Source organism: Callospermophilus lateralis, chromosome 1, assembly GCF_048772815.1.
Source record: "Callospermophilus lateralis isolate mCalLat2 chromosome 1, mCalLat2.hap1, whole genome shotgun sequence".
Taxonomy (NCBI): domain Eukaryota; kingdom Metazoa; phylum Chordata; class Mammalia; order Rodentia; family Sciuridae; genus Callospermophilus; species Callospermophilus lateralis.
The window spans coordinates 62,027,136-62,171,314 of record NC_135305.1 but is presented as its reverse complement, the minus strand read 5'-3'; the positions used below and the strand labels follow the sequence as shown (position 1 = coordinate 62,171,314).

The following is a 144,179-nucleotide window of genomic DNA, read 5'->3' as shown; positions in this document are numbered from 1 at the left end:
CAAAACAAGAAAATGTCTTTATAAAAGTAAATATTTAATTTTCAAAGCATTAAATAACTATTTTGATCAGGTTGTGTATCCCACACGCAGAACTGCATTATGGTAAAAATAAGCAAAGATCGTTCATGGGAAATTATTTTAAATTTCTGAAATGTGGTTATATTTTTTTCAACAAATGAGTTAAGCAGACACCATTTGTTGATAAGCATCATATGGGAGAATGGAGGGTTTACCTTAGTCAGAAAGTAAATCAATCATAGGTTTGAAAATAGAATCCACATGTGCAGACTTGCAGAGCTGCTTGAGCCACCAGCCAACACTCTCTCATCACACTATATTAGCTCTGTTCTGTCCAGGGGAAGATTGTTAATGGTGAGTCTGATTAGACCATGAAACTCAATCCCAGGGGAAGAGACAGAGCCACCATCTCATATGCCATTGAATGTAACTATAGGATCTGAAAGATATCATTTGTTGTTAAGAAGTAAATAAAGGAATTGATTGTCCTGAGACATTTACTAAATTCATCCGAAGCAACTAAGCCATCTTAAGGAGTTTTTCAGGGATCCCAACCTACTCGAAACCCACCAAATTGTTGATATACTGGGACTGTAGCATGAAATGCACTGTTTTCCAATTATTCCTTCATTTATTTATGTTTTAATTCGTTCATGCATTAATTCATTTATTTCTTTTTTAATAAAAAACAATTAAGTACCTTTTTTTTTTTTAAAGTTCTGTCACTGAAGAGGCAATTCTCAAATCTCCATGTAATGAAAGAGATAGTATATGAATCTAGACTCTTCTGGATGCAAATTATGAAAACTCAACTAAACTAGTTGAATCAGAATAACACCAATTATCAAGAATATCTAAAATGTCTAAGGATACAAATGATTTCAACCACAGCTAGATCCAGGGGCTCAAGTAATATTTTAGGACTCATCTTCCTCTTGGCTTCTTGGTTGTTCTTTATTCTTGAATGACTTCACTCTGAGGCCTGCTTCCCATAAACAATGGCAAATATGACCCACAAATTTACATAATGTTTAGTAATTGAGATCTCAGTAAAGAGACCCTTTGTTTTCAAGTATTCATATCAGTTTCAAAGTGGAATCTTGTGTTTACCACATGGATCTTTGTCACTTCTGAGTTATTCATTGTGGTCAGTGAAATTTAGAATTATGACTGTCTTTGATCTGGACCATGTTTCTATCATGCAGGCAGAGAGGTGAAGTGAGTTCTACCTGAACCATATGGACAAAAATGGGTAAAATAATTTTCCAAAAATTAATTAGGTAGATAAAATAGAATATTTATTATGGGATATTCTTAAAGGTCTATGTACATAACTAAGGTGCAAAAACATAGATGAGCTTAATTAGAACCCAAAAGAATGGTGTTCATATTTTAAGGAGTGGGAAGGATCAAAGAAGGCTTACGATAACAGGTCAATCTTGGCCTCAATTTTAAAATATAAAGTAGATATTTAATTTTTGGACCAAAATAGCAAGATATGCCAGCAAGAAGAGGAATCTTGAGTAAAAGTACAGACACATCAAACATTATGGAAAAGAAGATATTTTGTTACAAATTTATCAAGTAGTAAATCTTTAATCAGAAGGCAGATGGGATCACTTATGTAACTGAGTCATAGTAGTTACTCAATACAATTTGTTGAGTGAATAAAACTAGAGCAATTTTCAAATCAAACGGGGAAGAAAAATCAAATGTGAAAATAGAGGAAGTAGAATGAACGATTTTTTCCCCTTCTGCACTTGCTAAGTACCATTGTTGCTCTTTGCAAAATTAAGAGGTGATAACTTGACAACATTTGGGGCTTAGTACTACTACTTTTACTATTGTACTAGTCGCTAAAAGAAAGTGTGGACCATATAAGTTAACAGAAGTTGAATCTCCAACATCTGGCAAAATTGTTAAGTTTAGTCTCTACTTGAAAGAAAGCAATCATTTTAGATGACAAAAAATGCTAACAATTTTTAGTTTCATTGATTTTTTTTTGAATTTTTTGTTTCAATTTCATTAATTTTTGCTCTGATTTTAATCATTTTCTCCCTTATACTGCTTTTAATGTTAATTTTTTCTTCTTTTTTTAAGGGCTTTGAGATATAATGTGAGGTTATTTATTTGGTGACTTTCTATTCTTTTAATTAATGTGCTCAATGCAATGAAGTTTCCTCTTAGAACCACCTTCATAGCCTCCCAGAGGTTTTGATGTTGTGTCATTATTATCATTTGCCTCTAAGTATTTTTTTTTTAATTAATTTTTATTGTAGGTTGTTCAAAACATTACATAGTTCTTGATATATCATAATTCACACTTTGATTCAAGTGGGATATGAACTCCCATTTTTACCCCATATACAGATTGCAGAATCACATCAGTTGCACATTGATTTACATATTGCCATTCTGGAGTCTGTTGTATTCTGCTGCCTTTCCCATCCTCCACTATCCCCCCTCCCCCCTCCCCTCCCCTCTTCTCTCTCTACCCCCTCTACTGTAATTCATTTCTCCCCCTTATATTTTCCCTCCTTTCCCCTCACTTCCTCTTGTATGTAATTTTGTATACCCCTGAGGGTCTCCTTCCATTTACATGCAATTTCCCTTCTCTCTCCCTTTCCCTCCCACCTCTCATCCCTGTTTAATGTTAATCTTCTTCTCATGCTCTTCTTCCCTACTCTGTTCTTAGTAACTCTCCTTATATCAAAGAAGACATTTGGCATTTGTTTTTAAGGGATTGGCTAGCTTCACTTAGCATAATCTGCTCTAATGCCATCCATTTCCCTCCAAATTCTATGATTTTGTCATTTCTTAATGCAGAGTAATATTCCATTGTGTATAAATGCCACATTTTTTTTATCCATTCGTCTATTGAAGGGCATCTAGGTTGGTTCCACAGTCTTGCTATTGTGAATTGTGCTGCTATGAACATGGATGTAGCAGTGTCCCTATAGTGTGCTCTTTTTAGGTCTTTAGGGAATAGACCGAGTAGTGGAATAGCTGGATCAAATGGTGGTTCCATTCCGAGCTTTCCAAGAAATCTCCATACTGCTTTCCAAATTGGCCGCACCAATTTGCAGTCCCACCAGCAATGTACAAGAGTACCCTTTTCTCCACATCCTCGCCAGCACTTGTTGCTGTTTGACTTCCTAATGGCTGCCAATCTTACTGGAGTGAGATGGTATCTTAGGGTGGTTTTGATTTGCATTTCTCTGACTGCTAGAGATGGTGAGCATTTTTTCATATACTTGTTGATTGATTGTATGTCCTCCTCTGAGAAATTTCTGTTCAGGTCCTTGGCCCATTTGTTGATTGGGTTTTTCGTTATCTCATTGTCTAATTTTTTTAGTTCTTTGTATATTCTGGATATTAGGGCTCTGTCTGAAGTGTGAGGAGTAAAGATTTGTTCCCAGGACGTAGGCTCCCTATTCACCTCTCTTATTGTTTCTTTTGCTGAGAAAAAACTTTTTAGTTTTAGTAAGTCCCATTTGTTGATTCTAGTTATTAACTGTTGTGCTATGGGTGTCCTATTGAGGAATTTGGAGCCCGACCCCACAGTATGTAGATCATAGCCAACTTTTTCTTCTATCAGACGCCATGTCTCTGATTTGATATCAAGTTCCTTGATCCACTTTGAGTTAACTTTTGTGCATGGCGAGAGAAAGGGATTCAGTTTCATTTTGTTGCATATGGATTTCCAGTTTTCCCAACACCATTTGTTGAAGACCTCTAAGTATTTTTTTAAATTCATCCCTGATTTCTTCAGCTATCCATTGGTTATTCAATAGTGTATTATTTAGTCTTCAGGTGTTATAGTAGCTTTTGTTGTTTATTTTATCAACTGATTTCTAATTTCATTTCATTATGATATGATAGATTTTTTTTTTTTTTTTGCATTTGCTAAGGGTTGCTTTGTGGCTTAGGGTATTATCTATTTTAGAGAAAGATCCATGTGCTGCTGAGAAGAAAGTGTATTCAGTAGTTGTGGATGAAATAGTGAAATAGGCTATATATGCCTGTTAAGTCTAAATTATTAATCATATTTTTTAGTTTTATAACTTCTTTATTTAGTTTTTGTTTGTAGAATCTATCCAGTGGTGAGAGAGGTGTGTTAAAGTCACCCAGTATTATTGTATTGTGGCCAATTTGATTCTTGAAATTGGGGTTTGCTTGATATATGTAAATTCTCCGTTGTTTGGGGCATAAATCTTATAATTTTTATGTCTTGTTGATGTGTAATTCCCTTAAGCAGTACAAAATAGCCTTCTTTGTCCCTTCTGATTAATTTGGCTTGAAGTCCACTCTATCTGATATGAGGATAGAAAGCCCTGCTTGTTTACAAGATCCACATGCATGATAATTTTTTCCTCAACCTTTTACCTTCAGTCTGTGGATGTCTTTGCCTATGAGGTTAGTCTCTTGGGGAAAGCATATTGTTGAAAATAAATAACTCAATCAATAATTGGGCAAAGGAACTAAACAGGCACTTCACAGAAGAAGAAACATGAATGGTCCACAAATGTATAAAAAATTGTTCAACATTTCTAGCAATTAGAGAAATTCAAATTAAAGTTACACACTCTATTCACTCCATCAGAATGCAATTATTAAGAATACAAGTAACAATAAATGTTTGGGAGGATGTGGGGGGGAAAGATACACTCATACATTGCTGGTGGGAATACAAATTGGTGCAACCATTCTGGCAAATAGTAAAATCAGAAAAGTTGGAATGGAACCACCATATGATTCAGTTATCCCATTTCTTGGCATATACCCAAAGGATTTAAAATTAGCATACTATAGTGACATGGCCGCATCAATGTTTACAGCAGCTTAATTCACAATAGCTAAGCTATGGAACCAATGAAGGTACCCTTCAACAGATGAATGAATTAAGAATATGTGAGATACACACACACACACACACACACACACACACAATGGTATATTACTCAGCCATAAAATATAATGAAATTATGGTATTTTCCAGTAAATGGATGGAACTGGAAACTATCATGCTATGTGAAATAAGCCAGTCCCCACTCCACCCACCCCAAAATACAAAGCTTGAATGGCCTCTCTTATATGTAGAAGCTAACCCACAACAATGGAGGCTAGGTAGGAGAAGAATAGAATTTCATTGGATTAGACAAAGGGGAATAAAGGAAAGGGAGGGGAAGATGGGAATAGGAAAGAGAGTAGAATGAATCAGACATAAATTTTCTTTTCTCATATATGAATACACAACCAGTTTAAATCCATGTTATGTACAACTGTAAGAACAGGATCTTAATTGGAATGGGTTTTACTCCATTTATGTATAATATGTCAAAATACACTCTAAGTAGTCATGTATATCTTAAAAAAACATCAATAACAACAACAAAACAGAAGTAGAAATTATCTATGTTTCCTTAAACAACCATTCATCACTTTCAATCAGCTGCCCTCCACACTCTCTGATCTCTGTTTAACCCTTTGCTTATGCTGAGGGACCACAGCTTGTTTGCATTGGTTATAATCTCTCCTGTTATCTTCTAATTTTCAAAAAGTTTTCCTATGTACACAAGGGGAGTTGCATCTCCCCCCCCTCAAATGGCACACTCCAAGATGAAATTTAATAGTGATGTTTCAGAAAGATTAAATAATATTTCAATCACCTGAACTCCATTCTAATATGTGGGCCAATCACTTAGGAACATGTCAACTGGTAAAGATGCACTTTCATCCAGCTCTCTCTATCTGGAAAATGAAATCTGACAGCTGGTACATCTTTTCTGAGTAACTCACTTCATTTTCTTCCCAAGGTTATTGAGTTGGGTGATTCCCAGGCCAGACATTAGCAGTTACTATTTGGCAAAACCAGATGATTTATAAATAAAATATAATAATTTTATTTAACTTTTTGTATACAGAATTGCTTTTACTACTCTTATACTAAGTAATAAAGTAGTAAATGTTTTGTTCTAGTGGAAAAAATAAGGAATGCTAACAAAGTTAGAGACTGTTAAATAATACCAAAGAATTATTTCCTTTCTAACTGGAAAAGTGCTATTAGAGTTCCTTTCCAAAGTTGCAAAGTCTTTTGACCATGGTCTTCTATTGTCTTCCTTCTTTCTTCCATGATTCCCTTAACATTTTAATTCCAGTTTTCCTCTGGTTTGTGACTTGGTTTTTAGGAAAGTGTTCCTGCAATAATGGAGAGTCTAGGCAATGCTCCTTGCAGGCAGGTACTTATGCATTGCTTCTCACTGCTGAAAGAGATTATAAATGTTTGATAAATTTTCAACTAGAGCAATTAGAGGAAAGGGTGATGTTGACATCTTTCATTTGAAACATATGAAGTTTACATGTTTTCCCCTGAACTTTATGGTGAAATAAGAGCATATGTTCTTTAATATATGTCAGTCATTTCCTAATCCACTATAGATGTATGTGTACTGTCCTAATAAAAATTACCAAGTATTATTTTTTAAATAAGTAAATTAATTAATTAATATAATTTTGAGAATCCTTAACTTGGACAAGGAAAATGCATTATTAGATAATCTGATATTTCAAGTTTCTAGGAAGCTTATACATAAGATAAAGAGATGCTAAGATGTTACATAGGTGTTTAGAATTAACAGTTATTTTCTGTTACTATTTGGCAAAATCAGATGATTTATAAATAAAATATAATAATTTTATTTAACATTTTGTGTACAAAATTGCTTTTACTACTCATACTAAGTAATAAAATAATAAATGTTTTGTTCTAGTGGAAAAAATAAGAAATGCTAACAAAGTTAGAGATTGTTAAATAATACCAAAGAATTATTGTAGTTGAAGTATAAAACAAATATACAAGGCAATATGCCTAGAGGTGATAGCATTGGGTTTTAAATTCATCCAAAATATATTCAATTTCAAGTTTTCCCATTCTTTTAACCAGTTTCATTTGGGGCAAATCAATTAACTTCACTGAAATTCATTTCCTTTATCAGCAAAATAAGGATAATTTTTCAGGGTAATCGTGAGGATTAAATGAGATGCCAACTACATGCATTAGAGCTTATACATCATAAGTTGACACTCTATCAGTTGTACTATTGTTTGAGAAATTTTCATTATAGGAAGCAGAACAGATACCAAGATGCAACAATATCAAATAAAGGTAATAAGTTACAAACAAAGAGTTGGTTAGAAAAAAATGTTATTTTTCTGCCATTATTTTAAAAAAGTGAGATAATCAACTTACCCTTATAAGGATTTATTTTGGCTCACTGTTTCAGAGGCATCTGTCCATGATCAATGTACTTCATTGCTTTGGGCCTGTGATGAGGCAATCCATCACGGCACCTGCTCACCTCATAGCAGCCAGGATATAAAGAGAAAAAGGGGAGGGACCAGGTTCTCAGTACCTCCTTCAAGTGCACAACCCAATTACCTGACCTTCACCAAGTCCCACTTCCTGAAGTTTCCACCACCTCTCAAGAGTGCTACAGGCTGGTAACCAAGCCTTTAACTTGTGGATCTTTGGGGGAACACTTATCCAAACTATAACAAATAGTTAACCAAAGATATTTTGAGAAAGTGTTTCATTGGTAGTACTCATTCATCTAGGGACAGGAGATAGAGACATGAAGTGCTTAGTTAAGAGGCTACTATGTTTCTAAAGTGCATTTGATTGTCCTTGAGTGATACCAGTATACACTGGATGATTTTTCAGTTGTTCCCAACCACAAACTGATGCCAACAGTTTATGTGGGTGCTTTTAAAATACAATTCCCATGCTTCAGAATCTGCAGGTACAGCTGGATAATTCATAGTGTTAGTAAACTCCATAGTGATCCAGATGTGCACCCTTGTGAGATGATTTGGGCAACTCTCTCTATTCTAACTTATGAGTTTAAATTATGGTTTGGATCACCATGACAATTTTGAACAGAGAGAAAACGAGCTGATCACTTGGCACAATGTTTTCAGTTTCCAGTGTAAGTGCCGTTCTTGCTGCACATGATAACTGTCATTTTTGCTTATGAAGAGTTTACCTTAACCTGGGTGGTATATATCACCTCTGTTGTGTGGATCAAATAAGTTTTCTGAATTTCTCTATTATAAAGATCAGATAACTCCCAGAGTTACCTGAAGACTCTGAAGTCACATAACTGCCAGAACCTAGTCTCACCATAACTTTTTTCTTTTTAAAGACCAACAGTCCTAGCTAGAATAACTCTATGCTCTTTGTTTATATATGCACATTGTACTTTTAGTTATTGTTAGTAATCATTGAGTATTAGAGTGAACAGGATTGACTTCTCTTCCAGCAACTAATTTCCTTCACAAAATTTCAGAAAAGTATGTTTGTGGATGGATATTATGGGATCTGCTGCCACTTTGCATCTAAAGTTGTCTTATATAATTCACAGCATTCTGCAACATGGAACTCAGTTCCAGAGTGTTAGCTTTACTGAATCAGGTCTTGGTGATCTGACCAGGGCCTCCAGTTATGTGTGGCTTTACTTATGATAAAAAGAGGAATTCTTCATCTTACTTGCTCTTCCCCCACAACAAAGGACTCAAGACTATTAGATAATCCTTAAAAATAATCCTGCTGTATCAGCAAGCAATCCATGTGTTGGCACAAGGCTTTGAGTGGACCACATGATCTATAGAAACTGCCGGGTAAGTTCATTCAGTTTCTTACCCTGACCTATAGAAATGTGCCATACAGTACCTTCACTCCTGAATCCCTGAGAAACTAATGATATTCTGAGAACACTTTCACTTGCTTTTCTTTTCATCAGGAATGAACCAGTGCTCTGGTTTTAGTTAAAACCATGTATTTTTTTTCTACAAAGCCAAATTCAGAAAAAAAAAAAAAAAACAATGTAAAGATTATGGCATTGTAAATATATGCTAAGTTCCCTAAATTAACTTCAGTATTTCTGGTGTGACAACATATGAAGCTTCACTTCCCCCAATAATGCTTACTTCTGAGCGAGTCAAATCTCAGTCCTGTCTTGTCTCATTCCAGTTCTAGATGAAATTATTATTTTTTTTAAAATCTAAGAAGGCCTGTCTCATGAGCATAAAGGTTCCCTCCTGCAGGCTTCCAATAATTCCAGAACAGGATAGCAAAGAAGCATTCAAGCTGGGCTTCTATATATTTTTTTTCTCTCTAAAACTTTCTCTAATGTTCAGTTTAATATGTTTTGGGAAGTATCCCAAACAGAATGACTTTCCCTTGGATCCATGTTCTTTTCTAATGAGACCTGAGTGGAGACTGTTAGAAACCAGCTGATAGGAATGTGAGCCCATGTCTCTGCCTCACTCTGTGGCCAAGCATACAGAGCCAACCTTGTCTCTGCCTTGCAGTTTGAGTTGTGAGTGGTAGAGTAAGCTATGGGAGGTCCAAAGAGAAAATCAACTCAATTCTATTACTTTTTTTAAATCATATTTGGAAATACTTTTAGAATATAGGTTATTTGTGACATGAAAACCATCTACTTGTTTTCTGTTATGCCCACAAAAGTAGGTGTATGCATCTGTTCCTTAAGTATCTGTTTCTTCATGATAAAATTAACCCTACATCAATACACAGCTGGTAGTCACAGGGAAATGAAAAGTTTTGCCTTTGGACGTTGACAGTGGTCAAGAGTAGTGGCCATTTTATTACCTTTTCTTCCAAGAACATGGGAGTATCTGTTCACTGTAGGAGATTCTAGACATCTGTGCACTCTAATTTTATCCATCTACATTTTATTTTTAAATGACTTTTTCTCTATTCATAAACTTAAAAAAAATCTTTATAAAATAGAAACTTTCTGAATTTAAGAATAATATGTAATTCATAATCTGGCTTAATGTCCTCATTTCTTTATCCCATCTACTACAGAAAACACATCATATCCAAAAACATTTGCGATTTTTCTCATTAAATGTGGTATAAAATAGGATTTTAAAGCTATCATCTAACAATAATAGTTAACATGTTCTCTAAGTATATTACATTATTCAATGTTCACAAGAGCCTAGTAAGATAAATATTATTATCCTCAGTTTATATTGAGGCAACCGAATTTCAGAGAGGGCATACACTTTAAAAGACCACACTTTGAAAGATCATATTTAAAATAAATATGATTTGTCCAAGGCCACTGTGGCAGAATTGGAGAAAGAGTAAATTTTTATATTTCCATTTCAGTTCAGCAATTATTTTCCACAAAGAATAATAGAAAAGATTTAAAATATTAAATTAAAAAATCAAAGAAACAGGAAATATAAATGACAGTATTTAATCTAGAGATTAAAGATTTATAAGCAGCACAATTAGGAACAGAGCAAGGCAAAATAGAATTTCCAAACTTAAGTACTAAAAACATCTCTGAAGTATGTCATATATAGTGAAAGGAGAAGTAATGGATAATAAAATCTTCAAATTTTCAGAAATGTTAATTTCTTTTATAATAGTGCGCTTCATGGTCCAGGAATATCATACTATAGTGTGAGGGGCAGAACTACCCCTTCCCCATTTTTAATTGTTCCTTCCCTTTTGTCCTGCCAGATAATGAAAAGTGATGATTTCAAAAAGAGTGTCTTCTTTAGGCTTCCTTCAGTATCCTAGACCTGAAAATTGTGCAAAACAAGCACTCCGCATGGAGGACAGAGGAGACAGAATTCACATATGTGAGATTAAGGTTGTGAAATAGGAGTGAAGTGTTCAAGTGATGAAGAGGGACTTCAGAACACTCCTGCAAGATTGAAAAGGACATGTCCTTGATCTCTCCTTCGCCCCTGATTAATTCTTCCTAACTCCTCTTTGCCTCCTCCTTCTCCTCTTCTTATTCCACTTGCTTTCTATTGCAGGAGGAGAATTGAGGGATATTGTAGTTGCTAATGGCCTGATGGTATCCAGGGACTAGTGAACACTTTTCTCAGTCCTGTCCCTCCTCACATAGCTGTCAGTGCCACCATGCTTCAGAATGGGAGAAGCAGGATAAGATGGTAGTAGGTTGTATTAGACAAGTTAGATATCAGAAGGATAAAAATAGGGTAACCCAGAAGGAAGTCCTCATAGCTGGCTAGTTGAGGTCACTGGCAATAAGGAAAAATTGTCAAGAAACTGCCATATATAGTTGACATATTACATGTACACCGTTATAACATTAAGAAATATTATACCATGCAAACACACACACACACACACACACACACAAATCTATTGATTGATTTTCTACCGAGTCACTATTTTTACAAGTAAAATGCATAATTAGGGTAAAAAGTTTAGATATTTCCCTTGGAGTTGAAAAGTGCCAAAGTAATTGTCTCTGGGTTAGAAATAAGGAAATTGATGTGCAAGGTGGCTGAGATATGTCTTTGGGGTCTCTCATATATTTGATTTGAATAAATGATTTCTAAATTTGGCAGTTTAATTTTACTTATTTCAAAATTGAATTAGTTTAGGTCTCTCTCCTGTTTTCCCATTTATTTATTTTTATGATATTCATCCATATATATATATATATATATATATATATATATATATATATATATGTATATACATATATACACACACACAACATATCTCACCCTCTATACACATACACTGTGTATATGTATATGAAATTTTTTGATGACAGTTATTCATCAAATTTTTTGATGACAGTGCGTATATGTATATATTCTCTGTATCTGTATATGTATATAGCTTTGACTTTCAGCAATTCTCTTGCACTGTGTTTGAAAATGCTTGCTGGGGTGTTGCCACTATACTGTCTTTCCATCACATTCAATTTATCAAGACCTAACTGCATCGTGTCTCTCACAGATGCTATTATTCTTCTGGTCATCTGAATGAGATTAGAAAATTTGGAGCCATCTTTTACTCTTTCCACTCCTTCATCCTCTAACTACGATCTGTCTCCAAACTTATCATTCCTTCCTCTTTGCCCTCCCTGCTCTGTTTCCCCAGCTACCTCACTACTCCAGGCTTTCATCGCCTTAGACGTAAATCACTGAAAGAGTCTTCAGGATGGCTCCCTTGACTCCACTCCATCATCTTCCATTCTGGCCTCAGACCAGTGGCCGTCAATTTCACAGCCACTGGCTAGTCCAAACACTTCTGGGATGTCTGGGTCTTTCTAATTGAAGTCTACTTTCTAAGATAGTAGAAACTCAAGGGAGGCCATTTTCTATGCACTGTTCTACACAAGTCACTGTATTTCTGCTTCAAAGCCATGCCTTGAGTTTCTTTTCTCTCTTCCTTTTTATCTCTTTTCTCTGTATTCAGTCTATAACCATATTGAAAACTCAGCTCAAAATCCTTGTCCCCCATGTTCAATGAGTAAGCATGTTCCTAAAGATATCTATATTTTCTGTAGTCATATGATTTTCATCAGTTACTTTGTTCCTTCATTGTTCACAAAAGACTGTAAAGACGTTTTGTGGAAGATTAATATTACTTTCACCTTTTATAGCATCAAAAAAGTTAAAGACATATAAAAGTAATATTTTTACTAATTTATCAACAAAACAGGCATTATCTTTCACAAGCATATAGGGAAAGTTGTCAAGGTCTACCTCAATATCAAATATCTCAAGAAGTTTGCTGAATTTTTTAGAATTTGCATATTTAATGATATTATCTTTATTTATATACTTATCCTTCTGAATAATCTATAGACAATGGATTCTGGTTAATAGAAAACCCTTTACTTCAAGAACCAGAGGTTTTACATGCAGAATGACATTTCCAAATTCTTTCCTTTTTCAAAATGTATCTCACAAGCTTATGCTGCATCTTTTAATTGTCTTACCTGCCTTGAAATATCAAAATACATGAACATCAGAATATATACCCATACTTAAATTGCTGTATTTCTTGTCAGCTGTATGCTGGAAGATACTTAGCTGCTCATTAGACTTCTTTAGATTTAAATAGGAAAACATTTCATTGAAGTTTGTGCCTTTTCTGCTACTTATTCAAAATCTTTGCAAGCAAAGACAGAAAAGAAACAAGTCCTTTATAGTAAAATGAAACTGTGCATAAAATCCCCAGCAGTTCAAAACTTGGCATTCTGGACTTTTTCACGAATTACAACTGCAAGTTTAACAGCCAACCTTTGGGACTTCAATGCACCAGGTAGGGGATATTGTTCCATAGAATAATTGCTCTCCTGGGAAAAGGCATTTCGGTGACTTTCATGTTATAAGGCAGCACAAGTCAGTGGGTCATTAATCATTAGTGAGTGTCACTGAAGAGTTTAAATATAAAGAAAAGGATCCAATGACACTAAATATCAGAGGGAAAAAAGAATTGTGCAAATTTTCACGATAATCTGACTTACTGACATTAAAATTTCATACCTATGATATATATCAGGCTTAAAAGAAAACCAATACAAGAAATTTTTAAAACCAATTTATTAAGTTGAATAAAAATTTATATTTTTTTTACAGTTAATTCATTTGTGTCTGCAGAGAGAATAGCAGAATAAATGGAAATGGGGAATAATTTGATGTTCTGAAATGAAAATGCATCATCTTTGTCTTTGATTTCATTTATATTTTTAAAGTTTTGGATTTTTATTCATCCATTTCAGCATAAAATAAGCAACTTGTGATAAAAGGCAAATATATAATCAAAATTTAAATAAAAGTAAAGAAGTAGTAATAGAAGAATTATAGTGTGTTGTTTTTCCCTCCAAATCCTTGCTGAAAGGAAACTACTCAGTCACCAATGAATTCTAGTCTGAATGTCCAACCAGATAAGGCAAAAGGAGAAATTGTCTACATTTTCTTATGCAATGAACAAAAAGAATGCCAGGGAAACAAATCTTCTACTTCTAGCACAGTATTCAGGAGTTGTTCCTTTCATAAGTTACCATGTAAAGTGACAGAAGCCACCTCCCGGTAACTTGAGTCAAAGTATTAAAAAGATGGGAGGAAATTCAGTACCCAAGGATTGGCTGAAGAAACTGTGTGGACCCTCAAGGGAACCAGATCATTGAAAGAGTCTCAGTAGCTGGGGCATTCTGAGCCTCTCCCATGTAAGAGCACATCAGTAAGTGTCCCTTTTCTGCTCTCCCCTGACTTACTGATGTGCTAGGTGACTTGCACAGCACAGACTTTGATGGTTCTGTCAGGTAGCACTCTGATGCGAAAATTCGATTTTTTTATTGTCCTTTTTTTCTGCAATAACTATTTACTTTGGCGGTCACTTGAGACATCAAACTGCTTTCCTTCTCTTGTCATTGTCTACCCCTCCTCTCCTGCAATGTCAATTGCTGGGTCCATGTAGACACCATTAAGTGCAAGATAAATATGTCTAAGCAAATTAACTACGCTGAGGGGAGAGGGAATACTGAACTGAAATGAGAGTGAAATTTAATAATCTGAAAGCCCTAAATATCATTGCACCAGATAGAATTTATAAGAATAAAATGAAACACTTTGGGGATCAGGCTTTGGTCTTCCTCATTCCCATCCCCGGTCCAGAGGAAGGGGAAAGAGGAGGAAATAAAACCATCACTATAAGGGAGAGAGAGATCTAAAAAAGCTACTCTAAATAAACAAAATAATAATAAGATATTTTTATAATAGATATGTTTTAAAATGTTTCCATATCTGCCTAATGCTCTGGATTTAAAGTCCAAAGAGACTTAAGGTCTGAGCTTAGAACAGACACCGGGAAACTTTGCCTTGGGAGGAGGGCTCTGGTATAGGCTACCTCCTGGGACCTCGCTGGCTTTCCTAGTAGGAGAGCAAGCATGTGAATTTCCAATCCCCCAGTGCCAGGAAAAGTGGGAAATGATAATTCCCCAAAGGGAATTCAAAAGGAGGGTGATGGATTGCCAGGTAATCCGTCCAGACAGAATCTCTGTCTGACACCTGGTCCCAGCAGCCCCAACAATGGCAGTGCCTTATTTGACACTTACTGAGGGTTTATGATGTGGCCGGTTTCACACTGGTGAGTCCTCACAAACTCCCTATGACAATGGGGAGAATTTGTATTATGATTTTATTTAAAAAGTTGGCAAGATCATCCAAATGGTCAGTGATACAATCAAGATGCAAATCTGACTTCAGGGGTCTTGGTCTCAGTTCCTGTGGAGAACTTTAGTAGCTTTTTAAAATACACATAGAAACTCTGTTCATATAGGTACTTGTCATAAAAATAAATGCAAATCAGAGCTCCCTGTATATAATGGTATAAGATCAAATATATTTGAAAAATACATGTTAGAAAATTGATCACTATTATCAAGTTTCTGTGAAAAAGAACTGAAAAATGAGGTTGTAGATGACAATATCATTTTAAGAAAAATAACATGTTTTAGAGTTCAGTTACTTCCTCTGAAAGTTTTGGTAAGTGTATATTTCTGATCTACATAGAACAATTTAACTTTTTAGCCATTTGTATATATTTTAAAAACAAAAGCTATAAGAAATTTCTGGCCAATAAATTTACAAAAAACTAGATATTGAGACGTTAAAAGCAAGTGTCTTGTTACTAATGCCCAAATCCTCTGTTAGACCCACTCTGTACATGTAGAAATCATCTTTTCTAAATAATCTTACTTAGAAACTTTTCAAAAGAATCTTATTTTGAAAGAATGGGCCAATTGATATCTATGGAATATTTCCAGTCCAGTATTATAATACCCAGATAATAGAAAAAGGTATCAATTGACTGAATTTTCGTAACTTAAAGTCTTACCCTTTTTTCTTCAACACAATGATAACAAAATTCTAAAATTGGTGAGGGTAAGAAACTGAAATACATCCTCCTACTATATCTCAGTTTCTCTCAGCACATTGTTTTCTTAGTTTCTTGAACAGGAACATTTTTTAAAACTTTTTTTTTTTTTAATTCAGATCCATAGGAGAATTAGAATTTGATATAGCTCTGAGTCTTCTTTCTCTCTTCTCAGGAAAAAATTACAAATATATGTATGGATATGCAATTGTGAGAGGGACACAATATAGATACATAAAATTTTGAGATACATAAATTTATAATTGTGAGATTTATATAGATGTGTATACCTATATACATGTGTATTATCTGTACATACATATGTCCATATACAAGTTTATAAATGATTTTGGATATTCATTGACTATTAAAGCCTTTCAAAGGAACATGGTTCTTGGGTAAGAGTTTTCATTTTTCTAATTAGAAAATATACTTTTTGGAAATATGTACCAAAGATAAAACTAGGAAATATGACCTTTCTTTATGTGAAATTCTTTCCTTTATGTGAAATTATATCTGTAAAACTCATGAATTGTTTTGCTACAATTGTAAGTTGTATCTGTTTCACATAGATTGATGTGTTATTACAAATATTTAATATTTTGAACCCCTTTTCAGAGAAGAATTAGTGAATTCTGGAAAACTGCATTCATTAAAATATTTTTAAAACCTTAAAATACTAATACTTTGAGTATAAAATGTATAAAAATAAGACAGATAAAGTGAGATTTGATTTGGATAGCTTTTCTCAGCATCCCAATCTCCAACTCTCTTCAATGCATCTGCTCTATCATTAAACATATGCAGAAGAAGGTGTCCCCATATGTATGTGTGGGTACACAGAGGAGCCAACATTATCTCATGCCCACAGTAAATACTAAAATATCTTATCTCGAAAACTTCACAGTATTTTCTATGCCTGATCCTCCTAACTTATAAAGTGGGTTTTGTTTTACTATTGAAAACGCATTTCTCCATGTCAATCTTAACGTATATATTACCTAACACTTGAAATAAATGCTGTGTTAAGGTGTTTAATGAGAAAATACTGGGCAGATACTCATAGAAAATTGATTTTCAGGAAAAATATTATGCAGCTGTATTCTGCATGTGAAGAGTATAAATAATGGCCTATTTTTATTTGTACTTTGGAATGACCCTAACTTGAAGGGTGATTGTATCAGTATAAGGCTTATTTAGAAATGTATTCTTTGGAGAAATTTTATTTTCCAAGAACAAACTTTAAATCCCCACAAGAAGGGGGAGGCTCTTTGAATACTTTGAGGAAAAATCCCACCAGTACACAGGTACTCAAGTAAGATAAGAGAAAATTTTTGAATTTTCACAATTAAATTACTCAAAAACTGGATAGGCTATCAGAGATTACTACAGAGTTGCAAGAAAGAAGTAATAGAATCAGAGAACAAAGTAAAAACAAGAATAAGATGAAATTGACCCAAAAAGGAAGACATTTAGGACCCAGAACAGCCACACAATGTGTGGGCCCAGTGAAAAATAATACAGATCCACTTGTTCAAAATTTTTTTAAAATATTAAGATGGCTACAGCAGAACATTATTCCAGGAAAAGGCTTCTAGACAGGAGACCTCTGGAAACTGTGCAGGTTACATACACAGAATACAGATCCTGATTAGAACATGGGAATGATATGAGTAAATCTTTATTAAATGTTCTCAGAAAGACTTGAAATGATAGTCATGTCCACAAACAAGCAAAAGACAAAATAACTAGAAGAACAAACTGAAACCTAAATGAACTCTTTTTTTAAAAAAAGTGTTTAAGATATTTAAATAAATATGACTAAATATTTTTTAATTCTACATGGACACAATATACTTATTTTGTTTATTCATTTTCATGAGGTCCTGAGGATCGAACCCAGTGCCTTCCATGAGACAAATGCTCTGCCACTGAGCCACACAGTCCCAGCCCCTAAAAAGAACTCTTAAGAGTGAAATGTATTTAAGGATATGCAATAATTCTCCTTTAGCCATTACATTTGCGCAAAATCTGATAACTGGCTTTGTCTTCAGCCTCGGCCTTTGGAAAGCACAAACGTCCTACTTCCATTTCACTTTTAGTATTCCTGAGCATGTACCTAAAAGGTGATTGGGCTCTCGTTAAGTCTAGTTGCCTTATTGATGCCAGTAAAAGGAATTAGCATGTCAGATTTATTTTCATATCTGAATATTTACTTGCCTTCATGAAAGAATCTCTGTGCATCATTTGTTGAGATTCTAATAAGAAAAGTGTGTATATATGTATATATACACATTTATACACATGTATACATAATAGCAAGTGTAAATTCTACACATTCAATGAGGACTCTGTAAGTTGCTATTTTATTTCAAAGATATTTTTAAAAATTAGAATAATTCAGCAATTAATTTCAGTATCAAGCAAAAATCCATATCCATGTTCTGTAGGAATTAGGGCTACAGCACATAATGTGAATGTCACAACTATAATAAATACTCTTACATATTTATTTTGTTGGAACTTCACAAAATTCATTGAGATATGTAGAAATTATCTTATTTATTAGATAATTATGAATTCTGAGATTCAGAGAACTTAAATGACTTAGTCAAGATCAGCTATATTGTAAAAGAAACGGAATCAGATTTTTATGGCTCAAAATTTGCTATCATTTACTTCTTTTTTTGATAGTGGGGATTGAACTCAGGGCACTCAATTTCTGAGTCATATTCCTCAACCCTATTTTTTATTTTTTTATTTAGAAGCAAGGATTCATTTAGTTGCTTACCACCTTGCTGTTGCTGAGGCTGGCTTTGAACTTGTGATCCTCCTGCCTCAGCCTTCCAAGCCACTGGGAATCCAGGTATGTACAAACGAACCTTACTTTATACCATACCCTTTTCTCAGGAGTACTATAGATTACTCATGTCAAATTGTTATTTTGTAAGCAAATTGGAGAGAATAATTATTCTTTTTTGAATAGTGAAAAAATGAGATATATTTTAAGGAAAGTGGAACTCTTGTACTAAATGAAATGTTTGACCATAATATATTTTACTGTCAAAAGACTCCTGAAGAGATAGTCTCAAAGTGGGTTCCCTGACACACCAAAATCACTGGAAAGAGATGTGCAGACCAATATGGAAGCTGGAAGATGACTAGGCCACCATCAGGGCTTCAACCAGAGAAGAGATAGTTTTATCTGTCTCAAATAGCCAGCATGTGAGGAAGCTATCACTTCAAAGAAGGATATTATGCCTTAACTTATGAGACAGATAAAATAGAAACAAAATAAAATGGTGGAAATTTAAAGACATGCTAACCTAGATAACCCTTAGTGAGGCCCAGGATTAGTTAGTGTTTTATGTATGTCACCACAGATAGTAGGTGAATAACTAAAATAAGACCTTATGCTCACTAATCTGCTCAGAATAGGTATTTATATGAGATAGCCCACTGCTTGGGATTTCTGTTTTAAACTCATTTTTAACTTATAAGTAGCTTGATGAATATTATTCATTGCACATTGATGCTAATCATTGCATATTAAATAGCAGTATTACTATTTAAAAAGTAAACCATGAGTAAGGGCTTGATCTTATTTTTTAACCACTATTTTCAAATGTTTCAAGCTTTTCTTGATGACGTCATTTCTATTTCCTTTATGTACATATGCTGTGATCACAAATCCTCTGGGGGTCGGAGGGAAACTCCCATTTTACATAGTCCACCATGTGTAAAGCCAGATTTATTTATAAGTACATAAATCATGCATTTGCACCTGCATGAAAAAAGCGCTACATTATACAAAGGATTTCTTCTTGCCAAGTTGATGTTTAATAGAGCCAAACCTAGCAAAAACGTGACGTCTTCTATTTCTTGATTCTGAGGAGTTTCTTCTATGCTATGTTGAGCCTCTGTTCTCCATTCACATTAATAACATTAGCTATCATTTATTAAACTCTACTTCTGCCCCAGACATTTTAAATATATTACCCATGAAACTCAACACAACTCTGCAAAATATTTATTAGTTTCCATATTTTTGAGATGAGAAAAGTGTGGCTCAACAAATTGAAGGAGTGAGTCACACCAATAATCTCTCTGGTTTTGTTGCTACTTTATCACTTCTCATTCTAGAATACCTCCTCTTCAGGCCTTGAGGAGAAACTTGATATCAACATATGATATATTCAACTTAAAGTGACTTTTTATCAAAAATAAATGTAGCTTCCATATACTTTGGAAATGAATTTTGTGATGTATGGAAAAGTTGCTGAATATTGTTTTTATTCATATTTATTATCTTTCCTGATTTTTGATATCTCTCAAGATCAATTCTCCAGGTAGTGAATTTTTGTCAAAAGTATGTCAAATTTTATGAAAGCAAGATAAATTTTCAAATACTTTACTTTTTAAGAATATCAATTATGGATAGTGCTGAGTTTATTTATGTGAGTTATTAACTTTATTATTAGTGACATTATGTTCCTCAAATGCTCATCCCCTTCTCCATGTCAAAAATTGCATTTGTCACATTTTTAGTGTCAAATTTTTGTTCAATTTTGTTTATTTTGAATATATTATTTAAAATCAGAATGATTTAAATGCAGTAGTGTTTATTATTTTAGGATTTAAGGATATTATGAACTATGTATTACTATTTAATATTTGAATGGAGGAATAGTGAATATGAAATTGAAATAATTCTTTAGAACTATGGGAAAGTGTTAAATGGCACCTGATCTAGTTCTGTTATCTAGTTCTGTTATCATATTACAATGCAAATAAAGAGATTACTTTCTCTATTTAGATATATCACTCATTGTCCCTTTTCTCCATTTAAAATGTATATACTAAAGTGGAACTTTTAACACAAGAATTTAAAATAATTGTCACAGAGAGTTTTATATTCTAATATTTTAACCTTCTATTTAAGTATGCCCACATTTTATCAGTTATGGAGCTACATGCAGAATAGTTTATGAGAGACACTATGGTATTGTAAAAAAGTGTTCTGGACTTTGAATCAGGAAAACAGATTTCTAGTTCACATTTTCCAGGAACTGGCTGCACACACCGCAGCAAGTCACCTTGGTGATCTATCTAGGAAGTGTTCAGTTGCTTAAATCATACAGTTTCTAATCCTTCATCTTCTATTATTCCAATGCACCCATCCTTTTTCCCTTCTCTACCAGAAAATTATAGTGATGGGGAATGAGGGAGGAAGATCTTAAAGCATAAATTTTTATTTCCTTTAAATATGGTCTTCTGAAGAAATCTCCATGTTTTATTGTGCATATTGTGTGTGTCCTTCTTTCTCTATTATTTATCTATAAGCATTGAATAAATCCACTATGTGTGTGTTCTTTGGTAGACTGGTAACTATTAACTTAATGTGACATTTCCTTCTGATTTTTCTTTTTGGAGAAAAGAAACCAAATTTAAAATTAAACATTATAACCCTTATTATTTCATTCTCTGTAACTGCATAAAATGGCTTACAAATGAGATTAGTATGTATTTGAGAGAGAAATTTGCAGGTTAACCTTCTTGATATTAGTTAATTGCAACCTTCTGTTAGTCCATAGTAACCTTATTTCCAGGGTTAAAGCCAGTTTTTTGCATTAGTTCTTCCAAAGGGACCACATGTCAAATATCCTTGGAACAGGGTACAATTTAAATTACTGGTGGTCTACTAGTTATTTTCAGTCTAGGAGAACAAACACCAGATGTATTATAGACAGACTTTAAAGGGCATAATAAAGAGAAGGGGTGGGGGATGGTCTATTTCTTAAACCGTCAGACCCACCCATTATTGCTCTATGTAATAATCTCATTCTGGAAGAATTCAATTCATATTTATCACCACGTTGTTTGAGATGGTTCCATGAATGAAGATTCTCTACAAAAAAGGAATTTTATGTAAGCATGACATAGTTTAATCTTCATCCCAGCAACTGACTTGGGATTTGCATGCCTGATAGAGAGTAATGAATAATGTAGTTAGTATGTCAAATTTTGTTTAAGGTTACTTGATAGTGTCTTGTATTTGGTTTAAAAATCAAAATGTGTACTAATTAAAAAAATAGTTTAGAGCTGTTGTCTGCAAAATGAATCTGCTCATTAACCACAGAATAAATTTTTAAAACCAAAATCACTCTTCTTTAGTGAGCAAATGTTTCTAGAACTTTTGCTGATATTTTCAGCTTCTCTTCTTCATAACCCAGTTTCCATTCTCCCTCCCTTATCTCCAGCCTACACTGCTTTCAGGGTGACATTGACACTCAGCATAGCCATTAAACATGATTTTGCTAACTGCTCAATGAGGCCTGGTGTGAATTGAGGGGCCACCATGGCCAGCTGTGTAAAGTCTTTGATCTTTTATTTACATTTTGGTTTCACATTTTGGAGCTTGAGAGTTCCTAACCCACCTTGGTTTAGTGGATTTAAAATTCCGTACAATGATTCTATTTAGCCATTGACTAATTAATGGAAATCTGTTATTAACCCTTTCAGTACAAGGCTATACACAATGAAGTAAATATCTTCCACTCATTTTTCTCAGACATCAAAATTAAACACTTTTTCTAAGGTAAACATATGTGCTTTGACTATTTTCTAAGCTACATGTACATTTTCATTAAGTACAAATTAAATAAAATTTCTAATCGTTTGAATCATCTCATGAATTTAACTGAACAATCTGTATTATAGCCAAATACTTTTGCTTTTCATGTAACAAAGAAATGAAATTCTTCAAAGTATTACTTAGGGAGATCAAAATTTATCATGAAATTTTATAAAGGAAAAGTGTGTTATTGTGTATGTTTTAATGGTTAAGTATATTAGTATTTAAATCTGAAAGTTTTAAATGCTTCCATGCACTTAGACTTAAGAAAGTGTGTATGTAGATATTTATAGCATTGGGGTATAGCTCAGTGGTAATGCGCTTGCCTAGCATGAAGAAGGCCCAGCCCTGGGTTCATTCCCAAGCACTGCAAATACAAATTAATAATAATAATAATAATAATAATAATAATATACACACACATATTAGAGAGAGAGACAGACAGCAATTTATACATCTACCTCTACTTTATATGAAACCAAAGAATATTTTTAAGAAAATAATGTTCTATCAGACATAACTGCATTTAAAAACACAGAATCTACAATGTTTAATCTATTTTAAATGAAAGAATATTACTTTAAAAGGTAAAAATTGCTTACAATAAATCTACAAACTGCCAAGTCTAGAGTAACCTGTTGATCACCTATGAGGAAACAGTGAATTAAACAAATTTGTTGTAATTATTTGCCACTGAAGATTTCCCTTTTGTCCTTTGCAAGGCTACTATATGGTATCTACATTAACATTTTAAGTTAGATAAGTTTTTTTCACTGACTTAGAGCTTTACAGAAAATGAAAGGATAGGTTTATTTAAATAGAGTTGACAATCTGTTCTCCAGGAAATTGTCTTCCAATAAACATACTATCAAAGGTTGTTTCTTCTCTTGCTCTTACTCCTTGGTGCCTAAAAGTAACATCTGCATTTATAAGAGCTTATTAGTCCCTTAGGTGTTTTGTTTTTGTTTTGTTGTGGTTGTGGTTGTGAGGGTAGGAGTGGTGCCCTAGAGTTTTGTCTTCTTTTTGTTGTTTTTTTAAACACATTATCTGGGAAATAGATATAATTGTCTGCTTGTAGACAATGAAAACTTAGAATATCAAGTGCCAACAGACTATGGGTGAACCATATTAGGGAAATTGTCAAGAAGCTCCTGAAATTGGCATGGAATCTTCTAAATTCAGTAAAGTAAGTTAGCAGAATTCTGTAAACCTGGTCCTCAGAATTAGTAGAAAACTTTAAAAATATACACCTTTTTATTCAGAAAATATTTAGCATTTTTTCCCAAATTTTGTTTATCTAGTATGTGCTTCAAACTGAAAATACATGACTGATTAATAAAGCCCTTACCCTCAAGGAGCTAACAGCCCAGACAGACAAAGCACACTAGATAAATCAAGTGACAGTCTATTGCACAAGTCCTAGTTTCCAGAGAGAAGGGAAGAACTACTTTGAGGAAGAAAGAGAAGATAATTTCGTGGGGTTGATTTATTATAAGAGTGAGTAGGAAGCAGATGAACTGGGAGAAGTATACTCCAGAAGCAGGGACCACCCAGGAACTCTTTGCTGTAAGGTGTAATGTGCAGTCTTGAAGCTTCCTAATATTGCCTTAAGTGGAGGAATTCGACATGTGATGAGACTGGAAGTTTTGATTAGAGCTGGATTCGTAAGAGGCTTGTGCCTCAGACCCTAAGAATTCCTCAGGTAATGAAATAGCATGGCTATGTTTCAAAATCACTCTGAAATAGGATAAAATTGATCATAGATAATAGAGACTATGAAGAAATATAAAGCATTATTAGAGTAGCATAAGAAATAGGTAACAAAAATGTCAACTAGTATAGTTCTATAGTAATGAAAAAAAGTAGTAATTATTTGCAAAACAAAATCTATAAACAAGTATTGGTGACTGCTTTAATATAAGAGGTAGAAAGTAGGAAAAAGTTATGATGACTAATGTTTTGTAAGCAATTTGTAATAAGAGAGATACAGAAAGGCACTGAATGTATATGGAAAAGACAATGCTTTCTCTTTTGGACATTGGAGGGTCTTTCAAAATGTCCATGTGGATGGAGCTCAACAATTGCCAACCCAAATGCAGATCTCTAGAGAAGGCAAGAATGTGATACATGAGGACAGTATTATTGCAGTAGTCAACAGGATTGCAGAGGAAGCGAAGTTTCGAGAATTATAACAATAATAACAACAATATTTATAATAATAAATGCCATCTGTCTTAGATTAACTCCCACAGAATCCAGACCTTGTGACAAAGATTCAGGTAACAGTGATTTCTTAGAGAAGCACCCCAGGGGACAGTGGTGAGGAGGTAGGGAAGGAGAGTGAGGTAAACAAAGTCTCTATTCCAGGAATCACCTGCAGAGCTGGAGCCTCAACAGATTCTGCAGGGGGAATGCCAAATGTTCAGTTGTACCTCAGGGCTGTTTCCCCAGAAAAGGGAGAAGCGTCTTGTTATAGTGCCTCAGGGTCAACCCAGAGGGACAAAATTTCCCAGACCCTCCAACTCACCCTCAGGAGAAGATTCACAGATCTTGGACCTGAAAGTGAAATCACCTGGAGGGGGGAGGGGGCGATGGAGACTGGATGGGACAGAACACAAATGTTACCCACTACTGCCAAAACCCAGAAGTTATATTGTGATTAAAAAACAAAACAAAACAAATGGTACTATTTCATGAGCAAAGGTAGTAGGTAAAATTTGGGGGTAGGAATAAAGAGACCTGACTTTTAAACCTTTTCTAGGTCCAATGAAATAGAACATGTCATGTTTCTTAACCTTTTCATGCTACAGTTTTCAATTGTTTCAGCGGACAAAAAAACATTTGTCTGGGAAATCATCTGGTGTAGTGAAAAAAATTGAGAAAAAAAATTGAAGAATCTTTTTTCAAAATTTTCTTCCCTAGAGTATTGAGTTAAAAAAATAATTTTTAATAGAACACATATAAAGGCCAAGTGTTGAGGTCAAGACTTCCTGATCTACTACTAATGCAAGAGTGATTTAAGAGCCGGAGAAAAATCAGCTTTATCAGTAATGATTAATTTTTTTTCTTTTAAACATAAACAGGAATTGTTTCAGAAGAAAGCAATTTTCTTTTTTGTAAGCAAACAGCCAAGACCTTAACAAAAATAAATGTACTGTTCTATTTCTCTTTTTGTGGTAAAAAATGGGGCTGCTGATATAGATTATCTAGGATTATAGCCACTTAATAGCTGTGTGAGTTTAGAATAGCTGTACCTTATTTTACTCATATGTATCATGGGATATAATATACAATTAATTATATTATTTGAATTGTTAAATGTGTGAAGTTCTTTGAATAATTTCTAGCACAAAAAGCAGCTCATTAGCTGTTGGCCAATATGTGTATTTTTAACATACCAGAGGATTATAATTGTTCCAGGCCATAGAAGGAATTCAACAAATTTATGATGTTAATCCTATCCTACAATTCTTTGGCTTCTAAAAATACTAAGAATTACTGGAGAACAATTTTCTCTCTTCGAGTTCTCTGTTGTATACCCAATAATATCCAGTATATACTGAACCCAGGAAAATGTGCTTCCTTTTGATCACTAAGTCTTCAGCTATATATGCAGTTTACATAACTTATTATTTTTTAAGTGGGATTCTGTATTTTTGCTCTTATATATCACATATAAGATAAAACAATTATTTTTAAAGTAGCAATTTTTACACATAAGATGGTATCAGGCCAATGGCCAATAATTTTTTACATTATGAAGTCAACTGAATCAGAAAAATGTTCAAGATTAAAAAAACCTTAATATGATCACAATAAATGTGATATGATATTAATATAATCAAGATTAAAAAGCTTTAATATAATCAAAAGGGGGAATCGTATTAAGGTGCTTCATGGTATATACTCTCTGTGAAATTCCTTCATTTTGTAAATGATATGATTTTTTTGTTTGGTAGCAACCAAAAATTTTGCTGAGTGTGTCACAGTTCATCACTTTGTTACCATAATAATGCACACAGCATAGCTAAGGGCCAGTCCCTACACTGAGAGTAAATGGGCATCTGTGTCTATAAAAACATTGAAATTCTGCACGTGTTTCTAGACCAATTAAATTTTGCCACCTGTAATTAACTTATGTAGCCCACTACTGTCCGTAAAGGTCAGACTAAATGCTGTTGATATGAAGCCTATGGGGTCGGGGGAATGCTTGCAACATGGAAGAGAGGGTGAGAGGCAGCTGGGCTGCATCACTTTCTGCTCATCCAACTTGACCATGGGTGACCAGGAATTCCAAAGCCAATGCTTTCATCTTAATGCCTTATTTGCCTGCATCACCCAGCTTGTTGTTTAGTCTAATATACTTTCTGCTTAGCCAGTTCCATTCAAAATTTTCTCCTTCCCTCACATTTGGCTTTGGCAATGCATTTTTGTGAATGGGTGACATTCTGAAAAGTTTCTATTTTTCTTATTGGGAAAGAATGTGGAACACAGACCTATTCTAATTTTTATTCACCAGAATTCCATTTTGTAAGACTTTCCTGAGAATATCGTTTTAACACTGGTGTAGTAACAGTAGCTGAGATTTACTGAGCATTCAATACCGAGCAGGGCTCTGTGCTAAACACTGAGAATTTGCTATTTTATTCAATACTTTAATAACCATATATAATTATATTATTATTGTTATAGTAGCATCCAACTAGTAGTATTTCCACTTTATTGGATGAAGAAAATAAAGGGTAGAGATGGTAAGTACCTTCCTTACAAATCATGGCAATTAAGCAGAAGAGTCAGAATTCAAGTCACCTGAAGCTGATTCCAGAGGCTGGGCTCTTATAATCAGCACTCCAAAAAACATCCATACTTTCCTAATGAGCTTCTTGGGACATACAAGAAATTCACACATGGAGCTAGTGATAACAAAATATTATGCAACTTAAATAGTAATTTTCGATAGTTGTTACAGGCAACTGGGGGAGATTTAAAAAATATGTGAATCTGGAAATCTTGGGGAAAGCTGGCAGGTTTTGGGTCTTTTTGTTTGTTTTGTTTTGTTTTGGGGAAAATAGAGAAAAATATCAAGAGGTAGGAGCACTACAGTAAATTAACAGGATACAGGATAAAAGAATAAGCATCACAAGGACAATGAGAAAATAGCCCAGCTTCTTCTTCTTCTGAAGGGCCATAGCACCAACAACTGACAGAGATGCATGGACATTTTCTCCCAGGCCAGCAGCTTTCCAGTGATTTCCTGGAGTTTGGTGTTCTCAAAATCATCTGACCTCAGTGGTGTTCCATCTCATATATATGTGGAAATAGATGTGCATTTCAGTCAACAGACAGCAAGCTAGATCTGAAGTCATAGCTTGACATTTTGCCTTAATTACTTTTCTGGAAAAGTTAGTATCCACACTATTACTAAATACAGCTTATATCTGTGTGTAGATTTATGGTTCACATAATTGGGTTTTCATAACATCACTTCCTTTGATTCTTCCCATGATCTGGAGCAAAAACAAGGTGCTCAGTAAATTAGTAATAGAAAAAAAAAAAAAAAAAAACAGAGGAGAACCTGGGGTGGTCAGTACAGCAAGGACTGCTGTCCTCTCATTCCCCAAGATTTCCAAGCCTTCCAAACTTTATTTTCTACTATGATCTTTCTTCTCCCAGATTAAATCTGAAAATAAAAGGGATGTAGAGCCCTGGGTCTCTTTCTCCCTGCTTGTAATTATTCCCTCCAATCAGGAGGTAGTTTCAAGGGTGGCCAACACTGTCAATCACCCTTTACCCTCCTTTGAAAATCACTGATTATGGGAAAGCGCTGTGCATGTAATCACTTCAATTACTCAGTAAAACTTCCTGTGTTCCTTCCGCTGTGTTTTGAATTTGAGTTTTCAGAAAGACTTTGCTACTTTCTCCTTATATTCTTTAAGTATGTATTTGGAAGGAATAAAACAGAATAGTTTTTTAAGTGTGACCCCACATCCAATTGTCCAAATTAGCTTATACTGCCTAGAGGGTTCTTAGGGTTGGAGTAGACAATAGAGAAGACAGAGGCATCAGAATAAGAAGCTTTTTATGTAAAGGTTTAATCCATGACTGTGGATTCCAGGGAGATTGCAAGCTGGGAACTTTGTCAGCAAGCTGCTGCATTTGAAACCATTCATTTTGTCAGAAATTCCTCTGGCATGAAGTCCTGGGGTTACTTTATGGGTGATACACTTCTTTGGCCTTGAACTTAGTTAAAAACAAAACAACACAAAAAGCAAAAACAACAAGACAAAACAAAACAAAAAATGAGAAAATGCCCCAAAGCAAATAAAGCAACCACATCAAAATCCCCTCTTTGATGGAGTTTCCAGTGCAGGGAATAATAACTTCAAAAAAAAAGATCATCTCTTGGTCTCTGAGAACTCTGACCTCTCTATGATATTTTGGGCACTCAGTTGGCAAAGTCTGCAAGAGAAGCTGCCAGGTTCACAATCATGGGTGGTGTGGGGTTTATAGGACTGAGGATTCTTCTCCCAATTGGCTCAGCCATGGCAGTTCTTTCAGAGTAGCCAGTCCTTGAAGCAACACAATGCCAAGGGTCACAGATTATTCTGTGTGGACTTTTGAGCTCCTAGAAACTCGATTATGGGCAATGTAATGAGGTTTTAATGGTTTCAAATCCAGTGATAGTCCTCTTTAATTTGGGAATTTACTCAAGACTATATCAGTATCAGGTGGAAATGAGCACACACATTCATTAAGCACCTACCATGCTCCAGGAACTGTGCTAGACACTGAGTTGAATGAGACCTGGCTTTCACTTCCAGGAGATCTAATTTTAATGGAGGGGGTTCTCCATCCAATGTAGGGTGACTGCAATACTCCTTCTATCTAACATTGGATTTAGGCATCCATTCCCAAGGAATTATTTATGGTAGGGTAAGAATCAAGATTTGAACCTCAAAACAGTGTTCTCAATGACAGATTTTGTCTTTTTAAACTTATCCTAGGCAAAAGCTCCAGGCTCCATTTCTGAGTTTTTAGTTCCATTGTGCTTAATATGAGAAAACTAAAGGCCAGAGGACTCTGAAGTCTACATTTAGAATCTTTGTCCATTTGTACTGTTATAGTAAAAACACCTTAAATAGAGTGGCTTACAAACAACAGAAATTTAGTTCTCACAGCTCAGGACCCTGGCAACTCCAAGAGCAAAATTGGGCCTTTGGTGTCCATTGAAACTAGCTAGCTTCCTGGTTCACAGAGGAAAGATGTCTTCCTGCTATGTGCCCACAGGTGAAAGGGAGAGGAATCTCTCTGGGGTCTATTTTATAGGGCACTACCTACTCAGGCAGGTGTCGCCCTCATGATTTAATCAACTTCGCAGAGCATTTCCTCCTCATAGAATTGATTTGGGGTTACAGTTTTGACATGCAAATTTTGAGAACACAAAATCAGACCAGCATATGGCTTCCTTCAAGAATCATAGAGAAATTCAACCAGGAAGAGATGAGGATTTGAATTAGCTGGTGATATTAAGAACATAAGGAGAAGAAAAATAGAAAAAAAATTGCTGGAAAAAATATTTTATATCATCTGTAAAGTGCCTTTCTTTGTATTAAGTCCTTTAGTTCTCTAACCAAAAGGGACAGGGGAGTTATTACAGTCATTAAATACTTAACGTTAGATTATTTTTGTACGATATCTTCCTTATTTTCCCAAAGTCTTATGAAACAAGTACATCATTTTTATATTATGGATTTCCTTCTTACAAGTCAAAGAAACTATGATTGAAATAACTTGCCACATTCCCAAGGCCTTAGCAAATAAGAGGTTAGGCTGATTTTAAATCTTTTTGCCTGTTTCCAAAACCCATATTATTTCCTCTAGAAGTATGTTTTCAGGAGAATTGCTTGTGTTTTTCAGATGGCGTACCATTAAGGAAGTCTTGTAATTGGCCTAGGTTGATATATATATGGAAAACTAAAAAGAATGAGATAGGATAGCATCTCAAAAGAATATTCACTAATTGTGTGTTTGGTGTGTGTATGTGTGTGTGTGTGTGTGTGTGTGTATGTGTGTATGTTCACGCGTGTGGCACACACAAGAAAGATGTGGATCTTAGTTAATTCAAGATTCTGCACCGGCTTATTTGAAATTATGATAATGTCACCAAAAATGTTACGAAGTTGAAAAGGTTAGCAAGTTAAAAGGAAATTAGTGCCTGTTGAACTGACTCAGTATGAACATCAACTATTTATTGAAATGATCAGAAGAGACTGAAGATAATTGAGAGGGCAGGTCAGGTAACAGGCTCATTCTGGAAGTATAGCTTTCAGATGTACTTGCTGGTCCTTTTGCCTGGAATTTCTGATTTCAGATTTTCCAAAATCATTTCTTTCTGACATTCTGGTCATAACTTTCTGTTACCTTTCTCTCTTAATCTTCCCTAGTTCAATCTAAATTTTCTATCCTATCAGCGTTAGCACATTAGCATGTAATGTGTTGGACTCTACTGCTCTGACATATAACTGTATTTTATATTTGTTATAGCATTTATTATTATCTGAAATAATATTAGTTATTATTTATATACTTCTTTGCTGTCTCATCACACTAAAATAGCATTTTCAGGTAACAAGGGCCTTTTTCCGTCTGTTCACCAGTGTATCTTCAGAGCCTTATACTATGATATGCACTCATTCGATTCTTGAAGAAAAAAAGGAAAAGGAAGGAGGAATGAATGTATATAACACAGCTGAAATACATATGGACCTCTAATTAAATGCGGAGGATTATTCACAATTTAATGAAATATGTGACTAGTCATTCAGAAGCTATGCCTTGACAATGAAACAGTCTTCTGAGGAAATGTGTTTAGGCATAAGAATAAAATAAAAGACTAATTTCTAGAGAATGATCCAAGATAGGGTGAATGGAATGAAACTGATTCAAAGAATACTAAAAACAAAAGCACATGGTGAAAATATGATGGTATAATATTATGGGAATCAACTGAACCATGCTGAATATTAGTGGTGTAGAATTTAAAAATACCATTTATTGATTAAGTTCAGACAAAATAAAAATATGTGGGTTCTACTTAGATGATAACTTATTAAATCTGTTTTTAGTCTTTTATTCTTATTCAAAAATAAATTACAAGTTAAAAAACTACAGTAAAGCTTTCTTGGTTTTGGTCCTATCCTTGAAATGTTTCCATTGTGAGGGTTTCAAATGCATATTTATGTAGCATAATAAATACAGAATGACAGGAAAAAGTATCATAATATGAGCTACATATGAACAAGTAAATAGGCTTATTCTTTCCTACCTTAGAGCACAATATTTGGACCACTATGTATATTAATTTTTCTCTGGATTCACTGGCCCTGTTTAGAAATTAAGGTAACATTAATAGTTCAACCCCTGGAAAAGATTAGCAAGAATAAAAACATTTCTCTTGGCAGGAAAAAAAATTACATTTTAATTATTGCCACTTCAATTTGAATTTAGTAGAACAATGTGTAATTATATATTTAATAGCTTAGTCTAAATTACTTTGCATTTTGACTTGTATCAAGAATATTATGATCCATTTGTTGGAAGGCAAAACGACTTATTTTTATTTTGGTTGAAAGAATTATAATAAAATTAGGAATTTATAAAGGGTCACTGTTGTTTTCAGAAGTTATTTTCACTTCTGTCACTAGCAACAGTCTATTTAAACAATATATACATCTAGAAAATTCATATCCTCTATTTTCAGGGCTAGATGCTACAGACATTTTTAAACACAGAAGATCAGATTAATCATAAACATAGCTAATGAACCATATTAATAGAACTTTGGAGTAATTTGTGTTTTATTGAAAAATAATATATTTTTTTTCATCCTTAAATATAGTGTATCATTAAGTTTTAAGGAATTTGTCTTTCAAAAATATTACCCTGACAAAAATATCTGTAAATAAAAGCAAACACAGGGGAGATGAACCCTTAAGACTAAAAACACTAAATTGTCAATTATTTAAAGAATGTTTGTCAATTTTTATGTGTAATTGCTTTGCACTCATCTCAAATATGTGAAAGTACATGTATGTATATATATATGTATTAATTTTTCATCAATATTTTTAAATTTCCTATGGGTAAACAAAATGCAAATCACTTTACACAAAATTTGGAAATTTAAGAATGGTAATTTAAGATAATTTATCTCTATAAATATTATGCAAAAATTTTTAACTATCATTTTGTTATTTTTTTTTTTGAAGTAGCATTGGTCCAATATTTTATATCTAAAGTTAGGTTAACCAAGTTAAAACAAGGAGGATTTCCTAAGTACAATGTACATTCAAGGTGCAGGTGAAAACAAACTTAAGGCATCTGTGTAGGTGGCAGTATTCTCTTATAATATGCCTTTCATCTTTCTCCGTCATTTTAATGGAAGAGATTTATCCCACTGAGGTTTTGATTTTATCTGCCCCAACTCATTTTAGAACTTTGCTTTTTAAAGAAGGGAATGATTAAGTATATAACAGATAGATAATAAAGAAACTTACTATTTCACTGGTGACTATAAACTGGCTTGCTCTGCTAGTTGACTTCAAGACGTTATTTTTCTTACTCATTTTAAACTTCCTTCTAATGTATATATTTCTAAAATATATATTTTTAGTCTTTTATTCTTATTCAAAAATAAATTACGAGATAAAAACTACAGTAAATCTTTATATATATATATAATTTATATATATAAATAATTTATATATTATTATATATACAATATTTTATATATATTTATATATGTATAAAATTTTTGCACAGGCATTTGGCAAATCTTAATAAATTTAGTAAGGGCTGACGAGTCTATTTATATTTTTGTGAACTGTAAAGATCAGAGTTCCTGGAGTAGATATGAAAAGAGTGTAAGGTGTGATTTTGCTAATTTAAAACACATTATTGGACAGTTATTCTTGACCTTAATGGTATTATAATTAAATTTTATTCCAGTTGAAAATCATGGATCTCTGGTTTTAAATTTAGGTAAATGCTTCAAAGCTTTTCCTTTGTGATTTGTGGGTGCTTTTATGTAGTTGTCTTTATTTTCCTAACAACTTTGTGTCTTTTATGTTTCAAACAACTTGCTCTTAATGATGTTTTTTTCTGAATTATTATAGATTTAAGTTTGGAAAAACAGCTAAAAGTTCTATCACTAAATGTTTATCTGTTAATATTAAATAATAAAATTATATGTAAATATATGAGTTGACATCACCTTATAAGCATGAGTTAAAGAAAAGATTACATGGGAAAACAACACTTTAAAATTATTGCATTTATGAGGATTTATTATGTGGGAATGGTTTTACTACATCATTTTAATACTGCTATAAAATATATTTATGTACATTTTATATTTTATTGCTCTTAAATAACCACAAAGTATGTAAAAAAAAATTCACAGGACTGCCTGAAGAAGTGATACTGAGTGGGCACTGAGAGACCACAGTGAACAGAATGTGGAGAAAGAAAATTTGCATCTGGATAGAAATAGTATGCTTTGCTCTCCACAGTACCCACCTCAGGGGCTTGTTATAGGATTAAATGATATGGTGTTATATAAAGTTCTTTCCCAGTCCTGGATATTTAATAACCTGTCAATAGATGGCAGGTTCTGCATGATAAGCATAGAATCTCTTTGACATCTCTTCATTTTTCAGTTCACAAATATTGTCAGAGTTTCATTCTTGGTGAATTGGCTCATGTTTATGGTATGCTGCTATCCTCTGGATTTGGTGGTTTAAGAGGGCATTTGAACTTTAGCAAAAGTTGAGAAACTTTAGTTGAATGGACTGGAGTGGGGTGCATCATATGAAGCAGTACACATCATGATGCATCTAGAAGGTAATAGGTTTATTTTTATTTTTTTGGCTTTGGGAAGCAGAATCACAACCAAAAGCATTAGAGTTATAGGGCAATGGACTGCAGATCAATATGAAGAAAAATTTTCTAATGTATGACTGCTCAACAACAGAAAGAACTGCTTAAAGGGATGGTAGAATTCCTGTCTTTGAAAAATAGATAAAGCGAAAGACTATAGCGAAAGACTAAAGAACATGTTGCTGCTAGCAATGGGTAAACTAGGATTCTAGAATCAATGATTTATTTTAATATCTAAGAAATTTTTAGCTACTGATAGGATTCAGAAAAAAAAATGGAAAGAAGTCTACAAGTATTTGGGGATAGAACAGGCTTGAGTAGAGATTGAGACAGTTGACTTACCTACCAATTGACTATCTGGCTGCCACCTACCAGATAGAGAAAAATCCATTTCATTATTAATGGAGGGATTCTGACCCATTTTCCACAGTTAATCCAATTCAAATTAGAAGAAAACTTTAATCTTCCATTCCTACATTGTTATGCAAATGTTTATTCCCTTTCTTCTAAAGATTAATACCAGAGACTTCAGAAGCAGAAGGCTTGGGTTCCAATCTTATACTGTCTGTTTGTACTTAAGCTTAGCACCTTGTCTGTTAAATGGAGATAAAAATAGCATCTATTCATTTGTTTGTCATGAAAAAAAATTAAAAACACTTTAAAAGTGCAAGATATAAAATGTTCTTGAATAGTAATTTTAATAAATATCTATCATTATTTTTGGTCTAGAGCTAATTTATTAAATTGTTTGCAGAAAATCAATATGGGAGCTCACCTAAGGAATTCCCTTGCACATTTCTTAAATTAATAAAAACAGTATTTCTGAGTGTGTTGGCACGTGCTTGTAATCTAAGCCTTCCAGGAGGCTGAGGCAGGAGGATTAAAAGTTTGAGACTAGCATGAGCAACCTAGTGAAACCTTGTCTCAAAATTTTAAAAAGAAACAAAAAAGGCTGAGGATATAGGTCAATGATAGAGTGTCCCTGTTTTCAATCCCCACAACTGAAAAAGAAGAAGAGGGAGAAGGAGGAGGAGAAAGGGTGGGAAGAGAAGGAGGAGGAGGAGAAAGAAAAAAAATGGTATAGTGACTAGCCATGGTAATACATAAGTAGCAGGGTAATTGAGAAAGAAAAGAAAAGAAATAAACTGAGCTCTACTTAACAGTTTTTTAAATCACAAAATTAAACATAGAAATACTTTAAGCTTTAAATATATATTTAAACTTTAACATGTATTTATATGTGATAATGTAATCTCTAGTGGTTCTACTCCGGTTATTGGGCTTATAGTAGAAGATAATTCCTTCTTTCAATAGGGAATATGTCTCCTATTTCTTTGAATGACCTCATATCTATTAGTACATTGGGTACTCAATGATTATTAATGTCATTTCCTGGCAGGTGCAAAAATTGGAGTAGGTTCTAACTATGATTTATGTTTGCAATAAGATGTGTAAATACAACAGTCATCCAAGCCATAGTAAATGGGCCAATAAGGTGCAGAGGAGAATAAAAATACTTTCAATTTCCCACTTTACACCCACAGGTCTAGAGGATGTGGCAAGGATTTTTAGCAAGACCCATTTGTGTTTGACAGACTTTGTCCATTTTTCTGCTCCTTTAAAATAAATTATTTACCTTTTCCCCCTCTGCTACATCAATTTTTCAGTTACATTTTGCACAGGAACTTTGGATCTACATCCCAGAGGAGGCTCTGGGAAGCCTTAGGGTATCAGATCAGCTTGGACTGGAGCATTGCCAAGCATATAAAAGCATCTCCAGCAAGGATAATACTAGTTTTAAGATCCTCCTTTCTAAGGAATATGAATAGATAAAGGAAAAGTTAGTTTTGCAACTTCCTTTTTCAAAGATACAGATCTCTGTCTTTCAAAATAGCACTATTGTTTGCTAATCTTCCTGCAATGTCAATTGTAATTTTTGAGCTTTCTCCTGATTACTTGAATAAACAGCACATTTCAAAATGTTTCTCTAGGAGAGCAGTTAACACACCATTGCACAGGGCAAAGCGGAAACTACTATGAGTTTAAAGTCATCAACATAACACAATCAGCACAAAGTTTCTTTAAAAACAAAAACAAAAAAGCTTTCTTAGGTATCATTCAGTCATGACCTCCTTTAATACTAAGTGTGAAGGATATAAATGCATAATTTGGAAAGATACCATGAAATACATGACTTAATTCCTGTGTGTAAAGAGTTTGCAAAATATGTATCAGACTTTCATTGATGTTATAACAAATTACCATAAACTTGGTGACTTAACGCAACATAACTGTATTATCTTTGTTATAGGTCTGAAATCTGACATTGGTCTAACTGGGATAAAATCAAAATGGCAGTGTTCATTTCTGATGCTCTAAAGGAGACTGTTTCCTTCCCTTTCAGCATCCAAAGGCCCATGTTTCTTAGCTTGTGCCCTCCTTCCTCCATCTTCAAAACTAGCAATTTTGTATTCCTCTAAGGCTTCTTTAGTAACTACAGATTTCTCTGATCTGGAGGACTCACGGGATGGGCCTACCTGGGTAACCAAGAAGCTTTGGTATGGATTGTGAATGTTCCCCCAATGACCCATGGGTTAAAGGCATGGTGCCCAGAGTGGCATGATGGATAGATGGTGGAATCTTCAAGAGGTGGGGCCTAGTGGGAATTCTTTTGGTCATTGGGGGTGTGCCCTTGAAGGGGATTGTGGGTCCCTGAATGCTTCTTCACTCTCTTTAGCTTCCTGACTGTGAGGTTAGCTTTTTGTTCTGCCACTTGCTTCCACAATGATGGGCTACCTTACCACAGGCCCAAAGAAATGGGGCCAAACCCATTTATGAACTGGAACCTCCAAAACTATTAGTGAAAATAAACATTTGCTTTTTCTAAATTAATCATCTGAGGTGTTTTTGTTATAGGATTAGAAAACTGATTAATACATACTAATACATCAGGATGATATTCCATACAAAACCTATCCTAATCACATATATCCAAATCATTCATATATATTATCATAATCACTAATTCCAGAAATTAGGGAATATATAGTTTTTGGATCCATTGTCTACCTCCCACAGCATATAAAAGACTGTGGTATTTGGAGTACTTATCTGAGTGCTCCATAAATATTTTTAGTCACTGAAGGAATAAAAAGATACAAAAATAATGAAGGTACAGGGAAAGTATATTTAGGTTTATGAAAATAGATACCACCTATACACAAACCTGTATGTTTTGGCTATGGTTATTGATATATATATAAATTCACATCAAAAGATACATCCAGGAGTGGTGGCGCAACACTTGTAATCCCAGCAACTCAGGAGGCTGAGGCAGGAAGTTTGCAAGTTCAAGACTAGCCTCAGCAACTTATTGAAGCCCTAGCTACTTAATGAGGCCTTGTCTCAAAATAAAAAATAAAAGAGGCTTGGAGTGTAGTTCAGGGATTAAATACTCCTGGGTTCAATCCCAGTACAAGAAAAAAAAATCAAAGATTTCAATTGGAATTTAATAGTATATGCTTATAAATATATTATTAAATGTTAAAATTAGAAAAATGAATTCTAACTTTAATGTATGTTAATGACTCATACATTTTGCTATTATAAGTCATACAGTGTTTAGAATGGTATTTATTAGAGACAAACTCAATCTCAATATAGCATCAGTGGATATGGATCTTGGGTTTGTCTTAAATCTGTAAGTAAAAGATGTGTATCAGAGAATGAGGATCCCCAAGAGTTTTGGAAAAGCAGAACCCTGCTCAGTTTCAATTTCTTCTTTTATAAATTGACAGGTCTTGGATTACTTAAAAAGCTAGAAGACTTCTGTATTTTAAGCTGGCTTTCCTTCAAGTAGTTTATGGTGGTTTTGATGAATAGGTTTTACATAGGTAAGTGTGTGCATTTGTATGCATGTATATACACATGCAACTATATATGTATCTCTGTGACTAAAACTAAATGGTGAATAATATTGGCTGAAGACAAATATCAAATGTTTTTAACATATTAGGTGAAAATGAAGAAAATCTACTCTGCATCTAAATATCTATTGGTAGTTATTAAGTTATGCCAACTATATACTCCAACTTACTAGGTTACCAATATCTATTTAGAACCTATACTCTATAGACTTGACTGCAATGAGTGGCTGACTTGGTAGAAAAATAGAGTTAAAATTTTTAACATTGATAAATTCAGTCAGTAGGAATGTTTTGGACAAATCATATTGGTATCTATTCTATTTTTTTGCTTATTGAATGTAACAGAATAAATGCTATTAGGTTTTGAATGCTATATTTTTCTTAAGTAACTTCAAGACCATTAATCACATTTATTCAGGAAAGATGCTAATGCAAAGTTGAACATGCTCTCAAGTTTTATATTTTTAATTATTCTAGTCATACACAATTTTTTTCACTAGCAATATTTTGTAAAATGAGATTCTTCTGTGGCTTTTTCTGCTTCTCTGCATTAGTTAATACACAGATACATGTGGAAAAGTGAAATTCATATTTGGTTTCACTTAAAGTTCACTGTAAGATTTAGACAGAAAGTTTGGATTAAATAACTGTTAAACACTAAGTGGTTTCCTAAACTCACTATGCCCAGATCATGTCTTCACTCCACATTTTAATTTGTGTTTTCTGTTTGAGATGTCAAATGACCAAAAGAATATCTTCAGTGCTTCATTATGAAGAAAAATAACTAAAATTGCATCATTTCTCCATATGACTCTTGTATTTTATATGCCTATTTCTCCAATCATTACTATAATTAAAGATTGTATAATAAGTACAATGTCACAATCCTTATCATAATTATTTTTCAGATGAATACAGTGACTACATTTGTACAGGCTTTCCCAAGTACTAAGAGGTATAATTAAGACTTGAACAAGCTGGTTTTGACTTTTCACTGTCTTATTTTGTACATTAGGAAAAAAAATAAATAATAATCAGGTATTAAATCTACATATTATATAAGTATCCTGAATTAAAACTTAAGCAAAATACAAAGTTTTATTCTAGTAAGTAACACTTAGGAAAATGCTGTATCATAAAATATAACAGTAATTTGAAAAGTTAAGATGTTTCCAAGAAGAAAGGTGGGGAAGGAAGGACCCATGGAAAAAATATTAGCACATCTTTAAATGTAAGAAATGCTAGTATAAATAAATAGTTTGGGAGTTTGACAGAGATAGTTGAAAAAGATATTTTACTTACTTTACTCTTAAAAGAGAAGACTGTAACCACTCTTAGTTATATAAAAAATAACAAAATAATTACTCAACCATGCAAAAGAGATTTAGCACACTATAAAACATATTTTTTAATCCAGGCAAAGCATAAAAAAGCTTTTTTTTTAAAAGAAAAATTATTTTAGTTTATTGTTTTTGTGGTGCTGGGGATCACATGGCTGGCAGGCACTCTATCACTGAATTGCATGCCCCAAAAAATTTTTGTAAAAAAGAAACTATAATCTGTTGTTCTCCATAGTGGGTGTTCTGCTTAGTGTCATCACCTGTATTTGGACCCACCCAGCTCTAATCCCTGAGCATATCCTATAAAACTCCTAAACCCCAAGCCTGTTTTGCCTCTCTCTGTCTATGGAGATATGTGCCTTTACTTGTCAGAGATGACAAATAAACTCTTGTTTGTATTTCTGCCTGGTCTTTATCTTTCCTTTCTCACTTGCCCATCTCCCAGTTCCTTGATTTCCGTTTAGCAGAGAGCTTGCCTCGCATGCACAAGGCCCTGGGTTCAATCCCCAGCGCCACCCAAAAAAAAAAAAAAAAAAAAAATAGAAAGAGAATTTTCCTCTTCACATACACGACTCCATGGCTAGAGGAAAGCAATGCATTTGGTAGTTCTTTGGTTCTACTATGAGGTCTCTGGGAGTCCAGTGAGTGCAAACACCCCTAAACTTGAGAGGTAAGAAGTCTGCCCAGGACCTGCTACTTAGAAAGAGGATTCCTAGGCTCATAGATAACGAGCCTAAGTATAATCTTCTTAAAATACCTCAACAGTACTGCTTTATTAATCATAAACTGGATACAAATAAGGTCATTTGAAAATTTATCAGGATTAATGTGTTATATGGGACCACTTAGCATTAGTTAAATAGGTTTATAAGTAACTCATGATCAGAGCCAATACACTGGATGACCTGAGTTACAAAGAAAAAACAACCCCTGCCCCCACCCTCAGCAGTGCTCTACCAGGCAGAGCCTTTTTTCTCCCTAGTTTGAAATGTAATTCCTGGAGCTGAGTGCCATCTGGTAAATGGAGTTGCCCTCAGATATCCCCAAGACCACAATAAATATGCAACATGTACATATAGTAAAAAGGAAACTTCTATTTTATTATGTGGCTTTTAAGATCCAAAATGAATGGATTCAACAGTTGCTTCGGTAAGTACCTCATTGTGAAGATTTCAGTTTTCTTACACTAATGATTTTATCATCATTGGATTCTAAACTCAGAGAAAAGGAGTAGATTCCCCAAGTTCATGCATTTCAGGAATGTGCTGGCGTCCCACATGCCAGGTGTGGAGTGCTCAAGCTTTATAAGCGCAGGGCACCCCCGATTTAACAAAGCAGCCAACACCTGGAAACACATAAAAGCTGTCCTCTAAGCCCAAGGTGATGAGTGTCAGCTGACTAGGCCCCCTGGATTCAAAGAGTGTTCCCTCTGGGCTCAGAAAATAAAACTGAAAATGCAGCATCAGAGTTTAGTTTTAGCTCAGATTTCCTGGTGATCTCAACGCCTATCTTCTTTTAATTCCCAAAGGCAAAGCTCAGCTCCAGTCATGATGGTCCTTTTAGTGTGAGAAGAATTTCTTCTAGTATATACAATGGTATTATTGTTTTATAGACACTAGTGAAAAAGCTATTTCTGCCTAAGTAAATCTGGCATACTTCTAGAGAAAAAAAAATAACCCTGCTATTTTTATGTACATGCCAATTCCGACTCTGTGATGATATACTTTAACTCTTACTGTCATGTTCCTGGATGTTGCCTTGTGGTCTCACCACAAGTTCTGCAACAGATTTCCTGGGAGTGTGGCAAAAGTCATGGGTGAGTGGCCTTGCCTATCATTTGATGAAGTAACCACTAGGGTCCTTTCAGTGGTTAATCAATAATGAATTAATTAGAAAAACAACTTGAATCTAATGTATGAAATATGATATGTCAAGAGCTTTGTAATATTTTGAACAACTAATAAAAAAAAAAGAAAAGAAAAGAAAAACAACTTTGCTTTGTCTGTAATGTGTCCTAAAGTTTTTCTACTTGCTTTCAGTTAGGACATGTTTTCTAGGTAAAAGACAAAGACTTGCCACATACTCAGAGATTTGACAGAAGAGATCACATCACATTCCATAGTAAATAAGCGTTCTGTTCAAAAAGAAAAACTATTTAAAGGCAAAAACAAAACAAAACAAAAACAAAAACAACAACAAAAAAAAACCTGTTTTCTCATGACCATTTTCCCTTTGTCATTTTGCTTGGACCTGAATTGTGAACTCAACATACCCTCCAAAAAATGAGCTGTCTTCTGTCATTGTTATCACATGATCAGTAAGACACAAAGTTGTCCTTAATATTCTGCATAAAAAGAAGGTCTCAAATTAAAATGATACCAACATACCAATAACTTTTTGTATCTGTATCTTTTTATATCATTAATTGTCATTGTCCTGCTTTGCCTCTTTGGTTGGGTCCATATTCACATTTATATAACAATGAAACCCATCATCTTAGAGTAGATTTGCATCCTCTAATAGAACTTTCTATGGCGATTATATACCTAACATTGTCCATTGTGGAGAGCTACTAACAACACATGTGGCCACTGACACAATAGAGAAAGTTTAGTTTTACTTAATTTTAGTTATCTAACTTTGAATTTATGTAGCCACAATGGCTTGTGGATGCCATAGAGAGTGGCATTCACTCTTCAATAATTTTGAAAACAAATATGTCATCATGACATTTTGTATTTATTATGCTTTGCTCCTGTGTCACTTGTTTAAAAATATTTTCTTCCTGATTCCAAATTGTAATGAATTTTGCAATTATTTTCCACATTAAGTATAGTTGACATAAATTATTTAGTGGAGAGACCTAGAAGTAAAAAGACAATTTAGAGGGCAAAATCAAACAGAGGGAAAGAATGAGAATCTATGGCTACCTGGGAAAGATAAGCAACACCAAAGATTACACTGATGCTCTTTCTTTGATGTAGTATATAGATGTAGGGTACTCACATAAGAATTCAGATAAGTAGAATAATCAAATTGTAAAGCTGGGAGCAATGGTGGAATCTCTTAATCTGGATCTCTTGCACTGTAGAATAAAACTTGATCCTGGATAGTCTGGTTGCTTAGAATCAGTTTATTAACAGTTTAACCTAAATGAAATTCATTGCCATAACTAAATCTCTAATTCTTTATCTATAAGTCAATGACAATAATAATTTATGCCTTTTAGATATGCATACATTCTTTTTTATTTTTTTAATTCCCCCATGGGAAAAGGGATGGATAAGAGAAATAATACTTAGGAAGGGTCCAGTATACTACCTGGATCACAGTGTCTCATTTGGGTGGTAGGCAAACTGAAGTATGAGACAAATTATCTTTACCTGATAATGATTCACATGGGATTTGAAAGCAGACACGATTCAACCGAATCTCAGGGAGAAGTAACAGCAAACAGAATAGAACCTGGCATGTGCCAGGCGCTTAAGAAATTAAATGATTAGTACAAGAGCACAAAACTTATCAGTGGTCTGCAAACCATAGCATTAGATCAGCTTTTTTTTGTAGTGTACCTCTTAAAAAAAATCACTGTGGATGAGAAATGGACTTTTGAAGATTGTGTGTGTGTGTGTGTGTGTGTGTGTGTGTTTAACCAACTAAAGTCTTTAAAAATACTACAGATCTGGATCTAAGGACAATTTTCAAATGATATTATATGGCAAAGAGAGTCTATCTTGTGTGTACGGAATAACACAAATTGTGGCATCTTATATATTCTCTTTATAAATTTTCCATTTTGTCAAAACTTTGCAGACATGTACTTTGGAGTTTCATATAAAGATTTTAACAGTTAAGGAGTATAATTATAAGGGGATGAAGATGCCATTGTTATAATTTAGAAAGAGCAAAGAGAATGTGTTATCAACACAGTAAAATAGTAGCCTAAGAAAGATCATAATAAATAATTTATTTTATTTTTGTTCTTATATATTCCATTATAGTTTTGCAAGATTTGAAATTATTTATATATTGGTTTATTTGTGTGTTTTTTTTTTTCTGATGAGGTCATGCTACCTTGCCCAGGCTGGCCTTAAATTCACAATCTTCCTGCCTCAACCTCCTAAGCATAGAGTTACAAGAACATGCCAACATATCCTTTTTATTTTGAAAAAATATTATTGAGTATCTTATATGTTCAATCTTAGACTGATTGTGGTATTTAGAATCTTAAACACATTAGTCTTTCTCTTCCTGGGGCTTAAAGAAATTTATCCCATCCTATGGGGTACGACCAATCTATTTGAAAGTCAGACCTGAATATTTATCTTTTGGGATATTAGGCATTTTTTAAAGAAATAAAATCATTTACTTAAGTTTCCTAACTATAAAATGAGAATTATAGTGACTCTTTCTTAAGTTTATTATAAAAATTAAAGACAATTCTGAGAGCACTCAGTTTAAAATCTCGGTACATACTAGCTATGATTTAACTGAAGAGAAGCCAAATATATTCTGTCAAAAAGAAATGTGAACATATAATTTGAAATAGGTTTAATTTGTGTTTACTATGCTTAATGTCATTAAAACTTTGAAAATATGTGAATGAATACATAAATTGATACAATATTCTTTTATGTTTTTCTGAATCCTCTAGCCAGATTCATTTTGCCCTAAACTTATAATAATAATTGCTACTATGCTTTCAACTCTGACTACTTTTCTCTCAGGCAAAAAAAGTAAACAGAAAATCTGGTTTCCTTCATTCTTTATCAAAAAGAGTTTATGTACAGAAAAATCTAGCTTTTTAAGAAGATCCTTCAGTACCTAACAGTGCACAAGAGATGCTGTGGGATAATTCAGGGTCATGGTCAGTAATACACTGCAATTGAGATTTTCTTTAATATGTAACAGAGTAAAAAGAAAGTGAAGTGGACAATTAGAATATTGGAAAGAGGCTGACAAATGAATTTTAAGTTTTCTTTTGGTTTTTTGAATTATTTAATGTGAGATAATTTTAAATAATCATATAATGTGCAATTTTATTGGTCTATCTTATTTTAGATCACATGATAATTAAAGCTATGATTTTAAGGTAAGTTAATTAGACATGAACAGGTGAGTAGAGGGAAAAGACAGTATAGGACAGATATTAAGCCTATGCATCAAGAAAAATCCAAGAGCCATAAAATTGAAACAGCAAGGAACATTATCTAAACAGGAAAGCATTTGGGAATGAGAGCTGAATGCCCAACCTTCCCCAAGATGTGGAGAATTATAACCTCTTGAAGAAAGTATTACTTGAAATTCTGGGGATCCTAACTGAAAAACATAAGCATCAGAGAAGTGGGGTCTGGTATATCAAGATCTCCCTCACAACCTGTTTCCAGAACAATGTCACCATCCTCTCTCGCAACCAAGTTCCTGGAAACCTCCCTTATGATAAAACTATGTCACAACTACCCAATTACCCCAACAATCAACATATTGATACCCTCATGAAGCAAGTTTGCTGAGGGCCATCCAAAGGGTAATAAAGCCATTAAAGGTAACAGGGAAACTGAGGCAAGAACAAGGGACTCAGGTTCCTTAAAAACTCCAACCCTGTGTGCACACCATCCTTTCTTGGAGGTGGTCTGTGCAGACCCCATGCTGTATGTTACCTTCACTTCTCACTCTATTAAACTTTTGCTTACAACTCTGTGTTTTGCTTGAATTCTTTTCAGGAGAGTCACAAGAACCATTACTCAAGGACTATGGTGATGACCCTGGTTCAGCCTAGCAGGCCCCCAGCCATGTAATATTTGGTGTTTCTGCCTGTTTCTACTTGCTTGTTCTGAATTCTCCCTTTTCTGTATCCTATTTTTGATGGCTGGAGAAAAAAATCTTGAGATAATTGACAGGGTTTTGTTTTGTTTTGTTCGTTCTTTTTTGACTAGATCACACTCTAGTAAAAACCTGAAGATGTCTTGATTGGAACTTGGACAACGCAGCGGTTAAGGGTAAGAGTTGAGGCTCTCAACCCCAGTGTTTTGTGGAGACAAAGCTTGCCCACTGGCAACTTTTGAAAGGCTCTCAGCAAGGGCAACTCCCTTCTAGAAAAAGAAGGCCAGAGAACATGGGATGTTTGGAACACAGCACCTGTAAAGAGACCTCTTTCTCTTGCTCTTTCGTCTTTTCTAAGGATCAGCAGAACTTCATAGTGGAACTACATTCAAGGCTCCAAATTGGTGGGAACTCACATCTAAGATAAAAAAGTACTCCCCATCTCTTTGGGTTTAGATGCAATTTAAGCTTTGGCACTGGTGTTCACCTGGCCGCTTTCTTTGCTTCTCTGCTATTCCCTACCATTGCATAGACAGGTTCTTGCTCTCTCTCTCTCTCTCTCTCTCTCTCTCTCTCTCTCTCTCTCTCTCTTTCTCCACGTTCTTTCCATGGTCCCTAAACTGTTCAAGAAGCTATGCTGCAGAGAAAGGAGGAGAAACAGAGGGAAGTGATCAAGAAAGGTCCAGTATGCTATGTTTCTAGATTGTTTTTAATTAATGCTTTAAAAAGTCTCTATTGTTTTTAATTAATGCTTTAAAAAGTCTCTACTTTAAAAAGTTGCCTTGGGGACCACACAGGGCACACATTATCCTCAAATGCAGATAGTCAACTCCATAAGAAAAGAGACTTAGGACTCAGGAATGTCAGGGAATACCCACTTCCTACAGCTTTTTCTTTTCTATATAGATGGGAAGTTGGATGTCGATTTCACAGACACTCCTATTAGATGTTTTTGAATAACAATTCAATTGCAGGCTGCTAAAATGTAGAATGTTAGTCTTATGAAATACTTACTGCCTGGCCTAAATACACACTAAGTGATGGAGAAATTTGGCCACAAAATGGCATTCTAAACTATAATCCTCTTTTTCAGTTAGATTCATTCTGCAGGAACCAGGGGAAATTTTTGTATATGTAAGCTGTCTTTTTTCTTAGGGATCATCCAGGACTTCAATGTTGAAAGGAATACTTCCAGAGTACCCAATCCTTAAAAAAAATCCCTCACCCCAAAATTAAAAGAGTTAGAAGAGGACTCCCTCCTCCTAAATCTAAGGAGGACCAAAATGATAAAAGCTCAAAGTTTCTCTATACCCAGACCTTCTTACTGTAGAGTCTAGCAAAGCATACCCTGGTCCAACTGCTAATTAAAAATGATGCCCTTTTATAAGAAGAGGCAGTTGGAGAATATGGCATTATGTGGGTACATGTCCCATTTTCAGTTAAGAATTTAAAACAGATTAAGAAAGATTTAAGCAAATTTGTGGATGACCCAGACCAATACATTGAGAACTTTCAATACTTAATTCAAGTTTTTGACTTACCTTGGTAGGATACAAATGTAATATTTGGGCAGACTTTAATCATTACAAAAAGACAGTGACAGAGGTAGCCCAAACATTTGGAGATCAGCTACATATTGTGGATCAGAGTTTTCTTGAAGGAATTATTGCAGTTCCTACCACTGACCCTAAATGAAATTATGATGATGAGGAGGATAGAAAAATGTCGAACCATTACCTTGTCTGCTTAAATGAAGTGCAGATTGAGCTAAAACTATGCAAAATTGCTAAAAATAGAGTAGGAAAATAAAGTCCTGCTGTATTTATGGAATGACTTAAGTCAACACTTATTAAATCTACTCCTCTAAATCCAGACTGTCTAGAACAACAGTTGATTTTAAAAAGATAAGTTTATCATTCAGTTGACATTAGCCTTGGGTCCTAGGACTCCCAGTGAAAACTTGTAAATATCACTACCTCTCTATGTTATAACCAGGAACAGGGGAGGAAATAGTATCCTGAAGAAATCCTAAGGCAGTTAAACGGGAAGCTGGTTTCTTGATCCCAGTGCAAGACAATCCATTTTTCAGTAGTCTCAAAAGACCTCTCAGCCTGGGTGTGCCATTTTTGCCAAGAACCTGGCCACTGAGTTATAACTTCCCCAACAAGGGTATTCCTTCCAAGTCATGTCCATGATGGACAAAGGGGACACTGGAATCCTGATTGCCCTGCCGAATGAAGGGACTTCTGGACAACCAACTCTGCTGATGTCCTGGTACCTGCACAGTGAGGATTGGCCTATGGTAACTCTATCGCCATTCATAGGGCGGAACTGAGGATAATGCTGGGTATTGCACCTAAAATTTTCTACTTGGATACAGGTGTTCTTTACTCTCATTACTGGCTCTTGCTTGGTAACAGAAATTGCTGGAAAGGCTCAGACCCAATGCTTCACCAAACTGGTATTTTGCATATGGGGCAAGTGGACGTTTACTCATTCTTTCCTAGTAACCTCTCTGTTAGGATAAGATATATTATAAAAGAGGACAGCCCAAATTGTTTTTGAAAATCCTCAGGAACCACCTATGGAATTCCATGCTTTAGCATAAACCCTAGATGGTGTTCCCACAATGCCTGTATATTTAAGTGTAGATCCTGAAGTATGGGGCACTGGGATCCCAGGGAGAGCACCAAGAGCCTTAGCAGTGAAGATTAAAATTAAAATCTACCAATTTACCTAAAAGTAGATAGTATCCTCTAAAACCTGAGGCTTCTGTCAGCATTCAGCCATAAATTACTAAGTTCTTAAAACATGGACTCCTAGTGCATGTAACGCTCCTTGTAACACCCCGATTCTAGCTGTTAAAGAGAGTAAAAGGGGCCGTCTTCTGGTTTAGGACTTAAGAATGGTTAATGAAGCAGTCATTCCCATTGACCCTATAGTGCCTAACCCCTGTATATGCTGAAGTAGGATCCCTCCAGATACAGGTTAGTTCTCAGTATTACATATAAAAGATACCTTTTCTGCATCCCCCCACATCCAGACTCTCAATATCTGTTTGTATTTGATTGAATAGAACCTGACAGAGAAGCCCAACAAATAACTTGGACACTACTGACTCAGGGATTCAGGGACAGCCCCTATCTATTTGAGAAAGCATTAGCTAAGAATTTAAGAGACATTAATTTAGTGGGACAGTTTTACAAAATATAGATAATCTTCTATATTGTTCCCTCATCCATGAGACTGCAAAAAAATCACACACAAGAAGCTAAAATTTTTGGTTGATCGAGGACACTGGGAATCAAAAGAAGTCCCAGTTAATCAAATGAGAAGTAACATATTTAGAAGTGATTTTGTTAAGGGGACCAAGATTCTTTCTCCAGAACGAATTCAGGTTATTTAACAGTTACTTATCCCCACACTCTGAAGAAAATGGTACACTTTTCTAGACTTCACTAGATATTATGGAATATGGATTTTAGGTTATGGAGATATAGTACAACCCCTTTGCAAGTCATTAAAACGGGGGAGCAATGAACAAAATGATAGCAACAGAAACTCAGACAACTGCCTTTAAATACTTCAAAAGGCTGTCTTGTCTGCCCCTGTTCTAGAAGTGTCCAAGGCAGACAAGCCTTTTCAACTCTGTAATTAAAACAAAGGCAACAGCCTTAGGCATTCTTACTCAAAAGATAGGACTGGTTTCTAGGCCTGTGGGATATCTGTTAGAAGAATGAAATTTAACCCCTATCTCTCACCTTGCACAAAACTCTACTGAAAGTGGATCAAAAACCTAAGCATTAGATCAGAAACCCTGCACCTACTAGAAGAAAACGTAGACCCAATACTCCATCATGTCAGCTTAGGAACCGAACTCCTCAACAAGACTCCTAAAACTCCAGAAGTAAAATCAATAAACCAATAAATGTGAGGGCATCAAAGTAAAATTCTTCTTGACAGCAAAGGAAACAATCAAAATGTGAAGAGACAACCTATAGAATGGGAGAAAATCTTTGCAACCTGCCTCTCAGGTGAGCATTAATCTCCAGGATACATAAAGAACTTCAACACTGAATAACCAAATAACCCAATCAATAAATGTGCAAAGCAACTGAACAGGCACTTTTTGTCAGCATGGCAACAATCAAGAATACAAGTAATAATAAATGATCGGGAGGATACGGGGAAAAGGGTACACTCATACATTGCTGGTGGGACTGCAATTTGGTGCAACTGCTCTGGAAAGCAGTAGGGAGATTCCTCAAAAAATTAGGAATGGAACCACCATTTGACCTAGTTATCTCACTCCTTGGTTTATATCCAAAGAACTTAAAATCAGCATAGTACAGTGACAGAGTATTTGTAGCAGTTCAATTCACCATAAGCTATGGAACCAACCTAGGTGCCCTTCAACAGATAAGTGGGTAAAGAAAATGTGGTGTATATATACACAATGGAATATTTCTCAGCCATAAACAAGAATGGAATTATGGCATTTGTCAGTCAATGGATGGATCTGGAGACTATCATGCTATGTGAAATAAGCCAGTCCCAAAAAACCAAAGGTCAAATATTCTCTCTGATATGTGATGTTAACATACAACAAGAGGAGAGGGAAGAATAGAACTGTAGTAGATTAACAAAGGGAAAAGAAGAGAAGGAAGGGGGGATGGGGATAAGAAAGACAGTGGAATGAATCTGACACAGCTTTTCCATGTACATATATGAATCTCATGTACACAATGAATCTCCACATAATGTACAACCACAAGATTGGGATCCTATTTAGAATAAGATATACACCATCTTTATATAAATATGTCAAAATATACTGAAATGTATATCTAAAAAGAACAAAATTTAAAAAATAAATTTTAAAAAGAATCTAAAACATCTTGCTGGGGGGGGCAAGTTGCTTATGGGCAATTGCAGCAAATACCATAGTGGTAGAGACCTTCAAAATAACTTTAGGGGCCCCTTTCACAGTCTATACCCATCACCAAATAGTTCTTTACTGGAGATCGAAGGAGCTTTTTGGCTCACCAATAGCTGATTGCTCAAATATCAAGTACTGCTTTTTGGAAATCCAGGAATCTCCTTACAGAGATGTAATGCTGTTAACTTATCTGCTCTTCTCCCTACACCTAAGAAATCTTCAGATGCATGTTATAAATCTCTGTTATGCTAGTAGAATAGATTCAAAAAGTAATCTCCACACTGCCAGCTCAATGCAGATGTGTTAGTTGTTTCACTGTTGTGACAAAAAGGTCTGACAAGAACAACTTTAGCTGAATAAAAGTTTATTTGGGCTCACAGATTCAGAGTTCTCAGTTCATAGATCACCAACTTCATTGCTCTGGGCCCCATGTGATGTAGAACACCACTGTGGGAGGGTGTGGTGGAAGAAAGCAGCTAAGGACATGACAATCAAGAAGCAGAAAGAGCTCTTACTCACCGGAGACAAAACACAGACCCCAAAGGCACACCCACAGTAACCTACATCCTCCAGCCACACTCTACCAACCTTCTGCCCAGTTAGTCCCTAACTGAAAATTAATTTCCTGATTGAGTTAAGGCTCTCAATACTCAATCATTTCACCTTTGGACTTTCTTGCATTTTCTCACACGTGAGCTTTTGGGAGACATAGAATGTCTAAACCATAACAGCAGATGACATCTAGTTTGTAGGTGGAAGTTCCCTTGTTCAGTAGTGAATCTGCAAAGCAGGTTACTCCGTAGTATCCTTAACCGAGTTTATAGAGGCAAAATCTTTGCCAGCAGAAACCTTGGCTCAATTGGCTGAGTTAATATCTTTAACATGAGCACTAATTCTTAGTAAAGATAAATATGCTACAATATAACTGACTCCAAATATGCATTCTTAGTTCTACATGCATATTGTAAATTGTAAAAATAGTATTATAAAATATGGACTACAGATTTTGGAATCATTAAAAGTTTTCTACTTTTCCAAAAAGGTAGCTGTCATTCATTGTGAGGGACCCCAGAAAGGAGATAGGGAGGTTGCCCAAGGCAGTAACTTAGCTGATAAAGCAGCTAAAGCAGCTGCTTTCAACACAGAGACAGTAGCTGCACTAATTCCCACCTCAGCAATAGAATCTTATACTCCCATTTATACATTAGAGGAAAAAGAATGGGCCATAAGTTATAGCAACACTCAAGATACAGAAAGATGGCTATATCTAGGTAAAGTATACACCTTTCCTATATTCAGTGGAAGGTCCTTAGAGAGTTAGTTACATGATTCCTGAAATTCTGGCAAAGCCAATATGATAACTCTGTGCAAATAATTATTTAGTGAGCAGAAACTACAGAGTAAGTAATTCAGGCATGTGAGATATGTGCCCTCAATAATCACAAGCATGAGAACTCCAGCTTTAGTCTCACCAGCTGAAAGAAATAATCATTACCAGGAGAAGATTGGCAATTAGATTCTTCCCAAAGGCCTCCCTGTCAGGGATTTAAGTATGTGTTAGTCATGATAGATAAATTCACTGGATGGGTTGAAGTTTTCTCCTAAAAAGAACTGAGAGGGTCACTGAAGTAATCAGCCCATCCAGTGACATCTACCATGGATAATAAATGACATTGCCATAGAGGAAGAACAAACTCAATCAATAAAATTTGTGACAGAGTTAGGACAATTTCAGCAGACACTAAAGGAATTTAGGGAACAACTTCTTTCCTCTAATTCAGCTTCTCAACCTTTATTCCCTCCTAGGATCCAGATTCTAATTAAGTGTTCTAAAGATCATCAATCTAAGCCCCAATTAAACTCTATCTGGAGGGGGCCTTTCCCTGTAGTATTATCTACTCCAATAGCTATCAAGGTTCCAGGAATCTCCAAGTGGATCCATCACTACTGAGTCAAGCTGTGGACTAAAAAAGATGATCCCAACAGGTACCTAGAGACCCCCTCCGACACACACACCAACTAACCTGTACCCTGATAAAAGATCTATGACACCTTTTTACTAAAACTTGACCGAAATATATGAGTTCTACTTGGGACCCAAAAATTTCCTTTTACCCTCTTCCTCAACATCAGTGGCCTCCTATTCTTAGAATTTTGAATGTATTAGGATTCACAGTAGGTATTATACTACTACTAATGCAGGGGCAATGGGCAGCCTCTCTAACCAATCCTGCTAACACTGCAAATTTAAAACACCAATGGACAAGACGAGCCTTCCATTGGTATGATCACCTGGCCTCTATATTTATTCTTTCATTAAGAGTCAAAGAGGTAATTTGGCCTGTAGAATCCTAAGTACACACAAGGACTCTCAATGACACAGCTCAAGGAATAGAATTGTTAAACTCAGAAATTACAAAGATGAGATAGGCTGTACTCCAAAATCAGATGACTCTTGATGTTTTAACCACAGCACAAGGAGGAATGTGCTATCGTGTTGTGTATACATTTCTGGCAATCCTGGCAATATTTCTGGTATTGTCCAGGTTAGTAAAACTTAATTATCACAGATGGAGGACTCAACCCTGTCTTTTCTAGACTATTGGAATAATTTGTTTGGCATCTCTTATTGGTGGAAGGACCTTCTCCTAGCTAGTATTTCATATGTTGCCTTGCCCGTTGTCCCCCAGTACTACTTGACAATTGTAATTCCCCAGCTCCTATAAGGAATATAGGACACTAATCAATAGATGACTCCTCCTTCTACTATGGACCCTTGGACCATCCTCACTCACCCGACAGAAAGCAAGGACTTTGGGTTTCTTTCCCCTAAATGCTGCACCTTTCATCAGGAATCAGCCATAATTAGTCACAGTCAATTAATCTTAAAGAGTTTAGGGGTTCTTGTCCTCAAGAGGGAAATGTTAAGTAGATTAGTTAGCCATGAACAGTTAGGTAGAGGGAGATATTAAGCACATGCATCAAGAAAAATCCAAGAGCCATAAAACTGAAACAGCAGGGAACATTATCTAAACAGGAAAGCATTTGGGAATGAGAGCTGAATGCCCAACCTTCCCCAAGATGTGGAGAATTATAACCCCTTGAAGAAAGTATTAATTAAATCCCAGGGACTCTAACTGAAACACATAAGCATCAGAGAAGTGGGGTCTGGTATATCAAGATCTCCCTCACAACCTGTTTCCAGAACAATGTTCCCATCCTCTCTTGTGACCAAGTATCTGGAAACCTCCCTTATGGTAAAACTATGTCACAACTATCCAATCACCCCAACGATCAGCATATTGAGACCCTCAAAAGGCAAGTTTGCTGGGGGCCACCCAAAGGGTAATAAACCCATTGAGGGGAAAAGGGAAATTGAGGCAAGAACAAGGGACTCAGATTCCTTAAAATCTCCAACCCTGTGTGCACACCGTCCTTTCTTGGAGGTGGTCTGTGCATACCCCATGCTGTATGTCACCTTCACTTCTCATTCTATTAAACTTTTGCTTACAACTTTGTGTTTTGTTTGAATTCTTTTCAGTAGAGTCACAAGAACCATTACCCAAGGACTAGGTGGTTACCCTGGCATAGCCTGGCAGGCGTCCAGCCATGAAACAATTTGACAGAGTCTTTTTAAAAACCATTTTATTAGAGTATTATAGTCATACATAGTAGTTGGTTTCATTTTTTTACAAAATGGTACATACACGTATTAGGATTAAGGCAAAAATGAAAAAGAAATAGGTGAGCACTAGGAAAAGGTAGCATAAAATGGACTCCTCAAAAGGAATTCTCTTATTCCTTCCCTTCCCTAAATATCCCATCTCAGAAATGTAAGGAAGTATCAGGCAGGCCTTTTTCTTTTTCTTTCCCTTTCTTTCTTTCTCTTTCATTTTTTCATTCTTTATTTTTACTCTGCTTTTTACTCTATTTCTTTCTTTCCTCTCTTTCTTCTTCCCTCTCTTCCTTCCTTCCTGCTTCTTACTCTTTTGCTTTCTCTGGAAGTGGGGGTGGGGAAGCTGCCTGTAGAGGGGAGAAAACGCTATTCTGTGACTGACATTGATTTTGCCAACTATGACTTCTGTACAGCTGCTCTGGGCTCTGGAGTCATTCCCACATTTTTCTTCACTTTCCCTTCCTGTCTTACAGTGGTGCTGGTTCTTATGGGTATCCATCTTGGAGATACACAGAGGCAAGGACTCCTCAAAATCCATTAGAGATAAAGAAGTTGTTGCCTAATGTAATCAGAGCAACCCCCCTCAAATTGTAAAGAAAAAAAATCCTCTGAATAAAATGAGAAGTCCAGACAATGATCTCATCAAAATGTGATACTTATGAATCCCCTCCACCCCCATGCAAGCTTGTACCTCAACTTTAGGAAGCTGGTGGGTGTGTGCAGAACAGAGCTAGACAAAAGAAATATAAAATACATTTATTATTCAGGAATTAAAATAGATTGAGAAATTTCCAGTTAAAGTTATTTTTAGAAAGTGCATGCATATTGATGTGTGTGTGTGTGTGTGTGTGTGTGTGTGTGTTATATAAATTATATGGATGTACATATATACAAGGACATATTGCCAATGGAATATTTACCTGTCAGAGATAAGCAATTGACAATGACTATCTCTTAGACATTTTAATAGGAACCATCAGAAGTAAGTGAGACAAGTTATTTTGGGTATATTTGTGGTGGTTTGGGAGTTTGGCACAATGTCTGAAAAAGATTGCCTGCCCTGAACCCATCAGACAAGGTGATTCTCACATTAGACAATCTGAGAGCTTCAGTTGTTCTTTTTTATTTATTTTTGTCTCACAAAACCACACCCTTTTCTTACCTAATCCCTCTTTACCTAGGCTGAAAGTGCCAGGGTTCTGCTCCTTCCCCTCCCTCCCACCTCTCTCCCCGTCTTTAAAACCCCAGGGAACCGGTGTGATTTGAACCAGTCTGTGATTTGAATCCCTAGATTGCTCCAGCAGTGAAACTAGACAGATTAGGAGCTGGGGCACATTTGGCAGAAAAGCAGCTCTTTGCTTTCTTCTTATGCTGCTTCCCCTTCCTCTTTTCCCAAATAGATATGTAAACACATGTATTTTCCTGTTTAAATTGAGCGAATTGGTCCTCTGCCTGTGCCTTGATTTAACTATTGGGCTGAGTCTTGCTCCTCCCTTCCCTACTCGGATAGGAGCCACTAGGATCTGGAGCCTGAGCTTCCAAATTGGAGCTGGCCTCAGGCCAGGTGACCTTTTCTTTGTAAGTTTCTTTCTTAACTGAGGGGGGGGGGGGGAGTGGTGGGGGGTGGGATCTGTTGGGTGTTGTGGTGGGGGGAGTGAGGAAGGGAGGGGCTGGAAGAGAGTAAAGGGCTGTTGTTAAACAGTTTCTTACCGTAAGAGGGAGTTCAGACCTAGATCTTTCCAGTTAATCACACAACAAACTTAGCTCATCGCAATAAAAAGCAGCTCAGAGCCGACTGGCTCTTTTAGGCACTGACTGCGAACAGGATTCTTTCACCGGGGCATCTCCTCCAGTGGGACCCACCAGCGCGTCCCGCAGCACCATGTGGGTGACCAAACTTCTGCCAGTCCTGCTGCTGCAGCACGTCCTCCTACATCTCCTTCTGCTTCCCATCGCCATCCCCTATGCAGGTTAGTTTTTTTTTTTTTCTTATTATAATTATTATTTTAACTCTGTCTTGCTAGCCTTCCCCTTTCCTTCTAACATACTCTCTCTCTATTCCCAGCATCCAGGCTTAACTCAGTGTGTGGTATGGGTTTTCCAAACCTCTCATTATGCTTTCTTTTGACATTCTTTTTCTGTTTGAAAAGCATTTAAAATGATAATTAACATCCCCAGAGCACCCCTTCTTCCCCCTAACTCCACCAACCCAGCTTCATCTCATTTAGCCTAACAGTTGTGAATTATGGGATAAGAACGAAGTACTAAGACTGGCTGGAACTTTGTTGGTTTGGACAAATTAAAAAAGCTGAAGAGTCTGGTCCTAAGAGGAGAGAGGAATGGTCAGTCCAACAGACACTCAGAGGACAATTTTCCAAGACAATTCACTACCCCACATCATCTAGTCAAGATGCAGTGCCAAATTATGACGTTATACAGGTTTTCCTTTAGAGCAGACAAATTAAACTCAGATTATATGCATGTTATAAAAATGAAAGAGAAAGCCTTTCTTCTAAGTTCTCATTCTTTCTGGGCATGGAATGCCTGCCCCCTGAAACTGCAGTGCCTGGGAGGCAAAAACTGTGTGTGACTTAGATCAAAGATGCAGTATTTCTCCTTTCAGGCACCTACTTTCTTCCTTGGATTTGCAGGTTGCTCAGGAGTTGCTTGGGCATTCAGAGTGCCTGGAAGTTTAGAGATCTCATTTTATGGTGTGGGAAGTTTTCTCTTGTTATCAGGACAAGAGGAAACATCTGTATTTGGTGTATTATCATTGTGGTGACTGGGGTGCCAACAGTAGAAGGCAGTGAACGTCCAGGGTAGGCACAGGGGAATAAAAGACTGGAACGCATGCCCAGATGGCAGACATGGCTTTGTACAATGCAAAACAGAACTGGCTGAATCTCTTGAGATAAGTAAAGTATGGAATTTATCAGACTTCTGATCTCGTTTCTGAGATAATACAATGGTTGAAAACTTCAAGAATTTGCTAAGTGATAAGAAAAATTATTTAGCCTACCTGGCTTTCTTCTGTTTGGGGAAGTGGCCCTTTTGGAAAATGAAACTGTTTGGAGCAGGTCAATTTATAGTCATGTAGGTAAGATCTGTGAGGAGGTGAGAAAGAAATTCATGCACATCAAGCAGTTTATCATTCTTGAGATGTGTCATGTTAAAATACATTCATATAAGTCATTACTAGTTTAGGGGATGTTGAACAAAAGTTGAAATCATGGCTAGTGTTTTTGATGGTTTTCCCTTTAAAAGATTATAATTTGTTGTGCTGAAGTAGAATAAAATTTACCTGAAATCATCTGTGTTAATGCAAGGAGAGCACAGTGTGGAAAACCCAAACAGTAGATTAACCATAGACAATGTCTATTTGTTTTTGGCATGCATTACGAAGTTTTGGCAGGAGATATACATTTGTAATTATATTTCACTTTGGCTAATGTTGAAATGACTGCGTTTCCTGACTATAGGGAGAAAGCAGCCCAAGTGTATGCTGGCAGGCAAGGAGAGGCCAGTTGAGAATTACAGATATATGTTATGAATAATTACTGAAGTGGATAATGCTAAAATTATACTCAAAAGAGGGCCCGCCATTTTTGGGTGGCAAATTTAATTTGATAGTTTAAAAAAAAAAAATGACTTCCACAATGAAAACTGGGTAGTCTTCTTACAGCGTAAAAAGCTTGTTCTTTTTTTATGTATTTTAAAATTGAACATGTAGAGTTGTTGTTACTTATTTTTGTTTTCATTGTACTTTTTCATGTATTATATCAAATTAGCACACTGTTAGAAAAGAAGTGGGTACTGAAAGTTCACAGCAATGATGAACAGAATGCATCATGGAGATGCTTTCTTGAAAAGTTTCTTAGGAAATATTCAATATGGTTGATCCAAGTGATCCTTATTGGAGTCATTGGGGATTGAATTACCTTCTCTTCATTTCTACTTACACTGGAAACAAACATCCAATCTTCTGTAACAAAAGAAGCATTAAATGTGTACCTAATGTCCAAGAGTCTTTGGGTAATATAAAGATAAACAAATGGGGAAGGGACCTATATTCTTTAAGCAACTGTTATGGAATAAGTTCTAAAGTATATTTTATTTAGTTCTAATAAGATTGGCATTATTGAATTTATTTTATATGGAAAAAATGAAGTTTAAAGACCTTAATTGTCTTAATATCTTCGTTAGTTAAGAGACAGAGATCAGATTCCACCAAGTCTATGTGAATGGAATGTGTAATTATTTTTCTTTTACTTAATATTGAAGCCAGAAGCAGTAAAATCAAATGAATTGTACTTCTGAAATATCGTTTGGCTAAGATAGGTTAAAAAACAAAACAAAACAAAACAAAACAAAAAACCAAAAACAAAAAACAACCCTCTGTTTAGAAATTCTATTATATTATCATTCAGAGTTCATTCCTAGCTTAGTGAATCAAAGTAGGGTTAGGAGGTATATGGTATCCAAAAGTATGAAAAATGAGTGGTACCCTGGTTAGTACCTATGCTAGGAGGACAAAAGTGGCTAAAAGTGTAGAGGTGAGAAAGTATCACCATTGCCCCAGAAAGACCTCCACATGGAAAGTCACAGAAGGCATTTGGGAATCTGAGGGGGAGTCTGGCCTGTGACTGGAACAGTGAGATGAGATAGAACGAAAAGCCTACAGGCTACAACATGTGGTCTCTATAGTGAATACTGTGGGCAGCAGGTGAAAGTTTTGCATTGACAAGATGCTTGACTGAAGTCGTACTTCAGTGTGGTTACTTCAGTTGCTATGTGGACAGAGTTGTAGGCAGAAGTGGACAGTGACATCAGAGACTAGGATGGGGTTTCTATATCAATGAAACCCTGAACAAGGAAGGAGATGGAGAGAAATATCAAGGAGGCGTGTCAAGCCCCACTGATCACTTCACTTTATAAATCTCCATGGAAGAGATTATAATATTGCTTCTCAAAAAGCTACATTTGGTTTAAATCTGACCAATCTCCTTTTGTCATCCTTATTTGTGATTTGGTTACCTTTCCTAAAGAAGGGGAAATGATTGTTGATTGGTGACTTCTGAGCCCTGATTCTAACAGTGGAGATGGGAACTTTTATTTGTGATTCTCATCTCCAGCCACAATCCTTTCTTTCCATTAATTCTCATTATACTTTCATCTTAACATCTTGCCACTTCAGACTGTTAATCACTAATCATGGAGGTAGGTTTCTCAGAATATGTGGAGCCAAATTCCTGCTTCTCTTCACACCCTACAAATCCTTTCCTTGCACGATTTTCCTTTGAAGTCAATGGTTAGTCCATATAGAGGAAAATATATGAGGTACTGAGAGAAATGAGTGTGAAACCCTGGGACCAGAGGGAGAAATGTGTCTTTCTTCAAGCACCTTGATACTTTTGACCCCACTTTCTGTTTGTAGGTTTTCACTAGCATCCTAATGATTTCAGATCTAAAATAGGGACTTTAGGTTCTTTAGGAAATATAGCTTACAGAATATTTTCCCATACTGGGAGAAGTTTAAAAAAAAAGAGTTATGATTTAAAATACAGGAAAGCATGACAAATTTGCAGTGATCTCTTACCCTTTGATTTCAATTCAATATTTTGTTTATAAACTTCAACTAACAGTCACACACAAAAATAATAGGAAAAAATCTGATCCAAAGATATTTTTGAGTTTCTTCCCAAATGAAGCTTGGCTTTTAACTGTTTTCGGTAAAACAAGCATCAGTTGTTAATACATATGGAAGGCAAAGTTGCAACTATTTTCAGCAAAGAAATTTTATTTTCAGATGCTGTTTTCCAATGACTTATGTTTTGAATTTTCTCTTGTTGAATAAGTGATTGATTTTATAGATACGTGGGTTGTCTGATATACAACTAGCTTGAACTTTGTATTTTTGGTACTTAGTTACTGACCTAGAGTAAATGACTTATAAGGCAAAGTTTATATGCCAGGAGGAGTCAGTAGTGAGGAGGGAGGCTTGGTATCTGGTTCTGACTGTCCCTGCTGAGCTTTATAGCCCCAGATCAGCTTTTTACTTCTATTTATGATCTAATAAATGAAAATTATAGATTGGTTTGTTTTTCAGAATACTTTTTGATCTTTAGCCATGGAAAACTGACCAGTAAGCAAGAATAGAGTATTTTATGTGATACAGCAGTAAGACCTTTCAATAGGGCAGCTGAGGATCTGTAGAATTAAATAAAACCAAGAAATTCACAGTGACCCCCTTTCTTCAAAATAGTCCTCATTTCTTATGTTCATATTGCATGGTATTAAGAAAGCAAACCAGACCCTTGATCAGGAGTTCTATTTTAAATGATAATTACTAAACTATATTAGGAATTTCATTTTGTCTTAGACTTTTTAAATGTATTTTTAAGCTCTTCTCTTACACTTTGACATGATTAATAAATACATTATAAATACATTATACATCAGGAAAAAATTAGTTTTATATTTTTAGTCAATGGAATTCATTTGAGAAATATATATCGATTTTCCATCTTGGTGAACAGTGTTTTTAGTAGATTTTTCTCCATTAACCAACTAGTATTTATTTCTGGGAAATATTCAGCCTTGCAAAGGAAATCAAATTATTATGCTATGAACTATTTCAGATCACCAAAGAAATAGTGATGTAAGATCAAAGGAAGTGAAAAGTCTAAATGGAAAAACTTATCTCCAATTAACATGGTCTGTGACAGAAACCAAACTTTGAAAAAGAATGATGTCTTCTTTGTTTAACAGAATAGCCATTTATTCTCTGATGTCAGAAATTAAAGGATAAAATTTCTTTATTTTTTTTTCCTTTTTTGATGCTAGGAACTAGGAGATGCAACTTCAAAACAAAACTAAAAATTTGCATATGCACATGGTTTTATCAAATTTATAAATTTATTTCCAAATATTTATTTAATGAGTATAGCTTAAATAATTTATTTTCATTCACTATTAATGTATTTTTCATTTTGTAAAATAATTGGTACATTAATGGTTCAGGTAGTTAAATCATTTGGCCAGAATTATCATCTCTCTGCCAATGTTATACAAGGCATTTGGCCCCATTTTCATTAAATAACATTGATAGATCATTTGGTTGATTGAAGTTTTATGTTAAAATATCTTTTAACCTATATCTATTATACCATAGCCCCATAGCCATTCTATCTTATAGGGCAAAGAAAAGCAAAAAATAAAAATAAAAGGAAGAAAAAGAAAAATGAAAGGATCCTTATAGGAATTACACCAGTGTTTAGGAGATTGTTTTAAAGTTTTACAGATAACCAAAAATTTAAAATACCTTATGCTTTCTCTATTTATTGTGGGCTTCAGGTAAAGAGAGACTTTAATAAATAGCATCTGCATGTTTAGTATACCAACTAGAGCCAGTTGTTTCTGGAAAACTCAGGATGTGATGCCATTCTTGGTACCTCACTCTGCTAGCCAGATTTCCAAATTTTCTGCACAGAGTATTTTACCATTTTTTTTTTTTTGACACATTTGTACCACATAAAGATCAGGAATGCATGTCCTGTTCTACCATCCAAGTTTCTTCTGAATTGATAGCTGGGAACCAAATCTTCAGTGTTTACAAATCATATTTCCGCAGACATTCTTGACAATTCTTAGATAAAGATGGCATGGTGAGTAGTTCAGAGTGGTAATTCTGAAGGCGGGCAGCTGGCTTTTCAATCTGAGATTTTCTAAGTGGGTCAATTAATTTTTCCCTGGTTGTTGGTTTCTTTGCTTTGAAAATGAAGGCATCATTACTGCCTTTGTTATAAGGGTGTTCAAGAGATTGACAGGCAAAGGGGCCCAATCATGTTCATACCTGTTATATGACAGCTGTAATCTATAAAATATTTTGATCCATATTATGAAGATGATGATCATTATTAGACTTGGGAAAACCAAGAATAAAGCAATACGTTTTTGAACTATTAAGTTATCCATAAGATTAAGACTAGAGGATGTTTTGGTTCTGTTTTTCAGGTTTTTAGTAGGAGGGTTCATGTTATCTTAGGGTCTTATATTTTCATGAAGAAAAATGATATTGCTACATTAAAGGATGAAGTTTTACATACATTTGATTTACAGCATTTGGCTTGATCTCAAGACAAACAGTTCAGTGATAGTAAGAGATAATGCCCTGAAGCACAGAAAACATTTATGTTGTAAATGAGAAGAGAGGGCTAAAATATGAAAAGTATGAAACAATTTCAAAAGCAGATCAGAAGAATTTGTCCACTGTGTTTTTTAGTGAAAAGTTTCTCACTTTGAATTGTCTTACTGATTAACACTCAACTCACAGAAGAACCAATTTTAGAAAGAAAATGAAAAATTTAATTATGAAGCATGGCATGGTATGGTCTTTGCACAGATGCTTGCTTGCATGCTGGTTGGAGAATATAACTTCTTTAGGGTGAACTCCATCCTAATTACTTAACAACTGTTTCCATAGGGTTATTTATTTATTTTTTTAGCATGAACTGTATTCTTATTTTGAAATGCATCCTTCACTTGAAAGAAAGAATGTAGATCCGTGACTCCATATGACAAGTAGTCTTCTCTTGCTCTTAACTATTCCCCAACTCACTCCACCCCCCAGTCCTAGAGACCTAGTATGTTACTGAAAAAAATTGCTATAGGTAATCTTTAAGCACTTGTTTTTCTATATAAGCCTTACAAGGATTTCCCCTATATTTATTTATTTTTTATTTTTTGCATTAATAGAGGGACAGAAGAAAAGAAGAAATACACTCCATGAATTCAAAAAGTCAGCTAAGACAACTCTAATCAAAGAAGACCCATTACTGAAGATTAAAACCAAAAAAATGAATACTCCAGACCAATGTGCCAATAGATGTATTAGGAATAAAGGACTTCCATTCACTTGCAAGTAAGTTTTTGAATTTCCTTTTTAAGATACCCAAATATTGTGTACACATAAATGTATATACATTGTAACTGTGTTGTGTTTTACTTTCTCTCTCTCTCTCTCTCTTTTTTTTTGTATTCAAAATGTGTACTTTGCCCATTAAACTAAATTGAATTCTAGATTTACCTCATTACAATAGAAGACGTATCTTTCAGTTGAGGGAGGTATAGCTTGAGTGAAAGAGTACAAAAACCACCTTCTAAAATCCAGTGTCCTTGATTTTTGATTTTTTTTCTTTTGTTTTCTCATCTTATGCACAGTCGAGCTAAAATCAAATTAAATTGCCTTTTATCTCTCCAACATTTTTAAAATATTCTATTAAGAATAAACCATTTCTTTTCCCTTGCAAAAGAAGTGAAGAAAATTGGGCAACAGCCAAAATTTACTGCAACTTATACAGTTGTCTTCAGGGATTTAAATAAAAGGTGTTGAGTGAATTAGATAAAAAAGTAGAGGGATTGGTGTCAGCAGCAGAGCCTGTTTAAAAGAAGTTAGGGGATAGTGATGACGAAGTCTCACATGAAAAATGATTGAGCATTTCAAGGAGGCTGGAGGGCACTGAACTAGACAGTTTCTTATCTTTTACCAGTCTCCATGTGACCTCATAGGGAAGAATTCCTTACTGCTTTTCCAGTGATCCCAGTGGATAAGACATAGCTTGAGGCCAGAATGGTGATGATTTCATCTCAATAGTCTTCCAAACTGCCCGGAGGAGGTGTATTTCCTTATCCTTCTTTGTAAAAATTCTCTCTCTTTTCATTTATTTCTCTTCTTTCATTCCCAATTTTATCTCCTTTTAAAAACAGGATTGTGTGTAAAATTCTGAAATTTTTAACCCTAGCTTATTACATTTGAATAGTGACACCGAATGTGTGAACACAGGGTTTAGCAATATGTCATGACAAGAAGTACTACTTTTATCTTGTCAGTCTTCGAGGAATGGACATTATGGACCTGCAGGCATAGGGCATTGTTTCAATCGGCTTCTTCATTACTGTGAGCAAATATTGTGACAAGAACAACAGAAAGGAGGGAAAGTTTATTTTGGCTCATGGTTTCAGAGTTGATCAGTCCTTGGTTGGCCAACTCCATAACTCTGGACCCGAGGTGCGGCAAAACATATTGGGGGAAGAGCATGGTGGAAGAAAGCAGTTCAAGACATGGCAACAAGGAAGGAAACAGAGGGGGGGGGGAGGATGTGGGAGGGAGCTCTCTGCTTACCAGGGGCAAAATATAAACCCCAAGGGCATAATCTAAATGACCTATCTCTTCCAGCCATACATTACTTGCCTAGAGTTATAGCCCAGTTAATCCAGATCAGTGGATTAATCCCCTTCTTGCATTGTCTCACACATGATCTTCAGGGGGAGGCCTCATATCTAAACCAAAACATGGCCAAAGAAGGTCTTCAACAGGTTTAGACAGAAGAAGGACTATCTCTTTTCTTTTTCTATAGCCAAACTATTACTTTCAGGGAAATATTTCCTGGCAAGGGCACTGAGAATTGACTTTGCATGTCTGATTATTTTGCTACAATTAACACAATTATGTTGATTCTGTCTCATTCTCTGACTTTTGTATAAAGCCTTGTTAGAAATAAATTAGGAAAAATTACTTTCCGTCAACATCTCAGCTCTGTAGATTTATCTAGATGTTCTTTTGGCAATAGAACAGGTTGGCATTGTATTTTCTTCCTCAGGGTTCGAAAGGGATAACTGTATTCCATGGTTGATTTTTAACTGTAAATCTGAAAACATATTCTCCTTGGTCTAAAAGTAAGAAAAGTATCGCTAACACTGAATATTCACATTCATCATTCTTACTTTGTTTTACTTAGTAGAGGCTAAGATGATTTTGCTGCTTTGAAAATGTCACGTGGCCTTATTAATAAATACTCTAATATCTCACTTATATAAAGTTTGAGATTTTCTTATCAAATTCTTGTTGAGTTATATTTTATATTCAAATATATGTTGACCTATGCAGAAAACCACATGTAATATTGCATATGTACAGACAAGGTTCTTCTGCCCATTAATGGTAAAATTTTCACATGTCACTAAATACAGCAGTTATTTAGAATTGAAAGGACATGTTGAAATTTGGTTCTCTTTTTAATTTATTCTTTAGTTGGACATAATATCTTTATTTATTTATTTTTATGTGGTGCTGAGGATCGAACCTAGGACCTCACACATGCTAGGCGAGCACTCTACCGCTGAGCCACAACCCCAGCCCATTGACTCTTAATGATTCAAAAAAACCCTGTTTCCAGAGTTGTCATAGGACTAAAAAGTGATGAAAACTACACTACATTCCTTGGAAAACATCAAGAAAGTTGTGTAAAGTGAGGCAGAGGTATAGAACATTCTCAAACACTATTACCTCTTGAGCAGGAATCAACAGTGTTGATGTTATAGGAACTGCGTTCCTCTTTGCTAGGTAGAAAGATGACAGAAGGCCTGGTTCTAAGCTCTCCAGAAAATGGCTCTCCAAATTCATGAACTGACTTAAGAAAATAGGAGTCTTTTTTCTTCTAGCCATGACTGCCTGGTAATGAAGTTGCCCTCCAGACGTAAAATGACTAGAAAATAGAAAAAAGTCATTTTTTAAAACAATATGGTAATCTAAATAAAGCTCAGATAAAAACTCTTAAAGTCATATTTGAAAGAAAATACAACCATGTAATTGACAGTCTCAAACACTCCATATGGATGTGTAAAATAACATTTTAAAATGCTATTCTTAGAGAATATATTGTTATAATGGAATGAGAGAAAGGTTTAATGAGATTAGCAACTGAAAACTCTGAACTCTGTACCAATATTTTTCTTTCTTTCTTTCTTTCTTTCTCTCTCTCTCTCTCTCTCTCTCTCTCTCTCTCTCTCTCTCTCTTTCTTTCTTTCTTTCTTTCTTTCTTTCTTTTTTCTTTTTGGTTCCTTTTAAACATACATGACTGTAGAGTGTATTTTGACATATTATACATACATAGAGTATAACATTCTAATTAGGATCTTAGCATTTACCCACTTTTCTAATAAAAAATACTTTTTTAAAGCAGTTTTGGGGTATTTATCATTTTGTTTTAGATAAAACTTTTATGAACCCGAACAGCAAAATCTAGTGATTCTTAGCTATGGTTATATAGGAGTGACATGTTTTAGCAATTTTCCTTAATATGATACATCAAAAGTATATTCTATAATACTTACATTTTTTATTAAAATGCCTATGCAAGAAAACTTATTTAGGAAATATTGATTTGAGCAAACAAAATTATCCTCACAGCAAGATTTTTATAGCCTTCAATAATCTCTAGTATATCATGACTCACCAAGAAGGGATATTATATGTGAAAATCTTTAAACATTTGATTTCAGAATATTCTTTCCTAGGAGAATCTCCAGAAGTGGTCATTTGTCTAATGCACCTTAGAAAATACATTTAAAAATCTATTTAGCACAATTACAAACTTTGGAACCTCATTCCAATATCTCAAATATAATAATTTTTATGTAACTGCAAATAAAATCTATCTTGGTGGGTATTTAATAAAAAGTCTTCACAGATAACCAGGTAGTTGAGTTACATATTGACATTGCTGGTTGAAGCTCTTATTTTTCTACAAGCAAGTTGGAATAACATGAGAACATTGCAAATAGCATTTGATTTAATATAAAATCCACACCTACAAAACTTTTTTTTTTTCCTCATCTGGCATCAAAATGGTCAGTTCAAAATTACTTATGATTTTATTATGAAAATGCCTCTGTTTTTATATATTGTCCTCCTTGGTAAACCATATGCTGTTCTTTCAAAATTATATAAATAGTAGTATTCCTTCTTTTCATTCAGATATTTTTTTTTTTCAGGGCTTTTGTTTTTGATAAAACAAGGAAACGATGCCTCTGGTTGCCTTTCAATAGCATGTCAAGTGGAGTAAAAAAAGAGTTCAGCCATGAGTTTGACCTCTATGAAAACAAAGGTAACAGACATTTTCCTAAATATTTCATAATGAAATAAAATATGAAATAACACATCTGTCACTTCCTGCCTCCCTGCTTTTCCCCACTGATGTTTCCATTAAATGATAATATGTTATTGCAGTTAATTCATTCATTAAGCCCGATGAAAGGAGTACCCTATTTTTAGAATATTTCCCTAGTTTTCTATAAACTAGATGTCCTCCTTCCTCTTTGGTGTTTTTGAAGGGGCATCTCTTAAAACTGGCATTCTTCCTATTCTCCTATTTTAGGAAGTATCTCCTTATTAGATTAAGTACCCTGTATTGTGTTGAATTTTTAGCGTATAGACTTTTAATTTTAAGAACTTTGGATATCTAATCTATTATAATGAATTGATAAAAATAAAATATGGAGATTCTGAACAAATAAATTGGATCTTTACCTAATCATATAGTTTAAAAAATTTTTAAAAGAGGGTATAATTAATATGTACCAATAAAAAATGGCTTAAAGTATTTTTCTATTTTTTTTTAAGTTGTAGATGGATACAATATCTTTATTTTATTTATTTAGATATGGTGCTGAGGATTGAACCCAGTGCCTCATAATTCCGAGGCAAGGGCTCTGTCAATGAGCCACAATCCCAGCCTGGTTTAAAACATTTTTAAAAAGGAATTTAGACTGTATTATTTGTTAATTTCTCTCTTCTGGTGGTCTGATATTGTACTCACAATACATTTACATTGTTCAAAAGCAGAATTATGTAAATTAAATCATAAAATATTAAATAAATATCAGTTTACAAATCAAATCTCCCATCATAGAAAACAATAATTATGGATTATACACATGAAATTAGTGTTTATACACTAATATTATACACATAAAATTAGTGTTTTCAAAAAAAAACATGATGTGTCCTATTAAATTTGGTTATTTGATACTATATATAGATTTTTCATGTTGATGGGTTAATGTTTAAATAAAATTAAGGAAATTGATGGTAGAAAATAAGGTAATCTTTCTACATATTCTAATAATTCTGCAAATCCACAAACAACTCATAATCTAACCTAAGAGCATTCTAATTCATTCTTTCTTTTAGTTTGTCAACAGCTGTTGTACTATTATTTGATAGAAACATACAGCTTCTTAAAGTTCAGCTTTCCTGTAATTTAGCAGCTTAAATATCGGAGAAAATATGGAAAATAGTAATCAAACTAATATAATTATCATATATATATATATATATATATATATATATATATTCCACACAATTTTACCTAGTTAAAAAAAGAAATTAATTTTGTTATCTTAAACTTCTGAATTCAAAATAGAGTTTAAAAATCAATTTTTGTTTTTAATATTTTCTTAAGATTATGCATGTGAGCAAATCACAATGGCCTGGCTACTTGAGAATATAGACAACTATTCTGTGTTAAGTATAGAGATTGATCTCTGTGGTTATCTATGTTTAATATACTCACAAAATTAAAGCTTCTCAATAGTCTTCTTGTTTATTTTAAATTATTCTGAAATATGTTATTTTGAAAACAGTAGAAGCTTTAGGAAAGACATGTCTGTGTTATTTGAAATAGTTGACCAGAGTTAATTTCTTACAGATTTAAATGGAATTTTAATTTTTTTCTTCAATAAATACAGCATACAAAAACCCACACAATTTAATAAGATTAAAAAAAGACACATTTTTACAACATTTTCTTTTGCTTCTTCAATAGACTACATTAGGAACTGCATCATTGGTAAAGGAGGCAGCTACAAGGGAACAGTGTCTATCACCAAGAGTGGCATCAAGTGCCAGCCCTGGAATTCCATGATACCCCATGAACACAGGTAAGAACAGCATGAAGAAAAGAGGATGTAGCCTCTGTCTTTTGCCTATTAACAATCTCACATTAGTCCATGTGAATGATTTTAGTTCTATGAAAACTTGGTCAACATTGCTGAATTGTATGAAATCAAGGCTTATGATTGATATGTATCAAAAGAATAACAAAGTTATATTAAAATGTGGTCTGTATTGTCTTACTCTAATGCTTAAATTTATTAATCTTGATGTTTGTGAACAAATAGTGAAAATATACGTTATGAGGAAAAAAGATTTTTCCTCTTTTTGCCTTTGAGAAAACACTATGTAGCTAAAGGGTTGATAATGATAAATCAAAGTGTATCAGACTCTGAACTTACGTAGGCTAAGGGTACTTTAACGTTGGTGGATTCCAACTTTGCACATTAAAATCACCTATTGCAAGCCCTTGAAGAATCTTACCATGTGGAGAAACATAGCAGTTAAATCAATCCCTGGGGGGTAATGGGAAACCAGTGTGTTTTTGGCAGTTCCCCAGATGATTCCAAAGCAAACCAAAGCTGAGAAGCACAGCTAATAGCTCATGCCTCAGAATGGCTCCCTTCACTATTGCCTAAAAAAGGATAAAGAAAATTGGAAATTAAATGTCTACACTGAAGAGAATTGTGTTTCTTATAAGAGATGAGTACTATTTAAAGACTGGTAAACATAATATTCATAGGCTCATTAGATTAAGAGATTTAATCATTGTGGAGGAAAAATATATGTATCTAATACCTACCAGAGATCTAAATATAGCCATGGTTTTACAAATTTATTTCACAAATAATTTTAACAGGAAATGAAGTTGTTTTAAAACAACACTCCTCTGGTTAGTAAATACATTGGAAGATTCAGTTTCCAGTGGCAAGTGCCTTGCTGAGCAGTTTACTGGTGTATCTCACACAGTCATACAAACATTGTAGTGGGTTTTAGTTCTATTTTATATACATGGTGACACTGTAGCATAAAGAACCTTAGTATATTTCTGGGTGATGAGTAAATAGTATAGTGATAAGCCCAATCAGTATCACTATGTAACCTGTGCTTGTAACAACTCTAGGGCACAAAATACTTGGCTTATCAGTAGGACACAGTCTGTGACACATTGTTGCAATACTAATAATGCCTTGGCCTCGATGGATACACTTTTCATTTTATTCTGATTTTTGTTAGCATAAGTTTATGATATGGTTGATTTTGCTTTAGTAAACAGAGATTAGTTATTTGTCCCACATATAAAGAAAGAGTTCTTTCTCAATGGGACCAAACCCTGATCTTGCCTAGTTTATACCACCTAGTTTAGTGTCCAAGCTGAACCGGTTGACAGTATTTTAATAATAGAACATCCAAATACAATTTTATTTTATTTTATTTTATTTTATTTTATTGTGCTAGTGATTGAACCCAGGGCCTTGGGCATGCAAGGCAAGCACTCTACCAACTGAGCTATATCCTCAGCCCCATTTTAATAATAGAAAACTATTTTTTCAAGTTAGTTTGTAACAGTTACATGGAAATATCTTGGAAACTATTTTTATGTTACAAAATGAGCAATATAATTGACTTTTTCTTAAGGATCTGCATAATGAAGAAAACATTTTATTTAAATAGGTAGATCAAAGTGTTTCACAAACACAGAAATAGCATTTGAAATCAATCCTACCTTAGTCCAGGAGAGTGCATTGAACTGACATAGCAGAGGTCTTATTTCAATCCAAATTCTCTATGATTGTGATTCTTTGCTAGAGGAGTAAATGTGAAATAGTTCTCTCTGGGAACTCGCTTTAAGTCTAATCAGCTATTTACCAAAGAACATTTCCTTGTGGTATAGAAATTTATGGCTGAGGGGATATTGTATTATTAATCAAATTATTTTTTGTATCCAATGGGAGCAACATTTAATTTTAATAAATTAGCAGCTTATTGGAATATCTGCTTGATAGGTTAATGCTTTTAAGTGTTAACTAAACACCAATTTTATGGGAAATAGAAAAAGAACTATGTTTGTATCTGAAGGAGTGATTTATTGTTGACTCCCTAAATTGAAATATTTTACAAGTGGCTTAATGAAAAGATGATGATAGATGATGAAATTAGTATAGAAGCTTAACCAGAAAATCAGGTGACCTGATATCTACATCTATATCCTTCATTAACCATCCAGCATTCATTAAGGAAGCAGATGATGGAATAGATCAAGCTTCCTTTGAGCATAGTTTATATTAAAAGAAAAGAAAGGGAGGCTAGCACCCAGAAGACCTAGTATATATTTCAAAATATATTTGGATATAACCCAATTTCAAATATTTCTTCTCTCTCCTAAAGCCTTGCTAACAGCAAGGACAGAGTACTAAAAATAGTATGTGTGTGACCAAAAGCTTATTACAGAGCCTACAGACCGGCACAGACCTTGTGTGAAATAGGCTTTTGTAAATATTTGTCACAAGAACACTTACAGGTGAAAAGGCAGGGCCAGCCTTCATCCCTTGACCAATTATGGGATGCTGAGAAAAGTCAGGCTAACTGTCTTGAGACACAAAAGAAAACCAGTTTGGGTAAAAGGTCAAATATACCAAAGAATGAAGAAAAGAGATGCCCCAGACTGTTTTTTAACCTCAATGTTCTATAGAGGCATCTGAAGTGGATTGATTCAGAATTGTGGCAAAAAGCCCAACTTTTCACTTCATGAAGTCTTTTGGGAAAACTTTATTCAAATTTTGACCAGATCTTGTTTTAATTTCTATTTTCTCTCTCTTCCTTTCTTCTTGTTTTTTTTTTTTATCCATTAAATTATTGATTGACACATTCACTACTTAATAACTTCCCTTTGGCTTTGTAAATCCACTAGAAAGATATATGTGTATTTCTCTCTCTCTCTCTCTCTCTCTCTCTCTCTCTCTGTGTGTGTGTGTTTGTGCATGCATGGATTTAAAAATTCTCTTTAAGACTGTGGATATTGAATATGTGTGTATTGAATGTGTGCTAAAGCCACTAAACTTAATTTAAAAAGGACAGAAAAATGCAACATATAATAATTTTGCTCGTTCCATTTATCCTTTAAATGAAGAAATTGAAACAATAGATAAATTGTTTAAGAACCATGTCATACTCTATTCAGGTGAAATATATGAGGCAACAATATGGTTTTGTGATAATAACTACTTATTCTTACCACTCTACTTTTTATATATTATAGAGTTTTGGTAGAATTTTTGTAAGTAAGTTTGACTTCATGAATATAAAAAAGCAAAAGTCAGTTTTGATTGTCAAAAAAATGAGTATTATATAAATTTCTATGACAATTTGAGGATAGGCCAAAAAATGAAAGAAAATAATTTCAGGGTGTGACAAACAAGAAAAGATAGAATAAAAAAGTATTCTGGAATGATGGAGCTAAGACAATAAAATAGTTTTTTTTTTAATTAATAACTGTTAGAAACCACTGTGAAATTATGATGAGCTTTAATTACGACCTAATGTTTTATTTTTATTTCTGCACACTTACAATGTTAGTGAAGTAAGGCTATAAACTATCTAAAGACACTTTGGAGTTGCATAATGTTTATAATATTTAATTTGGTTCATTGAAAATGTTGACTCAATGATAAGTCTCTTAGAATAGGCTATTTCTTTTTGAGCACTAATTTATATTTTCAGAGGACTTGACTCTGGTGTATGTACATTCATGTCTAAATAAAAGAATTTTATTGCAAAGCATCACTTGGTACCTGACCTAGGCCTGCATACATTCTGTGTCATAACATAAAAAAATGATTTTTTTCTTTTTTATTGACACATAATGTCTGTGTGTTTGTGAGATGAAACATGATGATGCATGTATATATTGGCTAATGACCAGCCAAAGGTAATTAGCATATCCATTTCATAATTAGAACTTTCACTGAGTAGGGAACACATTTTAATCATATTTATTGAGAGATTGAAATCCTTGGACTTTAAGTACATGTAGAATTCTGAGATTCTGAGATCAGCAAAGCAGAAATATTTTTTTTTAGCAAATACACAATAGAAAGGTGAAAATGAGAGATGATTTTCAAAAAAACTTTTTACTGGTATAATCTATAGATGTATATTCCTTTATTAATGATTTTTCTGTGCAGTCTAGCAGACAAATGTATCATTATTGAGTCCAATTCCATGAGCAATACAAAAAGAATATATATATAGGCTTTGGCCTGTTCTGATGTGTTGAAATACTTTATGCTGGTAACAAAACTATCACAAAGGCACTAGGAATTTTAGGTGAAGGTAATGTACTGAAGTTACAGCACCCAATGGCTTACTATTAGAAGTTATATCCGGGAATACCAAGTCCCAGTTATAATCAATACTATAAAATTTTTTGAAGAGAATAAGCAATTGTGTTCTTTATTTTGACATCATAGGACTACAAGGTTGAATGTGCTTAATCATAGGCTGCATTTCTCAACTATCAATTACTCCATCATCCTTTGAACATCTTAAAACAACCACATAAAGTTATAGGTTATGTTTGTACTCAGTGTGTATATAGTAAAACTAACAGCCTGGGAGAGGTCACCTTTCTTGCTGGGTATCACAGTTAGTAAGAAAAAGAGCTGACATTAGAGCCCAGATTTGATGTTTTGTATTCTTTGTTCATGTTATTTCATCAATCTGTTTCTCAATTGTATAGAAGGGGGCGCTAGTCCTCAAAAGAAAAGCAGTGATCAGACAGCTAAGGACCTTGCATAAGCAGGGTAATGGTGAGATGTTGAAGTTGATTGCAGTGATTTCTCAGTTCTCTCTTTAGTGGCCTTGCCCAAGCACTTGCTGTGGAGCTTTGGAATTGTATTTTTATGATACACCAATTACATGGTTGAGTATTTGCAGCTTAGAAAATCCAGATACTAATAATTCTTGATGTTGAATATGGAAGTTCAGTAAGGTAAACTTTAATAAAATTCAAGTATTTTATGAATGACAGAATTTAAGATCTATGAAAATATACATAAGAGACTTAAGGGTTTCTTTACTTTCAGAAAAGCTTACTATTAATTCATAAAATTAATAGGCCAAACATAAAGTTGCATGCTCTTATACTGTAATGATTATCATTTTAAAACTAGCTTTTTGCCTTCGAGCTATCGGGGTAAAGACCTACAGGAAAACTACTGTCGAAATCCTCGAGGGGAAGAAGGGGGACCATGGTGTTTCACAAGCAATCCAGAGGTACGCTACGAAGTCTGTGACATTCCTCAGTGTTCAGAAGGTAAATGAACCTGAATGCCGTGTGGGGACTCTATTCCCCTGTGTAGAACTGTAACTCACATTAAAGCTTAATAGGAGCAAATCAATTACAAATAAACATCTTGTTCGTTCAAGTGCAACCTTAGATAATTATTTGAGCATTCTTACACAATGTTTTACAATCTGATGATTACCAGATTACTTACTGCACAATAATGGAGCAAGCTATCCATTTGAATTTAAATGTCAGCCTGAGATATCCCTTTGGGGAAAAAGTTAAAAGTGGGCTTACTTACCTGCTGTCTTAAGCTCACCTACTTCCAACTCTGCTTTCATGGATCACCTGAAAGGAGCTGAATGAAATTAGCTCTTTAGCAGTAATGGTAGGTCTGTTCATCCAGCACGTGCTTCTGTCTAGATTTGGTCAAAGCTGCTCTGATGTGGTATGTCCAAGGTCTGTGTACCCAGAAGAGAATATAACAGGGGCTCAGTGGAATGGAAGTTTGAAACCCTTGTGTACATTTCATTTAATGAAAATATGACTAGAACCAAATTGGACACAGACTGGGACTGAGTGCCACTCAGAATAGTATCTGAAGAGATGGAAGCAGTGGGCCCCAAATTTTCTTGAAGTCAGGTACCCTAAACCCATGTCTATATTGGTTTTTTTTTTTTTAACCAAATTCTCACAGCGTAAAGAGTACTATTTTTACAATTTCAGTGGAAAATTGAGTGACTGACAAGATGGAATAATAACCATTTCAGCATTGTATGTGGTTTCAGTTTTCTTAGTCATTTGGCTACCGAATAGCTGGAATTTTCAACTCTGTCAAAAAATCTATAATTCTCCAAATCCAAATGAGATATGGATAAATTATTTTAAAAGTTCATTAGGATTTGAAGTCCTTGGGGAGGGGAAGGGACTGCTGGAATACTGACCAATTTTTATAATAAGATATTTTACCTGTTTATTAACCAAATATTTTTTTGAAAATATATCCTCCGTGAGTATCCTTTTATATTAGGCTTATATATATCAAATAATAAGTAAAGGACATTGTTAGCTAATTGTCACAGAGAAGGCAAATGTGTTTTTTGTTATTAGTTAATTTATAATCCTTGACTTCATGTGGTGGAGCCAGTTTCATCTGTTTGTAAATTCTTACTTTTTATTCCATGTCATATTCTGTTTCATATAACTTCTTCATTGTTTTCTTTTCTTTTAAAAATAATAAACTTATCTGTGATAACATTATGAACAAGTCTGTTTTGTATGAATAAGTTGTAATTAATATTTGTCTTAAATTTGCACATGGAAGAAAAAAAATCCTGTTTTAGGGGAATCTCCACTATCACAGAGATTGAAAAATCATTGGCAAGGAGTTTTGTTTATTTATCTAAAATTTTTTTTTGACCTGTTAAAGTGTTTTCAAAGGTAGGTCATTTGATCAAACTTTATACAGTTTAGCATGTATATTACCTGCCTAGTCCTGTGGGAATGAGATTTTCAACCCCTGGTTGATAAGAAAAACCTTTATCAGAATACACTGATGTAGATCTTGATGAACAGGTGATGGAGAATAAAAGTGTTATAAAATAAGTAATTTTTAAACTCCTATTTTCAGTTATCCTTATTAGAATGTAATTATGTAATATCCTTTAATAATTTGAGGTCATCCAACCTCCCCAGAAAAGGGCATTGCTCCTTTGTATTAAAGGTCCATGGCGTTTTCAGTCACCCCCGCACTAACGGTTGCAGATACGCTCTTTCTGGAAACAATTAGAGGTCTGACAATGGAATAGCCTTCTTTCAGGAGAAATGAATCGACACCTGCCCTGTAGGCTAAACATATTTCAGGGAATGTGAACTGAATCAGATATAAAATTCAAGCTTAAATTAAGCAATGTGTTAGTAGGATTTTAATGAAGAGGATTCAAAATAAGCAGCATTGTGAATACATCCAAAGAGAAAAAGAGCTATTTATAAAATGGGTAAAAAAAATAGAAAAAAGAATACAGATGTGATGTAAACATCTACTAAATACATATATGATGGAGAAATCTCACAATCTGAAATGCTTAAATAGTATAATGGGTGGTCCATTTCTCTCTATGGATATTAACTTATTAACTGGCAAGTATTAAAGGTTATGAATTAGGTAGTAATCCTCATTTTGTATATTTAAAATTACAGAGGAAAAAATGAAAGTTAAACTTTTGGACTAATAAAAATATATAGAAGAGTATGTATATTTAGATTTTTTTTGTAATTATATTAAACTCATGATTGAGTGATTGTCTGAAATTTGGCTAGAATTTTGGTTCATAAAATAATTATATGATATCTTGTTTGATATTATTTTCATACAATTTAAAACTTTGAAATATATTAATCACTCAAAAATAACTTCTTTTTTCACATTTAGCATCTCTCAGAAAGAAGGATTAAGTTCAAAGGATCTGTTGAATAACATGGTTACTAGGGTTAATAATAATGTGTTATATTCTTGAAAAACAGAGATTGAGTGTTAAATGTTCTTAGCACAAAAGCAATAACTGAGCTAAAACATATGTTAATTAATTGCTTTTAGTCCATCTACAATGTATATATGCTTTAAAACATCATAAGTGATAATATATATATATATATATATATATATATATATGTATGTATATATACATATATATATTTTATCTGCCAACATAAGAAAAAGAACACATTACACAATTATGTAAAGAAAATACTACCAATAAATGCATAATTTAAAAGTATAGAAGGTTGAGGTACATAAAATTCCATTTATTGTTTTAGTATTTGGGATTTAAAATGCTCATCAGTCACTGGAACAAATGTCATGTTTAGTGATTGTCATGTACTCAATTAAATATATTTTAAATAAATCATAATCATTATTTTAAAAATACCTTAAAATCCCAAACAACACTAACATAACTTTATGTGTATAATTTCATATTCCATGTGGAAAAAACCTTAAGAAATAGGATTAAATAAAACAATTTTCTGTAAGTGTGAATTTGTGAAACTATTCATATTTTAATCATTCAGTTTTGCTGAAGAAATTGCATGTATGGATTTTTCTGAGGGAGTACATTTACTGGAATAAAATAAACAGTGACTCAAAATAGATTCAGATACTTTGAATAATTGTTTTACTCTGCAAACTCACAACACATGAGGTTTTATGATTGAGAAAAACAGTACACAATTTTTTATTGGGTTGGTATGATGATAAAGATGTTAAATTAATCCTGATTATATTATAATTTATGTGTAGTTTTTATAGTTTTTCTACTATTATTTAGGTCAGAACCATTCTTAGACTATTGAACTGAAGAATAGTTTATGTGATCTAGGATAGTACTTTGCTTTTATCTTTATGTTTTAAAGGGAAGAACTTTCTGGAATGATTAAATAATGAACTGGCAGTGACAGACAGTGTCCAAGGACAATCCTCAACCCCCTTGCACCATTGCATAATTCATACTTCCACCTGTTTGCTTTGGTATGTGGACTTGGTTTCCACCTACACTGTTTTGTTGTGAGCTGTGAAAACTTATAAGATTCTTAGAATTTGCAAAGGTTGAAAACTAAGTTCAGAATTTTGGCCTTCTTGAGGTAATTTTTTTTTAATTGACCTGAGAGTTTAATTCAATAGTAAAAAAGGCAAACTTTCTGGTTACTTACCTTGTATAAATTGACCAATCTAGTTGCTCTCCCATGGCCTTTTTTTCTCTATCCTCCAATAGGTGAGAATTCAACAGGAGGGTAACCTATTCTTCTATAGAATAAGGCAGAAGCTAGTGGAGATAATTGGGAAGAATATTGACTTCCTAAAATTATCAGTTTATCTTAAAATATGGTCAGTTAGACTTTTTCAGAAAAAAGTGTAAAATTATATAGAACAAAAGGAAAATTGGGACAATGGAAAGAACTGTAAACTGTGTGGGTCAGAAGACCTGTGTTCCAGACACAGGGTTGACATTTTCTATTTTAGGTAAGTCTCTTAAAATTTGTGTGAGTTGTATTTTCTTCATTGTAGCAATCAAAGGATATCTTACGTGTTAGCAGTATATAATAAGTAATCAAAATGATGCATATTTTAGCATCTCAGTTCTATCATAGGACACATTTAATTGCTACTCTTACAACTTTCATTGCCTTCCAAAATCTAATTATTTTTGCTAACTTGTATTTATTATTTTTTATCTCATTGGGCCAATAACCACAGCCATAACTCTCTGTTCACTTTATTACAAACAGAACATACTAGTTCATGTTTTCATACCATTTTATTGCAATTTTTCCTTTATTCCTTATCCAGCTCTCATCTATCTTTCAAGATCCAAGTAAAATTCAGTCTCTCCTAAAAATCCAATGCCACCAAACACTTAGAACTTTAGAAGAGATCACAGTATCTACAAAATTGCTACTTAAAATGAGGGTCCAAGTACCAGCAGCATTAGCATCCCCTGATAGCTTATTATTAATGCCCAATCCAGAATCACTGAGATAGTTTGCTTTTTAACAAGATTTGAAGGAGATTTTTTATGCACATTAATGTTTGGAGTAGAATTGACCTACCACACTCATTCTAGAAAATAGTCATCTTGTGGAATCATCTGTTTAATTTGTGTAGCTATCTTTTCCTAAGACCAATAAAATTCAACAAGTCTGAGAAGAGTGTTTTATAATAATGTTCATAGTATTGCTTCCCAGAAAATAACTCTATTGTCTCTCATTAGAAGGATATATACTATTACAAAATGCATTTGCTGAAGGAAATATAATAGATATATTCTGGTTCCTGAGTATTATTGAAGAGTAGAAATTAGACATTTGGATGCTTACCTTTATGAATGACCATAGCTATCCTACTTTTTAATTTAGTACAAAGGAGCAAACAACAATGATAAATGCTGCATCCTTTTCATTGAAGATATCAAATCATGAATTCTTTTTTTTAAAGGGGCACCAAATAAATCTACACCCCATTCAAATGAAAAGCTGAAATGTGATGATGTATAACCTATTCTGAGCATTTCAATGAGGAATTGACTTTGGCTAACCTGAGTATCCTTATCAATATGCTCTTGAACCCCTCTGATTTACTTATTGAGTGTATTCTGGGGAATTGCAGTATCAAATGAGGGGAAGCTGAATAGATCCCTTGTCTTAGTTTGTGAATTAACCTGCATGAAAAGGAGTAGATGGATCAAGTCAATAGATAGATCATGTGTTTCAGAAAAGTTAATAGTTAATGTCCTGCTATGTTTTAAAAATGAGAGGTTCAAAAGTGATGATTCTAATATTATATTCCAAATTACTACCAATATCCATTAGGCTAGATTCCAGTGGATAAAACTAAACATTGATATCTTTCCCCACTTCAGCTAAAGTTAGATGATCAGTAATCACAAGATACAAATGATGTGTCTGGGGAAATTTGCCGGATTCGTAGGAGAGCCAAGCGATGATTTATTTTGCAGGATGCGTGCCTTGCTACAAATCAACCTTCTGTTTGTGAAGTCTCATTTTCAGTTAGTTGACGTGATTCAGAGTTTTCATTGTGACCTAAGAGACCAGCCAGAAGAGAACAATTAATTAACCTCACAAAATCATCAGTAAGATCCTGCATAATTAGATCAGCTTATACATTTTAAAAAGAGTGGGTACAAGAAGTTCAATAGCAGGTCATTTTCTATCCTATGCTGGATAAGAATGTGAGCTTGCCCAGCCAATACAACATGGATGTTCACTAACAGAAAAGATCTGTGACTTCTTTCTTTCTTTCTCTTTCTTTGTTCTTTCTAATCTGTGTCCTTTGAATTGCACCCAATTTCTGTCTGCAACTGTTTCCTTAAATACATTGGTTCCTGATTATTGAATTAACCATAAGAAAATACCATGTACTCATTTTGAATGGTGCAATTACTATATATGTATTTGAAGGGTGAGTTGAGAGAGGAACACTATTGTGCTAAAAATAGAGACACCAAGATTCTTGCATTTTAGACCAAAAAGAGAAAAATTTCCAATTGTCCATCTTATATTTTTGGTCTCTTTGTATTGACATACAGTTGGACAGTTACTGAAAAATTTTACAGTTAGCATCCTGGCCCTCAGGTGAATCTGTATGAGACTAACATACTTAAACTATATAATGAGTTCCATAGCATGTATTTTATGCCACTATTTATGGACATTAGTCCCCAATTTAAAATTAGGGTGGTTTTTAGGGTTGTCTAAAAATTTGTTTGCTGAGAAATTGATTTGCTGTTCTTTAAATGAAACAGTGGTGTTCTTGAGTTTGCTGTCAGAAACAATTAACATGCCATACTTTAATTTTATTAGTTGAATGCATGACCTGCAATGGGGAAAGCTATCGCGGTCCCATGGATCATACAGAATCAGGCAAGATTTGTCAGCGCTGGGATCATCAGACACCACACCGACACAAATTCTTGCCCGAAAGGTAAAATGCCAATGAATCTTGCTTCCCACGGATCTCTGTATAAACTGTTATTTGTTCCATTATAAGCTTCCATGAAAACTCTTTGTATGATGTTTTAATGATGGGGCTTGAACATAGTTCAGAACTCCCCTGAACATATGGCCTTTTTCTGAAAGTGTTGTTGAAGCTGAATATTTGGGAGAGGTGTCTTTTGGGGAAAAAGGATTTATGACGAGGTATATGAGAATATTAGGTATGCTTTTTATTGGTCTTGACTGACTAGTTGAGTCTCTAAAATCAGGAAGGTTTTGGACACAAGACTATAGTCAGGTACAAAGTAGAAGCAATAACAGAGCTTTCTTTAGCAAAAAAAAAAAAAAGAAAGAAAGAAAGAAAGAAAGAAAAAAAAAAGAAAAAGACAAAAGACAGAGCCAGTTCAGTCATCACTTTGATAGGCCCTAACCATGAAAGGACTAATTACTCCTAAATGCAAGCAAATCTCCTTCCAGAGCTGCATCTTCAGAGACTCATATTCTGTGGGTCATATGAGTGACACCTAAACTTAGGAGATGTCTCTAAAAAGTGAATGAAAACTAGTGCCAATAATGTGTTAGCTGTTTTATCCTGATGTATTTAAAAATGGTGGACAGGGCCAGCTTTTTCCAGGAGAAGGATTTGAACTTATAGTTGAAAACAACAAAAGATTATGTCTTTTGCTAGTTCTTTTCACATGAGATGAAGTGGGAAAAAAAAGAAAAGAAAAATAAATTCTTTATTTTTACTAGAAAGAATAAATATATAAATATTGCAAAGAAAAAGCCATTCCTACCTTCCTTTGGAAATTGCTACAAGGTATTTTTATTCTCCTATTTTTTTTTTTTGTAGTGATTGTTGTTAGTTTTTGCCTCTTGTTGTTCTTTTAAATGAAATTAAAACTCTTGATTTATTTTTTTAAATGCATGTCTTTTCTTTTAAGTGAGAGCAGAAGGGATGTGGTAGCAATTAAAATCAGGTTACCAATTCAGGACTCTGTTCATTTAAAGGGAGGTGGGATGTGGAGAAAGTGGTGTGATGGAGTTTGTCTCTTGCCCTGGTGGAGTTGAGGGCATGACCTAGAACAGCTCCATTTTAAAACTGAGCTATCATTAGTAACAGAGCAATTGAAACCAAACTTCCAATTGAACTTTAAGCCCTAGAGGAGGACCTGTTTTCTTAATGAGCGTTCTATATGCGGTCATGTTTTTTGCAGTCTGTTTCTTAATTGGGCTGTGTGAGAAAGGGATTCATTTGGAATCCGAATTGGTGGACAGGTATACCAAATGGATCTAACTTATTAGCACAGAGGATGATACTCTGTTCTTAGTGGAATATGCAGGTAGATTCAATAGTTAATGATCAGCAGTCCCTATAAAGCAAAAGATGAAAAACTGGCACTTTCCCTAGCTAGTATTATCCAAACTAAGTACAAAGTTATCTTGTGAGCTGAAGGCTAGGTGTGTTCCCAGGCAGATTTACGTGACACTTCTCTCGGTGTGGTTTGCAGATACCCCGACAAGGGCTTTGATGATAATTATTGCCGCAACCCTGATGGCAAGCCGAGGCCGTGGTGCTATACTCTTGACCCTGACACCCCTTGGGAGTACTGTGCAATTAAAATGTGTGGTAAGTTAGGGTCAAATTTATTGCTTCCTTTTCCTCTCACAGACTGGATCTAAGCAGGCGATTATTAGTGAGACAGGTTAACAAGTATTTTACTTGATGCTTTAATGCGTGCAGGTTTTAATATTTTAAGAATGTGTTATATACTCCTACCCAATCTTTTGAATTTTCAAAGGGTTGTTATTTTGGAAGGTGTTCATACATAAATGCACACATATATTAAAAAAAGTATTTATACATATGGTAAAAATGTAAACATTCTAATGATCAAGAAAACAACAACAACAACAACAAAAATAGTGGAAAAAAAGACAAGGAAATATGCAGAACATTGTAAAGTCATTGGGATACTAAAAGTTGAAACTTTGATTCTTACCTTCTAGTCCTGGATCCTGGATCCTTTCCCTTCCTTTTCTCCCCAGAGACAGGAACATTAGTTGTCCCCTGGCTGTTATCCTTTTGGTGAATGACAAAGGTGGCAATGAGGAAAACTGAGTTTAACAGCAGAAATTTATCCAGCTCTCCTGAATTTATGCCCAAAACTTAGTTTTCCTACTCTTCGTGTCCCTTTAACTTTAGATATGTAGTCCTCTCTTTCATGGCTAACTCCCATGTTTTTGCTCTTTGAAATTATACTGGAGACTAATTAGATATAGACTTATTTTTTGTTTGTTTTCATGAATAGAGCTCTTATCTTTTCAACTAGAACCTAAAAGCTTTAAGATCAATAGAGCTGTATAAATGTATTAAGATGTGATAATGCTTAAGTTGGCATGATAACATTGCATGTAGGCATCATAGAGAGATAAATATCAGCAACACAAGGTCAGGGACCAGAAGCTGAAGTAACACAATTATGAGAACATGGACAGATATTTGCATATTTCCCTATAGCAGCCTGATGTGGTTAGTATTCTGAAGAAACCTAACTCAATATCATTCACGCTATTCTGCTGTCAAGGTGAATCGCTCTTTCTTTAGCACTACTAATAAATGGAAATGTTTTGGGCAACTCATAAAGACCACAGAAAGGCGATGTGCATGGCATATGTGAAATAGCTTCAGAATCTGAAAACCTCTCAGAATGAAACAAAATGTTCCAGGGAAACTGAATCATCTGCTTTATCCTTTAAAAAAAAAAAAAAAAGATGACTTGGTGACAGTGTTGCTCTGTATAGATCGGGTTCCTTCCACTCATTGATTTGTTTAATCATATTAATCTTTCTGTCATTCTGAATCAGTTAGGTTCAATAAACCAACTGTTTCCATCCTCTCTTTCTCTCTCTGTCTCTCTCTCTGTCTCTCTCTCTGTCTCTCTCTCTGTCTCTCTGTGTGTGTGTGTGTGTGTGTGTGTGTGTGTGTGTGTGTGTGTGTGTGTTGGTACTCTTATAACTCTTGTATATAATAAGATAAGAATAAGCACACATGTTCACATGCATGTTCATCCTATAGCATGATTATACTCACAAAGATGTCCATACTGCCCTTCTCTTTGGTTCTCAATGAATATTTCAGATATTTTTAAAAGAAATTGGGAGATAAAAAAATAAAATGAATGTGACACTTCCTAAATATTAAATAAGTTTCTTTTCTGTATAAAGGGGAATTGGCGAGTTATGTAAATAACATGCGATAATTCTGATGGCTGTGTTAAGTAGAGTGTGGTGCTTTTAGGATGTTACTTCTAATAAAATAATATTAGAATTTGTGAGCCAAACCTATGTCTTTCAGATTAAAATAATCTTCTGAGCTTTGAAACGTTTAAAGATGTATTTATTGAAGGACAAGTTTTAGTTTAAGAATTATTTGTTTGCTCATTTAGAGATTGGAAAAGGCTATTATTAAAATATTAAAATAAATTTGACATTCTAGAAATTCTGAGAGATAAGTTTTTTAAAAGTATTATAATTACACATAGTTTGGGGGTTCATTTTGCTAAATTATACATTTGATCATAAAACTCATTCTCCCCATTTCTGCTTCTCCTCCTTCCCATTATTTGCTTCTTCTACTGATCTTCCTTTCATTCCTTTATTGATTTATTTTGCTTCATAATTTCTACATATACATAAAGGTGAAATTCTCTTTGATACATTTATATATACGTATAACATGATTTTGTTAAATTTGTTCCATTGTTTCTTTCCCTTTCCCATCCATCCTCCCTCCCTCTTGTTCTCCCACTTCTATTCCACTGATCTTCCCTCTAACTTTAGGATGTTCAATTTCCTCCCCTTTTGCTCTTTCCCTATTGTGCTCTGGCTTCCACAAAAGTAAGAAAACATTTGACATTTGATTTTTTGAGTTTGGCTTATTTTACTTAGTATGATTTTCTCCATTTCCATCCATCCATTTATCAGCAAATGCAAATATTTCATTCTTCTTTATGCCTGCATAAAACTCCATTTTGTGTGTGTGGGTGTGTGTATGTGTACATGCCGTATTTACTTGATCTGCTCATCTACTGATGGGCATCTGAGTTGATTCCATAATTTGGCCATTGTGAATTGTGCTACTATAAACATTGTAGTGACTGTATCATTATAGCATGCTGCTTTTAGTTCTTTTGGATGAATATTGAGGGGTGGGATAAATGAGTCATATGGTGGTTCCATTCCTGTTTTTTTTTTTTTTTTAAGTATGAGAGAGAACATTTTATGAATAGTTTTTCAAATGTTTTGGCTTACATATGTAATAAATCCTCTAGTGCAAAACTGAGAAATTTGGTGGTAGTTTCAATCATGTGTTAGATTTATGTAGTGATAAATTACCAAAAACTTAAGAGTCTTAAAACAACTTAGCTTTATTATAATATTGCATTTGTGGGTCTGGCATTCAGTGACAACTCAAGTAGATTCTCTGTTCAGGTCTTGGAAGGTCATAATCAAGGTGCTTACCAGACTTGTGAGCCCATCTAAGACTCAGTATCTCATTTCAAGTTCACTGATTGTTGGCACAATTCAGCCTCTTGTGGATGTAAGGATGCACACAGTCTGCACTCTCTAGAAACTTCCCGACATTCCCTGACACATGACCCTTTCTGCACTATGTCAGTTTACTTCTTCAAGGCAAAAAGGATATTATCTCCAGTGCCTTGGGCTTCTGACCTCTATAAACTCCTTTTTTTTCCCCCAAAAAATCACCTGATTAGGTTGGGCTCACATAGTTTAGTATCCCTTTTGATTTAAAAAAATCAATTTATAGCAACTGTAACTATACATGCAAAATTTCTTCTCCTGTGTTGGTGTAAAGAAATCTAATGATGACTCTCCCTTGTATTTGGTCTTATGGTATTCACACATATCATCCACACTTAGGGGAAGTGATTACACAGAACACACATGCCAGTGGGTGGGGATCTTGGGGGCCAATTGTAACAGACAATTGGTTATCTGATTGCAACTGATTCTTTTGTATTATTAAATTCTTGAAACAGCATTCAGGTTATCATTTAGTCTGGACTAGCTAAATGCATTCTGGGTTTTCAATATTTTTGAAATTAGAGTTGCTAATTGTTTCACTTATTCTCTTGAAAGTTGAAGAGGGGCTTTAAAACTTTTGATTCATAATTTATTATCATTTATTTTAAAAAATAAGGTGATTTTATCTACAAAAAGGGTGCTTTCCTTTGAGTGTTAGTAATTCTTATTTTGATTCTACAAAATGGTTGTGAATAGTAAAGAATAGGTAGAAGAGCCTCATGGTATTTAAGATATGGCAACTAGGCTGACGTGGGTAGGTTGTAGGGTAACAAAAGAAACTGGAAGATGATTAGAAAATCTAAATTGACAAGGCAGATAGAGCAGGATCCAAGAGTAGCCAAAAAGTTGCAACAAGAAACACTGAGAATAAGCAGGAGGAGTGGTCACATCTGACTTATGGTGTAGAATTGTGGTCCTCAAACTGATGTACGTGAAACCCAGGGAACAAAAAGACTCTTCCAGGGGTTTGTAGTGTGGACCTATGATGTAACTGTTTCATCTACATATGCATTATTTCCCAAAGTCCTCAGCATGAGATGCACGTGCTCCTCAGAAGTTCGGAAAGTTCAACACCTGTTTTCCCATCCATATTGCGCTTTCCTGCTTTACTGGATAAAGTGAGATTTCTCATTCCTCTCAAATTCTACTATAGTACATTGCCCTGGGTTATAAAAACATTAGGGACTAAAACAGATATCTTTGAAAGTACATTAAATATATATTCATGCTGTTTGTCATTATGAATCACTAATAGTTGTATAACTCTATCCAGTGAATCTACAAATATGCACATATGTGCTTTTGTGTGGGGTGTGTGTGTGTGTGTGTGTGTGTGTATGCATGCATAAGCATGCATTTATCTCTTAGAAATGTGTGGTCACAGGAAATTCTAAAGTTTACTTGCAATATATGAAAATCTTTCAGAGCACTAACATGAAGAGAGGAATAAAAGACTCTCTAACATAAAATACACAAAATGAAGGTCAGTAAGAAATAGAGTACAAATTAAGGCAGTCAGCAGTGAGAAAAATGAGATGAGGAAGGATATGAACAGTACTAAAGAGGTAGAATGTAGAAGATATAATGGCAAAATTAGATATAATGGGAAATGAATAAGGAAGAAGAAAAGTTTAAAATATTTTCCAAGTTATTGGATAGATGCATGTATTAGAGGCATTGTTTTGAGGGGAAATGTAATGTTTAATTGTGCTTATGTTGAGATGGGGTGCTTGGCATCTGTGTACATAGAACATCGAGATTCACTTTTCTCTGTGAGGTTGTAGAATGTCAAAAGTAAACAGTGACAGCAAGAACCTTGTGCAGGAGACCCCAGCAAGCGCATAAAGAACATAGAGAGGGTGGTTTGTCCCTTTCTGCAGAGCACCCATTCAATCAGTATTTGCTGAGCAGTCATTAGAGATCAAACAATTTTCTAGACCTTTGGGATATATATGTACAAAAGGGACCAAGGGCTATAAGAAAATTGAAATTTCAGAACTTAACAAGAACTAGTAAAGAAAAGCTGACACAATCTTGATACTGAGATAGTCATACCTTTCAGAGACCAAGTTTGAATATAGCTCTTGATTGCTTTTCTGCAGACTGAACAACAAATTTGTTCCCATCACTTTGCTTCTGAGCTTCTTATAATCACTGAAATTGCTCTTTTTAAAAGATATTTATTTTTTAGTTGTAGTTGGACACAACACCTTTATTTCACTTGTTTATTTATTTATTTTTTTTGTGGCGCTGAGGATCGAACCCAGGGTCTCGCACATGAGAGACGAGCGCTCTACTGTTGAGCCACAACCCCAGCCCCTGAAATTGCTATCTTACAACCACTGAAGGATGAATGTTGCTCATTGTCTGCATGTGTGGCCCAAGGTGCATTGCCACAGGCTTCTTAGTTTTCCTTTTTGCTAGATTCCTGAAAAGGGGATATCCACCCAAATTTCAGAAGGCCACAGATATTTCAGCTATATAAAACTTTTAACAGGGTTCTGAGAAGATGAAATTTTAAGATATTGCAAACACAACAAATTTAAACTCCTCTGTGGTTCTTGGAATACTGATTTTCTTATGGTTTTCCCCTATAATTAGTACATATTCCAAATAGCTGTTTGTTGACAACTTTTAAGGGAGAAATAGTATTTGTGGAGAGTAATTATGTTTTTCTGAAGTGAACTATAATAGGTCGCTGGCAATTGAAGAGCTTCCTTGTGATTGATGTCTCTTAGAAAATTTCATGTATTTAAAAAAATTATTTCAGACACTTCTTGGATTGAAGTTACCTGTATACTGTTCAACATTATTGGGAACCCAAATTGATTATATGACTCTATAGTTAATATTTTAGAGGTTGAAATGGAAACATAAAAATATTAATTTATTAACCGTGACATTGTAAGTTTTTTTGCAAATCCAGAATCTTTGTAAATTTCTTGATGTAATCTTAATTGAAGACTCCTGGGTATCTTAACATTTGCTTTTGCCTTCAGTCTTTCAGTCTTTTGGGATAGCACAAATCACATGATTCCTGGAAACTCTACTGTATAAAGGACAAATGACTTCTTAACATTATTATAGAGATAGTTTTGATCTCTTAGGCCCCTGAAAAAATTTGGGAAGCTCAAGTGTCCCTAAACTCTCTGGGAACAGCGTTATGCTAGGTATGAGACCTAGTAATGCTACTATGGTCCCCTTAGAGCACACAAATCAGGAAACACCTGTTGACTGCTTCAATTCTTCCCCATCTCCCCTTACCAGCAACTGTCAAGTTGGAAACTTTTGTCATTACCTTCTTCTCTGATTTTCTTCAATAATCCTAAATTAGGTCTTCTCTGCTGTTTAAACTCTCTTTTGCATGATTGGTACTACCATTTATCTTGCTTAAAAACCAAAAGCCTAGAATAATCCTAGATGTAGCTCTTTCACATTCAATCCATTACCAAGAGCTGCCAATTTCTTCTTCTCTGTAAATACCCTGCCAAAATGGCTATTTCAGGTCATCACTGTCTCCTTTATGCAGGAGAGTATTAGTTTTCATTGTGAATATTTGAACAGTCTTCTGAGTTGACTTATCTCTATATCTTCTGTTTTCCCCTCCCATCCCTTCTCCACACTGAAAATAGAGTGATATTTTAAAAATCTGATGCTAGTATTTCTCATCCTTAGCACACAACGCACAAACATACATGACTATGAAAGACATTTCAATGATTTCCTTTGATTCCAGGAAAAGACAGAACTTTGACAGCTCTCCCATATCTCTAATCTACAGATGGCCGCATGTACTACCACCTTTCTCTCTGTGCTCTCTTGCTTTGTGTCTAGCCACAATGGTTTTATTCCAATAACTTATATTTTTCATGATTTCATTATAGTTTCTTTACCCTTGCTATCCCTTCTGCCTTGAAAAATTTTGTATCTCTTCCTCACCTACTAGACAGCTACTCATTATTTAAATTTTAACTTACCTATCATTTCTACCATTATTGGATTTTATGTTTCAGTTGTCAATGGACCTTTATTTTTACTTATTTATATACAGTGCTAAGAATTGAACCCAGTGCCTCACACATACTAGGCAAGCACTCTATCACTGAGCTACAATCCCAGCCCCATTATTGGAATTTTTAATTCAACTATCTGACTTGGTCAATCCCATTATTTTATATTCATAATAATATAAACCTCTCCCATGTACTGCTCAGAGCCTTGATTTTAAATTTATTTTTATTTTATCATTTTTAGGTTTTTTTTTTTTTGGCTAACAGATCTCATCACCAAAAATTTTAAGCTGCAACAGAGAACAAGTGTGTCCATTTATTTTTCATTTTTTTTTTTTTTGTCTTCTAGTGTGTATCAAATTGCCTCAGGCATCACGGGAGTTCAATAAGTATTGATTGAATGAATGAATACTACCTTCCTAGAAGATTTTTCATTTTTAAAAATTTCATGGTATTTCTTCTGAAATTCTTGATTTTCTTATAGAAAAATGAAAGGAAGATTTTCTTCAAACTTTTCTCCACTTGCCTTAACTCATCTTAGGTTTTATGCTTTCCTGGGCTAGTTATTTCATTTGCTACTTGTTGTCTTAATGAACTTTTATTTTTAACCACCAAAAATAGACAAGTCTTATTTTACCTCTCTTTGTTTCTTCTCCTTCCTTTTCCCTTTTTTTTTTAATGTTCCAGACACTTAGGTATCCAGAGCAATTTTAGAGGTATGTTCTAGGCAGAACTTTTATAGCAAAGGTTTCTATTGGAGGCATTGCTGATTTGTATCAGTCGTTGGCTGATTTTTATTCCTCTGAGGTTGAAATATTGAAGCCTAGTTCTAATGTGATTATATTTTGATATTGGAATGTTAAGAGGAAATTAATGTTAAGTGTAATTATAAGGATGGGCCCTAGCTTGGTAGGATTTATATGGTCTTATAACTGAAGGAAAAGATATTTCTCTGATTCTTCATCATGTAAGGACAAGGAAAGACAGAAATAGAGCTGAACACGAGATCCAGTTGTCTAGCACTTTGGTGTTAGACTTCCCTGTCTCCAAAAATGTGAGAAAATAGGTAACTGCAGTTGCCTGAACTACCAAGCCTGTGGTCCTTTGCCATGGCAGCATGAGCACATTCCTCTAGTTTGTTGCCATTGCTAATAAATAAGAAAATTTCTTTTAGTAAGAATGAATTTCAGCCTCATTTAAAGAGAATATTGTTATCTTTCAAAATTCACTGTTTATATTAGCTAAATAATTATAACAAACTACTTTCCTTCTTAGAGAAAGCTGATTATTTCATTGAGTTTTATTAATTAATCCAAGGTCAGAATAGAGATTTGTAGAAAATCATATAGCCTCTGAGTCAGGAAGAAATAATACTATCAACACCCTTTCTCAAGGGAAAAATCTTTTACTTGGATGTCTTTTCCAAGTCATCTTCTAAGGAATAAGATTATAGAATTGAAGACCTTTCATGAAAGTCTGTCTCCTGAGCATTTTGTAGCAGAAAAGACTTGGACACAGTCCAGGGAAAAGTTTCAGATACGAATCCTGGCTTCACATGGAAAGCAAACGTGCAAGCAATTTGAGGTTTGTATATTGGAGGTCTTTACTACTTTCCCATGTCAATTTTAAAACAAAAAAGCTCTTTAAATTTACTCTTAGCCTGATCCTGCCCTTTGTGGCCCAAAGAGCACAAGAACTGTTGATGGGAGAGTGGCTTATATATCCTTTACTTGCTCTCCAGGGACTATCACAAAGCAAATCCTGTACTTTTCAGTAGCTGAGAGTAAGAAGCAATGACTTGGATTGAACACCTCCAAGAGATAAGAGATAGTTAGGTATTTGTTCACTGGACTGTGAAGTAACTTGCTCTTAGCTATGGAAAAAAAAAGTAGCAGCAGCTTATCTCCATTTGGGAAATCTGAATTTTCTTTTATCAGAGTTGGGATGTGGGGAAGGACTGTAAGAGTAAGGATTTACTTATATCCTTTATAAAACTTATTGAGCCCTGGGTGTGGTTCTTTGTAACATACATGTACACTTGTTCTCTCAAGCTGCCATTCACAGATGCCATCAGGGCCACATGGCCTCTTTGCAAGGTCTTGGCCAGTCCTTCACAGAGAAAACTGATTAGATTTTTTGTTTGTGATCTTTCTACTGATTTCTGTCTCTGCAGGGTAGCACATGCCCCAAGAATTAGATAATAGTTAATGCTCTTTATCTACTTTATATACATATTCAAACTTTAAAAATCCCTTCAAATATGATAGTAATCAAATAATATAATATTCATATCAGCAAAGCAAAATATTCCAAGAAGCAACAATTTTATTTGTTCATTTACTAACAGGACAGTGAAAAATTTCAATAGCAAATGTTGTTTTCCTTAAAATATTTCCAGACAGAAAACTTCATGTCAGTCATCAAAGGAAAACATTCCTTCACTCATGGGCCATGGAGGATCATATACATATCTTCATGTCTGCTTCCAAAGCATGGCCACCACTGACACCCCTGGCAAAATATTTTATCTGTGAGGAACTCTCAGAAGAGTTCCTGATATTTTCAGTGTGAACTTGATAGAAATACTTGGAAAAATATTTTTGTATATGGGGATGCTGCATTTGAAAACATGTTGCTTCATCTCAACTTGATTAACTTCATCTGATGTTTGGAGAAGTTTCTGTACTTCTTTAACACTTAGTTTGGCCACTAGAGACTCTTTAAAACCCTCCCTTGTTCATGTCTCATGTTAAAAGATTAAGTGCAAAGGAATGCCTTTCCCAATATTTAACAGCCCTCACCAAATCAATTATCCTGAAATATTTGTTTTGCTTTTGCACCACGTTTTGATATTTATACAGTAGGATAGCAGAAGGAATCTATTTTACTGCAGTTAAGGAATAATTCATTTTATTTGGATAATAAGTATGTGAGCAGCAAAGATCAAACATTTATATCATGGTTAAATGGTCTATGGAGAAATCATTCACCATGGTCTTCATGAAAATATTTTCAATGAATTAAAACACGAGAAAAAAATAGAAGTTAGCTGGGATAGGTGGCACATACCTGTAACCCCAAAGGCTTGGAGTCTGAGGCATGAGAATAGCAAGTTCAAAGCTTGCCTCAGCAACTTAGTGAGGCCCTAAGCAACTTAGTGAGACCCTATCTCAAAATAAAAATAAAAATAAAAAAGGGCTGGGCATGTTGCTCAGTGAATTGGCGCCCCTAGGTTTAATCCCCAGTATAAAAAATAATAATAATACATGTGTATGTATAATACATATATATTACATGTGCATATAAAGGTATTAAATACTTTTAAAATAATAAAAAATAAATAGTGTTGTTAGACTATAGTAACAATAAATAGTGTTGTTAGAAAAATAATAGTGTTGTTAGACTTTATTACATCTTGGTGAAATTTTCTTACATCTTGATGAGAGTTAATGGAAATTTATTTTATTTGGTATAATATTGTCTTGCAATTCATATGCAGTAATCCTTTGTATTGTGTAATTTTGGAAATTCCAAAAAAATTATTTTCTACTTCCAAATTAGAATATGTCAAATAATTAGAATTCTTTCAGCTGAATAGAAAATGCATCTTTGTATTTAACCTTGTTTACATACTCTGTTCTTTTTAGGGAATACGTGGTGAGTCTTTATGTTAAAGGCTTTAAAATATGTTAATGAAAGCTTAGAAAAAAAGTCAGCATAATGTCTCAAGTGATGAAGATTTTTTATAGTTACTCTTTATAAAATTGAAAATTTCTAATTAAATTTGGTTGAAAACCTCTGCAGTTGAGATATAGAATTAACACCAACAGCACAGGTCTCTGAACTTGACATTGAAATTTTAGTGGCTATATTAGACATAAAATATTTCTCATTTTTTTAAACAAATGAGGTCTTTTCTTTGAGATAGAACTTTTCACTGTAGATCTATCTTATCACACACACCTCTAAAATTAAAAAAATACCTTATAATAAGGAAAATATGTATCTTCTGTTTGTCTTTAAATTTTATGACCTCTTCATATTTTTCTGTTGCTCATGTGGTTGCTTAAGTTACTCACTGCACAGGCCAGGTCTTGATTTCCTAATGAATTATGATAATTTATTTATTGTAATAATCTCCCTTTTTATGAAGTGTATTTAAATTTGTTTTTGAACTTAAGGCTCTATATATTGCTTTAAAAAGTTATCTATGAAAAAATCGCTTTGAAATTCTAGTCACTCTTGTCAGATAAGAAATTCCAGAAATGATATTTGATATTTAACCTGATATTAACACTGTAGGTAGACTGTTTGCTCCTTTCCCCGACTCCTTCACATAGTAGAAGAAATAGCCCTCTAAACATGTTTCCCTGTGTAGAAATTCATCACATAATGACCAAATCTCCAATCATGTCTGAATATTTTATTCCTTTCTTTGTTTTATTGTCTTGATTGTTATCCAGAAAGTCATATCAAGGTCCAAGGAACAAAGTATGTTAATTCCTGATAGGTTTGGTCTTGAATTAGGTTTTCAGAGGTGTGAGTGTCCATAACTAGCCAATGGCAGCCTTGACTGACATCTAGGCACACTGAGTTTGGTTCTGTGGATTCTAGGTACACACACTAGGTTAATACTTAAGAAAAAGGGGGGTTCAGTAATGAATACACAAAACATATACAATTAAATATGGAAATAAGAGAATTGGGTTGCTTGAGGCATGCAATGAAGTCCGTGAAAAGATTCATGGGAGTCTTTAATATTAGCTGTCCATAGCTATGAACTTCCTTCCCTTGTCAGGACTTTTAAGTCTTGACAGAGTTAATAAGTTTTTTAGTCAAGAGCTTGTGCCCAAGAGGTATGTGTCTTAGTGTCTTTTCTGTTGCTATAACAGAATATCATAGTCTGGGAAGTTTATGAAAAATAAGAGGTTTATTTTGGCTCATGGTTTTGGAGGCTGAAAGTCCAAGATTGACAGCCAGCATCTAGCAAAGCTTCACACTACAGCAAAACACAACAGAAGAGCTCAAAAGCAACTAGGCACAGGAACAGGAGACAAAGCATAAGGGAAGCCATACTTTTAAACCACCCATTCTTAAGAGAATGAGCCCACTCCTGTCAAAAAGGCAGTGATTCCTCTTACTGAGCTAATCACTTCTTAAACCCCTACCCCCCAGTACCAGAATGATGGCAATCAATTAGACAGAGGGGAGTGAAGGGAGGAGAGGGGTTATGAAGGTAGGAAGTATAATAGAATGAATAAGACATTATTACCCTATGTGCATATATGATTTCACAACTTATAATCCTCTATCATGTACAACCAGAAGAATGAGAAGTTATACTCCATTTATGTAGGATGTATGAAACTGCATTCTATTGTCATGTATAACTAATTAGAACAAATAAAAAAAATCAACATGAATTTCAAAGGAAATAAACCATATTTGAACTAAAGTATCAGGGGGAATCAAAACTTTTCTTTTAATATCCAGTGAATGATTTTGTTCTCTCTTCTTTTCTGTCATAGTTTTATAACTAGAGGTGGAATACATATTGGCTGTCTTTACCGTTTTAGAGTTGTCACTATTCAAAAACTTCCCCCATATATTCAGTCTCTTCAAATCATTAATCACTCAAATCATCAGAAATATCATAACTGAATAACATTTATTTTGATGAAATATAAGAAATCCATCTTATTTTGTATTTTTTCAAAGACTTTGAGGTGATAATTAAACCCATGAATGACCTGGGTAACTAGTACTAACTTTTTCTGTGCAAGTAATCTTTCCTATCCTGACAATTTGGTCTTCCTGAGTCAATAACTACAATACCATTATAATTCCCTTTTCTGGATTATCACCTCTCAATTAGCCTTGTATAGCTCAATTTCTGGATATTTTTATCTCTACTTGAATTTATTTTTAACTTAGAATGTTTCTTAACCTTATTTTTATCCTCTGAAGTAAAAAAGTTTAAACATTTTAAGATGAGTTGAAATAAAGTCATTTAGAAGGAATTAGTGGAAAATTATGTACACAGTGGTTGGGTTGTTATTAATGTAATCTTCTCCCATATTTTTTACTCACAAAATATCATAGAATAACTTTAAACTAAGGTTTTACTTAGTTTGCTTAAGCGTAGTTCATGAAACTTAATGAAAGATTCAGCCACATAATGTAGTAATTATTTGTATGACAGAAATAAATTTAAATGAAATTTAAGTGCCATTTAAATAAATTTGTACTGTTAAATATAGAAAAATTTCTAATCTCTGAAGGCATGTCTAATTCTGGTTTCTTCTTAGTAAAGGAGGTGTATCTCATTCTATAGAATGAATGAAGGAAATTTATTTTAAATCTTAAACTGTTTTAGATGGATTAAAAACTTGAATTCTATCTAGAAACATCTTTTATGTCCATTTAGATTATAAAGTAGCTAGGAAGTTTATATTGACTTTGCTCTATGAAATCATATTCTCCTTGAGAAAATAGTTGTATTTTAGTTGCTGTAGAATAGTGTGAGTTACATTTTCATTGAGTGAATGTGAAACACAGAAAGAAAGAATCCAGACAGGCATGGTGGCACATGCCGTAATCCCTGTGACTCTGGAGGCTGAGGCCGGAAGATTACAAGATTGGTGGCAGCCTCAGCAACTTAGTGAGGCCCTAAGCAACTTAGCAAGATCCTGTCTTAATAACAATAAAAATTAAAAAGGGTGAAAGGGCTAGGGATGTGTTTTAGTGGTAAAGTGCCTGTGGATTTGATTCCCAGTCTAGAGAGAAAGAGAGAGAAACCAATTTAATTTTGTGCAATATACAGATTTAATGGAGTACTCATCAAAATACCAATGAAAGTCTTCACAAACTAGAAAAAAGTCCTAAAATTAATTTGAAAGAATAAGTAACCCAAAATAACCAAAGTAATTATAAACCAGAAAAGCAATGCTAGAGATATCACAATACCTGACTTCAAATTATACTACAGAGCTGTAGTACAAAAATATCATGTTGGCATGAAACAGATACACAGACAAATGGTGCAGAATAGAAAACACAAAGACAAACCCACACATAGTCATCTGATCCTTGACAAAGGTGCCAAAAACAGACATTGGAGAAAAGAAAATCTTTTTAAACAAAGTATACTGGGAAAACTGGTTATGTATATGTAGAAGAATGAGGCTAATTCCTTATCTCTCACCTCACACAGAAGTCAACTCAAAATGGATCAAAGATCTAAGAATTAAGCCAGGAACTATGCAGCTCCTTGAAGAAAACATAGGGTCAATACTCCAGCATATAGATACAGGCAACAACGTTCTCAACAGGATATCTAAAAGATCAGAAAATAATGTCAGGACTTGATAAATGGGATGGCACCAAATTAAAAAGGTTCTGGACAGCAGAGGAAACAATTAAGAATGTGAACAGAGAAACTAGAGAATGATAGAAAATCTTTGCTAGCTACTCTCCTGACAGAGGATTAATATCCAGAATATATAAAGAACTTTTAAAACTTAACACCAAAACAATAACAATAAAAATAGAAGAAATAAAAATGACCAAAAAAACCATGAAAAATTGTTCAAACCTGTTAGTAATTAGGCAAATTTAAATCAAAACTGCTTGAAGATTTCATATCACTCCAGTTAGAATGGCAAATATCAAGAATACCAAAATTAATAAATGCTGGAGCAGAAGTGTAGAAAAAGGAACATTTTTCTACTCTCAGCGGAATTGTAAATTAGTACAACCACTATAGAAATCAATATAAGGTTCCTCAAAAGACTAGGCATGGAACTGTTATACCATGCCTCAGTATTAATTCCTAAAGAATTAAAGTCAGCATACTCAAGCAGTATATGCATACCCATTTTGACACAGCATAATTTACAATAGCTGGACTATGAATCAGCCTAGGTGTCTGTCATTGAATGACTAGATAAAGAAAATATTATATACATACACAATGGGGTTTTATTCACCACACAGAAGAATGAAATTATTTCTATCATCTGCAGGAAAATGAATGTAACTTAAGAACATTATGTTAACCTTTTTAGCCAAACTCAGAAAATCAAGGGTTATATATTTTCTCTCATATAGACACTTGAGAAAAAAAAAAGGAAAAGAAACTTGGTGGTGGCAGGTGGGTAGGCTGTCATGAAAACTGAAGGGAGATCATTAGAGTGAATAAAAGAGGTCAGAGAGAGGGAGGAGGGAAGGGAAATGATATATACTGGGAAATGATAGTATTCAATTTAAATTGTTATATAGAATGCATGTATAAATATGAAAGGAATCCCACCATATGTGAAGTTATAATGCATGAATTAAAAAATAGAAAAAAATCAGGAACAGCACCAAAAAATGTATTTTCTGATTTTTTTAAATTAAGGAGCGTTACATAATCTTCATGAAGAATGGTAATCATTGCAATTAGACTAGGGAAAAAAGCAGGAAATAGGTCTTCCCAGGAACAACTGATTTGTTTTTTCAGACCAACAAGTTGATTTAAGAGAAAAATTTTATATATTCACTTCAAAGATATTCATAATATAAGAGAAAACACATGGTTAACTGCATTACTGACTTTGTATGCATTTAAGCAACTGGATTTTAGGGATAACACAGTCAATTCAGAAATACCACAATATTGAGTATGTATAAGTTATAGTGTTATGTAAAATGTTTTAAAGAAATATTCAATAATAAACTAATTAAGGGTTGCAATGAGAGGAAAATTGGAATGGAGATAGTAATAAGTTTAAGTTAAATTTCTATTCCAGTTATTATAAAAACATAAGTGAACAAAAAATTCTAGTAATGCAAATGCAAATGAACTTTAAGAGGTGGATGACATATTGAAATATTGTATAAATTTATAAATTTATATTTCTTACTACCAATAGCTCACAGTACTATGAATGACACTGATGTCCCTATGGAAACAACTGAATGCATTCAAGGTCAAGGAGAAGGTTATAGGGGAACCATCAATACCATTTGGAATGGAATTCCATGTCAGCGTTGGGATTCTCAGTATCCTCACCAGCATGACATAACTCCTGAAAATTTCAAGTGCAAGTAAGTAAATTAGACAAATGTTCTAAATTTTAGCAGACTCTGAGGGGGAAATAAGGCAGAATAATTACTTTTTACTTATTTCTGGGTCAGCAATCCTCTAACGGTATTGTGCCCAAGTATAATCAGTAGTGAAATGGGAAATTAGTCTGCTATTCAGAGTTTTTAATTTCTTTAGTCTGAAACTTGACCTCACATAATCATTTAAAAGAGCCTATCAGGTAATACTGATTCAGAATGTTGAAGGACTATGATTACACACACATCTCTAGGTTTTATCAGATCAGAGTTTTGCTCTTGAAGTTCTATTTAATAAATCAATTAGTGGTAATGATAACCATGCATGTTTCAAACTAGTGCCTTCTTAAATTTTTATATCAGCTTAAGGGATAGGCATTACATATGTTTTTCTCTTACAAGAGAGGCACACCTTGATTTAGGTCAGCACTTCAAATGTTAAAATTTATAGCATAAAGATCTGTGAAAAATATTTTTAATAGCTTAAATGAAGGTTATCAGTTGCTTCTGGACTTGTGAAAAGTGAAGTGAAACAAGAGTTAAGACGAATTAAGCAAAGAAACTGGCCTAGGATATCAGTTATGTAGTTGTTAAGTGCATTCTCTATGGTGCTTTTGGTTTCACCACTCAGTTTTTGTTGGACAGACACAGCCACATGCCATCTGTTTTTAAATTGTCCACCTTGTTATGAGGAATGTAAAATGATTGCTTTTGGAATTTATAACACACATGTCACTCATGATGGCTTTGCTGAAATAGCACCTATAAATAACATATATTAACTTTATGTAATTGACTTTTAATAAGAGAGCCAAACATTGCAGGATGAAGAACTTTAAGAATTAATGGTTCATCCACTGGAGAGAAAAATATTTATGTATGTGTATGTGTTTGTGTTTGTGTGTGTGTGTGTGTGTGTGTGTGTGTGTGTGTAAACTTATTCAGTAATTTGTTCAGAGAGTAAATATCCATGTGTTGCAATTTTTTGAATTATTTTATAATAACAAAATTTATAGTTGTCATTATGATTTTATTTTCCTCATTTCCTTCAGAGCAATTTATCTTTTATTTCTGACCCATATGTTTTACCACTCAGAAATAACTTTCAAAGTAAAGAAAGTAAAGGAAATGATAAAAGATTAGCCAAAAGGCACAAAAGGCAGCAGTGTTGGAGCCATTCACACTAGTTAACATTTAATCACTGGCAGTACCCAAAGAAGAAGTTGTATATGTACAAGTACCCAATGAATTTTATCTTAAGAAAAAAGAATGATTCTAGAAACTGAATTCATAGACTTCCCAATTAAAAACTAATTCTCAAAAGTATAACTGTCATGTCTTACTGTAATTTAAATCATTCTTTATTAATTCAGGTATTTGGCTAGTATAACTAAACATAAACATCAAAAAACAAAGTATGAGATGTGTTATTCTACTGTAAAAGTGAAACTCAACATTTTGCTCAGAATAATTTTACTATCTGTGACCCAGCATAAAAGGGAATGCTGATCAGGTGTCTCCATTTCTATTAAACACTGTCTGTCCTAATTCTGAAATTCCATACAAATGACAATTTTGAAGAACTATAACTACATTTATAACCATAGCTGAATAATACTGCCTGTAATGAATATCATAGATTTGAATTCACTTTATTTATTGTAAATAATTCTTTTTGCAAGTGAAATAAAAAGTCTTTGGGAAAATATTGGGACAAACCTTTACTTTCATTTTTCCTTAATCTAGGCTAAAAAAGTACTTCCAAATATAAAAGTGGTCCCAAACTAAGAATTTTGATGACTGTCAATATTAACTTAATTATCTTGCCTTAAATTAAAAATATAAAATAATTTAGCTGAGCAATTCTTTATATAATATTGCAAATTAGAACAAATTTTATGTAAAATTTAATGTGTATATTTCATATGAACATAATTTTTTAAAATATAAGTACACAATGGTTTGAAGAAAATAAAGGGTTTCTTGATCTTAGTTAATAATTTCTTAAAAAGTCTATAAAGATTTGAATATGGATTATCATATAAACCTTTCCTATATAATAGCTTTAACTATTCTCAAACATCATCTTCAACCCTTTAACAACATAGTTTTTGTCAAGACCTACTTTGACAAGATAGAATATTATTTATTGATTTTCTAAGCAAATGGAAGTTCCTTCCTTAGAACCTTTTTAGTTTCTGTTGGTCAATTTGGGTATTAATTAAACTGTAGTACTTTGAATTGGACCTATGAAATATAAATACGAATAGTTTTAATATTGATTTAGTTAAAATAATTTTCCAGGAATTGATAAAAGAAAATATATTCTTGTTTAAAAATAGTATATTTCAGGAAAAAAATAATAAATTCTACATTTTATTTAATGTAAACTTTATATTAAAAGAGAAAACCACTAAAATCCTTTTAGTATTGAGAATATTAGCATGAATTTTTTTACAAGGAACTCTAAATACTGATACAAGATGCACAAGTACTATACTGATTACTTGTTATATTGTTAGTTTTCTGAACTATAACTAGAGCTTAACTTTCTCAAAATGTTTATAAATATTTTGGTAATCTCTAAATCAAGAAAGAACTATTTTGTAATTAAACTGTATCTATTCAGCAAATTAAAAACATCAAGGAAATACAGAATTAAAGGAAACAACTATCAGATTTTTTGTTTCAAATGTTATAGTTTGCACTTCCATTTTAAAGAAGAGTAGTTAATAACTATTAATAACTTTTCTTCAGTATAGAGAGATACATTTTGTTTCTATATTACATATGCTCCATGGAAATGTAATAAACAAGAGACCAGTGTTTTGAAATGGTACCAGTAAAGAGTACAAACCCTGAGGATGAGTAACAGGAATATAGAGGGGCTGCTCTTCTCTTTCTTGAAGCAGTAATGTTTTTGTGGAACTCCAAAAAACTGACATCTGACAGCACTTATTTCAGTAATTCGGGCATTGTCAGTTGTGTATGCTGAATTCAAAATGCCAGGATTATCCCAAGTCCATAAACTGAGAATTCTACTTGTAAACATGCATACGTTCTGGGCCTCTAGAAATGTAATAGCATTAAGGTTATTGATGTAAGAACTCAGACAATTTATATTACCATGCTTATTCTTAATAGGGACCTACGAGAAAATTATTGCCGAAATCCAGATGGGGCTGAGTCACCCTGGTGTTTTACCACTGATCCAAACATCCGAGTTGGCTACTGCTCCCAAATTCCAAAATGTGACGTGTCAAGTGGACAAGGTAATAACTGACAATTTGCAGTGTGGGCATGATTAAATTCAGAGGACATGCCTAAGGGAGAGTACATTTTATAGCAGAAGATCCTGTTCTTTTTGCACTGTTCTTGCTGGTTAACCAAGAGGATCACCAAGTCCGAAGGTGGATTTATTTTATATATTCATTGACTTACCCTATATTTGCTTATTTATTTACTTATTTATGTGAGTGCTGGACACAATTCTAGACCCTGGAGATGTAGCAGTAAATAAACTAAATTATCTGACCCCAAAGAACTACTTCCTAACAGAAAACATATGCTTCCAAAAAAGATGTGGTACTGCTTTCCTAAGTGTCTGGTAAGTGATAGAAGGATCTTCAGCCTAGAGCTAGAAAAGGGAGGTGATTTTTATATTTTAATGGTCAGGAAGATGTCAGGTATTAAGATAACCTTTAAGAAGGGCAGAAGGAAGTGAGGAAGCAGTACATGTCATGTGTAAATATATGCACAGACCATTCTAGGAAAGGAAACCATGATTGCAAATGGCATGAGGTGAGGGAGTGCTTGAAAAGCTAAAGGAAATACAATAAGCACATCACTATGGCTGGCACAGAATGAGAAAGACAGAGAGCAGGGAGAGATGAGGTTGTAAAGACTGTTGTGCTAAAATTCCATTGGTCTTGTAGAACTTGGAAGGATTTGCATTTTTATTCCAAAAGGAAGGGGACCGTGTTGGAGTGCTCTGAAAGGTCATGTGATCTGACTTAAGTTTTATCTGGATCACTCTGTCTTTTATAAAATAGCCAGAATCCTTGACAGGGGTTAAAACAAGAGAACAAAAGAATTAGGTGTTTGGATAGATGAAAGTGACTTGGTCCTGAGTGTTAGCAGTAGAGATGATGTGTAGTAGTGGGATTTGGGATAAATGACCATTGTAATTGAAAACATAGGTGCTCTGAAGATAACTGTTTCAGGGAACAATTGAAAAGTCATTTTGAAATTGGTTTTAAAAGAAATAATCTGTTAATGATTATTAATGCTGAACACTTGAAATTTGTTGGTATATAAGTTGAAAATCACGATTTTTAAGTGATCATACTCTATTTCACAAAATTTAAAAATGATGCTTATGGGATTGGTGAGGTCCTAAATCATCCTAAAAGGACCTGAGCGTAACATATACTCCATTTCATGCATACATCTTCTATCCTTTAACTTATCCTCCAATACCATTGTTCTTGACCAATTCTGAGTTGTAGAGACAAGAGGGGATAAGTCCCTTTTCAGTCAATTTCACTATTCTTTGGCAGACTTTAAAGGTCATTTGGAAATAATGTGGAAACCAGTAATTAAAGAACATTTGGTACCAGCTGAGCCTCCTTGTCTCTTTCACATGAGCAATTATCGATAATTTGTGAGTGACTGAAAAAATTAGAATATTTTTATAAGCTTCTGGTGTGTATTAAAATGTTTTTATATACATATATGTCACTTACAAATGGATCAGGTAATAGAATATAGTAATTTTGTATTTTGGATGTTAGGCAGATATTATTGTTTACCTAGTAAATCTATTCAATAACAGATTAAAATTAGTTTTATGAAATTAAAATAATTTTTCCAAATTTCACACTGGCACAGCTGGTATTGAATCTAACTCTCTTTATAATGTCTTCTTATTATTCTCTGTTTTCGCCCTTTCATTCATTTTTTTAACAATATACATGATCAACACAAATGAGCTAGAATCTGTAGGGTATACTCTGTGGAGGACATACACACCTGTGACTTAGGAAACTGTTAGACATTCAGCTGTGAAATTTTAACTGACTGTTATACCATTGTATGGTACACTATCAAGCTAACGTTAGCATTACTATCCATCTATCCATCATATATATTTTCTTCTCTCTGTATACAGGAATTGATCCAGCATATACACATATAAAATAATATTGCTCTTATACCTCTCTGAGGAACAGGAAATATAAATTTCACATAGAGTTTAATGAGTTGGAAACCTATTTTCAAATTTTACAACATCTGGATTAGAATGTATACAAATTGCCTTTTCAATGGGATATTAGATAACTATTAAAAGAAAACAAAAATTGAAATTGTAGAATTTTTAAAATGTTGATAAAACTATACTTGTTACATGTTAAATTATATAATACACACTTAAATAAGTAAAAGAAAAATTGTAGGGGCTGGGTTTGTGGCTCAGTGGTAGAGTGTCTAGCACATGTGAGGCACTGGGTTCTAACCTCAGGACCATATAAAAATAAACAAATAAAATAAAGGCATTGTGTCTATCTACAACTCGAAAAATATTTCAAAATAAAAATCATAGCTTTAAGTATTTATATCAATATCATATAATAATGAAATTAAGTGAATTTCTAACTAAAAGAGCTGAGGCAAAAGTAAACTAAGAGAAACAAGAAATAGCGATGAAAAAGGAAATACCACCATAGACACTACTGAAATACAGATAATAATCAGAAACTATTTTGAAAATCTATACTCCCAACAAAATAGAGAATCATGATGACATCAATAAATTTCTAGAGATAGTTGACCTACCCAAACTGAACCAGGAAGACAAATAAAACTTAAACAGAACAGTTTCAAGCAATGAAATTGAAGACACCATCAAAAACCTACCAAAAAAAGAGAGGCCCAGGACCAGATGGAGTCTCAGCCAAATTCTACCAGACCTTTAAAGAAGAACTTACACCAAAACTCCTCAAATTATTCCATGAAATAGAAAATCAGGGAACTCTTCCAAACTTGTTCTATGAAGCTAGTATCAACCTCATACCAAACCAGACAAAGAAACATCAAGGAAAGAAAAATTAAAACCAAGATGCCTCATGAACATAGGTGCAAAAATTCTTAATAAACTCATGGCACATCACATACAAAAACATATTTGAAAGATAGTGCACCATGATCAATGTTGGGTTCATTCCAGGGATACAAGGTGGGTCAACATAATAACAGATTTAAAGACAAGAACCACATGATTAACTCAATAGATGCAGAAAAAACATTTGACAAAATTCATCATTCATTCATTCTCAAAATACTAGAAAAAAAAAGATGGCATAGTATTAGCACTAAAGCAGACATGCAGATCAAAGGTACAGAATAGAAGACAAAGAGGAACCCATATAAATATAGTTATCTCATACTAGACAAAGGAACCAAAAACATACATTGGAGAAAAGAAATGCTATGAAAACTGGAAATCCATATGTAATAGATTGAAATTGAAATCCTATATCTAACCTTGAACAAAACTCAACTCAAAGTGGATCAATGACTTTGGCTTTAGACGAGAGACCCTGTGCATACTAGAAGAAAAACTCTCTATCATATTGGCTCAGGAACAGACTTCCTCGACAAGAATCCTAAAGCACAAGAAGTAAAATCAAGAATCAATAAGTGGGATGGCATCAAACTAAAAACTTCTTCACCACAAAGGAAACAATCAAGAACATGAACAGAGAGTCTATATAATGGGAGAAAATCTTTACCACCTGTATCTCAGAGCATTAATCTCTCGGATCTACAAAGAACTCAAAAATCTTAACACAAAAAACTGAACAACCCAATCAATAAATGAGCAAAGGAACTGAACATGAATTGCACAGAAAAAGAAAAACAAATGGTCAAAAATACATGAAAAAAAATGTTCAAGATCTCTAGCAATTAGAGAAATGGAAATTAAAATTACACTCAGATTTCATCTCACTGCAGTCAGAATGGTAATTATCAAAAATACAAGTAACAATAAATGCTGGGGAGGATGTGAGGGAAAACATTCACTCATACATTGCTGGTGGAACCACTCTGGAAAGCAATATGGAGATTCCATAGAAAACTTAGAATGGAACCACCATTTGACCCAGTCATTCCACTCCTTGGCTTATATCCAAAGGACTTAAAATCAGCATACTATAGTGATGCAGCCACATCAATATTTATAGAAGCTCAATTCACAATAGCCAAGCTTTGGAACAAACCTAGGTGCCCTTCAACACATGAATGGATAAAGAAAATATGGTATATATATACAGAATAGAATATTACTCAGCTATGAAGAAGAATGAAATTATGGCATTTGCTGGTAAGTGGATGGAACTGGAGAATATCATGCTAAATGAAATAAGCCAATCCCAAATAAACAAAGGTTGAATTTTCTCTCTGATATGTGGATGCTAACCCATAAAAAGGGAAGGTAGGTAGGGAAAGTATAGATGTTCATTGGATTAGACAAATGGAATTAAGGGAAGGGAGGGAGGATAGGGATAGGAAAAACAGTAGAATGAATATCAGACATAACTTTACTATGCTCATATAAGAATACACAACCAGTGTAACTCCACATCATGTTCAACCACAAGAACATGATCAAAATTGTAATGGGTTGCACCCCATGTATGTATAATATGTCAAAATACACCCTACTTTCATGTATATCTAAGGAAAAACATAAAATAAGGCTTTAACAAAGGCGAGAAAAGACAAAGGATAGAACAAATAAATAATTTAAAAGGATGATTTTTAAAAAAATAACAAAATAGACAACCAATAGCTAAGTGACTCAAGAAAGAGAAAGCCATGTGTCAGGCTGCATGCCTGTAATGCCAGCAGTTTGGTAGGCTGAGGCAGGAGTATCATGAGTTCAAAGCCAGCCTCAACAACTTAGCAAGGCCCAAAGCAATTCAGTGAGACCTTGTCTCAAAATAAAGTAAAATAAAATAAAATAGGGCTGAGAGTTTAGCTCCCAGCCTTTGGATTCAATCCCTGGAACCAAAAGAGAGAGAGAGAGAGAGAGAGAGAGAGAGAGAGAGAGAGAGAGAGAGAGAAGGGGAGGGGAGGGGAGGGGAGGGGAGGGGAGGAGAGGAGAGGAGAGGAGAGGAGAGGAGAGGAGAAAGGGAGAGAGAAAAACCAAACTATATAAAATAATAATTATTTAAGGGTAAATAACAGCAAATAAGAAAATTAGAAAGCATAAAGTCTACTTTATACTACTTCATGCAAAAAGTTTTTTAAAATGGGTTCTTTTCTAGGAAAAAAAATCAAATGATTTAACCCTGGTACAGAAAAAAGCATAAGTAAATTCATACCTTTAGAAAAAATAAAATTTAAAAAGAGCTATTGTGTCAGAAATACACCATGATCAGAAATACTCAGATAATCCCAATGCTATACATGCCCCTAAATCATACAAAATGTAATAAAATTTCCAAATTATTTTTATGGTGCAGTGTAATTTTGATATCTAAACATGATAAAGATAACATGGAATAAAACCAATTATAAACCTATCTTATTTGCAGATTTTAATATGAAAATTTTAAGTCAAATTTGAATGAGTAGTTCAGTAAAGGAATTAGGAAAATAATACATACTGATTGAATGGAATTCAAGAATACAAAAGTGGTTCCATATTAGAAATGATTAATTCATCTTAGATGAAGAAAAACAATCATATCATAAATGTCAATATTTTCTAAAACTCCAATGATAAAGTTATCCTATTTCTCATACAAGTATACAATTATTCAGAATTTTTGGGTTTTATAAGATGTACATATGTGTGTATATGTGTGTGTATGTACAAACATATATGTATAACCATGAATGTATTTATTTATACCTAGAGACTTCCTTAAAATACATATTCATGTTTTATTATACACATATACAGATATACACACCACATATATACTTCCATATCATATATATATATATATATATATATATATATATATATATATATATATATATATCAGTCATAATGTCACCACTTAATAAGGAATTAGCTTTCCTACCAATATTAAAAAGAAAAGAAGTATTTCTAAAATCTATTACTATTTAACATTGCAAATATAATTTGACATTGTTTCTCTCTTTAACACTGCATTACAGATGTTATTTCTAAGCAATTAGACAAGAAACATATTGATTAGAAAGAACAAAGTAAAATATCTCTGTGAATTATGTTATATTACTATAACTGGCAAGTGGAATTCAAACAGTAAAAAATTCACTAAGATAAAAAGATATATAATTAACATGTAAATATCACTAGCATTTATATATGAACTTGCAGATTAAGGAGAAAACTATGCTAAGAACAAAAATAATGAAAATTTAATAATAAGTTTAGAAAGAAATATACAAAATATATGTGATAAAAATTTTAAGTCATTTCTGAAAAAAAGCCATTAAAAGGTTCAACATGTGGAAAAATAAACCTTGTTCTTGATATAAGTTCAACATCTTAAATATATAATTCCTACCTCAACTGATGTATACATTTAATGTAATACTAGTAATTTTTCTGATAATTAAATTAATTTATTCTAGCTTTCTCAACAAACTATTATGTAAGTATAATAAGGAATACCTAGAAAATGAAGATGAATCAGAGAGAATTAACCCTAACATTGAAATAAAATAATACATGAAATAGTGTTATTTTAAAAATAGAAAAACGTTTTCAGAAGAACTTGATTTTTTGTTGTTGTTGTTAAGAATATGGACACTTCCATCAATATTTTATAGGATACAAATTGCTCAATGGAAAAAAAAAAGAAAAAGAAAACCTCTTGTGACATGGTAAGAGACACAGAAGTTAGTTCAGTGGCTTCCACTGGCCAAATGAACATTTCAAGAATCAAAAATTGATAACAGGAATGGATTATTTATAACATTGAATAAAAAGAGAATCCACAAGTCCACATTTATATTACTACTTCCATTAAAATAGTTAAAGTTTTATTACTAATCTCTAAAGGAAAGGGGAAGAGAGAATCTTATTTTCAAAAGAATGACAATCTAATAAATGTAAAGAAATAGAAGTAGAAAAAAATCATTTTTACAAAGAGCAAAGTAGCAACTGATTCACAAAAAATGTGTTCAAATATGCCTTGGCCTTTTTGTGAATATCTGTTTGGTAATAGGATGTCATTCAGTTGCAAAAGCCCCAACAGAGTTTTTGTTGTTTTTAATATGAAGAGAAAGATTTTCCTTTTTAACAAAATAATCAAAATGAGCACTGCATCCAGAGATGGACCAAACCAGCATCCTGTGTCACACACAGCCTGTAATGTTCTGAGAAGGACCAACCGTCGCCTATGTAATCTTCCTGTCAAATATCATTAACTTGTTTCCACTCTTACAAAAACGAGCAGAAAGATTGAAATTGCAAAGCGTTTGTGGAACAGGTGTCTTGGGTGATTGAGGATGTCATATCATGAAAAGCAAAAATCAAAACATAAGTGAAGTGATTGGTAAGAGTCTCACCTCATTATTCTTGCAAATTTTCTATGAAATCTATTTTTTTCAGAAGAAAATTCTGGGAAAAAAATATGTCATTCTAGAAATTCTAATTTATTTGGTGTTCTAAAAGGATCACTTAATCTATTTTTTGGCTTATTATTATTTGGAAAATTTGAAATTACAGAAGCTCTCATTTGAAGGAAGTAGAAATTGGGCTGAAAGTAGAAACATTTTAATCTAGGGTAGTTAAGTCTCTTTAATTTGTGCAGACTTCAGGTTGCATAGTCTTAATATTTTGATTTTCACAATTTTATGTGGTGGTAAAATGTCATTGTTTTATTCTCCATAATAATCATTAGCTTTCATTTTGTATGTTTTATGTCTAGATTGTTATCGTGGCAATGGAAAAAACTACATGGGCAATTTATCCAAAACACGATTTGGACTCACATGTTCAATGTGGGAGAAGAACATGGAAGACTTACATCGGTGTGTAAATTTCTTTCTTTCAGTATACCTCATGCAGAGATAACAGCATATATGTGTGTGTGTGTGTGTGTGTGTGTGTGTGTGTGTGTGTATACACTCACACATATATATTTTCAGAAATACACAGTATTATCTCTTTTTATTCTTTTATCACAGTAAGTTAATAAAAATATTAGATTGATTTTTCTGTACAACTCATTATATTGTCTCTGCATGAAGCAAACTTTTAAATAGGCAGTTTAATCCTGGATATATTCATTAAGCATTCACTATATTTTATGCCATATAATTGGTACTATGGGAACACCAACAAAAAGTGAATAAAACATTTGGTTCTAAACTTCAAAGAGGATATGGTCACATTTAAAAACCAGCTTAAAAGATAGTGTAAACTTAAGAGGCATATTTGGTGTTTCAAATAGTGAAAATCAATAGCAGTTTTTCAAAAATCATTTGATCATTGTCATATACATATTTACCTCAAATAACTACTTAAGTACTAAAAATTTATAGAAACAAAATTTCTTGCTTTAACATATAAAAGTTTGCATAGTTACAGAAATGTATATGTAATTTTAAAAAATCTATATATTTGAGAGAATCATATACTTTTTGTGGGCATTATTCACAAAGAGGGTAGTATTCACTCATGCCTAGAAATAGTGCTAATGTTTATTAAATTGTAAAAGAAGAATTATACATAGTTGAAACCTAAATCAATTTTTTAGTAAACATCCTAGAATATGTGCACTAGAATAGAAGAAAAAGAAAAAAAATATGTTAGGGTTGTTTGATCAAGTACCCAGAACACTGTTGCTTTATGTGAGTTGTTATGTCATTTGGTCACCATATTACTATACAGAAGATTTTTCTAAATGTGAATAAGAACTCAAAGTATCAGAGAACCTTTGATTCAGTTTTACTTTAATTTTAAAGGATTTTATTCTCTTCCAGAATGTATCGAGTAGTGGGTGACATTATTTTAGTTAATTTACTTCACAAATAAATATCGACAGTTCTAAAGCATTGTGAATAATAATATAATGCAACTCACAAATATGCCACATAGATAACATGTAAATTTCCTGATAGCTACTTTTAAAGAAGCAAAAATCATCAAAAATAATATTAATGTATTTTATTGATATATGAAGTTCATTTCAATGTTTCCTACATGAAAATTATTAATGAGATCTTGAGATTCATTTTCATACTATATGTTCAAAATATGATATATATCTTACACATATAGCACCTCTCTATTTAAGCTAGCATATAAATAAGTTTCTCAGTGATATGTGACTAATAGCTACTATATTGGACACTGTAATTCTAGGACTTTAAAGATGATCAGCGTTCTGTCCCCATAGATTTCTTGCTCTAATAGAGGATGCAAGCAAACAGGAACTGTTGATCCCATATTATAAAAAAAAAAATGAATGAGCACATTTTATGCTGTGGGAATTTGGGGAAAATGCTGATTCAGACTGAAAACTGTCAGGAAGCCTTCCGAAGAGAAAGACATTAACTGGGACATCCATCATGAGTAAGAGTTGGCCAAGGGAAATACAGTAGGAAGAACTCATCACACAGCAAGAATAGCTTGTGCTTAACCTTTGAAAAGAGGAAATAATGTTGGTAAGGGTGAGAGTGTAATTTGGTCAATGTCCACAGAGAAAGAATTCTCCAGCAGCAATACCATTTGAAGAAACATGAGTAAGATGAGTGAAGAAGTTTGATCTTTATCCTAAACATTAAAAGAATTCATTAAAGATGTTTAAGCAAAATTAACATGATTTAAGTTAAATGTTGATTTTGACACTGCTATTTTTATTGATTCATTATAATTATACACAAAAATGGGATTTATTTTGATACATTTGCACATGTGCAGAACATAATTTGGTTGATTTCTTTTCCTATTACCTCCACTTAAGCATGATGTTCTCCAGTTCCATTCATTTTTCAGTAAATGGCATAATTTTATTCTTTAAGACTGCAGAAAACTATATTGTCCTTTATGACTGGAAAAACACACATATTTTCTTTATCTATTCATCTGTTGATGGACACCTAGACTGGTTTCATGCCTGGGGTATTGCTAATTGTACTGCTATAAACATGTATCACTATAGTATGCCCGCTTTAGTTCTTTTGAATAAATACTAAGCAATCGTATAGCTGGGTCATATGGTCATTCCATTCCTAGTTTTTTGAAAAATTTTCATATTCATTTCCATAGTGATTATACTAATTTGCAATCTAATCAACAATGTATAAAGAGCTCTCTGCATCCTCATCAACATTTATTATTATTATATTCTTGATTATTGACATTCTAACTGAGGTGAGATGAAATGTCAGTGTAGTTTTGATTTGCATTCCCTGATTATTAAAGATGTTGAACATTTTGGACATTTGTAATTCTTCTGTTTAGCAATATCTGTTTAGTTCATCTTTCTAGTTATTGATTGTATTATTATTATTTTTCCTAGTGTTAAGTCTTTTGAGTTCTTTATGTATTCTGAATATAAATCTTCTGTCCAAAGAATAGCTAGCAAAGAGTTTCTCCCATTCTATGACATATCACTTCATACTCTGGTCTGCTTCCTTTGCTGTATAGAAGCTTTTAAATTGGATGCTATCCCATTTGTTTATACTTGATTGATTTCCTGAGCTTTAGGAGTCTACTGAGGATGTCAATGCCTGTGCATATATGTTGGAGTGTTGACCCTATGTTTTCTTCAGCAGTAGCAGAGCTTCTGATCTAGTTCTGAGGTCTTTGATCTACTTTAAGTTGACTTTTATGCAAGGTGAGAGATAGAAATCTAGTTTCATTCTTTTACATATAGATATCCACTTTGTTTAAAAGTCTATCTTTTCTCCAATTTATGTTTTTGGCACCTTTGTAAGGATCAAATGATTGCATCTGTGTGGATTTGTCTTGTATCTTGTATTCTATTCTGTTTTTCTATGTGTCTGGTTTTATGCCAGCACCATGCTGTTTTTGTTACAATAGCTCTGTAGTATAATTTAAAATTAGGTATTGTGATGCCTCCAACGTTGCTCTTTTTACTAAGAATTGCTAAGATTATTCTGGTTCTTTTTTTTTCTTTCATATTTTTTTTCTAATTCTGTGAAGCATGTTATTGGTATTTTGATGGGGATTGTATTGGATCTGTAGACTGCTTTTGATAGTATGTCCATTTTAACAAGATACATTCTGCCTATCATATAATCTTTCTTCATTGCTCTATAAATTTCATTATAAATATGTTTTACCTCCTTGGTTAGATTTATTCATAGATATTTTAAAGTATTTTTAGTAATGGTAATGGCCAGTGGTGGTTGGATTAGATCTAGCGCTTATGGATTTTTTTTTTTCTTTTTTGAACCAGGGATTGAACACAGGGGTGCTTAACCACTACTAAGTCACATCTCCAGCCCTTTTTAGGTTTTATTTTGAGACAGGGGCTCACCAAGTTCCTTAGGGCCTCGTTTGGTTGCTAAAGCTGGCTCTGAACTTGGGATCCTCCTGCCTCAACCTCCTGAACTGCTAGGATTGCAGGCGCGTGACACCACATCAGATTTTTATGAACTTTTGAAAGATAATAGTTTCTGTCTCTTCCCAACGCTGTCTTCAGTGATTTTATATTGGAAGGTTGAATTTTTCATGGTGGAAGTATTTATGCCACAGAAATCAACAAGGCCTATAAATAAGGTCTCTCCCTTCCCAGTATACACATATCTTAGAGGACTACTTGTTAAATGTTTATGGCATGTTGCTAGAAATATGTGATATATTAATTTTGGGACCTTAATGCTAATAACTATTAAATCACTGAGTTTAGGCTTAATACTTAATGTAGTTAAAAGTTATTTGAAAACAGTTTGTAGGAAATTGATGAATGATAAAGCTTCATGGTACTATTTTGTTTTAAGAATAAATTATGCAAGGAGGAGGTAGAGCATAGTGATTTTGAGCATTGACTCTGGAAAGAGCCGTAAGTTTCAATCCTAGTTCTATTATTTACTAGCCATGTGACCTTAGAATAATTACTTGTCCTCTCTGCCTGTAAATTTCCTCAAATGAAATAGATATAGTCTTAAATCACATTTTTCAAGATAGACTGGTCTAAGTTTATATTTGTAAATAACTTATAGCATAATCTGGCACACAGTAAAGCCTATATGTATTTGCTGTAGCTATTGGCCAAAAAATGAAACTGGTTCTGGAAAAATAGTCCAAGTTTCCATATTAAAGCTCTTTCTAACTTAATTTCAAATCCCGCATTAATTATATTCAAGAATAGTAGTCATTAATAACACAAAACAAATTCAGTTATAATTTTCATGACTTGGTCAGAGATGGCCAGGTAGGATTTGACTTCATTAGTGTTACTGTAGTGAATGTAAATACATATAAACATATTTGGACATGGTCTTAGAAAATAACACAGAGTTTTAAATTTTCTTTTGTAATGAATTTTCACACATAAATTTCAAAGGTTGATATGTTAATTGCCTGTTAGAAAATCATATTTTATAACCATATGGCCAGTAAAATTTTATAATTAAAACATTTCATTGGCACTGTATTAATTTTTATTATAATTCCCTGTTCTTTGGGGTTGTGATATTGCTAATGGTAATTCATATACAATTGAAACATGAAAAACTTTCAGAATAGCTTATACTTCCTAGGTATTTGATAATTTTGATCTTTGGATCTGTTTGCTTTTAGATGATATTTTTCTATTTCTATAAATGGAGGTATTGTTACTTTGCCACTATGATTATTAGATAGAAGTGAGATCACAAAACCCCTCATCATTTTATACAGGCAAATTATGGAGCACTTCACCACATTCTTAAGTTAGAATGTATGCTTAGTAGCTGTAAGAACATCAATGAAGTAAATCTCCAACAAAACAACTAAAATTCACACCAAGTAGAAGCTTATTTTATGTACAATCAGTGATATACTAGGAAGATACATTTTGTTTCTTTTGGATGGAATAAGCCTGTACTGATGTTCAGCTTTTTGTTTACCCAGTCACATCTTCTGGGAGCCAGATGCTAGTAAGCTGAATAAGAATTACTGCCGAAATCCTGATGATGATGCCCATGGACCCTGGTGTTACACAGGGAATCCGCTCATCCCTTGGGATTATTGCCCTATTTCCCGTTGTAAGTACATTTATTGTTCTTTTCTCAATTGAAATACTTTAAACGTACTGCACATCCACTAATTTCCCAATCAGAGATGTAAATAATACAGGACTCAGGAGGGGAGTAACAGAGAGCAACAGAGAAGCACACATAGACACACACACCACACAGATGCGCTCTCTCTCTCTCTCTCTCTCTCTCTCTCTCACACACACACACACACACACACACACACACTCTCTTATTCTATTCAAGAAGAAATTTGCTAAAATTTAAAATTTTTCTTTTTTTGAGAAAATCCCCACTTGGAATCCAGAAGCAGTAAATGGTTATGAGTCTAACATGACAGTATGGAAAGACCCATCCAGTCAGAGATGCCATAGTACCAGTTTAGTCTCTGAATATAGCAGAGCTCTCAGGAAATCCCTAGCCCACTAAAAGTCCCAAGAGCAGACCTGAGGTAGTACTTCCATCTCTTAGTCAGTTTTTTAACCTGAAATTGAAAAGTATAGCACTTTCTACCCACTTCTCTTAGTCCAATATGGTTTTGTTAAAAGGGTATTAGTGCATGAAGTAAAAGGTAGGTGTAAAATATTTAATACATGTTTGATCTACTTCATATAAAATTTGAAGTCATATATTTCACATAAATAAATCTTATATAACACCAAGAAAAAGATGTGAGAGAAAATAATGCAGAAAATGAATCTTTAAGAATAAATATAGTTAATGAACAAATGAAAAGATGTTAAAACCAGTAAAGGAAAAACAAAATTTAAAGATCATGGGAAATGATTTCTGCTTATCAGATTGTCAAATAATAAAATGATTGTTAACATTAGTGGAAGCTTGGGTAGTCACACTTTCTCAATACTATGCTACTTTGAGAATATTGAAAATCCTGTATGGAAGTAATTTGGAAGGTTGTATTAAAAGTAATAATATAGATGTTAACCAGGAATTTTCTACTATTGCACTACTAACTTCTGGGTTTGGATAATTCTTTATCCTAGGAGTCTCTTTTGTGCACTATAGGAAGTTCAATAGAGCCCTAGCTTTTGCCCATTGGATGCCAGTAGCAACATCCTCCCCTCCCCCTACCCCACTACCCCTCATAACAATAAAAATATCTCTAGACATTGCCAATGTTTCCGCCCCTCCAGGGGGCAGGCAAAATTACCCATTGAACTACACTGATTTTATTAACATGTATTCTTCATAATAATAAATAATTAAACACCTTATATATTTGCAAATAAATGGTATTTCCTGTTATATTTTATTTCATCAACTAAAACCAGAATCCTTCAAATTATAGTGTTTTCCTAATGTTCTGCCTCTGTTCCCAAGTGAAAGGTTTGCATAGATATTCAAAATATTCTTCTGGGGAAGATGTCTTCCAAGTTCTAACACTAAAACAGACAAACAAATGAAAAAACAAGTCTACCTCTCCAGAGAATACCATATAATGTATGATTAAAGGATTATTATTGTTATTATTATTATTAGGGTCCTAGGGATCAAATCCAATGCCTATCAGCATGATAGGCAAATACTCTATTTCTGAGCAACATCCCAGCTCAGCTAAATTCTAGTTTTACCTCATTGTACCTTTTGTGATGTCTCCATGACTAGGAACAATGGAGTCACACAGAATATAGAGTGATTGAGGAAGAATGAAAAAAATGATCCACCTTCTAAAACAGGTTATATTGCTGTCCTAACTGAATTTCTAATTATAAAAATCACAGTAAATATCTATTGTCAGGTGTAAAAGGCTCTGGTAGGATCTCAGAGCCCTGAGACTAGTTTATAAACTTAACTAAGGGAAACAGCATTCTAATAATTTTGAAGGTTCAAAAAACTTTTTAAACAGCATTTTCAAAATAAAAGGCACTAATGTGCTGTTGAAAGACTTCAGGGTGTTGTATTTGATTAAATGCTATTGCAGATAACTCATTTTTATTTCAAAGTGTACTGAACATTAATTTCAATAAATATTTTTGCACTGTCATTGATTCAAGTAATATTTATAGCTAGGATTTATTTACATTTTTCTCTCTGGTGAAAGGCTAATGAAATTTATCTTTAGAAGATTTGAGTTCTTATTATTTATTTAACTTCAGAGACTGTATTAATCATTTTCACACTGTACATTTCTCTCACAAAGCATGTAAAGGTTTTTATTCATTTTCCTCAAAAATACTTACAAAATATTACAAAATAATGTTTAACATATTTTTAAGCTTATCAAATGTGCAAAAATAAAATGTAGAAGTGCTTTATGTTTGTTTACACACACACACACACACTTTAGAATAACTTAGCAAAATCTTAAGCATTTATGGCAGAGAAATGTAGTGGTTAAGAGTTTCAATTCAGATTACCTGAGTAAGATTCCCAGTATTGGGCAAATTACTTAGCCTACTTATGACTCATTCTGTATTTGTAAAAATGTGCAATAAATGCACCTATCTTATTGGGCTATTGCATATAACATCTATTGCATAGTAAGGACTTAAAAACTTAATTTCTGTTTTTATTTGTTCATTTGTTCATAATTTAAAATGAACTACTATTGTATACAAAGCCCTATAAAATATGTTATGCATACAAAAACATACACACAGTTTCTTAATCTCAAATGCTTTATAGCATAGAGAAGAAACAGTAGTATAAACAATTGCAAAGCCATATAAACTTCGTTGTCTGCTGGAGAAATATGTAATCTTCAAGTTTTGAATGAGAGTTAAAAGTTTGAAAATACACTGAATGAAAGCTTTATGTTTTCCATAAGTGTGCAAATTTAGTTCTGAGGCATAAAGATTCATACACACACACACACACACACACACCTGCTCTTCCATAGGTAAAACTCTTATCAAAGATATGTTTTTTTTAATCAAATTTTAGTTGAACTGATAAAAATAAGATTTATATCACATGTGGTTTTCTTACATGAGTAATGTGGTAGAGACAAATGGGGGAAGTAAATAAGATGGAGAGAGGATAATATTTTGAAGTGAAATGAAGAAGGCCTGGAGATCAGCATCACAAAGTTTTGTCCCATGTGTATGCCAGAAGAACCTGTGGTGCTCCTTAAAACCTCAGAAGCCCAGAATCTCCAGAAATCTGGTTTTAAATGGCATTTCAGTGTATTCTAAAGTGTGAGAAATATTGGATTATTAATAATTTTATTATTATTAGTTTTATTTGTTATTATTATTATAGAACTATTAATTGTTAAACACCAAATTTGTAATATCTTCAAAAGTTTAAAATTTTAAATATTTTAGGAAGATACAATCATGAACTGATCACTTTGCTGACATATTAACCTCAATCCTTAAAAGTAGAAGACTTCATAGGCAATAAAGGATAGAATGAATAGTTTAATTTTTTCATTACGAATAAATATCTAGTTATTTAAAAATTTCAACTAATTGTCTTGAGTGAAAAAGCCAACATACTTGATGCTCTAATATACTCTGCCTCAATCCTACTTTGTACTGTGACCTGAAACCCCGACCTCAGCTGACTCTACCACAACATTTCCCCAGGATAAGGAAAAGGAAAGGAAAGGAAAGGAAAGGAATGGAAAGGAAAGGAAAGGAAAGGAAAGGAAAGAAATTTATGTTTGCCTTTACCTTTATTCATTTAAAATGCTTAGATCTGAAAAATGAACATAAATAAAAACTGTTTAGCATGAATTAATTCCTTTGAGCATCCTAATACATAACAATCAATTTCCATCTCTTCCAAAGGAATTTATGTTCCATTATTGTTTTGTTGCAGGTTTATTTGATTCTAGGGCATTTGCATGAATTAAGAACCAGCTGGATGTAGATGGTGCCTGACTGAACTCTAAGCCATCAATTCTGAACAGTTTCCATTGTTTTTCTTTCTTTGCATACTTTTTAAAAAAATAACATCTGGGAAAAACAATCTTTGTAATATGCTGACAACAAAACAGTTTTTACTCCTCTTTCTAAGAGTGACATTGATTTCTTCTAGAATTTTTTTTTTTTTTTTTTTGCAGAGACTTCTGAAACATGGATAAAATGTATAGTTTCAATAATTCTCAACCTTCAACTTTTTTCTGAAAGCAGTTTTGAGGAAAAAAATTAAATAGCTTAAAATTACAGTAAAAACTAAATGTCCTATCTATCTGAAAGGCTCAAGAACAGTAATGAGAAGTAATCCTATTAATGAAAGTCCATTGTGTACAACATTGAGCATCTTAGTAGAATGAGACAGCAGCTCTTTAAAGTTAGCAATATAATTCAATTTGCCAAAGGTCATCCAACTACACACCTGATGGTATCTGCAATCATAAAATAAGACTTTTCTCATATTAATGAGTGTCAGTAGTCACGTGCACACAAAATTGTCCAGTAAAAGTGATACAAAATTGCTCAATAAAATATTACATTTTATCTTTTAATAAAATGCCAAGGATTTTGATAAATTCTCCAGTTCATCAAAACTTGATTTTAATATATAGCTTTGGTTTTACATACAGAAATATGTATGTATCATATATGTTTCTAAATATTTATATTTACAGGTGAAGGGGATACCACACCTACAATAGTCAATTTAGACCGTAAGTATTCTTTCAAAATATAAACTATATATCTGAGTCTCTGTGAGAAACAAATGATGTCATTATTTCCTTTATAGAAAAAATCTTATTACTATAATAACTTCCATCATAAAAATAAGTCAATCTGTTTGTTTTATTTTTAAATATGTATTTTCCTAAATGTGGGTGGAAGATAGTCAAAGGCAACTGCATTCTAAATATGAAATTCAACTCAGAAAATTTCCAAGATATTCCATTTGACTCTGAAAAGAAGACTTACATCTACTTTCAATTTTGGGGCACAATGTGTCTAATGGATCGCTTTTATAAACCTCACCTTCCAAATGAAGTCAGGGTGCTGAATTCAGAAAGAATGAAGTCAGGGACTAGATGGTTAATCAGTGCCTCTGTTGTGTTCTTTTTAAAGCATTTTGCAGGCCCCAGAGTCTATTAGGTAAAAGGGGACACCATCTAAAAAGTTCAGTTACTCCTCAAAATGAGAATCTGTGGAAGCTACTTGCCTTAGATTTTCACATATTTTTTGAACTGAAATAAGTTACTCAAGTGTTTTGTTTTAAAAGACCACCCTGCTGTGCCCCAGGAAAGGAAGCCAACGAAAATCTATTCTAGACCGTGGACAGAGTACAAAGGATAAGACAAGGAACATAGAGGAGGGTTAGGCAAATGCTTACTCCAAAGAATTCTGAATTATGTCACTTGTACATAATGATTTGGATATAAGAATACCATTTGGATATAATTTCAATAAATATAATGTTGGTAACATGTTTCAAAATAGCTCTACATTCTTACTGTACCAATTCATTACCAAATATGGTTTTGTTTTGTTTTCAATTAGGCTATTTATTGATTGCTATTTAGAAATAACCATTGCAAATAACATTTTTTTAATTCATTTTATATTAAGGTTGGTATGGGGAATACATTTGTGTTGGGGCCACTGTCACGATGATGACAGTCTTGTCTGCCTTGAGTTCATTAGTTTTTCTAAGTCACTCAACAAAAAAGATGAGGATGGCAAATATTAGGGACTTGATTCTGAACTTTGGTCTTATAATACTCTTTTCCAAAAATGTCTTGATACAATTACAGTAGTTACATTTGTCTAGGTATTATTGCACTTATGAAAACTATCAGGTGTTGATTATTGGAAAAATATTATCTTAAAATGCTATATTTGCCCTGTTTTCAGATCCTGTAATATCTTGCGCCAAAACAAAACAATTGAGAGTTGTAAATGGGATTCCAACACGAACAAATGTAGGATGGATGGTTAGTTTGAAATACAGGTAATTACTAATAGATACAAATCATATATATTCAATCTATTTGCAAAGCCAGATTCCCAGCTGTATGGTCATATGTGGTCGTAAAGATTGTACCCTCCACATGACACTCAGCCAGGGAGGTCAGTGAGGGGTCTGATCATATTCTTACCAAACTATAAGCACTGGATTTTGCAATGTTATTTCATTTCATTTCATTTATTTATTTATTTTCAATTTTAATTATTTAAAATCATAGATAGCCTTCATAAATTTGTTCACAGAATTTCCATATGTGCAGCCATTATTCCTGATTCCAAGTAACACTTTAGTTTTGATTAATAAGAGACAACCACAAGAACTTCTTATACCTTAATATAACCATAGTAATTATTTATCTCTTTAATTTTCTACTCTTGGGTATTATAATTTTATTTCCTAATATGTCTACATATAAACATCAGAAATATTTGTTTTGATTTTTTTATTTAGTTATTGAAATGAAAAGTGATATTTTTAGAATTTGAGATTATGTTATTATGAGAAAGATAAACTCTTTTAAATAGTTGAATAGCCTTGATTTTCTAACAATTGGCATGGCTAAGAATTTTAAATATTCTCAGTTCTCAGTGCTCTTAAGAACCAATGACATGTTCTACATAGAATCATTTTGCAAGTTATATCATAATAGAAAATAAAGCTTAGGAATTATGCCACAAGAATTAAATGTTGAAAATATGAATTAACTTAAAAATCTCATCTTATTGCTTTCTATGTCCTATATACATTAGTCTGTGTGTTTCTTAGAATGCTAAGATATCTATCTCCATCAGAACTTCATCATGCAACTCACCCAAAATGCACCTGAATCCCAGCTACACTTTTCCTCCGTGCTTGAGACCCGCCATGTTTCTCCCTCCAAGCTTCCATGCACTTGTTCCTACTGCATGTTGTGGCCTTTTTCCTTCTGAGAATTCCTTCTCATTCTTCAGATCCCAACTTGAATATCTCCTCTTTCATGGACACTCGCCTTCACCCCTAGCCTCCTAGAGTAGAGCAAGTATCTATCCATTTCTTACTATACTAGGGATATAGAATAAACACAACCTATATCTCTTACTACTACTATATATCTATATCTCTTACTACTACTAGGGATATAGACTAAACACTACCTCAAACTGAAGTCCATCTATGAAAAAATCAATTCTTGTCAAGCATGGAGTTTACACCCTTTGACTTTAGGTCACCACAACATTGTGGGAGATGGCCTAAAGACCTTTTTCAGTATATCCTCTCAAGGACTCACTCATCAGACTTAATGTTAATGGCAGTAATTATGATGTAGCTGTCCTAGGCATGCAGTACTGAAATGGAATTATGAAGCTAACTAGAATAGAAAGGTGATTGAGCATTCTGACGATTTTATAAGCACCAAAATTTTTGAAGTGTTTAATTTTCTTTTTTTTTTAATAGAAAATGCTCTATAGAACATTTAATACAAATTTAATTTTCCGTATCACAAAAAATGTTTTAAGATTCCAAATATCTTAATTAGATTAGTGATTCTTTGTTAACTCATAATCTCAGGAGGAAAAAATATACATACTTCTCAATTATTTTTATCAACTGGAGAACATACAAGGATACTCTTCTAGTATACTTCTCTTAGGGCCTGCAAGTGGAACTGTTTTAATTCAGAGTAACATCAATTTTAAAAATTTCTTTCTCTTAAAATCCAAGTTCTTAGTAACTACAGATGTTAAGTTATTCTTCTAAAATATATACTGAGAAGGTAGAAATTCAAACTCAATATATACTCTTATCCTCCTGTGTGGTAAAGGCCATAAATTACTGTGGTCTTAGTCTGGGAATCTTTTAGTATTACCCTCTGAAGCACTGAACATCTGTACTCTTTCGAAATGTGAATTGTGAAAAGTTGTACTTTTCCCATGTTTCTGCCAAAAAAAAAAATGGATTTAAAGATTTTGGATATCAGCAAACAAACATCCTCATGCTTTTTCTTTACAAATATTTTGCAGTTTCCTAGAGGACTTGGTTTGCAAAATTAACTTCCTCTTACAAATTAAATATTATATTGATGGTCTTTTAGTAAACAATTTATTCAAACCCTGCAATATTTTAACCTATCAAAACTAAATAATGGTAGGGAATGAAATAGTATAAAAATGACAAATATTACTACCACTGGATGTCTTTTTCAGGGTTTCAAGAAAACCTCCAGTTTGCATTTTTCATAATCAAATTCTGAATTTAAAACAGCTCCACATTTTTTCATTATAACCATTCTATATGCAGCACATAATTTCTCTCACAAGGATATATATATATATATATATATATTATATATATATATATATATATATATTTATATATATATATAAACACATAGATGTATGTGTTGGTTCTTTAAACCATAAAATTGATTTAATGATATTGTAATTACATTATGAAAATAAAATTGTTGATGCTGCAATCCCCAAATATCATCCTTTAGATAAAAGAACTGCTACTCATTTTAATCCAGTTGGGTTAATGTCTATATTTTTGCATTTACTTTTAACAAATAAAGCAACAGGTTTTACATTAACTGGTAGGCATTCTTTCTGCACAGACATTACTTGTTTCTCTTTCCTCTTTCTCACAGAAATAAACATATCTGCGGAGGATCATTGATAAAGGAAAGTTGGGTTCTTACTGCACGACAATGTTTCCCTGCTAGGTAAAGTTTATTTTGCTTCAGTATATGTTCTGAGAATTTAAAAATATGTATGATTTCTGCTTAGCTTTTAAGTTTAGAGTCTATTTCACGGAGATGCTACAACATGGGGTAAACATATAGTCATTCATTTTTAATTTAGTGTAAAAAACTTTGACTTCACTGATATTTTTGTATGCCTTGCTACTTTCAGTTTACATGTTTTCATGATTAACGTTATTCTCACTTGGAAAAATATTTTCCTAAATTATGTAAATCAGTACTATTCCAACCTCCCAAGTATAGTTGGAATTTCTAGATAGAAATTCTTTTTCTGAATTATCAAAAAACCTTTCTAAGTTCTCACTTCCTCTCATATGTACAGCCAGACTCACAATCACCCTGGGAATAATTTCAATGAAAATTAGCCTAAAGAAAAGATAAGGAATTTAAAAAAAAGAAAGAAATAGCATTTATAATTTTTCCCTATTCATATCAAGGTCAATTTGATTTTGTTTGCTTAAAACTTCAATCCTTATAAATAAACCAAGTGCATACATACTTCAGATAAAGCAAATATTTTCAGTAAAATTATAATTCATGTAAAGAACTTTATCTGAGAATTTTTGAAAAGTGACTTACTCTATTAAGTATATAAAATATTTTTTTCAAAAAGCCTTTTAGAATTTCAGCAATTTAAGTTCTACTTACACATGCTTTAAATATTCAGAATCCTCCATAATAAATATTGTTTTTTGTTATACTTTTAATCACATTTTAAATTTAAGTTGTGTATCTGTTCTTATAAGCTACATACACACACACACACAAACACACACATGTACACATACACACGATTTATATATTATATATAATATTTCACAATTTGGAATTATATTTTATATGAATTATACTTTATGTTTTTATTTAGAAATAAAGACTTGAAGGATTATGAAGCTTGGCTTGGAGTTCATGATGTCCATGGAAGAGGAGATGAGAAACGGAAACAGGTTCTAAATGTTTCCCAGCTAGTATATGGACCTGAAGGATCAGATCTGGTTTTATTGAAGCTTGCTAGGTTAGTTCCTTTGGAAGATTCTGTATTTTTAACTGAGACTAGAATTGTTGAAACATTTTCCTCCAGATGTGTGGCTGTACTTTCTCTCTCAGTAGACATTTATTATTTCCCATATGCCATGTATCATATATATGTAGATAAGTGTGTGTATATGTGTGACTACTTGCAGAATTTTCAAACATGAATCTATCTACTACAAATTTTTTCTTTATAGATATTCTTCTTTTCTGTTTTTAAATAAATAATATCTAATTCCCTAAGCCTCAGCCTAAATATTACATCATATGAACACTACATTTTAAATGCTAATGTGTTAAATCCAGTAGATAGTACTTACCATTATATTTTCTTTCTTCAGGCCTGCTGTCTTGGATGATTTTGTTAGTACTATTGATTTACCAAATTATGGATGCACGATTCCTGAAAAGACCACTTGCAGTGTTTATGGCTGGGGCTACACTGGATGTAAGCTACTTTTTAAAAGATGAGGCAATATCATATTTATTTTACATATAAAATTTTGTATTTACTACTTCTTTTCTCCTTTACCCTGTGCTCATTACCTGTATATTTTTGCACCATTCCAGTGATCAACTCTGATGGTCTGTTACGGGTAGCACATCTCTATATTATGGGGAATGAGAAATGCAGTCAGCATCACCAAGGGAAGGTAACTCTGAATGAGTCCGAAATATGTGCTGGGGCTGAAAAGATTGGATCAGGACCATGTGAGGTAAAATGGAAGTTCTTTAGTAGAGAATATATGATTGATAGCATAGTTTCTTGCAGGTTTTATGATTATTTACTTTTCTCAAAGCAAAATAATTATATACCAACCTGTTTCAGGAGTAGGAAAGTGCAAAAGATAACCATGTCTTAATTTTACACATTTCTGTTAATTAAACAGTAAGACAATCCATGCTTCATTCATAGCAAATTGATGACATTTGCCTCTCAAAATAAATGAATAGAGCCAGAAGTCTCAAGAAAAACTGCAAAGTAAAAGTATCCAAATCTGTTTGATATGATGGCTTACATTTTTGTCATGTTTCTCAATTTAGCTGATCCTCCCAAATTCTCCCTAAATGAACCCCATTAATATTAAGAAATACACTCCTGGTTTAAACTTTTAAATATGTTTTTGGGTAGACTGTGGTGTGTGTGTATGTGTGTGTGTGTGTGTGTAAACAAATTCTTTTTAAAAAAAAAAAAAAAAAAAAACCTAAAGGTCAAAGTTTGTGAGTTTAAGAGCTTGGACATTTTCATTTGTTAGGCAACTGTTCTTTGAACTTGGCAGGGTTCCTATCCCAGTTTTACATAGACAAGCTGTTAAACTGTTATTTTAGATGTATTTTGAATGTGAGAGGCATGTTCTTCAACCTCAGAGCTGTGGAATACTCTGTGTACTAGAACAGAGAATGAATTCAGTGGTAGCGAAATGCAGGTGGATATATTTTAAAAATGTATAACTTTGGCATGGAACATAAACATGTATTGAAATTCATGTATTTTATGATTTCCTCTAAGATTTTTATTCCTAAAAAGAAATGTTTACTAAGTTAAAGAGATTTTTAGAACTGCTTTGAAGTGATATGGGTAGAAACAAACTATGTGCTTATAAACAATTTCAAAGTTGGTATCTTTCCAGCAAATGAGTATTTTGCAATAACAAGGAAAAATTTTAAAAGGGAACATCTAGTAGGAGAAAAATAAATATAGTTTTTAAAAAAGTTTTAATAGTCCTATGAGCTCTAAAGTTTTCAACTAGGTATAATTTTGGATACACCTAGAAAGGCATGTATTTTATCACAGCCTATTGCCATTTCCAACAATGACTTGACATCTGCTCTTCAGAGGTAGCCTTAAATCTAATTTGTTATCTATACAGTCTTCATTTCCTTATTTTGACATTGAGCCTTTATTTCATATGTGCTATTTTTATCTTTATCCCTAAGACTTGATTTTAGTTTTTTGTTACTTCTTAAAAACAAATTTATCCTCCAGAATGTTGGTGTATGTATATATGCATATATATGAACAAATGAATATATTTATAATAGAAATTTAAAACAAGGTAATTTAACCACCCAAAGAACTTTGAACAAAGAATCTCTAAAATTTTGTGTTATCAATAGCCTCGCATCAACAGTGTCTTCAAAGTGAATTGTTTTCAAGAGTTCATATTAGGATTCATCAGTGAATTTGTTTAAAAATCAGTTTTAATGCCTCAAAGACACAACTTATAGAAAGTCTATTAGAATAAGCCTTTTCTTTACTATTTGATGTTTTATTTCTCCAATTTTCTTCATCACAGAATACTGATGGCTATCTTCTTTTCACTCTCATTACCCAATTACATTTTGCATTGATTTAGTTTTATCTCACCATATCACAATTATAGGAAAATTAAGATAGTACTGAATACTTTTTTCAATATAAGGATGCTCAGTCAATGCATTCTTGGGAGACTACATGGTAAATGAAAAATGATGGAGCACAGTTGCAATGTATATATGTAAGAATATATGTAGCTATATAAACACATATATATATGTGTGTTTATATATATATATGACTATATATATATATATATATAACTGTGTATTACATACCTATACATGAATATATCATATACCCATATCAATCTATCCTTTTATATTCATCTCTCATTTATCTCTGATGATGCACTAGTATTGCCATATAAGTGGAGAAATTCTACTTGCCTAGAAAGGCAACTTCCAAAAAATAAATATAATTATTTTATCAACTTTGAGTTTTTTATTTTTTTATTTTTAATTTAATTTGTTATGATTGGAGACAAGTTGAGAGAAGAAAGAAAATGTTAGAAGTAAAAAAAAATATCAATATAGTTTGAGCATTAAAATTACATGATTACAACAGGTTTCACTTGTGCTAGTATTTTTATACATTTTCCAAATTTTCTATGTTGAAAGATTTGAATTATCAGAAGATCAAAATAAATATAAAATTGACCTTATTAAATAAATGGGAATTTGGTTTTTCGGCATTCAACAAAGGAAAAGAGAACTTTAAGGAATGAATGAATATTTGGGGAAAAAAACAAATCAAGTCATTCATCTGTGTGTGTGTGTGTGTGTGTGTGTGTGTGTGTGTGTGCGCGCTGCTGTGCTGGGGATGTGCTCAGGACTTCACACATGCCAAGTAAGTTCTCTGTCACTGAACTGTACCCAGCCTAAGCAAGTCATGCTTACGTGATTACAGCATGTGACAGAATAATTGGATCTCTAAACTTAATCAGTCTTACATGGTTAATTCAACAGAAAGACAATCAGTTATATAGCAGACCAATTTTTATGTAATTCCATTCCAGTTTCAGTTATTTCCTTTTATGTGTGTATGTGGCCTAGAATTGCAAATGAGCAGAGGATTATATAAATGAAATATATATATATTAATTTAATTTTTAAAATAATACTTTGTTTTTGTTACATGTCTTCTTTCTAGGGGGATTATGGTGGCCCACTTGTTTGTGAACAACACAAGATGAGAATGGTTCTTGGTGTCATTGTTCCTGGCCGTGGATGTGCCATCCCAAATCGTCCTGGTATATTTGTCCGCGTAGCATATTATGCAAAGTGGATACACAAAATAATTTTAACGTATAAGGTAACACAGTCATAGCTGAAGTGTGTCTGAAGCGTCCATCAATATGTGATGATTTTACAAGAAGATTTCAGAGAACGTGGAATGAAAATGTTCCTTAAAATAATCCTAAAACAACTACTTGAGTGTCATGTTTGTTAAGATGCTCATTAATATATATGGGTATTCTCTGTTGTTCTGTTTGTCAGTGTTACTTTGTAAATGTTGAAGTGAATTAAGGTACATGCAAGTGCAGTAACATATCTCCTGAAGATACTTGAATGGATTACAAGTGCAAAGGTTTAATTGCTGGATGATAAAGGATTTAATAGGAAAGATCAATTAATCTCTCTACGCTGCTTTCCAAGGTTAGTTTCTTAATAATAAATAAACCATAAGTTAAAAATTATCTTAACCTCATCCTAACAATTTATACCTTGTGTTGTTAAATTGTAACTTTATGTAAAATTATATTACCTTTCTTATACCATATATCAGAGTTCATTCATTTCTCTTCACTGTGTATCCTACAATATTGGTAGGATAAAACATACTTTATAAAAACACATAACCATTAACATGTTGGAGTAAACATGTGCTATGCACTACAATTTAAATAATGGTGTATCTAGTATAATCCCTAAATATTTTGGAAGTATGTATCCATGATTTCTAATAATGCAGACATTTCTAAAGATCAGTAGACATTTTAAGGCAAGGTACAAGATAGAAGTGACTATCCTCTGTACATAATCTACAGATGACCTCTACTGACAGGCATTTAAAGTGAGATCAGGACCCACAGAGTTACAAAATTCTTAATCTAGATGTTTACATATATTTATTATCCTAGTGATTTCATGTAGTTTCTAACTCTTAAAGGAGAGAGAGTAATAGGTATATTTGTATATTTCTTTGCTCCAAATTTTGGTTCACTTATTTATGTAAGATATTTGTAGGCTTATTTTCCTAAAACATTTCCTAGTTTCTCAAGTTCATATCTAATTGAAGAAATTTAAAAGTGGTTTAGTCATTAAAATTGTATTTAAATAGGTTAACTCCAATAATTGCCACTGCCAACTGGATTCTAACTCACTCTCTTTAAATATTTAAAAATTATTTAAGAGAAAAACTTCCATATGTCTCCTAAGTTTTCTTTACAGCTCTTAATTAAATCATGCAATTAAGTGTATATTTGAGGAAAACAGAGAAATACTTTTCTCAACCTGGTAACTTTTTAGCCTACTAAATCTTTATTCAGGTAAGGGAAAACAATATATAAAAAGAAAGGAAAGGAACTAGTTTTCTAAACTTTTATATTCAACAATATTTAACAATTAGAGTTGAATCTGCTGAATCAGATAATTTATCCAGAGACCTTCAATTTATCTTATTTCATTTTACATGGCCTTTTCCTAATGCCATGGGAAATAAATTTTGTATTCTGTATGATGAAAGCCAAATTTTCATATTTAATATTCTATTTCCATGACTAGCTAACAATCTTGAATTTGTAAAGAAATGGGATAACAATGTCATAGAATAGGCTCTGAATTTCTACAAAGTCTTCCTGTATTTAAACAAGAATAATAAAAATAATTATTTGAATGTTTGAATTCAGTATTCCCATTTCTCTAATTTGGTTCTCTTAAATCATTTTTATTAATGCCAAGGATTGAAACAATGCCCAAAAAGTTTTCGAGTTTATTCTTCAATCTGAAGTAAAATGGTTTTAAATTTACTGGAGAGCTTATTCCACAGAATACAGGGCAGTAAAACAACAAAAAAAATGCTTATAAAAATTGGAAAACTATATATGTTAAGGATATATAGAGAGGATAAGTGCTGATATTAAGAAACAGCAAAAGCAAAGAGAGATCCAGCTAGATACCAGTCCACATTATCTTGAGTGTATTTTTTTCTATTATATAATATACCACTGTAATAAAGACACATAGAAATTTCAAGGTATATTGTCAAAATATTAAGTTACTTATTATAGTTTCTTCTTGCTGAACTGGCTAAATTATTGTCAAATATTAATCATACTGGTAAAACTTTAAAACAATTGCAATAACTTAAAATACTCACATTTTAAACTATTTTTTAAAAGTCTTTCCTATAATTTTTCAGGGAAAGAGAGGTAGAAATTATCTAGATACAAGATGCAGCTAACATTTTTAGAGATTTTGTACTCAGTGTTTTCCATTTTATTAAAGGGTTAAAATAACATTAATGAGTCATTAAACATGGTATACAAAGCAATTTTCTCTTTGGAAGTTTCCTTTGGCTAGAAGGAAATGGATGGCATTAACAATGAAAATTAGGTAAATAAGATCTATGTTATTTTAGGTGGTAGAACAGGGGATAACCATGTCATTATTCTCTGGTGAAAGATACTATTTACTGTGTGTTTTTCTCTGAATAAATACAAAAGAGAATGATAAAATTCAGCTTATCCAGAAATCCATTTTATTTTGTGTCATGGACAAAAGGGCCTTTTAAATTAAAAGTTTTCAATGCTATTTTTGTTTTGGCTGTTTGAGTAATGGTTTATATGCTGTTATATTTGTAGACATTTTCTTATGTCTACCAGGAATAGAAATGTAAAATTAAAATATTTGTCATAATGCCTCTGCCGTGCAGAAGGGATGATAAGCCTTTTGTATACTTCTTTAATTTTATTGTAAAATATATAATGACTTTTACCTCTTTGCTGTAGGCAGGTCCTCAGTAAAATGGTTTATATTGAGTCAATCTGTAGTATTAACAGGCTCTTGCTTGCCATCTAAGTGTCTCAAACTATGGGGATGGTGAGACCCTGGAAGGCAAGAAAAACAACAATAATGGCATGTGATAGCAAAATTGTATTTCACTTATTCCTGTGAATATATCTTGTTGGTACCAATGGTACTGTACAAAGTGAATGTTATAGCCACGGCATTCTCTTGAAAAGAACACTGTCAAGAAGTAGGAAATTGCTGTCAGGCATTTTCTTCTTTCCAAATATTTTTCTTTAGAAAGAAATATTAGCTTTTGCAACATAGAGATTATCAGGTAAAGAGTTTTAATAAGATCTCATAATAAAAAAACAGATTGATTTACAAAGGTTCAAAAATGACTGCACTTAATTATTGGGTCTCATAGAAAAACAAATTTGAAAAATAAAATTTATTTGTTTCAACAGACACATTTATCTTTGTAAAATAACTTTTGAATAGAAACTTTTCATGACTAAGTCCAAAAATTTATCTTCAATATTCAACTGAGTTTAGAATCAAGAATTTACTAATTAAAAAAAAGTTACAATTTTTTGGACCCTGTAACTCTTGACATTGTAACTTTTAAGTAGGTTCATTTCCATTTGCACAGAAAGTTTCTTATCTTTAGGAAACTGAAAATGGAATACTGTGGATATTATGATTGTCTTGTGTGTAAATAGGAAACTGATAAGCTGCCTATTGAGTGGTATAGCTGGATGCTTACCCAAAAAAGGGAACACTGTGGTTATGACTTGTATTATAAAGTTTCTGTAGTTAATAAAGTCGTTATTTTTATAACCATGATTATATTATTATTCTTAATAATAATAAAATATTTTATCAAAATGCTTCCCTTGTCTTTTATAATTATATGCATATATATATATATATATATATATATATATATATATATATATATATATATATATATATTGTGTGTGTCCTAAGACTTTAATGCAGAAAACAGCAATAACATTTATTTGACAATAATTACATATACTTTGTTGGAAGAAATGTATAACTTGTTTATAGAACTAAGACAAGAGATCTATTTTATTCCAACTCTATCCATAGTGATATCAATAGTCTTTAGTAAACAGTCTTGGTGCATTTTGGTTTCTCCAATTGTAAAATATAATTCTTTATTTTTTTAATTTGCTAGAATGGTGCTTTGGTACTATATACAAAATATTATAATGAATGATTACTTAATTTCATTCCCAATATAACCCAATATTACAAAAGTGATTTAAAATTATTTAGTTAATCATTTGAGGATATCTTTCAAAATGCTTATTAAATTTAGAATAAATATGAATCAAATAGATTCATTTAATACAAACCGGATTGACTAATCATCAGTGATCTAACCAACCAGAGCTCTATAACTGATTATTCCAAATTATATTTTCTCTCCACCAAAATGGTAGTTCTACTAATTATTCTTGCATAGATACTGATCTCAAGTGATGATTAATGTATCTAATTCTATAGCCCATAGTAAATATCTGACCCTATAAATGATTGTAACTAAAGCAGAAGATACTTACTTGTTTGGGAGATCAGTAAGAATATTTAAAATATATATCTGTTGATTTTGCTAAATTTGTATTTTATTATTTTATAGAAGAATTTCATCACACTCTAAACACATATTCTGCTCTTTTAAATAGAATAGTTAGGCCAGGTGTGATGGTGGCACACCTGTAATCCCAGCACCTCAAGAGGCTGAGGCAGGAGGATCCAAAGTTCAAAGCCAGCCTCAGCAACTTAAGGAGGCCCTAAGCAGCTTTAAGGAAAATAGAAAAAAGGGTGTCAGGGGTGTGGGTCAATGTTAAGTGACCCTGAGGTCAGTCTCTGTAACTCCCACCCACTCAAAAAAAATAGAATAGTCAGGAAAACCTCTTTAAGACATGACATTTGGACAGGTTATTAATGAAGTGTGACAGCAAGTTTTGTAAATATCTGGGGTCAGATTAAAAATACTTGGAAAATATTGCTATTAGTTTTCTAATACAGTTCATTTATTTATTGTTTTAGATTATGATGTTCTAATTAGTCACTCTTTGTGACTGTCCTGAGTCACCTTGGTGTGCATTCCTTGGTCTGCATTCCTTTTGTGTTTGAGTCCGGGAGTTGTATTATCATACTATTTATCAGTCTCCTATGTAGGAACCATTCTTGATTGGCACAATTCTTCAGGACATTGTTGCATCCCTTTTACCAAGTTACAAGCCTGTCATGTAAAAGAAACATTAGAAGTTTTCCTGTAAACAGCCTACGGTTTCTTTTGTCCTTTACATTTATAAATGTCTCAATTGCATGTGTTATTTATGAAAGTTGAGACTTAAAGCTAACTTAAGATAAAAGGAATATTGTAGTAATTGGGGCAGAGATTGTGGTATTATGAAAAATATTATTGCCTAAAGAACATCTAACAAGACAGAAAAAAACTGACAAGAGAAAGAAACACTTTTACTTTATGTAATTCAGAAGAAGTTTGGGACTATATGTGTGTTTATGCTTTAAAAATTAGACAACATAAATTATGAATCTGACAAATAGTCTAAGCACAGACTAACATTGAACCTTTTATCACTCTGCAATACTCCTCAATGCTCATCACTTTGTTTGTACTGTTTTGAGTGTGTCTTCCTGTCTAAGCTTCATGCTAGTATTCATGAGCATTGCCTCAACATGTTAGAAGCCTTACCTGTCCCTTCATTTCCTCTGAGGCTGCACCCTTCTATCCCTACAGAGGTCGCCACTTTATTAGCCTCTGCAGAGCTTGCTTGAGCTTCCTTTACACTTGTCACACTAGACTGCCTGTGACTGCTTTGGGTTTGTTTTGTCTTATTTTACTTTTAAATGTATAGTGAATTCCACTCAGTTTGTGCTTCTTGGAGATATCAGCATTGTCTTGGTATTAATATTTGTACATTCTTTTATTTTTCACAGTATTTCATGGTATATTGGTAACAAATATACTTTGTAATTAATATTATATAATTATTTTTGAGGGCTTAATATTAAAAGAGATTTTTGAGTAAAAATTGTACAACTCTCAAGATTAATAGTTTTAGAGGATTATAATTAATTGCATTATTTTAACTTGAATTAGTACCTGGGGCTCAATGATTTATCTCCTATATTAGGATACATATGGCAAAAGGTTATTTTTCTATATTTTAAATTAATAAATAAAATGCATCCATATATGGAAACCATATGATGTTTTGACTCACAAATATGTTATAATGTTAAAATAAGGGTAAGCATATCTCCTTCCTTGTTCCTTGAACATTTAGCTTTTCTTTGTGGTAAAACACTGTAATTTTATGAAATACACAGTACATATTCGCTATTTGTAGTCTCCCTATTGTGCAGGCAGCACACCAGGACTTCTTACTCCCTAACTGTAGTTTGGTACCTGCTGACCACTGTTCTCCATCCTGCTCCATCTAAGCTCCTACCCCCTGCTAACCACCATGCTTCTCTCAATGTCTACAAGGGCAATGTTTTTAAGTGAGATCATGTGGCATTTGTCTTTTTGTGGCTGGACAATTTCACTTAACAGAATGATGTGATGTCCAGTGCCTTCCATGTTGTCTCAAATAATTTTTTCCTTCCTTCCTTCCTTCCTTCCTTCCTTCCTTCCTTCTTTCCTTCCTTCCTTCCTTCCTTCCTTTTTGGTTAAATAGTATTCTATGGTGTATATTTACCAGATTTTCTTTATACATTCATTAGTTGATGGACTTATGCTGTTTTCTTTGCTTGGTTACTGTGAAAAGTGCCACAATGAAAATGGGAGTGCAGATATCTCTTTGGCATAACTGAAACCATTTCCTTTGGATATGTACTCAGTAGTGAGAGTGCTGAATCATGTGATAGTTCTTTTTTTAATATTTGAAAAACTTCCATACTGTTTTCCATAATGACTGAACTAATTCCACATTCCCATCACCAGTGTATAAGGGTTCCCTGCCTATAACATCCTCAGTAACATTTGTCATTTTTGTGAGGTTGGGGATAATACCCATTCTGATTGGGATAAAATGATATTCATTGAGACTTTGACATTTCCCTGATGACTAGTGATGCTGATATATATATATATATATATATATATATATATATATATACACACACACACACACACACACACACACACACACACACACATATGTTTATATACATATACATACACACACATACATATGATGGCCATTTGCATGTCTTCTCTGGAATGTCTACTTTTATTGCCCATTTTCAAATTGAGTTATTTGTTTTTTTAGCTATAGAGTTGTTTGAATTCCTTACGTATTTTAGGTATTAACCCTTTGTCAGATATATAGTTTGTACATATTTTGTCCAATTCTATAAATTATTTTTCCCTTCAGTTTTTGCTTTCTTTGTGAACCAGCTTTTTAGTTTGTTACAATCCAATTTTTCTATATTTGCTTATTTACTATGCATTTGGGGTCTAAGCCAAAATAAAAAAAAAATGCCCATTCCAATGTCCTGAAGTGTTTCCTTTAAGTTTTCTTCTAGCAGTTTCATAATTTCTAGTCTTATGCTTAAGTTTTACATCCACTTTGAGTTTATTTTTGTAACATGAGAGAACTATAGTTCTAGTTTTATTCTTTAGCATGTGAATATTCAATTTTTCAGGTATCATTTATTGAAGAGATCTTCCTTTCCCCAGTGCACGTTCTTAGTCCCTTTGTTAAAGATCAGTTGGCCTTAGATTTGAGGGTTTACTTCTGGGATGTCTGTTGTATCCCAAAAATCTGTTTCTTTTTTTTTTTTTTGTGAATATCATACTGTTTAAATTGCAATAGCTTTGTGATATGTCTTCAAGACAGTGTGATGCCTCCTGATTTGTACTTTTTGCTTAAGAGGCTTTTGCCTATTTAAAGTTGTGTGTGTGTGTGTGTGTGTGTGTGTGTGTGGTTCTAAATAAATTGTAGCATTATTTGTTTTAGTTTTGTGACGAATGACATTGGTATTTTGATAGGAAGTGCTTGGGATCTATAGATCACTTTGAGTGGTAAGGACACTGTAACATTTATTTACAATTAATTAACAATTTAACATTAATTTAAATACATGATGTCTTTCCATTTGTGTGTGTATGTGTGTGTTCCTTTCAATTTCTCTCATTAATGTTTTCATTGTGGAGTTTTTCCATATTTCTAAATTTATTTCTGGGTGTTTTCTATATTTGTAGTTAATATAAATGTTGTTGCTTTTTGAATTTTCTTTTCTCAAATAGTTTGTATGCCTGATTTTTGTATATTGATATTGTACCCTGAAATTTTACTAAATTTATTAGTTCTTTTTTTTTCCTGAGGAACATTTTATGTTGTCATAAAAAAAATTGAGACCACAAGAAATATTTTCAAAGAATCACCATAGTCTTATGAATAAGCATGACAATGGGTTTTCTGAAGTTAATAAAATCAACTCACTTTTACATCTATATAAAAGTTAATAGGGAAAATACACAGGACTAAGGTTTTACTAATGCAAATACCTTTGAGTTCTAATAATCTTTTTTTTGGGGGGGTGGGGTGCTGAGGATTGAACCCAGGACCTTGTGCATGCGAGGCAAGCACCCTACCAACTAAGCTATATTCCAAGCTCCAGTTCTAATAATCTTTTAAAGTCTTTCTGATTTTATATATGAGATCACACCATCTTCAAACAGTGATCATTTGACTTCCTCCTTTAAAACTTGGATGTCCTTTCTTTCTTTTCCTGCCTGACTCCTCTATCTATGACTTTTAACTCTATGTTGAGTCAAAGTGGTAATGTAGGCTTCCTTGTCTTGGTGTAGTTAGAAAGCTTTCAGTGTTTTCCCATTCAGTCTGATGCTCATCGTTGGCTTGTTATATGTGGCTTCTATCATGTTGAGGTACATGCTTTCTATATTTAATTTGTTAAGAGTTTTTATAATGAAGGGATGTTAAAAGTTTTTTAAATTTTTTTCTACTTCTAACAATGATCATATGATTTTAGTTTTTCATTTTCTTGACATGGTGTGTAACATTTAATGATTTGTATATGTTGAACTAGTCTTTCATCCCTCTTGATTATGGTGAATAATCTTTTTAATGTGCTGCTAGATTTGGTTTACTATTATTTTATTGAAGATTTTTGTATCTATGTTTATCAGGGATGCTGTCCTATGTTCTTTCTGTTTGTGTCATTGTTTGGAATTCTTCCAAACTCATTTATTAAAGATAGGATAATCCTATCTTTAATAAATGAGTTTGAAAGAATTCCCACCAAAATGAGAAGAATTATTACTTTTAGAAAGTTTACATATTTACATTTGTAAATGTGGCTTTAAATAATAAAAATGTAAAATTAGATTTTAGCTTGCTAATGGATAAAGGTGTTTACTTTGTCAAACTAATACAGTTTATATTATGTTGGTGAACATTTTCCCATCTGGGTTTTTCCATGAAGGGTTGATGTCATAGGATTGAGGGGAAAAAGAATCACATCAATTATTTCAAAAACTCCTGAATCAACAATAGTCTACTCATTACTTATATGCAAGTTTTTCATCTGCTCTGCATTATAAAGTTTCACAACATCAACAATGTTAATTAGTAAAAGATTTTCATTTGATGAATCATAATAACTGAGAGAAATCAGCATAGGTAACCTGCAGCGATTAAATGAGGTGAATAAATGGCAGGATTTCCAAATAAATTTCTCCAAGCATTCTTAAAGATTTACAAAGATATGGTAACATTTTCTAACCTCTGACTTTTCAGATTATTCATAATCTAATGCAGTGATAGTTTAGAATATATGATTTATTCCAAAATAACTTATAACCCATAAAAGAAAAATAATAAGTGATTTAAAAAATAGAAATTTGTCTTTATGAAATGATAAATGATTACAGATCTCTAAACTGGACAAAAGGAAGTTAGAGAGTATGATTATATATCTTTCTCTGGTAGCCCAAAGAATCATTCTGAGAAGAAATGCTCAAGTCCTTCTGGTTGAGAGTTGTGTGTGTGTGTGTGTGTGTGTGTGTGTGTGTGTGTGTGTAAAATAAGATTGACATTTCATTCAGAGAGTTTAGGTACTAGGTAGTACTTTTCAATTTTGAAGGCTGTGAAATACATAAATGAAAAAAAAAAAAAAACCTCATAGACACTCTAACCATGGACATTTCCTAAAGTAGAAAGTATTACTTCAATGAGTTTGGTCAGCTTTACACAAACTGATCTCTTATAGAGATCAAAGTGACAAAATGTTTATTAACATAGTGGTCTTCACAAAATTCCATTATCTTTTGAAAGGTCCACCTTTGAAAGTATTGAACTAGGATAAAGAAAAGTAAGAACTGTAGAGGAAAAGAAAGAAAAATTTTCAAAAAATGGAAGGGATATGAATGAGTAAAGTTTTCTAGAGGCATGTCCATATTCCTAAAAGTAAAATTAATGAAAGGTCTAAAGCACTATCCTCCTGTACTAGCCACTTCCCTTCTTAATCCCAATAATTTGTACTTCCCAAATCCAACTATAAACAAAATGAGTCATAATAAAGTTAACAAGCACAGTGAATGAGCTAAGTTCTTCCATGTTCAAATGATCCATTTTTACCCTTTTAGCTCCATTGCTCCTTCTGTCCCTGTTATCTTCCTCAGTGATACCTTCTTTTCCCAGCTTTTTTGAGGTAGAATTGTATAACGATAATTGTCTACACTTAGGGCATAAAACATGATGTTTGCTATATTTTACATTGTAAAATGATTACCATATTCCAACTATTTAACATATCCATCGCCTCACATCATTACTATTTTTTTTTAAACGGGAATACAATGAGAACACATGACCTCTGCTCAACACAAATTTCAGGTCTACAAAACATTGTTATTAATTACAGTCTTCATGCTGTCTTCAGTACTTATTAATCTTATAACACGGTTTATACTCCTTGACCAATAATAGTAAAAGCCAAGCTTTCTCTATATTAAAGTTGCTCTCTAAGATATTATACCACCTTTCTTCACTTGAAAGACTACATCCTCTTTCCATGGCCACTTAGAGGTAAAGTTGGATGAACTGAAACAAGGCATCTCAGTAGAAAGAACTGAAGCTCCTGGCAGAGATAAAGGCAAATGTTCAACTGTCCATTGACACCCATGCTGGACGTACTCTCAGATTCTAAACTTACCATTCCCCAAACTCAACCTCAAGTACTCCTTGCCGCCTTCACCTTCACAATAAAACATCCCTGGTTTCTCAAACCAGAATTTAGAAAATCACTTTCTACTTACTTGTGTTTACCTTTCAACATCCAAACCATCACCAAGGCATCATTTGTACCTCCTGAATATATCTTGAATCATGTGCCTCCCCCTCTAGTGGCTCCACCTACACCCAAGCCATGATGTTCATTCACCTTCATTAACTACAATAATCTCAAATTTTGTTTCTCTACATATACTCCATCTTTTATCCATTTTTTTAGATTATGCTTTTTAAAAATGTAACTCTATATGATTTTCCCATTTAAAATCCTTCAGTATTTTTCCATTGACCAACATCCATATGAATTGCCTCTGACTGTTCACCTCTTCCTTTTGCCCACTATATCCCAGCTTCTTTGGAAACTTTCATTTCTGAGAACAGAATAAGTTCTTTCTTTCCCTAAAACCTTCACATCTGCTATTCTTTTTGCCTAGAATTATTCCCCCACCTACAGGTTTTGCCTGACTAATACCTAGTTCATCTTTCAGTTTAGAATACACCAATTATCCCTATCCCACCCTTCTGACCCGGTTACACATTTCAAAGACAATGCCCTTCTATTTCAGCATACTTACTCAGTTCATTGAATTGTCATCTGCACATATATGTATATGTATGTGCATGTATTATATATATATAATTTATATATATATAATATTGTCTCTCCTAGTTAAATAAAATTGTAAGCTCCATGAGAAAAGGGCTATGGCTACATTTGCAAATATTTATTTCTCAGTACTGGTTAGGAATGCTATCACACATGAATATTTTTAATTTGTTCTTTTTAGTTGTACATGACAGTAGAGTCTATTTAGACATATTTATACAAACATGGATTATATCTTATTCTAATTAGGATCTCAGTCTACACTCATTTAAAAATAGAGTGTATAAGTAACTATGCTTTCAGGATATTTTTTTTTCAGTTTTAAAATACAACTATATTATAATTCCTGCCTTCTGTTAACTCTTCAATATCCACAAGTTCCTTTGGTGGTAATACTGGGGAGGTAATACTCTACTAGCTTCTCTCATATATTTCTGCTTTAAATCCATATGTATTTATTGAGCACTTACTATGAGAGTACTAGGACTGGGAATACAATAGGAATTAAAACTTGACTCTGACCCTTTTGGTAAATACAGACAAGTCTGGAAGAAAGGTATGAAACAGGAATCAGAGTGTTAACTGAAAAATGAAAACAGTTTCTGAAGCACATAGCATCATTTTATCATGTTTTTTTTGACTCATTATCTCTTAAGCTTTGAAGATTAATATAATCTTAAATCCTAAAAATTCAAATATTCTCTTTTTTTCATTTTATGAATATTTCCATCATGTTACCAGTTATTTAGCTAAGAGTTCCTTTTCTTTAATCTTCTCCTTTCTTAGAGTTTTCCAGATTCTAAGCTTTTAAATCTTACTGCTCCTTTCTTACAGCTCCCTAAATCTTCTCACTCCTTTAGTAGAGTCAGAAGATTTATGCATTTATTATCAAGGGAATAAGGTAATTTCTCTGATAGAATATAATCAATTTTAGAGATGAAATTAAATAAAACTTTCTTTTCCTGGTATGAGACTGACAAATATTTTGTTGTAGTCTTAAGTTTTTAATTATATTTGAAAATGATCTGACAATGTAATGCTTATTCAGCATTTACTATTTGCCAGGTTCTGTTTTATCTCTTTTAATCATCCTTTCAACCTCACACAGGCAGGTTCTATGACTATATCCACATGAAAGAAAAGGAAGTGTTCAAATAACTGTAATAGGAGCACACTTAGGGGTGGATTTTCAATATTAATTATTTGACCCCTTTATTCTATCCTGTCCACTGAAAATTTGATTTGTTTCTTTTCTAGAATAGTAGTAAGAGGGGAAAATCCATTTAAACAAGAAAATGCTGCCATCATCTAGACAGGATATGAGCAAGAAGCTACTCAGAGGTCATACTGTTTTTCAAGCAGGCCTTAATCAAAGCTCTGTGATACATCAGTTGCAAGAGACTGGCTTCCTAGTCATCAAATATGAAGGATAGAAACACAAGCTGCTCCCTTCCTTTGGAGGTAAAAGCAGGTTAGGGCCAGTTTAGCAGGGGAGTTTCCTTTATCTTTGATGGGGGATGAGGCATATGGCTTTTGACAAAGAAAAGCAACAAAACTTGTGAGATAGAAATACTAAGAACTGTGAAGAAACTTGTAATGCTCAAAATTCTTAGGGGCTCCAATGGATAACAAAGCTCATAATTTATTCTGAAACAAAGAAAAGCAGTGATGTTTCCTGCCTTTATTGAAGGTCCCAGAGGGGATCTCATATAATAAGGGTGTTTTTTGCAAGAGAGACACACCTTCAAAGGAAATCATAATCAATTATTTGGGGTCACTTTTCAAATTGTTACATGGAATCATAGACTTTGATAGTTGTTAAAAATCACCTCTTTGTTTTACAAAGAACAAAGAGAGATCCAAAAATTATAATGACTCATCCAGGGTCACACAGCTAGAGACATTCTTGGAAACATCACCTATAACTTTTTAAATTCAAAACCTTGGTTTTATTATTCACTTATTTTAAAACAGAGATCACATAAATAAAATATAATACTGAAATATTAAATAGAATATTGAAATAATTGCAGTACTTCAAAAAATTTTTGAAAAGAATGACTGAAACTATTTGTCATACTGCCTGAGAAAAGGCAGAGATCCAATCTACCTTACCTTACAGTTTGTTATATTTTGAATGTATCCCCCAAAGTTGTTGTGTTGGAAACTTAATCCTTAATGCAACTGGGTTAAGAAGTGGGACTTTTAAGACATGATCAGGTCACAAGGGCTTTGCCTTTGTGATTAATGGATTAATGGAGTGATGTCCTCTCTCTCCCTCTCTCACCTTCTGCCATGTTATGACACAACAAAAAGGCCTTCACCAGATTTGGTATCTCGATCTTAAACTTCCACACCGTTGGAATTATAAATCAATAAATTCCTGTTGGTTATAAATCACCCAGTTTCAGGCATTCCATTATAGGAGCACAAAATGGACTAACCAACCTAAAAATATCTGGACTCAGTCCTGGACAGACAGCCAATCCAGGTGCAGTTCTAGCAAACTCCTACACAAGCAGCAAGCCAAGGTAGATCTTCATTTGGCTTCCTTCCCTAACTCCATTTGTGATCTGATTTCCTTCCTGACTGGGAAAGAGCCCTCATAGAGGGAACCTGGAGAGATGATTTGTTGGCAGAAATGGAGTTGAAATGCAGAGCAAAGAATAAGCAATGAACAGCACAAGCTAACATGCATTAGTATAAAACAGAGTAACGAGTACAGGGCTGTCCTTATAGCTCCCGGGAAAAATAACCCTGCCTGGGCCAACCAATGCAGAATCTGCAAGAGCTCCTGACCTGCAGAGGCAATTTGTTTGTCAAAACAGCTTTAGAAAATGGCTTTGTGTGCAGATTTCTTTCACTTACTCATATGCAGCCAAGGTACAGTGTGGTCATGTAACCTCAAAGAAGATGAGTTCTGAATAGATGAGTTTGAAATTCTAGCTTGGAGTTCCCCCAATACATGGTTATATGTTAGGATTAAGGCTTCCTAAATAGTACTTTGAGTTCCCAATGTTATGAACATGATTTATGTATTCCTTGGCCACCTTAATTCTTCAGTTTAAATCTTCAAACTCTGTCTCCAGGTATCAAAGAACATCAGGAGTATTCTCAAGATGTTCACATGTCTAAAAACATAAAAAATCCTCTACTTAGTCTAATGATCCCTCTGGAAATGGGGCAGTCTCTTTCTGTCAAGAAATAAAGTATAGTGAACAGTGGAAGTTTTATCACTTCAGCTGGTCATCAGTAAGGTACAGCTGCATTATCTTGTGTGTTCTTTTCTGTGACAATAAAGACAAACTGGAAAAATCTCTCTCTTTTTTTTTTAACATCACAAGAAAGTGCCCTGCATTCAGTTAGCTGAATGTTTTGGACCCTTCTTACACTGTTATGCCTGGAGTTCGGTGTATTTGGAGTCCAAAATGTTTTTAAGAGGTGTGCTCAGAAAGACAAACTCCTGTATAATCTCTCCACCTCTACGTCTAATAGGTACTTCAAATAATACCTCCCAAACCCAGATCAACTTGTGTCCCTCCTGACGCTGGGTTGTTTCTAATATGTGCTCTTTTCTATTTCAATTGTAGTAGTAATCACCAAAACTGGACCCCTGAATCCTTAAAAGCTCTGGCTTATCTCATTCTTCTCCCACTCCTCCACAGCCCAGATCCCCTGGTGCTTCTGATTATTCTTTTGAATTATGCCTTCTTCCTCCTTTGTGCCTCCTTCACTCTGTTTGAAACCCTCATTATTTATCTCCACTGCCTTGGTGTCCTAAAAGTTTAAATTCAAATAGATTCTTCCTCAATCTGTCCTTGTCTCTGGTATTAGCAGGATTCATTTAAAAAGCATATTTGAAAAAGACAGCCCATTCTATATGCTATGAGTCTCCATCTGCCAGGGTCGAGATGAAACTTCTGAGTGACCTTAGAGGTCACTCTCACTTCTTTCTCCTTATCAGTTCTGCTTGGGGCAAAGAGATGTCTCAGTAGTTCCTTGAGAGAATATTGCTGTATTTTGATTTTTTTTCTTCCCTTTTTTTCTTTTTTGCTTCAATAACTTTTATGGTGTTCTGTCTTACTGAAATAGTTTCGCCTACCCTCTCCTCCATTTGTTGCTAAATCCAACTTGCATTTCAGTTGAGATGTAGCTATTTTCTTGACCTTTATCCTGACCAGCTGACTGGCTGGGTCCTGCCTTTCTTGTTCAGTTCTTACCACCCCCATTGTCTGGGAGAAAAACATAGCTCTAGATTTCTTTCATCTGTTTTTACATGGGTATCCTTAAAGAACCCATTTTCCCCCAGGCAACAGGATTTCAGCTATGTAGTTGTTTATTGGGCTTAGTCTCCTTAGTGCTTGAAAACTGTTGCATATAAAACTGGAAATGTTGCTCTCACAGCTGGTTCCTTGGCTTTGGAGCTCCGCTTCTACATCAGAACTAACTCAGTGCACTCACTAACTGCAGGGAAACAGGTGTTTACCATTGGACCATGGATTCTGATACCTTGGCCTTCCCTCCCATAAAATGGAGTTTAAAACAATGTATATATAAATGCCTGTAAAAATAACTGCCCCTGGTTTTATCTTAGGTTTCTAGCAGTAGTTGACTTACTTTAAATTCCCCTCCAGTTACTAACATCACTTCCAAGATGTTAAGGAAATCCATTGATACCTTTGTGAGTTTTTGTTGTTGTTTCCAATGTATTTGTATGTTATTTTGTTTATAA

The 144,179-nt window shown here is 33.5% G+C and overlaps 1 protein-coding gene across 2 annotated transcripts; it reads left to right on the top strand.

Moving 5' to 3' along the window:
* Window positions 1-55,926: 55,926 nt before the first annotated feature.
* On the top strand, window positions 55,927-127,918 carry Hgf (hepatocyte growth factor). 2 transcript variants are annotated; one of them, XM_076862529.1, is made up of 18 exons: window positions 55,927-56,014; window positions 62,799-62,964; window positions 66,876-66,988; window positions 68,708-68,822; window positions 73,962-74,089; window positions 80,441-80,561; window positions 82,084-82,202; window positions 98,106-98,280; window positions 101,440-101,567; window positions 109,230-109,332; window positions 114,389-114,522; window positions 119,072-119,110; window positions 120,303-120,399; window positions 123,044-123,118; window positions 124,026-124,172; window positions 124,531-124,637; window positions 124,760-124,905; window positions 127,659-127,918. In XM_076862529.1, the coding sequence occupies exons 1-18, from the start codon at window positions 55,927-55,929 to the stop codon at window positions 127,833-127,835; spliced, it is 2,178 nt and encodes a 725-aa protein (XP_076718644.1). In that variant the 3' UTR covers window positions 127,836-127,918. The 2 variants fall into 2 exon arrangements, with proteins under 2 accessions (XP_076718644.1, XP_076718648.1); XM_076862533.1 differs by having other exon boundaries at window positions 73,947-74,089.
* Window positions 127,919-144,179: the final 16,261 nt, after the last annotated feature.

Coding starts and splice junctions, on each gene's coding strand:
- Hgf (XM_076862533.1), top strand. CDS start 55,927: ATGTGGGTGACCAAACTTCTGCCAGTCCTGCTGCTGCAGCACGTCCTC. Junction 66,989..68,707: donor TGACCTCTATGAAAACAAAG/GTAACAGACATT, acceptor CTTCTTCAATAG/ACTACATTAGGAACTGCATC. Junction 124,906..127,658: donor TTGGATCAGGACCATGTGAG/GTAAAATGGAAG, acceptor TCTTCTTTCTAG/GGGGATTATGGTGGCCCACT.